Source organism: Phoca vitulina, unplaced genomic scaffold (assembly GCF_004348235.1).
Source record: "Phoca vitulina isolate PV1807 unplaced genomic scaffold, GSC_HSeal_1.0 scaffold51, whole genome shotgun sequence".
Taxonomy (NCBI): domain Eukaryota; kingdom Metazoa; phylum Chordata; class Mammalia; order Carnivora; family Phocidae; genus Phoca; species Phoca vitulina.
Genome location: NW_022589754.1, coordinates 11,848,196 through 11,992,374, shown reverse-complemented (window position 1 = coordinate 11,992,374; position 144,179 = coordinate 11,848,196). Strand labels below are relative to the sequence as shown.

The window sequence follows — 144,179 nt, the reverse complement described above, 5'->3', positions numbered from 1 at the left end:
ATATCATGCCACTCTCTACTGGCCTGCCAAGTTTCTGTGGATAGATCTGCTGCTAACCTTATTTTTCTTCCCTTGTAAGTTAGGGATTTCTTTTGTCTTGGTGCTTTTAGTATTTTTTTCTTTATCTCTATATTTAAAAATTTTAATACCATATGTCTTCGTGTTGGACTGCTTTTGTTGATTTTGATGGGAGTTCTCTATGCCTCCTGGATTTAGATGTCTGTTTCCTTCCCCAGATTAAGCAAGTTTTCAGCTATAATTTGCTCAAATAAACCTTCTGCCCCCTTTTCCCTCTCTTCTTCCTCTGGGACTCCTATGATACGAATGTTATTATACTTTATGTAGTCGCTGAGTTCCCTAAGTCTGCACTGATGAGCCAATATTTTTTTTGTTCCTTCTTCTTTGCAGCTTCATTATTTTCCATAATTGTATTTGCTATATCACTTATTCATTCCTCTCTTTCTTCCATCCTTGTGGTCACTACATCTAGTTGGTTTCACATCTTGTTTATAGTATTTTTTATTTTGGCCTGACTAATTTTTAGGTCTTTTATCTCTGCAGTAAGGGACTCACTGTTGTCTTCTATGCTTTTCTTAAGCCCAGCTAGTATCCTTATGATTGTTAGTTTAAATTCTTGGCCAAGCATATTACTTATATCTGTTTTGATTAGATCTCTGGTTGTGACCTTCTCTTACTCTTTCTTTTGGGATGAATTCCTCCATCTTGGAATTTTGTCTATGTCTCTGTCTTCCTCTCTGTGTTAGGAACACCTGTTATGTTTCCTGTTCCTGAGAGTAATGGCTTTATAGAGAAGAGGTCATATACTATCCAGGGCCTGGTGCTTCAGGAAGTGTCTCTGGTGATGCTGTGTCCACTCTGCTCCTGTGTTTTGGCTTCTCTTTCCCTCAGGTCAGTCCTCTGCAGTTTCTCCTTGCCTGCAGTGGGGAGCATTTTGACCTTGTCCAGAGTGTGGCAAGTTTTAGCTAGGTGTGCTCTGGTCTGCTTGTTGAAAGAGACCTGATGCTATTTCCACTAGAGCTGAAGCTTTGCAGAACTCTATGGTCAGTAGAAGTGGTCATTGCAGGAGTGGAGGGGTGTTGTGCTGATCATCTGGGGAAGTGGCCCACTGTGCTTTTTCTCAGGCACACTTGCCCAAGAAAAGGCATCACCTGCAGAGCATAGGGAGGTAGGGTTTGGTATAAGTGGTTTACAACACCACTGTTGGTGCTGTGCTGCTTACCGGAGTTAGTTTATGCTGAGAGGTGGGGAGAGAAATGGTGCCCACTGGAGGCAATGCCACCTCTCTCAGATTTGTTCCAAGAAGGGAGAAGCATATCTTAGTGTGTCCCAGGGGATCCTCATATCATGCCGTCTGCCCCTGGGCTATCTGTTCTCCTTCTCCACAGAACAAACTGCAGTACCCACCAGGCTCCTCACCTGCCATGTCGTGGACCTTTAAAACTCCAGTCTTTGAGCCCCAGGGTTGTAAAAACTCACAAAAATCAGCCCCCCTCATTTTCCCAGTCAATGGCTTTAGGCAAGTGTTTTCCTTTGGCAATCCCCCATTTGCTCCTCTCTCTCTCTCTCTCTTTCTCTCTCTCTGACCAGGGATTCCTCCCCTCCACACCACCCACAATTCTTTTCTCCCCTAAATCACGTCTCTGCACCTCCTGCCTTCCACTATGTGGCCTCTTCTCTCCCTCTAGTTGTGCAGTTTGTTCCATCAGTCCTCAGGTCAATTTCTTGGGTATTCAGAATTATCTGATATTTACCTCACTGAGTTTGAGAGACCAGGCAAGTCTAGGATCCTCCTACTACTCCACCATCTTTGCTCCTCCAAAGAGCATTATTGACAAAACAATCCTGAACCCCAAATTATTTTAGGTGTGGTCCTAGTAAAAATGGTTTAAACATCACTAGAAAATTTATCAGTTACAATTACCCAGATCTACCCCCAGAACTTCCAAGTTAGAAATGTTGGAGTTAAGCCCAATCTGTTTTAATAAACCTTTCAGGGAATTCTGATGCATGCTGAAGTTTAAGAGCCACTGGTATAGGAGAAATGCATAGTGGAGCAGTCAAGTTAGTAGGCAATAATATATGAATTCTAAAAAAACTTCACTAACTTTCACTATATACCTTGATAATAAGTTAAAGCACTATTCCAATAAAACACTGAAAAATTCTTATGCTAGCTCCTTGATATTGTCAGACTAATAAGATTCCAGAGAAATCTAGACTTTCAAGGAAGAATTCATTATCAAGGAAGAATTTACATTGATTTTGCTGACTTGGGGGACACTATTGTTCCTCTCTGGTTATCTAAAAGAAATATGCCATGCAAACAAATCTATATTCAGCCTGAGTGTTTCCATGGCTACCTTTCTGAAATTCCCTTAGCCTGTTTTTAAAGCCAATTACCCACTAAATTCTCCACTTCTCAATGGGCTCCAAACATGTACACTGCTTGCTTTTACAACACTGCATTAATACATGAAAGAAAAGAAAATATTTTACATCAGAGTCCAATTCAAGCCACAAAGCCAGTGTCATCTTGCTACCAAGTGAAAAATGGAGAATTCCAGTTCCAGTGGACTAAGAAATCATTGTGGTGATAATTGAGAGTAGACCAGAAACAAGGCACGTGAAGCATAAAAAGAAAGAAATGTTTCTTTCTGGACTTAAAACTAGAGGAAGAAATTAGTTTCCTCTCCATCATGGCTATATATAGCTACTCAGTACAGCCAACCTCTGCTTCAAAGTCCTGCAAAGTATTTTCTGCAGGGGAACTCAGCAGATTACAGATTCGGGTCCTTCTCTTCCTGAAAGTGGGAAAAAATATTTGAAAAAAAATGTAATTAGGGATGCCTGGGTGGCTCAGTCGGTTAAGCAGCTACCTCCAGTTCAGGTCATGATCCCAGGGTCCTGGGATCAAGTCCCGCATCAGCCATCTTGCTCAGCGGGGAGGCTGCTTCTCCCTCTGCCTGCTGATTCCCCCCCCCCAGTTGTGCTCTCTCTCTCTAAAATGTAAATAAATAAAATCTTTTAAAAAGAAAGAAAAATGTAATTGTATTTAATGTGTACAATGTGATGATATGATTTGATATATGTATACATTGTGAAAGGATTCCAACAAACAAGTTTATTAACACATACATCATGCAGTTTTTCTGGAAAATTCTGAAAGGTACCCTTTCCTCTTTTGTGTGCAAGCAGAGACATGACACCAGATGGCGCTGCCTCACCAAGAGCCAGAGTCTGGGCTCCTTTCCTTTGATTCCCTTACCAGAAACGCATCTAATCTCATTTCTGAGTATATATCCAAAGGAAATGAAATCACTATCTCCAAGAGATACATGTATTCCCAGGTTCATTGCAGCACTGTTTATGATAGCCAAGATATGGAAATAAACTGTCCATCGAGGAATGAATGAATTTGTCTATTTCTGCAGTTTAGCTAATGAATGAATTTGTGACAAAATGAATGAAACTGAAGGGCATTTTACTAAATGAAATAAACTAGACAAAGACAAATCCCGAGCCATATCATTTGTATGTGGAATTTTTTTTTTTGAGTCAAACTAATCGAATCAGAAAGTAGAATGGTGGTTGCCACGTGCTGGGGGAAGGTTGGGAAACAGGAGAGGTTTGGAAAAAGGTATAACCCTTTAGTTATAAGATGAATAAGTTCTGATGATTTAATATATAGCATAGTGACTATAGTTAATAACACTGTATTGTGTAACTGAAATTTGTTGAGAGTAAAACTTAAGCATTCTCTGAGTATAATTATGTAAGGTGATGCATCTGTTAATAAAATTATTTGTTGGGATCCTTTCACAGTGTACACATATATCAAATCATATTACATTGTACACTTTAAATACAATTACATTTTTTCAATTATATTTTAATAAAGTTGGGGAAAAAAATTAAAGACATAACAGTCAAACATATACACACTCACTATTGGACCACCTAAATATATTAAGCAAATATCAACAGATCTAAAGGGAGAAATAGCCAATATGCTAATAGTAGAGGACTTCAATGACCCACTTTCAGAAATGGATAGATCATCCAAAAAGAAAATCAGTAAGAAAACACTAGATGTTAACAATACTTTAAACCATTGGACCTAACAGATATATACAGATCATTCCATCTAACAGCAGCAGAATACACATTCTTCACAAATGTACATGGAGCATTCTCCAGGACAGATTATGTGATAACTCACAAAACAAATCTAACCAAAATTTAAGAAGTTTAAAATAATACCAAGTATCTTTTCTGACAACAGTGACAATAACAAAAGAAAAGCTAAAAAAAATCACAACTATGTGGAAATTAAACAATACACTCCTGAACAACCAATATATCAAAGAAAAAAATCAAAAGAAAACTCAAAAATGATCTTCAAACACATGAAAATGGAAACAAAAGGTATTAAAACCTGTGGCAGGTTGTAAAAGCAGTTCAAAGAGGGGAGTTTATAGGAATAAAAGCTTACAATTAAGAAAAGAAGAATATCAAGTAATCTAATTTTACATTTCAAGAAACTAGAAAAAGAAGAACAAACTAAGCCCAAAGTTAGCAGAATAAAGTAAATAACAAAGATCAGAGCAGAAATAAAGGAAATAATGACCAGAAAAACAATAATGTCAGTGATACTGAGAACTTTTTAAAAAGATAAACATAATTGAAAACCTATAGCTAGACTAAGCAAAAAAGGGAAGACTCAGATAAAGCAAGAAATGAAAGAAGAGACATAACAACTCAGAAATATAAAGGATTATAACATACTACTATGAATAATTACATGCCAAAACTTGGCTAACCTAGAAGAACTGGATACATTTCTAGAAACATACAACTTAACTAAAACTAAATTATGAAGAAATAGAAAATCTGAACAGACCAATAGCAAGCAAGGAGATAGCGTCAGGAATCAAAATATCCCAGCAAAGAAAAGCCCAGGAACAGATGGTTTACTGATGAATTCTACTAAACATAAATAAGAATGAATGTGAATACTTCTCAAACCCTTCTAAAAATTGAAGCAGAGGTACTTCCAAACTCATGTTACTGAGCTAGCATTACCTTCATACCAAAGCCAGATAAGGGCACCGAAAGAAAACTATGGAACAATATCCCTGATGAATATGATGTAAAAATTCTAAACAAAATACCAACAAATAGAATTCAACAGCACGTTAAGAAGATCATACACCATGATCAAGCAGGATTTATTTCTGAGATGCAAGGGTAGTGCAACATATGCAAGTCAATAAATGTGATACACCACATTAATAGAATAAAAAATTAAAATCATATGATCATCTGAATAGATGCAAAAAAGCATTTGACAGAATATAACATATTTTTATAATAAAAGAACTCAACAAATTGGGTGTAGTAAAAACATACCTCAACATAATAAAGAAGATATATAACAGGCTCACAACTAAAATCATACTCAATAGTGAAAGGTTGAAAACTTTCCCTCTAAGTTCAGGAAGAAGATATTTGTCTATTTCTGCAGTTTTAGCTAAAGATTTCAATGCCTCTCTCACAATGATGGATGGAAAATGTAGACAGAAAATCAAAAAGGATATAGAATAATTGAATACTTCAACCACCAAACTGACAATTGAAGAACACTTCAAACAGCAAAAGAATACAAATTATTTTTACATATACATAAAATATTCACAAAGACATTTTCTAGGGAATAAAACAAGGGACAAAAATTTAAAAGAATAAAATCATATAGTTTTTTTTTGACTAACCACAAAAAAATTAAATTAGAAATCAATCATATAGGGGAAGAGTTAAGATGGCAGAGGAATCAGGGACCCTAACTTTGTCTGCTCCCTGGAATTCAGCTAGATAGTTACCAAATCATTCTGAACACCTGCGAAATCAGAGATCTGAGAAGAGAATTGCTGCAATTCTATAAATAGAGAAGTGACCACTTTTTGCATGGTAGGAGGTGCGGAGATGTGAATCTGGGGCAATGTATTGGAAGATAAACCACAAAGGGAAGGGAGCTTGCTTAAGGAGGCTGCCAAAAAGTATAAGCAGCAGAGTGAAAAATTGGAACTTTTAGAAGTCTGCTACGGCGGGGGGGTAACTTCCCTGGCTCAGAGGTACGCAGGTGGTGAAGCAGGGCAGAATCCCAGGCAGGACAGCATGGTCACAGGATCCCCAGGGTGACAAAAAGAGCGGGGGTACCTGAGTGCAGCAGAGTTCCCAAGTATCAGAGAAGCTGGGTGAAAACAGGGAGGCTAGGTGCCAGCTTTCTCCTCGGTGTTGCCTTGAACTATGAACTGCTGCATGGTCATGTGACCGTTCTCCAGGCAGGGGTCCAGGAAGGAGCAGAAGTGGGGCAAGACCCCCCTCCCTCCTCCAGGAGGAACAGCATGGGCCCACATTGCAGGAGTCCATAAAGTTTGGAGATTTGAAACAGGGTTGCATGCTTGAGATAAAAACATTTGGTCACAGGCTGGGTAAACACAGGACAGAAATCATGGAGACAAGAGTGGCTGACTGCTTTTTTTGTGAGGGCTCACTGAAGAGTGGGAGGTGTGAACATCCAGCTCTGGGGCTAGAGATCAGGGTGCCACCATTTTCATCCCCACCTCCCCCCCCCCCCACCGGTGCTGGAAGACTTTGGAGCAAAACAGTGCCACATAGTGCTATCTGGAGCAGCTTACACTGAGCCTGGGCCCCTGGCACAGAGGGGCGCAATTCCACCCAGGCAAGAACAGCTGAGAATCAGTGCAACAGGTCCCTCTCCCAGAAGACCAGCAGGAACAACCAGCTAACACCAAGTTTACTGATCATAGAGAATTGCAAACCTTCAGCTCATAAGGAAAACAGTATATAGCATTTGTGGGGGGTTTTTTATTCTTTAGTTTTTCAGTTTTATTTTTTCAGCTATTTTATTATTTTATCAATTCTGTTTTTTCAATTCTTCTTTAATTTTTATTTTTATATATATGTTAGGTATATATAATTTTGGTTTCCATTCGTTTTTTTAAATTTTATTTTTGTATATATATAAGTTTTTCTTTCTTTGTTATTTTGGGATCTAGTTTCTTTAACAAACAGACCAATATACACCCAGGATCGTTTATTGTTTTGTTCTGTTTAACTTCCTCTTTGATTTTTTTCTAATTTTGTTTTGTTTCTGTTTTCTTCTGGTTTGTTTTGTTTGTATTTTTCTGGAGTTGTTGTTATTTTTGTCTTTTCTCTCTCTTTCCTCTATTCTTTTCTGGACATAATGATGAGACAGAGAAACTCAACCCCCCCTCCCAATAAAAGCCAGAAGGCAGTACTCACTGCCATGGATTTAATCAATATGGATATAAGTAAAATGTCAGAATTAGAATTCAAAACAACAATTATAAAGATACCAGTTGGGTTTGAAAAAAGCATAGAAGACAACAGAGAATCTGTTACTGTAGAAATAAATGAACCAACATCTAATCAGGCCAAAATTAAAAATGCTGTTACTGAAATTGGTCAAAAGTGGAGGCTCTAACTGCTAGGATAAAAAAAGGCAGAAGAGAGAGTCAGTGATATAGAAGACAAAATGATGGAGAATAAGGAAGCTGAGAAAAAGAGAGAAAACTGGATCATGAAGGGAGAATTCGAGAAATCAGCGATACCATAAAGCAAAATAATATTTGAATAATAGGGGTTCCAGAAGAGGAAGAGAGGGGCAGAAGGTTTATTTGAACAAATTATAGCTGAGAACTTCCCTAATCTGGGGAAGGAAATAGGCATGTAAGTCCAGGAGGCACAGATAACTCCCCTTCAAAATCAATAAAAATGGGTCAACACCTTGACATACAATAGTAAAACGTACAAATTTCAGAGATAAAAAGAAAATCCTGAAAGCAGCTCAGGACAAGAGGTCCTTTATATACAAGGTAGAAACATAAAACTGGCAGTAGACCCATCCACAAAGACCTGGCAGGCCAAAAAGGAATGGCATGATATATTCAATGTGCTAAATGGGAAAAATATGCAGCCAAGAAAACTTTATGCAGCATGGCTGTCATACAGAATAGAAAGAGGGATAAAGAATTTCCAGGACAAACAAAAACTAAAGGAATTGGTGAACACTAAACGAGCACTGCAAGAAATATTAAAGGGGATCCTTTGAGCCAAGACAGATCCCAAAACTAAGAAAGACCAGAAAGAAACAGAGACAATCTACAGAAACAGTGACTTTACAGGTAATACAATGGCACTCAATTCTTATCTTTCTTTTTTTTTAATTTTATTTTATCATGTTATGTTAGTCACCATACAATACATCATTAATTTTTGATGTAGTCATCCACGATTCATTGTTTTCATATAACCTGTGCTCCATGCAGTCCATGCCCTCCTTAATACCCATCACCAGGCTAACCCATCCCCCCCACCCCCTCCCCTCTAAAACCCTTAGTTTGTTTCTCAGAGTCCATAGTCTCTCATGGTTCATCTCTCCCTCCAATTCCCCCTCTTCATTTTTCCCTTCCTTCTCCTAATGTCCTCCATGCTATTCCTTATGTTCCACAAATAAGTGAAACCATATGATAATTGACTTTCTCTGCTTGACTTAGTTCACTTAGCATAATCTCCTCCAGTCCCATCCATGTTGATGTAAAAGTTGGGTATTCATCCTTTCTGATGGCTGAGTAATATTCCATTGTATATATGGACCACATCTTCTTTATCCATTCATCTGCTGAAGGGCATCTCAGCTCTTTCCACAGTTTGGCTATTGTGGACATTGCTGCTATGAACATTGGGGTACATATGGCCCTTCTTTTCACTACATCTGTGTCTTTGGAGTAAATACCCAGGAGTGCAACTGCTGGGTCATAGGGTAGCTCTATATTTAATTTTTTGAGGCACTTCCACACTGTTTTCCAAAGTGGCTGTACCAACTTGCATTCCCACCAACAGTGTAAGAGGGTTCCCCTTTCTCCACAACCTCTCCAACATTTGTTGTTTCTTGCCTTGTCAATTTTTGCCATTCTAACTGGTGTAAGGTGGTATCTCAATGTAGTTTTGATTTGAATTTCCCTGATGGCTAATGATGATGAACCTTTTTTCATGTGTCTGTTAGCCATTTGTATGTTTTCTTTGGAGAAGTGTCTGTTCATGTCTTCTGCCCATTTTTTGACTTGATTATTTGTTTTTTGGGTGTTGAGTTTGAGAAGTTCTTTATAGATCTTGGATATCAGCTCTTCATATCTTTCAATAATTACTCTGAATGTAAATGGACAAAATGTTCCAATCAAAAGACACAGGGTATCAGACCTATTGATATGCTGATTACAAGAGACTCATTTTAGACCCAAATACACATCCAGATTGAAAGTGAGGGGAAGGAGAACCATTTATTATGCTAATGGACATATAAGAAAGCTGAAGTAGCCATCCTTATATCAGACAAACTAGATTTTAAACTAAAGACAGTAATAAGAGATGAAGAAGTCCACTATATCATAATAAAGGGGTTTATCCAACAAGAAGATCTAACAGTTGTAAATATTTATGAGCCTAACATGAGAGCAGCCAATTATATAAGCCAATTAATAAGAAAGTTAGAGAAACACATTGGTACTAATACAATAATAGTAGGGGACTTTACACCCCATTCACAGCAATGGGCAGATCATCTAAGAAGAGATCAACAAGGAAACAAGGGCTTTGAATGACACGCTGAATCAGATGGACTGCCAAGATATATTCAGAGCATTTCATCCTAAAGTAACAGAATACACATTCTTCTCGAGTGCATGTAGAACATTCTCTAGAAAAGATCACATAATAAGTCAAAAAACAGGTCTCAACCAGTACAAAAATATTGATATTATACCATATATATTTTTAGACTTTAAAACCTGAACTCAATCACAAGAGAAAATTCTGAAGGAACACAATTACATAGAGGTTAAAGAGCATCCTACTAAAGAATTAATGAGTCAAACAGGATATTAGATAAGAACTTTAAAAATACATGGAAACAAATGAAAATGAAACATGATAGTTCAGAACCTTTGGGATGCAGCAAAGGCAGTCCTAAATAGGAAGTATATAGCAATACAGGCCTTTCTCAAGAAACAAGAAAAGTCTCAAATACACAACCTAACCCTACAACTAAAGGAGATGGAAAAAGAACAACAAATAAAGCCTAAATCAGCAGGAGAAGACAAATAATAAAGATCAGAGCAGAAATCAATTAAAATAAAACCAAAAGAACTGTAGAACAGATCAATGAAACTAGAAGCTGGTTCTTTGAAAGAAGTAATAAGATCGATGAACCCCTAGCCAGACTTATCAAAAAAAAAAAAAAAAAAAAAAAAAAGGAGAAAGAACCCAAGTAAATAAAAACATAAATGAAAGAGGAGAGATCATAACCAACATGAAAGAAATACAATTATAAGAGAATTATAAACAATTATATGCAAACAAATTAGGCAATCTGGAAGAAAACAGTGAACTCCTAGAAACATTTAAACTACCGAAACTGAAATAGGAAGAAATAGAAAACCTGAACAGACCCATAAGCAGCAAAAAAATTGAAGCAGTAATCAAAAATCTCCCAATAAACAAGAGTCCAGGGCCAGATGGCTTCCCAGGGAATTCTACCAAACATTTAATGAACAGGTAATACCTATTCTTCTGAAGCTGTTTCAAAAATAAAGATGGAAGGAAAACTTCCAAATTCATTCTATGAGGCCAGCATTATTATCTTGATCGACAAACCAGACAAAGACCCCATCAAAAAGAATTACAGACCAATATCCCTGATGAACATGGATGCAAAAAATCTCACCAAGATACTAGCCAATAAGATCCAACAATACATTAAAAGGATTATTCACCACGGCCAAATGGAATTTATTCCTGGGCTGCAAGGGTGGTTCACATCCGTAAATCAATCAATGTGATAAACCACATTAATAAAAGAAAGGACAAGAACCATATAATCCTCTCAATAGATGCAGAAAAAGCATTTGACAAAATACAGCGTCCTTTCTTGATAAAAACTCTTCACAGTGTAGGGATAGAGAGAACATACCACAACATCATAAAAGCCATATATGAAAAACCCACAGCAAATATCATCCTCAATGGGGAAAAACTGAGAGCTTTTCCCCTAAGGTCAGGAACACAACAGGGATGCCCACTCTCACCACTGTTGCTCAACATAGTACTAGAAGTCCTAGCCTCAGCAATCAGACAACACAAACAAATAAAATGCATCTGAATTGGCAAAGAAGAAGTCAAATTTTCACTCTTTGCAGATGACATAATACTCTATGTGGAAAACCCAAAACACACCACCCAAAAATTGCTAGATTCATACAGAAATTCAGCAAAGTGGCAAGATATAAAATCAATGCAGAAAAGTCAGTTGCATTTCTATATACTAACAATGAAGCAGAAGAAAGAGAAATGAAGGAATCAATCCCATTTACAATTGGACCAAAACCCATAAGATACCTAGGAATAAACCTAATGAAAAAGTTAAAGGATCTGTACTCTGAAAACTATAGAATCGTTATGAAAGAAATTGAGGAAGACACAAAGAAATGAAAAAAAAGTTCCATGCTCATGGATTGGAACAACAAATGTTGTGAAAATATCTATGCTACACAGAGCAATCTACACAGTCAATGCACTCCCTATCAAAATACCATCAACATTTTTCACAGAGCTGGAACAAATAATCCTAAAATTTGTATGGAACCAGAAAAGATCCTGAATAGCCAAAGGAATGTTGAAAAAGAAAACCAAAGTTGGTGGCATCACAATTCTGGACTTCAAGCTATATTACAAAGCTGTAATCATCAAGACAGAATGGTACTGGCACAAAAACAGACATATAGATCAATGGAACAGAATAGAGAACCCAGAAATGGACCCTCAACTCTATGGTCAATTAATCTTCCACAAAGCAGGAAAGAATATTCAGTGGAAAAAAGACAGTCTCTTCAACAATTGGTGTTGGGAAAATTATACAGCCACATGTAGAAGAATTAAACTGGACCTTTTTCTTATACCATACAAATAGACTCAAAATGGATGAAAGACCTAAATGTGAGACAGGAATCCATTAAAGTCCTAGAGGAGAATGCAGGCAGCAACCTCTTTGACCTCAGCTGCCAGAACTTCTTGCTAGACATGTCTACAAAGACAAGAGAAACAAAAGCAAAAATGATCTATTGAGACTTCATCAAAATAAAAAGCTTTTGCACAGCAAAGGAAATAGTCGAAAAAACTAAAAGACAACCTACCAAATGGGAGAAGATATTTGCAAATGTCTTATCAGATAAAGGGCTAGTATCCAAAATCTATAAAGAACTTAACAAACTCAACCACCAAAAACCAAATAATCCGGTCAAGAAATGGGCAGAAGACATGAACAGACATTTCCCAAAGAAGATATACAAATGGCCAATAAGAACATGAAAAAATGCTCAACATCACTTGGCATCAGGGAAATACAAATCAAAACTACAATGAGATACCACCTCACACCTGTCAGAATGGCTAAAATTAACAAGTCAGAAAACGACAGATATTGGCGAGGATGTGGAGAAAGGAGAACACTCTTACACTGTTGGTGGGAATGCAGAAATCATATAAAGATTAGAAAATCCCTAAAATTTTAAAATAAATAAAAAACTTCTATATAACCCATGGACCAAAGAAGAAATCAAAATTGAAATTATAAGATATACTGAACTCATTTAAAATGAAAATACAATATATTTTTAAAGATTTATTTATTTGAGAGAGAGAGAGAATGCATGAGAGAGTGGGGGAAGGGGCAGAGGGAGAGAATCCCCAAGCGGACTCCCCACTCTGCTCAGAGCCCAAAGCAGGTCTCGACCCCATGACCCATGAGATAATGATCTGAGCTGCGAACTAAGAGTCGACACTCAACTGACTGAGTCACCCAGGCACCCCAGAATGAAAATTTAATATTTTTTAAAAATTGACACACAGCAGTGAATAAGAGGGAAATTTATACATATTTTTTCTGTTTTTATTTAAATTCCAGTCACTTAACATACAGTGTAATGTTAGTTTCAGGTTTACCATACAATGATTCAACACTTCCATACAACACCCAGTGCTCATCGCTAGTGCACTCCTTAATCACCATCACCTATTTAACTCAGCACGCCCCCCCACACACACCTCTGGAAACCATCAGTTTATATGATATAGTTAAGAGTCTGTTTCTGGGTTTGCCTCTCTCTCTTTGTTCTCCATGCTCCTTTGTTTTGCTTCTTCAATTCCACACATGAGTGAAATCATATGATGTTTATCTCTTAATGAATTATTTCACTTACCATTATACTCACTAGTTCCATCCGCATCATTGCAAAAGGCAAGATTTCATTTCTTTTTTGACTAATATTCCATTGTGTGTGTGTGTGTGTATATACCACACCTTTATCCATTCATCAATCAATGGACACTTGAGCTGTTTCCATAGTTTAGCTATTGTAGATATAATATCATGGTGCATGTATCCCTTTGAATTAGTATTTTTGTATGCTTTGTGTAAATACTTACAGTGCAATTGCTGGATCATAGGGTAGTTCTATTTTTAACTTTTTGAGGAACCTCCATACTGTTTTACAGAGTAGCTGCACCAATTTGCATTCCCACTAACAGAACAAGAGGGTTCCCCTTTCTCCATATCCTTGCAAAAACCTGTTGTTTCTTATGTAGTTAATTTAAGCCATTCTGACAGGCATGGGGTGATATCTCATTGCAGTTTTTATTTGCATTTCCCTGACAATCAGTGATGTTGAGTATCAGTTCATGTATCTGTTGTCTTCTTTGGAATAATGTCTATTCATATTTTCTGCCCATTTTTTAAAGTGGATTATTCATTTTTGAGTGTTGAGTTTTATAAGTTCTTTATATATTTTGGATACTAATGTTTTATCAGAATTGTCATTTGCAAATGTATTCTCCCATTCCATAGGCTGCCTTTTAGTTTTGTTGATTGTTTTCTTCGCTGTGCAGAAGTTTTTATTTTGATGAAGTCCCAAAACTTTATTTTTGTTTTTGTTTCCCTTGCTTCAGGAGACATATCTAGAAAGAAGTTGCTATTGCCCATGTCAAAGAAGTTACTGCCCATGTTCTCCTCTAGGATTTTTATGTATTCAGGTCTCACATCCAGTTCTTTAATCCATTTTGAATTTATTTTTGTGTACAGTATAAGAAAGTGGCCCAGTTTCATTCATTTGCATGTTCCTGTCCAGTTTTCCCAACACGATTTGTTAAAAAGACTATGGATATTCTTTCCTGCTTTTTCAAAGATTAATCGACCACATAATTGTGTGTTCATTTCTGGGTTTTCTATTCTATTGATCTTTGTGTCTATTTTTGCACCAGTACCACACTGTCTTGGATCAATATAGCTTTGTAATAGAGGTTAAAGTCTGGAACTGTGAGGCCTCCAGCTTTGCTTTCTTTTCAAGTTTGCTTTGGTTATTCAGGGTTTTTTATGGTTCCATACAAATTTTAGGATTGTTTGTTCTAGTTCTGTTAAAAAAAAAATGCTGTTGTTATTTTGATAGGAATTGCATTAAATGTGTAGATTGCTTTAGGAAATACAGATATTTTGACAATATTTGTTCTTCCAATCCATGAGTATAGAATGTCTTTCCATGTCTTTGTGTCATCTTCAATTTATTTCATCAGTGTTTTATAATTTTCAGAGTACAGATCTTTAACCTCTTTGGTTAGGTTTATTCCTAGGTATGCTATTTTTTGGTGCAATTGTAAATGGGATTGATTCCTTAATTTCTTCTGCTGCTCCTTCATTATTCGTGAATAGAAATGAAACAATTTCTATACATTGATTTTGTATCCTGCAACTTTACTTAACTTGTTTATCAGTTCTAGCAGTTTTTTGGTGGAGTCCTTCCGGTTTTCTATGTATAGTATCATGTCATCTGCAAATAATGAGAGTTTGGCTTCTTCCTTACCAATTTGGATGCCTTTTATTTTTTTCTGTTGTCTGATTGCTGTGGCTAGTTCTTTCAGTACTATGTTAAATAACAGGGAGAGTGCACATCCCTGTCTTGTTCCTGACCTTAGAGAACAAGCTCTCAGTTTTTCCGCATTTAGGATGATATTAGCTGTGGGGTTTTCATAGGTGGCTTTTATTATGTTGAGGTATGTTCCCTCTAAATCTACTTTGTTGATACATGTTGTGTCATGAATGGATGTGACACTTTGTCAAATGCTTTTTTATTCACATACTGAAATGATCATATGGTTCTTATCCCTTTTTATTAATGTGATGTATCACGTTGATTGATTTGTAAATATTGAACCACACTTGCAGCACACGATTAAATCCCACTTAATCATGGTGAATGATTTTTTTCAAATATATTGTTGGATTTGGTTTGGTAGTATTTGTTTGAGAATTTTTGCATCCATGTTCATCAGAGATATTGGCCTCTACTTCTCTTTTTTAGTAGAGTCTTTATGTGGTTTTGTATCAGGATATTGCTGGGCTCATAGAATGAGTTTGTGTGTTTTCCTTCCTTTTCTATTTTTTGGAATAGTTTGAGAATAGGAATTAACTTTTCCTCAAGTGTTTGGTAGAATTCACCTGTGATGCCATCTGGCCCTAGACTTTTGTTTTTTGGGAATTTCTTGATTACTGATTAAATGTCTTTGCAGGTTATTGGTCTGTTCAACTTTCTTCTTTCTTCCTCTTTCGGTTTTGGTAATTTATATGTTTCTGGGAATTTATCCATTTTTCCTGGTTGTCCAATTTGTTAGCCTATAGTTTTTCATAATATTCTCTTATTTCTGTGGTGTTGATTGTTATTTCTGCTCTCTCGTTTATAATCTTATTTACCTGGGTACTTTTTCTTTCCGTATTGATAAGTCTGGCTAGCAGTTTATCAATTTTATTAATTTCTTCAAAGAACCAGCTCCTGGTTTCATTCATCTGTTCTATTGTTTTCTTACTTTCTATATCATTTATTTCTACTCTAATCTTTATTATTTCCTTCCTTCTGTTGATTTAGGCTTTACTTGTTTTGTTTTTTGCTCCTTTTAGGTGTAAGGTTAGATTGTTTATTTGAGATTTTTCTTGCTTCTTCAGGTAAGCCTCTGTAGCTATATACTTCCCTCTTAGACCACTTTTGCTGCATCCCAAAGGTTTTGGACCATTGTATTTTCATTTGCATTTGTTTCCATGTAATTTTTAATTTCCTCTTTGATTTCCTGGTTGACCCATTAATTTAACCTCCATGTATTTATGGTCTTTCCAGATTTCTTCTTGTGGCTGAATTCTAGTTTCATAGCATTGTGGTCAGAAAAGGTGCATGGTATGAATTCAATCTTTATGTATTTGTTGAGGCCTGATTTATGATCTGATGTATGATCTTTTCTGGAGGATGTCCCATGTGCACTTGAAAGAATGTTTATTCTGCTGTTTTAGGATGAAATGTTCTGAATATATTGTTAAATCCATCTGGTCCAGTGTGTCATTCAAAGCCATTGTTTCCTTGTTGATATTCTGTTTAGATGACCTGTTCATTGATGTAAGCGGGGTGCTCAAGTCCCTTAGTATTATTGTATTATTATCAATTAGTTCCTTTATGTTTGTTTTATATACTTGGGTCCTCCCTTATTGGGTACCTAAATATTTACAATTGTTATATCTTCTTGAGGATTGTTCCCTTTATGATTATCTAGTGTCCTTCTTTGTCTCTTGTTACAGACTTTGTTTTAAAGTCTAGTTTGTATATTATAAGTATTGCTACTCTGGTTTTCTTTTGACATTCATTTGTATGATTGATGTTTCCCCATTCCCTCACTTTCAATCTGCAGGTATCTTTAGGTCTAAAATTTGTCTCTTCTGAAATCAAGAAATCAAGCCCATTTACAACTGCACCATAAACCATAAGATATCTAGGAATAAATCTAAGCAAAGAGATAAAAGATCTGTACTCTGAAAACTATAAAACACTGATGAAATAAATTGAAGATGACACAAAGAAATCAAAAGACAAGTGGAAAGATATTCTATGCTCATGGATTGGAAGAACAAACATTGCTAAGATGTCTATACTACCCAAAGCAATCTACACATTTATTGCAATCCCTATCAAAATACCACTAGCATTTTTCACACACCTAGAACAAAAAATCTTAAAATTTGTATGGAAACACAAAAGACTCTGAATAGCCAAAGCAATCTTGAAAAAGAAAAGCAAACCTGGAGGCATCACAATTCTGGACTTCAATTTATATTACAAAGCTGTAGTGTTCAAGAAGTATGGTACTGGCACAAAAACAGACACATAAATCAATAGAACAAAACAGAAAACCCAGAAATGACCCCACAATTATGTGGTCAGTCAATCTGACACAATCTTTCCCCCTCGACAAAGCAGGAAAGAATATCCTACAAGAAAAAGACAGTCTCTTCAACAAATGGTGTTGGGAAAACTGGGCAGCCACATGCAGAAGAATGAAACTGGTCCACTTTCTTATACCATACACAAAAATAAATTCAAAAGGGATTAAAGACCTAAATGTGAGACAGGAAACAATTAAAATCTTAGTGGAGAACACAGGCAGTAACCTCTTTGACGTTGGCTGTAGGAAATTCTCATGAGATACATCTGAGGCAAAGGAATCAAAAGCAAAAGTAAACTATTGAGACTTCCTCAAAATAAGAAGTTTCTGCACAGTGAAGGAAACAATCAACTAAGCTAAAAGGCAACCTATGGAATGGGAGAAGATATTTGCAAATGACATATCTGATAAAGAGTTTGTATCCAAAATATATAAAGAACTTATCAAATTCAACACCCCCAAAACAAAAAATCAACTTTAAAAATGGGCAGAAGACATGAAGAGATACTATTCCAAAGAAGACATACAGATGGCCAATAGACACATGAAAAAAATGCTCAACATCACTCATCATCAGGGAAATAGAAATCAAAACTACAATGAGATGTCACTCCACACCAGTTGGAATGGCTAAAATTAACAACACAGGAAACAACAGGTATTGGGGAGGATGTGGAGAAAAAGGAAGCCTCATGCACTATTGGTGGGATTGCAATATGCTTCAATCACTCTGGAAAACAGTATGGCGGTCCCTCAAAAAGTTAAAAACAGAACTGCCCTGGGTCCCTGGGTGGCTCAATTGGTCAGGCAACTGCCTTCGGCTTGGGTCGTGATCCTGGAGTCCTGGGATTGAGTCCGGCAATGGGCTCCCTCCTCAGCGGGGAGTCTGCTTCTCCCTCTGACCCTCCCCCTCTCGTGCTCTCTCTTTCTCTCTCTCTCAAATGAATAAATAAAATCTTTAGAAAAATAAAAAATAAAAAAATAGAACTGCCCTATTATAATCCAGGAATTGTGTAGAAGGTATTTACCCAAAGTATACAAGAATACTAATTTGAAGGGATACATACACCTCAATGTTTATAGTAGCATTATGTACAATGCCAAATTATAGAAAAAGCCCATATGTCCATTGAGTGAGGAATGGATAAAGAAGATGTGGCATATATACAATAGATTATTCCTGAGCCATAAAAAAATGAAATCTTGCCATTTTCAATGACAGGGATGGAGCTAGAGAGTATTATGTTAAGCCAAATAAGTCAGAGAAAGACAAATACCATATGCTTTCACTCATATGTGGAATTTAAGAAACAAAACAAATGAACATGGGGGTAAAAAAAAGGGAGCAAAGACCCAACAAACTCTTAATAGAGAACAAACTAATGTTTACCAGAGGGGAGATCGGTGGTGGGATGGGTTAAATACATGATGGGAATTAAGGAGGATACTTGTGATAAGCACCAGGTGTTGTATGCAAGTGTTAAATCACTAAATTCTACACCTGAAACTAATATTACACTGTATGTTAACTAACATGAATTTAAATAAAAACTTGAAAAACAAACAAACAAATAAATTTGTCTTCTCCATGAATGCCACCTCTCTGAGACACTCCAACATGAGTAAATCGTCTTCCCTCTGTGTGTCCCAGGTGTTCTTAACATCACTGTTTCCATGCTGTATGTTCGTTTGCCTGCCTTCTCTCAAAGAGCAGCACAGTGTCCTTCCTGCTCTATGTAAGCCAAGCCCACTGACCTTTAGAACTCCAGGTTTTAAGTTGTGCTGATTGCCAGAACTCAAGAAATTCGGCCCCTCTCACAAGCCAATTGCTATGGGGATTTGTTTTCCCTCTGCACTCCCCTATGTGCTAGTCTGTCTCTTTCCCTTCTCCATGAATACAGCTCCCTCCCTACTGCAGTGACCACAATCCATTTCTCTCCCATATCTCTGCACTTCCCACCTTCTTCAATGTGGCCTCTTCTCTACCTTTAGTTATGGAGTCTGTTCTGCCAGTCTTCAGGTCAACTTCTGAGGTATTTGGGATGATTTGATAGTTATCTAGTTGTATTCATGGGACAAGATCTGGCTAGGGTATTTCTACTCCACCATCTTCTCAACCCTTGCAGAAGTATTTTAAATAAACTCAATAAGCTAGAAGAAAATACAGAAAGACAATTCCAGGAAATCAGGAAAAGAATAAACAAAATGAAATATTGTCAGAAATAGAAATCATTAAAAAAGAACCCAAAAGAAAAATCTAGAGCTGCAGAATTGAATAAATGAAATAAAAAATGCCATAGAGTATTAACAGCATAATGGACCAAAAGAAGAAAGAATGAATGAGATGGAGGATAGAGATGGCAATAACCTAGACAGAGAAGACTAACAACAACAACAAAAAGCATGAAAGAGTGCAAAAAAGGTCTACATCACCTATAGGATACCATGAAAATAAAAGCCTTGTCTGAATCATTGGAGTTCCAGAAAAATAAAAGAAAGAGAAGGTGGTAAAATTTTTATTTAAAGAAAAAAATGACTGAGAACATCCCAAACCTGGGGAGAGATTTGAACATTTAAGTGTACGAATTAAAAGATCATCCCATTATGTCACTCCAAATGATGTTCTCCAAGACACAAAGGTTGAGGCATCACAATTCCACAATTACAATTGTAATATGATGTGATCAAAACAGTATGGTACTGGCATAAAAATAGACACATAGATCAATGGAACAGGATAGAAAACTCAGAAATGATCCCACAACTATATGGTCAATTAATCTTTGACAAAGCAGGAAAGAATATCCAATGGGGAAAAGACAGTCTCTTCAACAAATGGTGTTGGGAAAACTGGACAGCAACATGCAGAAGAATGAAACTGGACCATTTTCTTACACCATACACAAAAACAAATTTAAAATGGATGAAAGACCTAAATGTGAGACAGGAAACTATCAAAATCCTAAAGGAGAACACAGGCAGTAACTTCTTTGACATTGACTGTAGCAACTTCTTTCTAGATATGTCTCCTGAGGCAAGGGAAACAAAACAAAAATAAACTATTGGGACTTCAACAAATATAAAGTTTCTCCACAGTGAAGGAAACAATCAACAGAACTAAAAGGCAACTTATGGAATGGGAGAAGATATTTGCAAATGACATATCTAATAAAGGGTTAGTATCCAAAATATACAAAAACTTATAAAACTCAACACCCAGAAAAACGAATAACGCACTTTAAAAATGGGCAGAAGACATGAATAGACATTATTCTACGGCACACATCCAGATGGCCAACAGTCACATGAAAAGATGGTCAACATCACTCATCATCAGGGAAATACAATTCCAAACTACAATGAGATATCACCTCACACCTGTCAGAATGGCTAAAATCAACAGCACAAGAAAGAACAGGTGCTGGTGAGGGTGTGGAGAAAGGGGAACACTTTTGCACTGTTGCTGGGAATGCTAGTGCAGCCACTCTGGAAAACAGTATAGAGGTTCCTCAAAAAGTTAAAAATAGAACTACCATATGATCCAGCAATTGCTGATTACATCTTTTGATACACATTTAAAAAAATCTTTATGAAGTCCAGTTTGCCTATTTTTCTCTTTTATTACCTATGTCTTTTTATTTTAATTCCAGTATAGTTAACATACAGTTTTATATTAGGTTCAGGTGTAAAATATAGTGATTCAACAATTCCATACATTACTCAGTGCTCATCATGATGTGTACTCTTTTATCTCCATCACCTATTTCACCCATCTCCTCACCTACCTCCCCTCTGTTACTATCTGTGTCTTTGATGTTATATACAAGAAATTATTACCAAATCCATTGTCATGAAGCTTTTGTCCTATGTTTTCTTCTAGGTCTTACATTTAGACTCTTGATCCATCTTGAATTAATTTTTACATATGGTATTAGGTAAGGGTACATTTGAATTCCTTTGTGGATATCCAGTTCTCCCAGCACCATTTGTTGAAAAGACTGTTCTTTCTCCATTGAATAGTCTTGGCACACTTACAAAAAAAAGATCACTAAACTATATATGCAAGAGTTTATTTGGGGGGTTTTTTGTTCTAGTTTATTGGTTTATATGCTTGTCTTCGTGCCAATACTATGCCATTTTGATTACCATAGCTTTATAGTAAGTTTTGAAATCAGAAAGTGTGAGTAGTTCAGTTTTGTTCTTCCTTTTCATGGTTATTTTGACTATTCTGGGTCCTTTGAAGTTCCATATGAATTTTAGAATGTTCTTCTATTTTTGAAAAAAAAAAGTCATGAGGATTTTGTTAGGGTTGACTTTGAATCTATACATCACTTTGGGTAATACTGACATTTTAACAATAGTAAATCTTTCAATCCATAAAGATGGGATATTTCTCCATTTATTTATATCTTATTTAATTTCTTTCAGCAATGTTTTATTGTTTTAATTGTATAATAATTTCATTTTCTTGGTTAATTCCTAAATATTTTATTCTTCTAGATGCTATTGTGAATGGAATTGTGTTTATAATTTCCTTTTCAGATTTCTTTTGTTCATATTTAGAAATGCAATTAACTTTTTGTGCATTGACTTTGTATCCTGAATTTTCATGAGTTGATTTATAGTTGTAACAGATTTTTGTAGAATTTTTAGGGTTTTCTACATAAAAGATCATGTCATCCACAAAGAGATAATTTTACTTCTTCCTTTCCAGTTTGGATGCCTTTTATTTTTTTGGCTTGCCTAATTGCTCAGGCTAGAAATTCTAGCACTATATTGAATACAAGTGGTAAAAGTGAGCATACATGCCTTGTTCCTGATCTTAGAGGAAATGTCTCCAGTCTTCCACCATCGAGTATGATGTTCACTTTGGGTTTTTCATATATCACTCTTATGTTGATATAGCTTCCTTCTATTTCTATTTATTGATTTTTTTATTATGAAAAGGTGTCAGATTTTATCAAATACTCTTTCTGCATCTATTGAAATGATAAATATACAGATCATTCTATCCACTGCAGCAGAATACACATCCTTCTCAAACACACACAGAACGTTCTCTAGGATGTGTTAGATGACAAAACAAGTCTCAAAAAATTCAAAAAGATAAAATTATGACCATATCTTTTCCCATCACAATGGTATAAAACTAAAAATCTATAACAGAAGGAAAATTGGAATATTCACAAATATGTAGAAACTAAACTGCACACTACTGATCAACCAATGGTTTACCGAACAAATCAAAAGGGAAATAAAAAATATCTTGAAACAAACAAAAATGGGATCACAACATACCAAAACTTATGGGATGCATCAAAAGCTGTCCTAATAGGGAAGTTTCTAATGATAAATTCCTACATTAAGAAAGAAGAAAAATCACACACACAGAAACAACCTATCTTTATATATCAAGGAATTTTTTTAAAAAAAGAATAAATTAAGCTGAAGTTGGTAGAAGGAACAAAATAATAAAAATTGGAGCAGAAATAATTAAAATAAATAATAAACAATAAAAATATTAATAAAACTAAAAGTCAGGTCTTTAAAAACAAAATTGGAAATCCATTAGCTGGACTAATCAAGAAAAAAAGGGAGAGGACTCAAAGAAACAAAATTATAAATTAAAGGGAAGACATTACAACTGAAATCACAGAATACTCTATATAATTATACCCCAAAAGATTGGACAACCTAAAAGAAATGGATAAATTCCTAGAAACATACAGCAACCAAGACTAAATCAAGAAGAAATAGAATACCCAAACAGACCAATAATGAACGAGGAGATAATATCAGTACACAAAGTCCTCAAAACAAAGAAAAGCCCAGAATCAGATGGTTTCACTGCTGAATTCTACCAAATATTTAAAGAATTAACACCAATCCTTCTTAAACTTCTCCAAAAAATTGAAGAGGAGGGAATATTTTCTAACTCCTTTTATAAGGCCAGCATCACTTTGATACCAAAGCCAGTTAAGAACACTAAAAGAAAATACCATCCTGATATCATCCCTGATGAATATAGATGCAAAATTCTCAAGAGAATACTAGCAAATCAAATTCAACAGTATGTTAAAAGATCATACACGTGTGGAATTTATGCAAGGATGGTACAGCATATGAAAATCAATGTGTGATAACACCACATAAAAAGAGTGAAGGATTAACAACTATATAATCATCTCAATAGATACAGAAAAAGCATTTGATAAAATACATCCTTCATGATAAAAGCTGTCAACAAATTGGATACAGAAGGAACCTACCTCAACATAATAAAGGCCATATTTGGCAAGCCCAAAGTTAAAATCATCCTCAAAGGTGAAAGTTTGAAAGTATTTCCTCTAAGATTAAGATCCAGACAAGGGTGCCCATTCTCACTACTCCTATTCAGGAGAGTACTAGAAGTCAGAGTCAGAATAATAAAGCAATAAAAAGAATTAAAATGCATCCAAATCAATTTAAGAAACAAAACAGACAAGCAAAGGGGAAAAAAGAGACAAACCAAGAAACAGACTCTTGGGCGCCTGGGTAGCTCAGTCGTTGAGCGTCTGCCTTCTGCTGGGGTCATGATCCCAGGGTCCTGGGATGGAGCCCCACATTGGGCTCCCTACTCCGCGGGAAGCCTGCTTCTCCCTCCCCCACACCCCCTGCTTATGTTCCCTCTCTTGCTGTGTCTCTCTCTGTCAAATAAATAAATAAATAAATCTTAAAAAAAAAAAAAGAAACAGACTCTTAACTATAGAGAACAAACTGATGGTTGCCAGAGGGGATGGGGGGATGGGTGAAATAGGTGATGGAGACTAAAGAGTACACTTATCATGATGAGCACTGAGCAATGTATAGAATTGTTTAATCATTATATTTTACACCTGAAACTAATATAACACTGTATGTAAACTATACTGGAATTAAAATAAAAAACAATAAATTTTTTAAAAGCCATCCAAATCACATAGAAGGAAGTAAAATTTTCTGTTTCCATATGATGTGTGTGTATAATTAATAGAAAAATCATAAAGAAACCACAAAAAAGACTGTTAGAACTAATAACTGAATTCAGTAAAGTTGCAGAGTACAAAATTGACATACAAAACACAGGTGTGCTTCTATATGCTGAAAGCAAATTATCTGGAAAAGAAATAAAGAAAAAAAATCCCATTTATAATAGCATCAAAAACAGTAGAATATTTAGGAATAAATTTATCCAAGACAATGAAAAATCTGTACAATGAAACCTATAACATATTGATGAAAGAAACTGAAGACACAAATAAGTGGAAAAATAATCTGTGTTCATAGAACAAAAATTAATATTGTTATAATGTCTGTACTATCCAACACCATCTATACATACCTAACAATCCCTATCCAAATTCCAATGGAATCTTTCACAGAAGTAAAAAAAAAAAAAAAAAAAAAAAGTAAAATTTGTATGGAACCACAAAAGACCTCAAATGGCCAAAGCACAAAGCTGGAGGCATCACACTTCCTGAATTCAAATTATATTATAAGGAGACAGTAATCAAAATTATATACTATGAGCGTAAAAATAGCTACAGAGACCAATGGAACAGAATTGAGACACCAGAAACAAACTTATGCATATACAATCAACGTATTTGATGAAAGAGTCACTAACACTCATGGAGAAAGGATAGTCTCTCCAATAAATGGTTCTGGGAAAACTGGATATTCACAAGCAAAAGAATGAAATTGGCCCCAACTTACACCACTCACAAAAATTAACTCAAAATGGATTAAAGATTTTAATGTAAGGCCTGAAACCATAAAACTCCTAGGAAAAAAGTCAAGGAAAAAAATTTTTTTCATTTTTTTTCATCATGATAAGTGCACTCTTTCATCCCCCCATCCCTTATTTCACCCATGCCCCCATCCAGCTCCCCTCTGGTAACCACCTGTTTGTTCTCAATAGTTTAGTCTGTTTCTTGGTTTGTCTCTCTCTTTTTTTTCCTTCACTCATTTGTTTTGTGTTTTTTAAATTTCACATATGAGTGAGATCATATGGTATTTGTCTTTCTCTGATTGACTTATTTCATTTAGCATTATACTCTCTAGCTCCATCCCTGTCATTGCAAATGGCAAGATTTCATTCTTTTTTATAGCTGAATTATATATAATCACATCTTCTTTATCCATTCATCTATCAGTGGACACTTGGCTGCTTCCATAGTTTGGCTATTGTAAATAATGCTGCAATAAACACAGGGATGCATGTATCCCTTTGAATTAGTGTTTTTGTATTTGGGGGTAAATACTCAGTAGTATGGTAAGAAAAAAATCTCTTGACATTAAGTTAGGCAATGATTTACTGGATATGACAACAAAACACAGGTGACCAAAGCAAAAATCAAGTGGGACTACATCAAACTAAAAAGCTCTGCACAGCAAAAGAAACAATCAACAAGATAAAAATGCAACCTACAGAATGGAAGAAAATACTGTAAACCATATGTAGGGTAGTGGGGCTTATAAAAAATATATAAAAACTCATACAACTCAATAAGAAAAAAAATGTGATTTAACAATGGGCAGAGGAACTAAAGAGACATTTTTCCAAAGAAGATATACAAATGGCTAACAGGTACATGAAAACGTGCTCAACATCATTAATCATCAGGGAAATGCAAATCAAACCCACAATGAGATAATACTTCACACCTGTCAGGATGGCTATTATCAAAAAGACAAGAGATAAGTGTTGGCAAGGATGTGGAGAAGAGGGAAACCTTGTGCACTGCTGGTGGGAATGCAAACTGGTACAGTCATTATGTAAAACAGCATGGTGGGTCCTCAAAAAATTAAAAATAAAACTACCATATGATCCAGCAATTCCACATTTGGGTTTATATACAAAGGAAATGAAATCACAATATTGAAAAGATATCTGCACCTCCATGCTCGTGACAGCATTATTTACAATATCCAAGACATGGATACAACTCAATTGTCCATTGATGGATAAATGGATAAAGAAATAAGTGGAGGGGCACCTGGTGGTTCAGTCGGTTAAGCTCCTGACTTGATTTCTGCTCAGGTCATGATCTCAGGGTTGTGAGATTGAGCCCCTTGATGGGCTCCCTGCTCAGCAGGGAGTCTGTTTCTCCCTTTGCCGTCCCCCCCCAACTTGTGCTCTCTCTCACTCTCTCTCTCAAATAACTAAATAAATAAATAAATTTTTGAAAGAAAGAAAGAAGAAAGAAAGAAAGAAAGAAAGAAAGAAAGAAAGAAAGAAAGAAAGAAAGAAAGAAAGAAAAAGAAAAAAGAAAGAAAAGCCTCCAGCTAGGCTAACTAAAGAATAAAGAGAGAGAACACAAATTCCTAATATCAAGAACAAAAGAAAGGACATAACTATAGATCCCATGGACATTAAAGGATAAAAAAGAAATATTAAGAACAACTCAATGCCCACAAATTTGAAAAGAATAAATGGACCAATTCCTTGAAAGATACAATCTGCCAAAACTTACACAGGAAGAAATATACAATCTAAATAGGCCTATTTCTATTAAACAAATTAAATCAATAATTAATAATCTTCTAACAGAAGAAGCTGAGATGTTTACTGATGAATTCTACCAAACACTTAAGGAAGAAATTGTATCAACTCTCTTCCATCTCTTTCAGAAGATAAAAACAGAAGGAATACTTCCTAATTCATCTGTGAAGCCAACATTACCCTAAAACCAACACCAGAGACATTACAAACAACTACAGACCAATATCTCTCATGAACATAGATGCAAAGATCTTCAATTAAATATTAGAAAATGGAATGTAACTATGTATAGAAAGAATTATAAACCATGACTGAGTGGGATTTATTCCAGGTATGCAAGTCTGGTTCAATATTAGAAAATCAATTATTGTAATTCATTACATCAATAGGCTAAAGGAAGAAAATCATATGATTATGGCTAAAGGAGGAAAATCATATGATTATATCAAAAGATGCAGAAAAGTAATTTGACAAAATCTAGCACCAATTCATGATTAAAAACTCTCAGCAAACTAGGAATAGAGTGGAACACCTTCAAATCGATCAAAAAAAAAAAAAAAAACTAAAAAACCTACAACTGACATCATACTGAATGGTGAGAAACTAGAAGCTTCCCCGCTAAAATCAAGAACAAAGTATGGATATTCTTGTTCACCACTGGTTTTCAACATAGTACTATAAGCCTTAGATAATGCAGTAAGACATGAAAAGGAAATAAAAGGTATAAAAGTTTGGAACAATGAAATAAAAGAATTTTTTGCAGATGAAATAATTTCTATGTAGAAAATCTGAAAGAATTATAATTTTATAATTTTACAATTTCAAAAACTGGAACTAATAAACAATTGTAGCAAGATTGCAGGGTACAAGATTAATATACAAAAGTAAATCACTGTTGTATATGTCAGCAGTAAAAAAAAAAAATTATAATTTTAAAAACTCCTGGAACTAATAAGCAATTGTAGCAAGGTTGCAGGGTACAAGATTAATATACAAAAGTAAATTACTGTTGTATATGTCAGCAGTAAACAAGTGAAATTTGAAATTTAAAAATGCATTACCATTTACATTATCATCCAAAAAATTTAGATACTGAGGTATAAATCTAACATAATACAATATCTCTATGAGAACAACTACGGAACTCTGATGAAAGATATCAAAGAACCAAATAAATGGAGATGTAGTCCATCTTCATATATAGGAAGACTCAATATTGTCAAGAAGTCACTTAGCTTGATCTACAGATTGAATGCAATCCCAGTCAAAATTCCGGCAAGTTATTTTGTGGATATTGACTAACTGATTCTAAAGTTAAAATGGAGTTTACACCCTGAATAGCCAACACAATATTGAAGAGATGAACAAAATTAGAGGACTGGCACTACTGGACTTCAAAACTTATTATAAAGCTACAAAAATCAGGACAGTGTGATCTTAGTGAAAGAATAGAAAAAGAGCTCAATGGAACAGAATAGAGAGCCCAGAAGTAGACCCACATAAATCTAATCGCCTGATGTTTGATAAAGGAGAAAAGGGAATACAGGCATACCTTAGAGATAAAGCAGGTTCAGTTCCATACCACTGCAATAAGGCAAATATCACAATAAAGTGAGTCAAATGCTTTTTGGTGTCCCAGTACATAAAATTATGTTTATACTATATTGCAGTTTATTAAGTATGCAATAGCATTACGCCTGTCCTGCAGCGGACCAGTGCTGTTCCTCTCTGGGGAAGAGGGAGTCTTGCCATGCTTCTGCCAGGAAAGCAGTTGCTTGACCCTGTAGTGGTTCACAATTTATGGCAACATAGAGCAGAAAGCCAGCACCTAGACTGGCTGTTCTCAGCCAGCTTTCCCACTCCTTTACCTGGGAACTCTGCTGCATTCAGGCACCACCCCTTCTTCTTGTAACCATGGGGATCCTGAGACCACGCTGCCACCCCTGGGATTCTACTCCCGCTTCACCACCTGACCACCTTTAAGCCAGGGACGTCCCCCACTGTAGCAGACTTCTAAAAGTTCCAATTTTGCACTCCGCTGCTTATAATACTTTGCAGTAGCCTCCTTAAGCAGGCTCCCTCACCTCCACTGTATCCTCAGTTATATCACCCTGGATTCAAGTCTCTGAGCCTTCTGCATTCCAAATGGTGGTCGCTTTTCTACTTGTAGACTTGCAGCATTTCTTTTCTCAGATCTCTGATTGATTTCTCAGGTGTTCAGAATGATTGATTTGAAAACTATCTAGGTATATTCGAGGGACCAGACAAACTTAAGGGTCACCCTATTCCTCTGCCATCTAAACCCCTCCCACAACAGGAATTCTCATTTGCTGCTGGTGGGAATACAAAATTGTACAGCCACTGGAAAGACAGTTTGACAGTTTCTTTTGAAATTAAGTATACTGTTATCATAGGATCCAGCAGTCACATTCCTAGGTATTTACCCAAATGAATCGAAAGCTTCTATCCACACAAAACCTTCATGCAGGTGTTTATAGCAGCTTTATTCATAATTGTCAAAAATTGGAAGCAACCAAGATGTCCTCCAGTAGGTGAATGGATAAATAAGCCATGGTACATCTAGACAATGAAATATTATTCAGTGCTAAAACAAAATGAGCTACCAAGCCGTGAAAAGACATTGAGGAACATTAAATGCATATTAAACTGAAAGCAAAGCAAATCCATAAAGGCTACATACTGTATGATTCCAACTATATGACATTCTGGAAAATGCAAAACTATGGAAACAATAAACATAGCAGTAGTTGTCAGGGATTAGGGGCAGAGAGGGATAAATGGGCAGAACACAGAAAATATTTAGGGCAGTGAAAGTATTCTGTGATACTACAATGGTGGATACATGTCATTATACATTTGTAAAAACCCATCAAATGTACACCACTAAGAGTGAACCCTAATGTAAACTATGGACTTCAGTGATAATGATGGATCAAAATAGGTTTATTGATTATAACAAATGTACCACTGAAGTAGTGGTTATCAATAGTGGTGAAGGTTGTGGGTATGTGGGGAGACAGAGATATTTAAGAACTGTCTGTACTTTCAATTTTGCTGTGGACCTAAAACTGCTCTAAAACATAAATTTTATCAATGATATATATGCATAATTGGATATATATATATATATATATATATATATATTTGGTTATAATTGGTAAATAATGGGTAATGAAGTTTGGGTGTTTAGGAGAGAATGAGAGTGCAGTGAAGAAACTGTTTCCAATGAGGAAACAAGCAAAAACAGTAAGATGAAATGATGTAAGAGGAATTTTGAGTGCGAGAGAACAAAGAAACTGGGCTAAAAGCAAGATCAAAGTAAAAGCAAATCTTTTAGAGTGAAAATGCTCATTATAAAATCAAATGTCAGTCACTAATGTGACTTTGTTTTGACTTCAAAGCCAAACTGTTCTGAAACAATCCCTCATAGAGTTCCACTTAGACTTTTTAAAAAGGCCATTCTATATTTCATCAACTTGTTCACCCACCTCAGTGCTTCCTGGCCCTCATAGTGGGCAAGTTATTTTTTCAGAGCTAATCTAAATTTCTCCCATTATGTTATACCAATTTTCCCTTTTATCCTGTGTTCAGTAAATATGGGCATAACAACTGGGCCATTATTCTCCAAGTCCAGATCTCCAAGCCCACCATGAACATTGTGGTCAGACTAGATAATGATTTACTGACTGGTTCTTACTGGATATTTAACCTTGGGCCAGTTTCTAAACCTAACTGAGCCTCCATTCTTACCTCCATCCCCTCACCATCATAAAACAGGACTGATACTATCTACCCCTTTTGATTGTAGTGAGCCTAATGAGAATTCACCTCAGAAAGGAACAAGCACTGGTTCTGGCTTGGAGTATATGATCTGTGAACTGGGTTTCTGGTTCTCTTTCCCAAAGCAGATAGCCAGGACTTTTATTTCTCTTTTTTCTTTCAGAGAATTAGCCTCCCCTATCTTCTCAGACTCAGTCTGAATTCTCTTAAATTCTAGAGTACTGGGTTTGCAGTCTCCTTATTCTTGGTTGGCCTCTCTGCCTTCCTTCGCCCTCTCTTCTATAAAAGCCCTCCCTGACCCACACTTCCTAAGTTTGGAATCTTGGTATTAGGCACTGGCCCCTACTTGCCTCCTTACATACACCTTCTCTCTCCCAGAGTCAAGGATGCCCTTGGATGCCCAAGAAGTCTCCCTGTCGCAGTCTTCTGGCTTCCATCTCAGAGCCCTGGAGCTTCCTAATTCCTCTTGTTCTCCTAATCCAGAACTAGGCAGCTGGCCCCGAGGGCCTGGTAGGTACAGAGCCCTGGCCTAACCCTAACCCTAAACTCATGTTCCCATGAAAGAACCTTAATCTTTCACCAAGACACACCTTGGTCCTGCCCCCACTGCGATGCTTTGGGACAGGCCTGGAGCCTAGTGGTGCTCATTCTCCAGAGTAAGCCCATCATAATGATAAATATGGATGGAAAGAACACAAGGCCCCTTCCCTGCCCAAGACTTGAGCACTGGTGTCACTAAGGCTCCAAAGAACTAAGGGAGGGAGATGGGGTTGGGTGAGTGGAGGGGAGCTATCTTTAAAGCCCAGAGAGCAAAGTTTGATTGGAGAGGCAATAGGCATAGGTGTTTAAACTGTTCTGGGTCTTCTCCCCAATCTCAGCACCTTCCATGCATGGATGTGGGCTAGAGTAGGCACAGTAGGTCCATGCCCTGTGGAAGTCCTAGTCACTCTAATAATAATGGCTTTTCTTTGAGCACATGACTGGAGCACTGAATTCTCCCAACATCTGTATAAAGTGATTTCTATTTTCAGTGCTATTTTTCCTATGAGAACCTCCCAAGCATTAAGCCTACTAAAGAAAAGGCTTACCCAGATCCCCATAGTCCATCACAGGTGTACTGCACTGTTCACAAAGCAATTTCACATTCATTCTCTCCCGCAAGCCTTATAATTAACCTAGTCTGTGGGTGTCAGCCCAGAACTAGGCAGTGGAAGGGGAATGTCTAACAGAGGCCCTATTTGACCAATGCCTCTCTAAGTCTCAGGAAAACTAAGAGATCACTCCCTAGAAGTACTAAGTAACCCTGCATGGCCTGAGTCCTGATCTTCAGGCTATGGGGTTTGACTCCCGCTGCTGGCCACTCTGGTTTCTTCAGTGAGACAGCCTCTCTGGTTAATCTTCAGGTGAAGAAAAAAATCAGTGGCACCTGGGTGGCTCAGTCGGTTAAGAGTCTGCCTTCCGCTCAGGTCATGATCCGGGGTTCCTGGGATCTAGCCCTGCCTAGGGCTCCTTGCTCAGCAGGGAGCCTGCTTCTCCCTCTCCCCACACCCCACTCATGCTCTCTCTCGCTATCTCTCTCTCTCTCTCTCTCAAATAAATAAATAAAATCTTAAAAAAAAATCAAAATCTCCAGTCAAATAAACTAGGCTGAACCTCCCCACCTGTCTGCCTCCCCTTTGACTCCCTACTTCCCCAACCCACTCCCACCCTCCTGGAAACAAACAAATCATAAAATGAAGTATTCTGAAGCCAAGTTCTGCCAAGCACTTTACTGGCTTCTCTTCTAGACATCCTTGGAGCTGGGTCAAAATGATGATTTCCAGTCTATAGTTCCAAGGTCATTTATTGATTCAGCACACAAATATTTCCCGAGATCCTACCATCTGCATGACACTGCACTCTGCTGGGCTCAAACATGCTTCCTCATACCCCTTCAAGGTGCTCAAATTCCAAAAGATTCAGATAGAACCCCAAACAATTCTAAGGTGGACAAGAATAGTATTAGTTAATGAAGGAGGGAAGTTGATAATGGAATTCAGGAAGAGTGCTTTCTTTACTATATGTTGGCTAATTGAACATAATAATTAAAAAAATTTTTTTAAATAAGTTTTTATTATTTAAATTCCAGTTAGTTAATATATGGTATAATATTAGTTTCAGGTGTACAATATAGTGATTCAATACTTCCATACATCACCTGGTGCTCCTCACAGCAAGTGCACTCCCTAATCCCCATCACCTATTTAACCCATTCCCCCACCCACCTTCCCTCTGGTAACCATCAGTTTGTTCTCTATGGTTAAGAGTTTGTTTGTTGGTTTGCCTCTCTCTTCTTCCTCCTTTGCTCATTTGTTTCATTTTTAATCCACATATGAGTGAAATCATATGGCATTTGTCTTTCTCTGACTGACTTACTTCACTTAGCATAATACTCTCTAGTTCTGTCCATGTCATTGCAAATGGCAAGATTTCATTTTCATTGGAAGAGTGCCTTTTGAGAGGAACACCATCACATAAAGCTTTAGGGAGGAGGGGGCATTTGAGCTGAGCCTTGAAGAATAGGGAGAATTTGAACATTTTTTAATAAAGAAAAACAGTCTGTACAGAAGGAATTGCATAAGCAAAGGCACTTTTTAGTAGAAAGAGTATTGATCTAGGAGGCAACAGACCTGAGTTTGAACCTCAGTTCTGTCATTCACTTCCTTAAAGAATACCTTCCCCTCTCAAGCCCTCAGTTTTCTCATAGGTAAAATGATAATAAAATGGTAAATGTAAAATGAAATGGTTAGTTAACTTTTAAAGGTCCTCCATGTGCTTCCATCCTGATACAGTTTTTCAAACGTCAGGTAAACCAGTTTGCCTCAGTATAGAATAGGTGAAAGAGAATAATACAAGGATAATTGGGTCCATGATATGAATAGTATTAAATGCCAGGCCTGGGAGCCTGAGCAGAGAAAGAAAATAGAAGCCAAGCCCCAGTCCTAAGCCCTGAGGTTGTACATTTAGACTGGTTCCAATTTAAATACATAAACTTTGAAGTTAGGATGGCTTAGGATGGGAACCTAACTATACTCCTCATTAGTGGTTCATTTAAATAGCCATGGCACCTCTCTGAGCCTCAGTTTCTTCATCTCTAAAGTGGGAATAATACTAATAAATAGCTCATGGAGCTGTTGTGAAAATTAAATAAGATCATTTGTAAAAAGTGTCTTTACAGGTATGTTACTTTCCCTGCCTCTAAGTCCCTTTTCCCAGTGCCAGGCTTTAATTAGTCTTTGCTGACCCATTACTTCTGTTCCTTCTCCTCCTTCTCCAGAGCAAGCTTCAAAATATATCCAGAATCTAACCACTTTCCTCCATCCCCAATGCCATTCACCTGGATTATTGTAATAACCTTTTAATTAATCAATCCACTTAGAGTCTATTCTTAATCCAACTGCTAGAGTGACCCCTTCAAAACTTAAATAATGTCACTCCTCTGCTCAAAACCCTACAATGTCTCCCTACCTCACTTAGAACAAAAACTAGAATCTTTACAATGACATTCTCCCCTTTAGCTTTTGGACCGCATCTATTCTTTAGCCACGCAGTTTTGCTTTGTTTACTGTTTCTCTAATAGAAGACAGACATTCTCTCATTCTCTTTTCATGTGTTCCCTCTGTCTGGATCTTCTCCTTATAGCTCATACCAGTACCTCTTCTATATTTTATTTAATGTCATTTCAAGGTGAGGTCTTCCCAAACCACCACATTTAATATTGCAAACCTCCCCCCAGCATTCTGTATCCTCCTTCCTGCTTTCTTTTTTTCACAGCATTGATCATTACCATCTGACAAACCATAAAATGTCATTTCTTATTAGTGTCTCTCCCCACTAGGATATAAGCTTAATAAGGTCAGGGATTTTGTCTGTTCACTATTGATATCTCAATGCATAGAACAGCACCTAGAAGTCAATAAATATTTGTTGAGTGAATTAATGAATACAGTGGTTGCATACTGTGTACTATGCACTAAGTTAAGCAATTTGCATATATTATCTCAGTAAAGTCTGCCTTGTAATGTAGACACTGTTATGATCTCTATTTTACTCAGGAAAAATCCCTGAAACTCCCAGAGGCGAAGTGATATTCCCAAAGCCAAAGAGAGATCAGTTAATAGGGGTGCCAGTTTGGATTGGACTTTATAGAGGAGCACATTCCCTGAGTAGGAGCACAGCCTAGATTAAAGATTGTGGTAGGTTTGGGGAGGGGGGCTGGGACAGAACACTGGGATACAGATTGGTTTTGTGGTCAGAAGTTTATCTGGTATCTTGAACCAAAATCTTGCGTTCATTTGGTATCTGCTAGCAAGCCTATCCTTTTTCAATAATTGGAGCTTTACAAAGGAAATTTCCTCAAGTGTGAAAGAAAGTTGGAAGTTGTGGCTGCCCTGGATTTGAGACTGCAGGAATTTGACCCCTTGGGGCACTGGCTTTGAGGCAGAAGTCATACCTGGTAGAAAGACACCTGAGACTAGTGAACTGACATGAAAAGAAGAAAGCCCATTACCCACATGGTTCTTCTCCCTTTCCTTCTTTTTTTTGTAACCTACTCTCTTCATCTTTCTTTAATTTGTGCATGTTTGTGAAACATCCAATTAATCCAGCCTGCCGTCCCCTGGAATGTAACCTTAGGAAGGCAGAGCAAATATGTTTGTCTCTTTTTCACTGCTGTATGTATTCCCAGTGCCTACAGCAGTGCCTAGCACTCAGTGGACACACAATATATACTTGTGAAATGAATCTGTTCTTAGAAACAAAGCCCTCCTCCTGGGGGAGGGAGCGGGTCAGAGAAGGGAAAGCTCTTTTTAGTGGTATCCTGGGCCAGTTCCAGTGGAGTACCCCTGCAGGGGAATGTGGGAAGAGGGAACACCACAGATGCAGGCTGGGCTGAGCAAGGGAAGTTCAGCAGAAAGAGGAGGCCCCAGGGTAAGGACTGAATCCCAAAGAGCAGGACTTCACCCTGCTTCTGCCTGTCTTCATCTCATTTTGGAGGGAACCGGTCAGAAACCCCTGGAGGAACTTCTGCCTCCAAAAGCACAAACTAGTGCTATGGGGACCAGATGGACAAAAGTGAGAAAGATGAGACAGAAAGGCCTGGGAGCTGTGGGAGAGGGAGCTCAGGGTGAACAAGTCCCTGTGAAAGTGAAATGGCCCTTCATTTGAATGCAAATGCTATGTAAAAGCCTGAAGCCCCTTGACGTCAGCCTAGCCATTGGTGGCCCATCTATACCGGGCTACCAGTCACCTGGAAACCTGACGGGTAGAAAACGCGGATGGAGTAGTCTGAGAGGCACAGGAGGGCGTGCAGCACAGCTGCCGACTGACCTATTGATTCCCTGCTGCTTCTCAAAGTCGGGCTGGGGCCTTACAAGAACTTGAGAATGGCTTAGGGAGCTCCTTCCTCATACCCAAGCCACTATGTACAGAAGCTGCCTTTTGGAAAAAGAAGCAGGCATGTACGTGGGCACTCTCAGGAGCCCCGCGGGAGGCAGCACCGCCGGGACTAGCGGCACTGGGAGTGGTGGGAGTCCCCTGCCAGCCTCCAACTTCACTGCAGCCCCTGCCTATGCGCACTACATGGGGTATCCCCATATGCCCAGCATGGATCCTCACGGGCCGTCGCTGGGGGTATGGGGTTCACCGTATAGTCCCCCTCGAGAAGACTGGACTGTGTACCCCGGGCCATCCAGTACAATGGGCACAGTACCCATGAACGACATGACCTCGAACCCTTCCACTTTTGGCTCTCAGGAATACAACAACTTGGGCCCTGCGGGCGGGGGAAGCAGCAATGGCAGCCTGCCAGCCCCAGCCAGCGGGTCACTGTTCCCCATAGACCCCGACGCCGCGGATGCCACTTCTCCCAACAGAAGCCGCCACAGCCCTTATGCGTGGATGCGCAAGACAGTGCAGGTGACCGGTGAGTAATTGATCCCAATGCCCTCACACTTCTTCCTTTGCTTGGCTTCTATTTCTGTTGGCCTGTCTGCCCTCCTACTTCTCAGGACTCTCCAGGGACAGTTTAGCTGAGGACTACTGTGTGGCTGAGTGCCCAGGATCCCCTCCCATTAGTGACCTCCCTTGCATGTGCCTCTGCTCAAAGCCAGAAGAGTGCAGTGCTTGGAACCAAACCAACCCTGGGAGTGTTTTTCATCATTTCCTGATGTGTCAAGGGAGCAAGCTGGTGGACAATGGACACATTGAGCCACAAGGATCAGGATCCAACAGTGTAGTTGCCCAGATGGGAAAACAGACGCACAGGAAAGGTCAATGGGTGAATGAAGCAAGAGGATAGCCACCAACCCAATGCTATCACTTCTACTTGCCATTTCCATTTAAAACCCTTCCCCTTCTGGGCAGGTCTGCTCCCCTGAAACGCTAGTGATACTCAACTTTGGTTTCATGGTGCTTGGTTGGCAATGGACCCTCCAGTTAAGCCACGAAAGCCCCAATGGCAAAATAGCCTCGTCATCCTGGCCTCTCAAGGAAGCTGCAGCTTCCTTCACCCAAGGTGGCAGAGGCAAGCTGGACTCAAACCCATTGCCTACTTCCAAACTCCTTTCTGCCAATGGAAGCGTTGAGTCAGGTGAGAAGACAACAGCACACTGCCAGGACATCATAAGCTACTCAACTCTAACATCCCTATGGCATGCGGGAATAACAGCCCCAGCACTAATAGGTGGTTAAAGACTTCATAACTGTCCAGGAAGGCTTCTGGAGACACAGGGGTTGGATGTAGGTCTGTAATGGAGTGCAGGAAGGCCCAGAGATTCCAGCCTAATGCTGACCCATGCTGGTACCAGCAAGACAGTGGGTGGCTGCTGGGAGCCCAAGGCAGGGGAAATGGGCACTCTGCTTTAATCTTGGGTGGGGGGGAGGCAGGGAGATGTTTGTTTTCAGTTGTAGTTGTTCTTTTATCACATTTTTATTATTCCAACCTATCGCTCTATGTCATTAGAGAAAATTGGTAAAATTTGACTCTATCATTTTTATCCTTCTGAGGAGGAAATGAATTTCAATAGCATTTGTCCATAATGATTATGCTTTAGTTCACAGTTCTGCACTTTTTCTCCCCTTTAAAAAGCAAAGGCAGGAGAGTGGGAAGGGAACAACTTTTACCATTAGGAGGACTCTTAGCTAGAAAGAGGCAGTTCCGGTTGATTGGGACATTACTAGGATAGCAATCCCAAATTAAGTGTAGAGCTTAAACACTTGGCTTTAAAGTGTTTGGAAGTAAATCTTCATTTTTAAAAATATGGGTGAGTCAGCTGGTTAAGTAGAATAAAAAATTAGGTTAAGGTGGGGCACTCCTGGGGCTGTTATTACATCTAGTCTTAGGGATGTAATTAACATCCATTTACTAAGCCCTAAGATCAGCAAAAGACACAAAAGTCAAAAAGTAGCTGCTCCCAGTCCAAGATTATGTTTTGAAACACATTAGAAGAGGAAAGTCATTAGTATGTTTGGAAGAGAGAACAATGGGGGGGAAGGACAAAAGAAATGATCTTGAGTCTTGAATTTTTTGTTTATGAGAGACAATATGACAGGTTTCTCTGCTTAAAAGTCTCCCATTTGCATTTGCTTTTATGAGCTCGGGTCTCCCTCTTGGGTAATGCTGGTGCCAGGAGAAGTTTAGAAAGGGACTCCTTAGTTTGTGATATCTTCATCACAAACCTTTAAACCTGGCTGTACAATGCCACCTTCACAAGGTTTTCTTCTCCAAATTCTATTAAGAAATTTAAAATTGAATTATTTTGGAACCCCTCTGACTCTTGGAGCTTATCTTGTAGATGAGGCTTTATTAGAGTCTATATTTCATTTTAATGTCTTATAAATCAAAATTATCTTTTTGCTATATGCTTGTAGCCCAAGGTACAGATTTAGCAGCAGTTCAAGAATATAATGAAAAGTATGGACACTCTCTCCAGAAAAATGCGCAAAAGGATACATACTTGCACCCACATGCATGTGCGTATACACACACATGCCCACACATACACACACACATCATTTTTAAAATAATTTTGGGAGATGCATGGATCCACTGAAGCCCTTCTATGGATCTCAAGTTATGAATTACACACAAAACAATTAAGCTGATCACCTCAGTGGACCACTCTGAACCAAAATGCACCTATTTGTATGTTTAGTACATAGTGTTAAACAAATATTTGTTAAATGAATGAATGAGTCAGATCCTCCTAAATTTTCTACTTCACTCTGTAGTATGGTGGGACAACATTTGGCTTATGGCTGAGAAGATAATTAGATGAACTGCAAAATGGAAGTAACCCTTCTCTGATTAAGGTAATCAAATAAAAGTCTTCCCATTACTGAAGACTATTTTAAATAACCTTAAGCTAAAGAAAGAAGAATACACATATTAGGGAACAATCAGAAACATTTCATAATGACTATTATCACATTTGATTTTCTAAGGAAAGGGGACTGACAGAGTAAATGTCTGTCCCCTAGGTGATTTGATTAAAAAGAAAGATATTTTTATTTACACTTTGTTCTCTAAGTGGTCTGTTCCAATACACATCTCATTTTAAAGATTACATGAAGAGGAACCTACAGAAAGGTTCTGTGAAAAGTTTAGTATTTTCATATTTTAAACATTGTCAGTGCATTACAGCTAGGAATTATTTTTTCATTTTTTTCTATTACCCAGAGTTGTAGTCTCAGATGAGTTTTGGCAAGGTGATAATCTAAGTAGAGCTGGAGAAAGGCTTTTTTGTTAGAAGTGGGAAAGAGGGGGAGAGAAGGAAGTAACTGAGTAATTCTGATTAAGCCACTGGACAAAACACTGGGGAAGTTATACTTAAAATGTTTTACTCAATTAATACACTTCAGAAAATAAGCTGCTTACTAATTCTTGAAGCTTATCATTGTGCTCCTTGGTTTCAACCATTTCGTTGGACAATTTTTTAAATGAATTTGGATGCAATTTTTAACTAAAAGCAGCAAAGGGTTATCTTAAGATAGAAAGTCATTGTACAGGGTCAATTGCACTGTTTTCCCTATAGAAGGAAACTGGTTTTCATCCTCTTTGCTTTGGTTTGGTATGAGAATATGGATGTTATGCTCTACCAGAAGATGTCCAAATCCCATTCAGTCCAATTTCATCATTTAAGGGGCAGAGGCAATGAGACAGGAGAAGAGAGTTCAGGAGGAGGGACACAGGAGGAATTCATTTCTCTTTGCAAAATGTGCAGTCAGTATATCCCCCGAGCTACATCTTCTTGAGGTTTGAGGCCTTATCTGTCAGATTGAGGCAACAGACTCTTTTTAACACTTCACATGGCTTTGATATGCAGCCTGGCTCTTCCTCATCCCTCCTTTCTTCAGGGGTTATATTGCCGGAAAGGGTGAGGATTTTCATGGCAAATAAAGAGGCCTGGTCTTAACTTTATTGTCCTTAGAAGAAACTGCAAGAGGGGAATTTATGACCAATGGGGGTGGGGAAGGACTGCAACCTTCCAGAGTTCTTGAAGTCTGGTTATATTTACTGATTATCAAAGAGCAGAAAACACAGAAATGCACAAGTTGAATTTTAACTTCTGCCTCAAGTTAGAATTTAAATACTCAGCTACTTTGGGATTAGAAAGGGTTTTAGGAAACATCTCTTCAAAAATATATTTTGATCGTAAGATATGAGGTTCTGGAAATAAATTAAACCTCAAAGTTTTCATTGTGATCTCAAATATACATTCTGCCTTTGTAACTAACCAAATGCCAGACCCCTGGTTTCCTGGGTTTCTGTTTGGATTTTAAAAACCAGCTCAAAGTCTGGGCCTTCCAGGTAGGTTAATTGACTAGGACTCATCATTTTCAATTTTCAAGGAGAAAAGTTTTGTTTAGTTTATTAGTCCATGAGTTATTCAGCCATTAAGTTTAATGCTAAAACATATCTCTCATCCAGAATTTGTTTCTATGTTCATGTCCCTTTTTTTCTTTCCTGGAGATGAAAGAGTGTCTGACATTTGTTTAGGGCTTGTAAATTCCAAACCAACTGGCTGGTGTTCCTGAATGTAAAGAGGGTTCAGGATGGGATCTGATGCTATGTAGCTCCTTTGTTAGGCCTGTGCTGCATCTTAACACCTCAATGGGGTTTAGAGAACCACTTTAAAGAAACCTTTGTCCTACAGATCGCTCCCCAAAACCTCACATCAAAAACAACCAGGGAAGATCAGAAGCAGTTTGCCAAATGCCATAGAGAAAAAGAGGAAGATCCTGGAGGGAGTTAGAAAAATTGAAAAGAAAGGGAAGCTTCCTAATCACCTTTGGAAAATTTGAAAGGAGGAATAAAACTCTATCTGAGGAAGGACATGAGAAATTAGTTAAATGCTGTAACACAAAGCAAATGTTTGTATATCTTTTCAAAGAATACTAGAATATGCATTTTATTCTGCTTAAGTCAACACCTCCTCCTTCCCCCATTGATTAGCCACTTGGGAATAATAGTTGATTTAAGACCCTCACACACACAAAAAATTTTTCTAGTAGATAATAGGGGCTATCCTAGAACAGAATCTAAGTGACAATAAATGTTTTCTTTTTAAATTATTATCCAAACAAAACTCTCTCTAGAATATATATATATAACTAGGAATGTATGTAACGAATAATGTCAAGATCACAGAATAGTTTGCCACACTTGGGCCATTCTTATACTTCCCAGCATATTTAAACTGGGAATAACATTTAGCATACTGGACTGGGAGTCAGAGGTATGTGTTTGGGTCCTGGCACTTCAGCTCACTAGCACAAAACCACTTAACTACACTGAGCTTCAGGTTTCTTATTGGCAAAATGGGGATAAGACACATTCTGCATAATTCAAAAGTGTAGGTGAGGGGTTCAATAGGAAATGGTATGAATGAACTGCATAAAATGTAAAGGAAAGTGTACGTATGCCATATGTTGCTACTACTGCCAATGCTGTTTCTATATGTGAGTGGGAAGGGAAGGGAATGAAAATCATGGATTAAGTGTTTGCTTTAAAAAATAAAATATTCTCCCTCTCCCACTCCCCCGCTTATGTTCCTGCTCTCGCTATCTCTCTCTCTGTCAAATAAATAAATAAAATCTTTAAAAAAAAAATAAAAGAAAGGGGGGTGCCTGGGTGGCTCAGTCGTTAAGCATCTGCCTTCGGCTCAGGTCATGATCCCAGGGTCCTGGGATTGAGCCCCCCATCAGGGTCCCTGCTTGGCAGGAAGCTTGCTTCTCCCTCTCCCACTCCCCCTGCTTGTGTTCCTGCTCTCGCTATCTCTCTGTCAAATAAATAAATAAAATCTTTAAAAAAATACTTTGGTGTAAGTAGGTCAATGATGGTGTGATAGGTTTTATATATATATACATATATATGTGTATAAAACAGCCACAGATGACAAAGAATTTAATGGAAAAGTGGATATATGACATATTTGATTCAAAAAATGTACCTGTTTCATATTTGAAAGTAATAGATAAGGATGGGAACAGTAGTTGTGATTCCTTCAACCAAAACAATCTCCAAAGAAGTAAAATATGATTAAATATATTGCTTTCTCCCCTAACAGGGAAAACCAGGACAAAAGAAAAGTATCGTGTGGTTTACACAGATCATCAAAGACTGGGGCTAGAGAAGGAATTCCACTGCAATAGATACATCACCATTCGGAGAAAATCAGAACTGGCAGTCAACCTGGGTCTTTCTGAAAGACAGGTACACTGGAAGTACAACCAACATGTCTTAAATAGTTATTTCAATAGGCTGAGGTTTTAGGGAAGTCTGTAAGCAAGAGTGGAAGCAAAACAGAAGACCAAGACATTTTCCAAGCTCTCTTAAAGCCCACATTCATCCTACAGGACCTCCTGGTTTGGTCTCATTGGTCAGTGGGTTTATTAATAATTGAATGTGGTAGGCAGTGTGCAGACGGAGAAGCAAAGGGTTGGGATATAGGAGGTGAAGAATTAAAACTCCCATAGAACTAATCAGTCAAGTCAAAACCTTGATTGACTCCCCAAGTAGTCACAACCAATGTATGAAGTGGCAATTTGGCAATCATGGCTATTATCTGGTTCACATCAGTCAAACTATAATAGTAACTGAACACCAATGCTGCTACCTGAACTAAGTTTTTCTATTATTCAGGGTTGGAAATGTAATTTTCTATGGTCTGTATAATTCTACGATGCCTGCCTCAAATTTAACATACTGTAGGTACTCAATAAAGCATGACAAGGATCAATGGTTTCCATTTACCTAAACTTTGACATTACACAACTACCTGATGTTTTTTCACTTAAGTCTAGAAGTAATCCTGGAATTATAGAATGCTAGAATTGGAAAGTCCATTAGTGTGTTACCTATCCCAAGCAGCTTGCACTTTATCCAGGTATGAAGGCACATTGGTATCACAGCAAGAGATATAGTATTTCATCACCCTTGTTCACCCAGTTCTGTGTTTCATTAAACTTATTATTGGAAGTTACTTTTAATGACAGATAGTAACCACCTTTGTTATTTAAATCCCTCCCTTTTTATCACCACACCTCAGCATCTGCCATTCTATCATTTATTTCTACCTGTGCAACAGAGGTGTTGGATAAGGTGTCATATAAAGAGCACTGCATTTAGAATCAGTAGCCCTGGATTTTATCTCCAAGTTTCATCTCAAGCAAGATACTTTCCTTCTCTCAGTCTCAGATTTTTTTTTAACCTGTTAAATAGGTATACTTCACAAGGTCATTGGGAGGCTCAAATGAAGTGATACACATGATAGGGCTTTGTAAATGCTAAAATCCTTGTACAGTATCAGCAATGACTATGAAAACTGCATTCAGTATGATGCCCCATTAAATCTAAAGCATTTTTTGTTTCAGGTGAAAATCTGGTTTCAGAATCGCAGAGCCAAGGAAAGAAAGATGATCAAAAAGAAAATCTCCCAGTTTGAGAACAGTGGAGGCTCAGTACAAAGTGATTCTGGCTCCATCAGCCCTGGGGAACTACCTAATGCTTTTTCCACCACCTCATCTGCTGTTCATAGATTTCAGCCTATTGAGATACAGCAGGTCATAGTCTCTGAATGAAAGAAAAGGCAAAGAGAAATGGAAAGTCCCCCATCCTTTAGCATTGTCTTCTTGGTCTCTAAGATATCAGCAGGCGAGTTAGGACAGGATGTAATTTCTCATAAGGCAGTATTCAGAACAAGTGGATGTGCAATTGTTGAAGATTTCTTGACTCTCAGGCCAGCACACATTCTATTCCACCTCATTGCTTCCAATAACTGAGAGGTCACTTACTGTTAGAAACCATCCTCAGAAACCTCCTGTCATGTGCTATGCTACATGGCAGTCACTTAGGAACTTGGTGGTAAGCTATATGATTAAAAGCTACGGGCGCCTGGGTGGCTCAGTCGTTAAGCGTCTGCCTTCGGCTCAGGTCATGATCCCAGGGTCCTGGGATCGAGCCCCACATCGGGCTCCCTGCTCCGCGGGAAGCCTGCTTCTCCCTCTCCCATTCCCCCTGCTTGTGTTCCCTCTCTCGCTGTGTCTCTCTCTGTCAAATAAATAAATAAAATCTTTAAAAAAAAAAAAAAGCTACAATCACAGGCCTTTGCAACTCTATTCACAATTTCAGAAACTTACTTGTGAACGAATTGTAAAAAACAGTTCAGGAAGGAGGCACATTTGTGTATGTGTACTTGTGTTTGTTATTTGATGTTGGGTGTGTTCTTTTATGCTGTCTTGGTGGGGGGAGGTAAGCAGAAATTTATCCATCTGTAGCTACTTTTGCAAGTGATTAATTCAAAAGCTAACGGCATTTTCATAACAAGACAAATGTTTAAAAATCAGCAGGAGATGATTCTGAATCCATTATCACTGATTAATAAAAATAATAAATAGACAGACTATTTTTGCTCATCAATCAATCATTTTCTGGCATCAATTACCTCATCTCAGAACTTCCAACCTATAGTGTTGATTTCAAATCTTGCCAAAATAATGAAGTCAGACTAGAACAATACAGCCCAGCTTGGTTGAGTCAGTAAAAAGGCAGCTCTCCAACACGCAGAACAAGCTCTAATCCCCTTTCTGTCTTTTCACTCTAGTGCTACAGTTCAGTGGCAGTCAGAGTTAACATAAGCACTCTCCTTGCTATTACCATAAACCTGTTCAATTTTACTTACATTATGTCATGTCAATGCAGTGTGGCCCAAGGAGATGCAGTTTACAAGTTCCAAACACACAACTTGGGTTGCAGTGAGTAGAGTTGCCTGGAGTTTTTGGTGTTGGTCCAGTATACTGTTTGCATGTCAAAGTGGCCAAAGGCTGGACTTTGATTCATTTTAAATTAAGATGGTTTAAAAGAAAGTTTTATTAATGTAGGAAAGTAATCAAAGCACAACTTTATTTTCCCTTTCAAGATACACTTTCAAAATTCTTAAGAAATTAGATTCTTGAGCATAACTACCTGTGTTTGGGTTAAGAATAAGAAATTTATCTCAGAAAGTGGGCTTCTTTTCTATGGTTGCTCCTGGGGGTATGTCATTTAGTCTTGAAGAGATTTAAGGAAAAAACCCTTCTATCTTGATCCAGGCTCTTGGAGTTATATTCTGCCTTTCCTGCATGCATCTTTACAAAACTTTTATGAGGGAGGTATCGATTGCCCCATTATGCTGATAGGGAAATGGAGATATAAGCAATCATTCATTTTCCAAACATACGCAGCAAGGCAATCATGGATGCTGATGAGAATTCTGAGTTACATAAAAATGATCTTTTGTAGTCTCTAGTGATGGATTCAAACTCAAAGCCCCTTCCTATTCATTTGGTATCAGATTATGTCACTGAAGTTGCATACAGCTCTCTCAGTGCCCACCAGCAGATAATTATGACCTAGAAATGCAGGCTTAACCCTTTGTTTTTCAGCTTACCTACCCCCCCATCAGTGAATTTGGGGCTTCTACCAATAATCTTAATAATGCCTTACATGTGTGTAATATTTTATATTTTTCAATGTACTTTCACACTTGTATATTACCTGGCTTAATATCCTTATCCCTTACAAGATAGGCAAGAGTTGTTATTTCCCACTTTGTAGTTTAAGAAACTAGAGACTAGAGGGGCTTAAGTATCTTTGGTTAACTATTTTTTTCCTTAGCCCAGGTCTAGATATTGGGGGAAGGTAACAAAGATAGATCAATTTAAGCTCTCTTTCTCTTCAAAAAGTTACCAACTTTTCAGTAAGTTAATGACAAAACCTAGGATTACAACACAGGTCTACTAAATTGAATGATTATTTATTTAGTGCCTACTCTGTGCCAGGCACTGTGCTAGGATTTCTTGACTCTCAGGCCAGCACACATTCTATTCCACCTCATTGCTTCCAATAACTGTGGGGCGAAATATATAGCATGCTAATTGGCCAGTAGGCCATCTGAGTGCTGAACAAAGAAAATCAGCATTAAAATGAGTCCTTCCAATCTACTGTGGAGAGAGATGCGGATTTTAAGGATGAGGAAGTTAAGTTCTGAGTGTACATAGGTACTTAGCTTCCTCATCCCTAACACTGCCTCACCAAAAAAAAAAAGAATATCTTTGGCTATAGCAGCTGGATTTCTCTGGGGGTTGTTCTTTCCTGCTATAAACTTATGTTCAACAGAGAAGAAACATTTTTTTATTTTTATAGATTCTAATTTTCTAGAACCTGCTAACAGAACCACAATACAGAGCTTTTGTTCTTTTTTAAAAATTTTTTTATTGTTATGTTAATCACCATACATTACATCATTAGTTTTTGATGTAGTGTTCCATGATTCATTGTTTGTGCATAACACCCAGTGCTCCATACAGAACGTGCCCTCCTTAATACCCATCACCAGGCCAACCCATCCTCCCACCCCCCTCCCCTCTAGAACCCTCAGTTGGTTTTTCAGAGTCCATCGTCTCTCATGGTTCGTCTCCCCCTCTGATTTCCCCCCCTTCATTCTTCCCCTCCTGCTATCTTCTTTTTTTTTTTCTTAACATATATTGCATTATTTGTTTCAGAGGTACAGATCTGTGATTCAACAGTCCTGCACCATTCACAGTGCTCACTATAGCACATACCCTCCCCAGTGTCCATCACCCAGCCCCCCCACCCCTCCCACCCTACCCCCCACTCCAGCAACCCTCAGTTTGTTTCCTGAGATTAAGAATTCCTCATATCAGTGAGGTCATATGATACATGTCTTTCTCTGATTGACGTATTTCGCTCAGCATAACACCCTCCAGTTCCATCCACGTCGTTTCAAATGGCAAAATTTCATTCCTTTTGATGGCTGCATAATATTCCATTGTATATATATACCACATCTTCTTTATCCATTCATCTGTCGATGGACATCTTGGCTCTTTCCACAGTTTGGCTATTGTGGACATTGCTGCTATAAACATCGGGGTGCACGTACCCCTTCGGATCCCTACATTTGTATCTTTGGGGTAAATACCCAGTAGTACAGAGCTTTTGTTCTTAATAGCATTTTGCAGCCACTTCCTCTAAGAAGACATGTCAATTCTTTCTCTGAAACCCAAGAAAAACATACACCCCATGCTTTTATGGCTATATTATGGTGGTGTGCACTTGGAAGTATGTACAAAGGAGGTTAAACACCAAAACTCAAAAGTTGCATTTAAAGCAGGTTTCAATAGGGGTGCCTGGGTGGCTCAGTCAGTTAAGCATCTGCCTTCAGCTCACGTCATGATATCGGGGTCCTGGGATGGAGCCCCACATGGGGCTCCCTGCTCAGCAGGGAGTCTGTTCCTCCTTCTCCCTTTGCCCCTCCCTCCCACTTGTTCTCTCTTTCTCTCTCTCAAATTAATAAATAAATAAAATTTTAAAGTAGGTTTCAGTAAAGAAATTATTTTTCTGATGAGGGAAGAAGCATGAATAAAAACGTGCCAAATGACTAAAAGTGTTCAGCTAGGGTGGTGGGATTATGCAGATTTTCATATTTTCATTACTTTTCAAATTCATGCCATTTTATGAGGGAAAAAAAGTTTCCTTAAGAGACATGTTTTCACACCAAATCTTCAAGTAATTTTTTAAATTTTATTTATTCATTTGAGAGAGAGAGAATAAGGGAGAGAGAGAAAGCATGAGAGGGGAGAGGATCAGAGGGAGAAGCAGACCCCCCGCTGAGCAGGGAGCCTGATGTGGGACTCGGTCCTGGGACTCCAAGATCATGACCTGAGCTAAAGGCAGTCACCCAATCTACTGAGCCACCCAGGTGTCCCTTCAAGTAATTTTTTATCCTCAAGTAATTTGAGACTTTAGAATTCTCCTTGCCCTTTATAGAAATGTTCCAATCTCCCAGTTCCTTTCTTAAGGTCCTTGATTAGTCTGGGAGCTGTTTGTGTACAGCTGCAAAGAAAGATCATTAGGAGGGTTTGGCTTTTTTTCAAAGGAGGATTTGGCTCAGATCCATAGAGTATGGCTGTTTTTCTGGGTTGAAATGTTTTAACACTACCAAACCGGGTCAAGAAGGGCAGGAGCAGCCAGCAAGGGGGGAGGGTGGTGGAAAGGAGGGATATATTACAACAGGGTATAAGGAACATTTTGGGGTGTTGGATATGTTTCTTATCTAAATTCTGGTGATGGTTTCATGAGTGTCATTTGTCAAAAATCAACTTTCATACTTTAAATTCACACAGTCTCCTGTATGTTGATTATGGCTTAAGAAACTTGCAAACAGGGGCGCCTGGGTGGCTCAGATGGTTAAGCGTCTGCCTTCGGCTCAGGTCATGATCCCGGGGTTCTGGGATCGAGTCCCGCATCGGGTTCCCTGCTAGGTGGGAAGCCTGCTTCTCCCTCTGCCTCTCTCTCTCTCTCTCTCTCTGACTCTCATGAATAAATAAATAAAACATTTTAAAAAAAAAGAAACCTGCAAACAAATACAGCAGAGTGGCTGCAACTCTGATAACAATACAGAAGGGAGGAACTCGCTAGAGGATTTAGTCTTTGGAGATAGTCACTTTAGATAACTTAGGTTTACCCTTCCAGGTGGGGATCACTTTCTTTTATATTAATGTTGGAATATGCTACTGAGGGACACCAATAATTGATAATCAGTGGGTCTCTCATACCATGCAGATGGGTTTGGAGGGTAGAGGGAGAGCAGAGTATATGGGCATTGAATCTTCAAGTATGAGCATCAATGCAAAGCAAAGAAGTGCCCTACTATGGGTTTTCAGAATCCATATTGTAAGTTAATAGTAAAAGTAGCTATTTTCATGGTATGGAAAAAGAAGCACTAAATTGGAAAGTGAGACCTGAAATTCTAGTTTTACCTACTTCTGCAACTAAATGGCTGTGTAATTTTTGGTTAGGTCACTTCATTAATAAGGGTCTCTGCTATTTCATTTGTACAGTCTAGATACTTGACTTGGCTTTAAGCAGCTATTCTAGCTTTAATCTCTACATGACATCCTGGAAAAAACCTCAAATACTTTTTCTCTTCTCCACTACTCACACAAAATAATACACACACACACACACACACACACACACACACACACACACACACACACCTTCCTCTCTTGGTTTCTCAGAGATTAAAGTACCACTAATGTGATATTCAGTCCTTTGGTCTCAAAAGACTTTTTCTGTCTTCCAGAGTTTACCATGGAGACTTACCTTTTCAGAGTCCCCATTTCTCCATCTATACAGTGTGGATCTTGAGCTTACTGTAATCACCAATCTCTGAGATTCTAGGTCTGTGAATCTTTTAATTAAAATTCAAATTTCACTGAAACAGGAAGGCACTTAAGCTGCTATGATTTATCTAAACCCATTCCAACCAGAAAAGCCTTAGAAAGGCCAGCTCAAAATGGATCACTTGGAAATGCTCCCCTAAAACAGGAATAAATCCCCTTGAACTTTATACTTTTGTCTTTAGTTGTACTTGTGCACACACTTCTGATTTGCCCCTAAGGATAAAGGAAGCAACACGTCAAATGCCTTCTAGGGAAAAGGGGAAAAATTCTCCCCTCTTCTTCCAGCATAACCTCTCCTGGTTCTCTAGCCTGATGAAACAAAAATGGAAGTCCCAAGCCTGGAACAGGTTGAATGGTGGCCCCCAAAAGATATGCCCACTTCTTAATCCTTAAAACTTCTAAATAATAAAACCTTATACGGCAAAAGAGTGAATATTCTCTTATATGACAAAAGATCCAATTAGATTAAAGAACTTCAGAGGAGGATCTTACCCTGGATTATCTACGTAGACCCTAAATACAATTATATTTCCTTGTAAGATAGAGACAGAGGGAGATTTCAAACACGTCTTAGTCCATTTGGACTGTTATGAAAAACACCACAAACAAACTTAGGTTATATCTTTTTAACAACAAAAACTTAGGTTATATCTTTTCAAGCAAGGGAAACAAAAGCAAAAATAAACAATTGGGACTACATCAAACTAAAAAGATTTTGCACAGTGAAGGAAACCATTAATGAAACAAAAAGACAACCTACTAAATGGGAGAAAATATTTGCAAATGATATATCTGATAAGGGGTTAATATCCAAAATATATTAAAAAAAACTTATAAAACTCAACACCAAAAAACAATCCATTTAAGGAATGGGCAGAATACTTGAGTAGACATTTTTCCAAAGAAGACATACAGATGGCCAACAGACACATGAGAAGATGCTCACATCACTAATCATCAGAGAAATGGAAATCAAAACCACAATGGGATATCACCTCACACCAGTCAGAATTACTAGTATGAAAAAGACAAGAAATAACAAGTGTTGGTGAGGAAATAACAAGGGAACCTTCTCCCACTATTGGTGGGATTGTAAATTGGTACAGCCACTGTGGAAAACAGTATGGAGGTTCCTCAAGAAAAGTAAAATGGACTATTACTCAGTCATCAGAAAGAATGAATATCCAACTTTTGCATCAACATGGATGGAACTGGAGGAGATCATTCCAGATTATTCCAGAAAGTGGTCGCTTTTCTGTTCAGAGAGTTGCTGCTATTCTTTTCTTGATCTCCTGTTGAGTTCGTAGGTGTTCAGAATGGTTTGATCCCTATCTAGCTGAATTCCTGGGACCAGATGAAATTTAGGTCTCCTACTCCTCCGCCATCTTGCTCCTCACCATTTTTAACTTTTTGAGGAACCTCCATACTGTTTTCCAGAGTGGCTACACCAGTTTGCATTCCCACCAACAGTGTAAGAGGGTTCCCCTTTCTCTGCATCCTTGTCAACATCTGTTGTTTCCTGTGTTGTTAATTTTAGCCATTCTGACAGGTGTGAGGTGATATCTCATTTTAGTTTTGATTTGTATTTCCCTGATGATGAGTGATGTTGAGCTTCTTTTCATGTGTCTGTTAGCCATCTGAATGTCTTGTTTGGAAAAATGTCTATTCATGTCTTCTGTCCATTTCTTAACTGGATTATTTGTTTTTTGGGGGGGTTGAGTTTGGTAAGTTCTTTTTAGATTTTAGATACCAACCCTTTATCAGATATGTCATTTGCAAATATCTTCTCCCATTCTGTTGGTTGCCTTTTAGTTTTGTTGACTGTTTCCTTCTGTGCAGAAGCTTTTTATTTTGATGAAGTCCCAAAACTTTATTTTTGCTTTTGTTTCCCTTGCTTCCAGAGACATGTCTAGTAAGAAGTTGCTATGACTGATATCAAAGAGGTTGCTGCCTGTGTTCTTCTCTAGGATTTTGATGGAGTCCTCACATTTAGGTCTTTTATCCATTTTGAATTTATTTTTGTGTATGGTGTATGAAAATGGTCTAGTTTCATTCTTCTTCATGTCACTGTCCAGTTTTCCCAACACCATTTGTTGAAGAGAATGTCTTTTTTCCATTGGATATTCTTTCCTGCTTTGTCGAAGATTAGTTGACCATATAGTTGTGGATTCATTTCTGGGTTTCCTATTCTGTTTCATTGATCTATGTGTCTGTTTTTGTGCCAGTGCCATACTATCTTGATCACTACAGCTTTGTAATATAACCTGAAGTAGAGAATTGTGATACCTCCAGCTTTGCTTTTCTTTTTCAAGATTGCTTTGGCTATTTGGGATCTTTTGTGGTTCCATACACATTTTAGAATTGTTTGTTCTGGCTTTGTGAAAATGCTGGTTGTATTTTAATATGAATTGCATTAAATATGTAGATTGCTTTGGGTAGTATAGACATTTTAGAAGATTTGTTCTTCCAATCCTTGAGCATGGGATATTTTCCATTTCTTTGTGTCATCTTCAATTTCTTTCATAAGTGTTCTATAGTTTTCAGAACACAGATCTTTTACCTTTTTGGTTAGGTTTATTGCTAGGTATCTTATAGTATTTAGTGCAATTGTAAATGGGATCTACTCCTTGATTTCTCTTTCTGCTGCTTCATTATTGGTGTATAGAAAGGCAACAAATTTCTTTACATTGATTTTGTATTCTGCAACTTTACTGTGTATCAGTTCTAGCAATTTTTTGGTGGAGACTTTCGGGTTTTCTACATAGAGTATCATGTCATCTGTGAATAGTGAAAGTTTGACTTCTTCCTCATATATTTTGAGGATCTACTGTTTTGTATGTATACGTTTATAATTATTATATCTTCTTGATGAATTGACCCTTTTCTCAATATATAATGCCCTTTATTTCATAATAGTTTCTAACTTGTAGTCTATTCTGCCTGATATTAGAAAAACCACCAAGCAGTTTGTTTACTAGTTGCATGGAATATATTTTTCCATTTTTTCACTTTTAAATTATATGTGGTTTTAGATCTAAAGAGAGACACTTGTAAACAGAGAATAGTTTGATCATGTTATTTGATCTATTCAAATTTCCACCTTTGATTGGAAAGTTTAATGCATTTATGTTTAAAACAATCACTATAAGGAAAAACGCACTTCTGACATTTTGATGTTTGTTTTCTGTATGAGTTGTGTATGATATATATTATATATATATTAAATGTTATATAATATATATTATATAATATATAACAATATTATATAACATACCTATATTTTATACCTATAGATAGGCATTTTATACCTATAAAATACCTATTTATAATGATGTTTTGTCATTTTAACCTTTCTGGATGGGGAGAGACTGTCAATCGCGGGCTAGCCAATTCTTAGCAATTGCAAAAGTTCCAGCAGGTAACATGCCTTTGATATACAATCCAGAGCCATACCTCCTCTATTTGACCCATGCACTTCAGGAGGTATTTTACTTCTGCCTTAATCATCCCAGGACAAGGTACCAGACAACTAGAAATTACTCCTATAGCCCAAAGCTCACCAAAATTCAAACTAGCCAATCCTAAACTGTTTACACTGCCCTACCTTAATTTTCCCATAGAAACTCCAGTAAAGACCATAGCCTAGGTATTCCCCTGCTCCTATCTTCTGTCCCCAACCACCCTGATGTTTCCCCATGTAGATGTGCATGGTGTGTGGTGCCTTCTGTCTCTATTACCTGTGAGTATAATGAACTTTTTTCCCTGAGGCTTTTCTGTGTCTCCTCTTGTAGCAGAACCTGACTGACCATCTCCTAAAAAATATAAAACATATAACTTTGGTTCTTCATTTCCCCTGTAAGTGCCTTCTTTTGTGTTTAATTGGATATTTGTAGTGTACCATTTTGATTCTCTTCTCATTGTTTTGGCAAATGTTTTAAATATATTTTCTTCGTGGTTACCATGAGCATTACAATTAATATCCTAAATTTCTGGGGCACCTGGGTGGCTCAGTCATTAAGCATCTGCCTTCGGCTCAGGTCATGATCCCAGGGTCCTGGGATCAAGCCCCACATCGGGCTCCCTGCTCCGCGGGAAGCCTGCTTCTCCCTCTCCCACTCCCCCTGCTTGTGTTCCCTCTCTCGCTGTTTCTGTGAAATAAATAAATAAAATCTTTTTAAAAAAATCCTAAATTCCTAACAATAAGAATTTAATTATTACCAACCTAGTTTCAGTAGCATACAAAAACTGCTCCTGTACAACTCTGCCCTCCCCTTATATTGTTGTTGTCACAAGTTACATCTTTATTTTATTTTTTAAAGATATTTTATTTATTTATTTATTTGAGAGAGTGAGCAAGTGAGAGAGAGAGAATGAGTGCAGGAGCAGGGGGAGAGGGAGAAACAGATTCCCCACTGAGCAGGGAGCCTGACGCTGGGCTCGATCCCAGGACCCTGGGATCGTGACCTCAGCCGAAGGCAGATGCTTAACCAACTGAGCCACCCAGGTGCCCCACAAGTTACATCTTTATACATGTGTGCCCATTAACACAGATTTATAATTGCTTTTATGCACTTTTATATCATGCAGGAAATTAAAAAGAGTTACAAATGAAAAATACAATGTTGCCTTTTATATTTGCCTATAATATTACCTATATTGAAATTCTTTTTTTACTTTACCTAGCTTCAAGTTACTGTTCATTGTCCTTCCATTTCAGCCTCAAAGACTCATTTTAGTATTATTTTGTAGGTCAGGTCTACTAGCAATGCACTCTCTCAGCTTTTGTTTATCTGTAAATGTCTTAATTTCTCATTCATTTTTAAATGATAGTTTTGCTAGATATACATAGATTTCAGTTTAAGTGTTATCCCACTCCTTTTTGGCCTCAACAGCTTCTAATGAGAAATCTACTATTAATTATTAATCTTATTGAAAATACCATGTATGTGAAAAGTCACTTTTCTCTTCTGCTTTCAAGAATCTCTTTGCCACCACCAGCTTTCAGTAGTTTCATAATAACATGTCAATGTGTACCACTTTGATTTTATCCTCCTTAAAGTTCATTTAAATAAAAACTTGAAGAAAAAACTAAAAAGCTCATTGAACCTCATGGATGTGTATATTCACGTATTTAATAAAAATTGGAAAGTTTTCTGGTTATTTCTTCAAGTATTTTTTAAATTTCTCTTTCTCTTACTCCTCTATTTTGGGGAGTCTCATAATGTGTATGTCAGTAAATTTAATGATATTTTACAGGATTCCTGGGCTCTGTTAACTTTTTTCATTCTTTTATTTTTCTGCTCTTCAGATTGGATAATTTTGATTGACCAGTATTCAAGTTTGCTGATTGTTACTTTTGCCTGCTCAAATATCCTATCAAAACTCTCAAGTGAGTTTTCATTTTAGTTATTGTATTTCTCAGTTCCAGAATGTCTGGTTGGTTCCTTTTAAAATCTCTATTCTCTATTGATACTCTCTATTCATTTATATATCATTATCCTTTCTCTCCTTTAGATATTTGTCCTGGTTTCATTATCTCTGACCACATTTAAGACAGCTGATTTTAAGTTTTTGTTTAGTATATCCAATGTCTTTGCTTTATCAAGGACAGTACCTGTTAATCTTCTCTATGAATGAGACATAAGTTTTATTTCTCTGCATGATTTATATATATATTTTGGAATCTGAACATTCTGAATATTATACTTGGTAAATATGAAAATCAGATTCTTTTTAAAAAAGATTTATTTATTTATTTATTTCAGAGAGAGAGTGCACGTGAGCAGGGTAGGGGCAGAGGGAGAGGGGGAGGAAGAAGGAGAGAAACAGACACCCTGCTGAGCGTGGAGCCTGACCCTGAGATTATGACTTGAGCCAAAATCAAGAGTTGGACACTTAACTGACTGAGCCACCCAGGCACCCCTGGAAATCAGATTCTTACCCCTTTTCAGGATTTGTTTGTGTTGTTTGCAGTAGCTATAGGTGTTTGTTTGTTTGTTTAGTACTTTTGTAGCTACACTGTTTTTGTAAAATCTGTATTATTTGTCATATGTGGTCTTTTTTAAAAATATTTTATTTATTTGTTAGAGAGAGAGTGTGTGTGAGAGACAGCAGGAGCAGGGGCAGAGGGAGAGAGAGAAGCAGACTCCCTGCTGAGCAGAGAGCCCAATGCGGGCCTCGATCCCAGCACCCTGGGATCATGACCTGAGCCGAAGGCAGAAGGACGCTTAACCGACTGAGCCACCCAGGCGCCCCTGTCATATGTGGTCTTAGAAGTCTCTTCCTGGAGCTTGTATTCAGCTAGTGCTTTGACAGATTGCCTTGAAGAAGAGGAGAAAAAGAGGAGAAGGAGGAGGAGAAAAAGTACAAAATCAAAGAAAAAAGATGATGAAGAAGAAGAAACCTTTCGTAGTTTTTAGAGATTGGCTCGCTCTGTGTTAGAGTACTCCTTTAATGCTAGGGACTAAAATTACAAAATGTAGCTCAGTGCTTGAAAACACGAGCTGGGTGAGTCTGCTTATTTGTGAAGAGAGACTGTGACAACTCTGCCTTAGCCTTCACTTTATGCTTGTATTGAGCCTAGAGATCTGTCAGAAGTGAAGGCTTAGGTTCTTCATAGGTCCTTTCTAAATATGAATCTTCCCCTGGCATTTGCATCACTTTCTAAATTTCCCAGTATACATAAGCAACTTTGAATGCCCTAATTTCCCAAATAAACTCTCATCCCAGCTTTTTTTTCTAGGCTTTGGCAATCTATTTTGTGCCTCAACCATAATCTTTTCACCAGGTTGTTTGTTTACCTTACAGTGTTTTTGAGGAATGAACCTCACTTTTCTGCCCTGAGTGAGTTCTGAGTTTGCAAAATAAACACAATTATCATGCATCAATCCTTCAGGAAGACTCCAGACAACTTAGGACAAACACAATTTTCTGGAAATTATGTCTATTATGCTCCCTCCAGAACCAGGGACCAGGGCACCACACTGGTAAAATGGGCTTCCATTTTCAAGACTGCCATAGAGCAATACAGTAGTAGTAGGAGACCTCAATATCCTACTTTCAATGATGGCTACAACATAAAGACAGAAAAACAATAATGAAATAGCAGATTTGAGTAACATTATAGACCAAATGGACCTAATAGACATATAGAGAATATTCAACCAAACAGGGGCAAAATATACATTCTTCTCAAGCACACACATTAACATTCTCCAGGAAAGATCACATATTAGGTCACAAAACAAGTGCAACAAATTTAAGAAGACTGAAATCATACCAAAATCTTTTCTGACAACAATGAAATAAAAGTAGAAATAAATAAGAGAAGGAAAATTAGAAAATTCACAAATCTGTGAAAAATAAACAACACAGTCCTGAACAATAAGTGGGTCACAGAAAAAAAGTAAAAAGAAAAGTTATAAAATATCTTCATACAAAGTAAAATGAGAACACAACATCACAAAAGTTATGGGATTTGAAGAACAAATGAAGCCCCAAGTTAGCAAAAGGAAATAATGAAAACTAGAAGAGTAATAAATGAGGTAGAGAATAGAAAAACAAAACAACAAAAAAATCAAAGCAACTAAGAGTTGAAAATGTAGACAATGAGATGCCTGGCTGGCTCAGTCCATAGAGCATGTGACTTTTGATCTTGGGGTTGTGAATTCGAGTCCCATGTTGGGCATAGAGCTCACACACACACACACACACACACACGAAAAGAAAAGAAATGAAAGGAAAGGAAAAGAAAATACAGACAAAATTTATAAAAATTTAGCTACTCTACTTAAGGAAAAAAGGAGAATATTTAAATACATAAAATCAGAAGTAAAATATGATATGTTACAAGGGTTGCCACAGAAGTAAAAAGGATCATAAGAGACTGTTATGAATAATTATAGGCTCACAAATTGGATAACCTAGAAGAATTGGATAAAGACCTAGAAAAGTATAATGTACCAAGACTGAATCATAAAAAAATAGAAAATCTGAACAAATACCTAATAAGTAGACTGAATCAGTAATCAAAAACTTCCAACATAGAAAAACCTCAAATTGGATGCCTTCACTGATAAATTCTACCAAATGCTCAAAAAAATAATGCCAATCTTTCTCAAACTCTTCCAGAAAATGGAAGAGGAAGGAACACTTTCAAATTCATGTTACAAGGCTAATGTTACCCTGATAACACAGCCAGACAAGGACACTGAAAGAAATCTACAGACTAATATCCCTGATGAACACATATACAAAAGTCCTCAACAAAATACTAAAGGACCAAATTCAACAGCACATTAAATGGTCATACACTATGACCAAGTGAGATTTATCCCAGTGATGCAAGGATTGTTCAACACAGCCAAATCAATCAATGTGATACACCACATTAGCAAAATTAAGGATAAAATCACATGATTATCTCAATAGGTGCAGAAAAAGCATTTGACAAAATTTAAAACCCTTTCATAATAAAAATGCTCAGCAAACTAAGTATAGAAGGAATGTACCTCAACATAATAAAGTCAGTCCATATATGACAAGCCTACAGCTAACATCACAATCAAATGGTGATAAATTGTAAGCCTTTCCCCTAAGATCAGGAAAAAGACAAGGATGCCCACCCTCACCACTTATTTTCAACATAGTACTGAAACGCTTAGCCAGATCAATTAGACAAGGAAAATAAATAGAAGTATCCAAATCACAGAAAAAGATGTAAAATTATTTCTGTTTGCAGGTGACATGTTCTTATATATAGAAAACCCCAAAGACCCCACAAAAAACTTAGAACTAATAAATGAATTCAGTAAAGTTGCAGGATATAAAATAAAAAATCAGTTGCATTTCTATACACTAACAATGAACTGCATGGAATGGAAATTAAGGGGGAAAATCCTGTTTACAATAGCAACGAAAAGAATAAAGTACCTTGGAATAAACTTAACCAAGGAGATTAAAGACTTTTACACTGAAAACTACAATATACTGATGAAAGAAATCAAAGAAGACACAAGTAAATGGAAAGATATCACGTGTTTATGGACTGGAATACTTAATATTCATCAAAATGTTCATACTACCCAAAGTGATGTACATATCTAATGCTATCCCTATCAAAACCCCAGCGACGGGCGCCTGGGTGGCTCAGTCGTTAAGCGTCTGCCTTCGGCTCAGGTCATGATCCCAGGGTCCTGGGATCGAGTCCCATATCGGGCTCCCTGCTACGCGGGAAGCCTGCTTCTCCCTCTCCTACTCCGCCTGCTTGTGTTCCTGCTCTCACTATGTCTCTCTGTGTCAAATAAATAAATAAAATCTTAAAAAAAAAAAAAAAAACCCCAGCGACATTGAATCATGGAACACTATATCTAAAACTAATGATGTAATGTATGGGGATTAACATAACAATAAAAAAAATTAAAAGAAAGAAAACCCTAGTGACATTTTTTACAGAAATGAAAAAAACAATTCTAAAAATTTCATGCAATCACACAAAAAAACAGAATAGCCAAAGAAATTTTGAGGAAGAACAAATCTGGAGGCATCACATTTCCTGATTTCAAAATGTATTACAAAACTACAGTAATTTGGGGCGCCTGGGTGGCTCAGTTGGTTAAGTGGCTGTCTTCGGCTCAGGTCACGATCCCAGGGTCCTGGGATCGAGCCCCACGTCAGGCTCCCTGCTCAGTGGGGGGCCTGCTTCTCCCTCTCCCTCTGCCTGCTGCTCTGCCTACTTGTGCTCTCTCTATTTCTCTGTCAAATAAAAAAATAAAACTACAGTAATTTAAAACAGTATGGTACTGGTATAAAAACAAACATGTAGATGAATGAAACAAAATAAAGATCTCAGAAATTAAACTACACATATATGGTCAAATTATCTTTGACAAATGTTCTAAGAACATAATAAGGAAAGAATAGTCTCTTCAACAAAGGGCATTGGGAAAACTGGATATCCACATACAAAGGTATAAAATTAGAGCCCTATTTTTACACCACACACAAAATCAATGTAAAATGGATTAGTAACTTAAATGTAAGATCTGAAACCGTAAAATAATTTTTTTAAAAAAGCATAGGCGAAAATTTCATGACATTAGAGTTGACAGTTATTTCTTGGATTTGACACTAAAACAAAAAATAAAGTAAGGCTACGTCAAACAAAATCTTCTACATAGTAAAGGAAACAATCAATAGACTGAAAAGGCAGCCTTTGGAATGGGAGAAAATATTTGTAAACCATATATCTGATAATAGGTTAGCATCCAAAATATATAAGAAACTCCTACAACTGAATAGCAAAAATGTTAATAATCTGATTAAAAACAGACAAGGTACTTGAACAGATATTTCTAAGAAGAAACATACAAATAGCTAATACATTCATGAAAAGGTGCTCAACATCATTAATTATCAGGAAATTGCAAACCAAGGCCACATTGAATTGTCATCTCATACTAGTTAGGATGGCTATTATCAAAAAACCAAAAGATAACAAGTGTTGGTGAGGATGTGCATAAATTAGAACACTTGTACACTGTTGGTGGGAATGTAAAATCATGCAGTTACTATGGAAAACATCATGAATTTTATTCAAAAAAATGAAAATGAGAACCACTATATGATCCAGCAATCCTAGTTCTGGGTATATTTCCAAACATATTGGAATTGAGGAGGGCACATACTGCATGGAGCACTGGGTGTTATACGAAAACAATGAATCATGGAACACTACATCAAAAACTAATGATGTATTGTATGGTGACTAACATAATAAAATTAAATTTTAAAAAACGTATTGGAAACAGGATCTTGAAAGCAAATCTGCACTCCCATGTTCATTGCAGCAGTATTCCCAGTAGTCAAAATGTGGAAACCATCTAAATGTCCATCAGTGAATGAATGGATAAGGAAAATATGGCATATGAGACAATGGAATTTATTCAGCTTTAAAAAAGAAAAAAAATCCTGCCATTTGTGGCAACATAAATGAAACTCAAAGACATTATGCTATGTTAAATAAACCAGTCACAGGAGGACAAATACTGCATGATTCCATTTATATGATGTATCTAAATAGTCAAGTTCATAGAGGCAGAGAACAGAATGGTGGTTGGCAGAGGCTGTGGGTGGAGAAAATAGGTAGCTCTTGTTCAACTAATAGGAAATTTTAATTATGTAAGATGAGTAAGTTCTTAAGATCTGCCATATAGCAGATGGTACTTATCATTCACAATGCCATACTGTGCCCTTAAAAATTTAAGAGGGTAGATCTCATGAAAAATGTTCTTACAAGGGGAAAAAACAAAGGGAGTGATTTCCAGTTCCACAGGTAAGGATCTTAGAAATGGTCATTTGTTCTAATCACAAATAAAAAGCTAAACAGATTGAAAAATCAACACTTCTTGGATTTGTAAGAAAGGGGAGGACACAGGGAAACTGCTGTCCCCAACTTTGGGGAGACAGACAGATACATAAGTCATAACTTACAGGAGCAGACTCATGAGTGGAAACCACCATGGGAACCAATGTGGAGTAGAAAAACCTGAGCCAAAATTGATGAATTGCTGAATGCTCAGTATGGACAAGTCTTAGAGTTAAGAACTCCAAGGGGACCCAGTCATGGTTGGGGGACACAATACTGTGAGATTTACTTCTAGAGACTTCCCCAGTTTCCCACAGCAAATTTTGGAGAAAAGTCTCCTCCTGCTTCTGGTAGATCAGGAAAGGAACCAGGTTGAAATGCACAAGAACACTGTTCTTAACAACTCTTGTCGTCAGGGGAAAGTAAACCAGAGCCTAACCTGCTGGGGTATTATCAGAGCCTACTGAGCTTGGAGAAGAGAAATACCCAACTACAGTTTCTTGCTGCTATAAACATTGGGGTGCACGTACCCCTTCGGATCCCTACATTTGTATCTTTACGGTAAATACCCAGTAGTGCAATTGCTGGATCATATGGTAGCTCTATTTTCAACTTTTTGAGGAACCTCCATACTGTTTTCCAGAGTGGTTGCACCAGCTTGCGTTCCCACCAACAGTGTAGGAGGGTACCCCTTTCTCCGCATCCCTGCCAACATCTGTTGTTTCCTGACTTGGACATGTATCATATGACCTCACTGATATGAGGAATTCTTAATCTCAGGAAACAAACTGAGGGTTGCTGGAGTGGGGGGTGGGGTGGGAGGGATGGGGTGGCTGGGTGATAGACATTGGGGAGGGTATGTGCTATGGTGAGTGCTGTGAATTGTGCAAGACTGTTGAATCACATATCTGTACCTCTGAAACAAATATGTTTCAGAAAAAAAAAGAAGAAGAAGAAGATAGCAGGAGGGGAAGAATGAAGGGGGGGAAATCAGAGGGGGAGACGAACCATGAGAGACGATGGACTCTGAAAAACAAACTGAGGGTTCTAGAGGGGAGGGGGGTGGGAGGATGGGTTAGCCTGGTGATGGGTATTAAAGAGGGCACGTTCTGCATGGAGCACTGGGTGTTATGCACAAACAATGAATCATGGAACACTACATCAAAAACTAATGATGTAATGTATGGTGATTAACATAACAATAAAAAATTTAAAAAAAATACAAAAAAAACCCCAAAAACCTCTCAAGAAAGAAAAGCCCTGCATCAGATGGCTTCCTTGAGTAAACTACATCAAACATTTAAAGAAGAATTAACATTAAACCTTCTCAAACTCTTATAAAACATTGAGAAAGAGCAAAGACTTCCTACCTCATTCTATAAGGGTAGCATTATCATGAGAACAAAGGTAGACAAAAACATTAAAAGAAAGGAACTAGAGATCAATAATCCCTATGAATATTGATATAAAAATCTTCTACAAAATACTAGCAAACCTCATTTAACAACATGTTAACATGATCATATATTATGATCAAATACAAGCATGGTTCAGCATACAGAAGTCAATCAATGTTTTATCCTACATTAACAGAATGAAAATATACACATGATCATCTCAACTGATGCAGAAACATCATGTGACAAAATCTATCATTATTTCATGATACAAAATTATCAACAAACTAAGAATGAAAGGAAATTATCTCAAGATAATAAGGCCATGTATGAAAAACCCACAGATAACATCATACTTGGTGAAATTGTAAGCTTTGCCTTTGTCAAAAATTAGTTGACCATATATGCATATATTCTTGGATTTATTTCTTGACTCTCCTTTCTGTTTCATTAGTTTGTGTGTCTGTTTTTATGCCAGTACTCTATTATTTTGATTACCATAGATTTGTGATTATATATAATATCTATATATATTATATATTTATATAATAATAATATATAAATACATATATTTTATATATATTTATATATAATATATAATTATATTTTATTATTTTATATTAAATATTTTATATATACTCACAAATCTATGGTGATCAAACTAAGAATGAAAAGAATATATATATACACATAAATTCTGTATATATAAATTATATATACATACATACCTTTTATACATACATATATATATATGGTATAACAATCATGAACAATACTATGGAAATTCCTCAAAAAAAATCTAAAAATAAAACTACCATATGACCCAGCAATCTCTCTTCTGGATATATACCCCCCCAAAATGAAAGCAGTACTTTCACAATAGCATCAAAAACAATAAAATACTTAGGAATAAATTTAAACAAGAAAATTAAAAATCTGTACAATGAAAACTACAAGACTTTGCTGAAAGAAATCAAAGAAAACACACAGAAATGGAAGGACATCCTGTGTTCATGGATTGGAAGCATTAATATTATTAAAACATCCATGTTACCCACAGCCATCTATAAATCCAAAACAATCTCTATCAAAATTCCAATGGCATTTTTCACAGAGATAGAACAAACAATCCTAAAATTTGTGGAACTATAGAAGACCCAAAATAGCCAAAGCAATAATGAGAAAGAACAAAACTGGAGTCATCACACTTCCTGATTTCAAACTATATTACAAAGCTACAGTAATTAAAACATATGGTACTGGCATAAAAATAGACACATAGATCAATAGAATAGAATAAAGAGACCAGAATTAAACCCCCACATGCATGGTAAACTAATATTTAATAAGGGAGCCAAGAATATCCAATGTGGAAAAGACAGTGTCTTCAAAAAATGGTGCTGGGAAAATTGGATAACCACATACAGAAATGTGAAATTGGACCCCTATCTTACACCACTCAGAAAAATTGGCTTGGAATGGATTAAAGACTTAAACATAAATTTAAAACCATAAAACTTCTAGATAACATAGGGAAGAATCTCATGATATTGGTCTTGGCAATTTTTTTTTTTTTGATATGACACCAAAAGCACAGGCAATAAAAGAAAAATAAACAAGTAAGACTAGATCAAACTTAAAAGTTTCTGCATTGCAAAAAAATAATCAAGATGAAAAGGCAACCTACGGATGGAAGAAAGTATTTGCCAATTATGTATCAAAAAGTAAGCTATCAAAAAGTAAATTATGTATCAAATTATGCAAACATCCAAAATTTTTCAAGAACTCATACAACTTAATAAAAAACAAAATTCTAACTGAAGAATGGGCAGAGAAACTACACAGATATTTTTTTTCCAAATAAGACATCCAAAACGTCAACAGGTACATGAAAAAGTACTCAACATCACTAATCATCAGGAAAATACAAATCAAAACCACAGTGAGGTATTACCTTACACCTGTCAGAATAGTGGTCATCAAGAAGGCTAGAATCAACAAGTATTGGTGAGGAAGTGGAGAAAAGGGAACCCTTGTACAGTTGGTGGGATTATAGAATTTGTTCAGCCACTATAGAGAATAGTATGGTAATTCCTCAAAAAAATTAAAAATAGAAATAACATATGATCCAGTAATCCCACTTCTGGGTATATATCAAAAGGAAATGAAAACAGGTTATTGAATAAATATATGTAGTTTATTGTAGTATTATTCAAAATAGCAATATGAAAACATGTGTCCATCAATGGACAAGTGGATTAAGAAGATGTGGTGTATACACAATGGAATACTATTCAACCAGGAGAAAAAAGGAAATTCTGCCATTTGCTACAACGGAGATGGACCTTGAAGACATTATGCTGTGTGAGATAAGTCAGACAGAGAAAAACAAATACTGTATGGTATCTCTTATACATGAAATCTTTAAAAAAAAAAACTGAACTTGAAGACACAGAGAGTGGATTGATGGTTATGAGGGGCTGGGAGTGGGAAAATGGGAGAAATATTGCTTAAGGGTACATATTTGCAACTGATAAATAAGTAAGACCTGGAGATCTAATACACAGACTGTGACTGTGTATTAGATCTAACACACAGTACAGTGACAAAACTGTATTATAAACATTGAAATTTCTAAGAGACTAGATTTTAATTGTTCCCACCACTAGAAGAAATAACAGTTATGTGGCATGATAGAGGTATTACCTAATGCTACAGTGGCAATCTTATTGAGATATAAATTTATCAAGTCAATATGTTGTACACCTTAAACTTACACCATGTTATATGTCAATTATATCTTAATAAAATATTTTTTAATAAAATAAAGTAAAGGAACAGAAAAAAGCATGATGCCCACAATAACAATAAGAGAGCTGGAGTGTCCATATTAATATAAGAATATAAACTAACATTATTACTTGAGCTAAAGAGGGATATTTCATAATGACTAAGGATTAATTCATCAGGAAAATATAATTACTGCAAACATATCTGTACCTAACAAAGGAGCCCCATACTACATGAAGCAAAAATTAACAAAAATGAATAAAAAATGGAAAATTCAACAATAATAGTTGGAGATTTCAGTGATCCATTCTAAGTAATGGACAGCAAAATGAGACAGAATATCAAAAAGGATATAGAAGACATAAACAGAACTATAAGGTAGACGTAACTGATATTTTTAGAATCTAACCAATAACAACAGAATATAAATTCTTCTCAAATGTACATAAAACTTTCTCAAAATAAATGATATGGTAAAGCAACAAAACAAGTCTCTGGAAATTTAAAAGGATTTATATCATACAATTTATGTCCTCAAACCACACTGGAATTAAATTAGAAATCTACAACAGAAGAAAATTTAATTCAAATTGAAATTGAAATTTTTTAATTGAAAATTAATTTAAATTTTGGAAATCCTTTAAAAAGGAACAGACAGAGATGGGGGGAGGGAGAAAGAGAAGCAAAAAGAAGAGAAGGAGAAGTAGAAGAAGAAGATAAAAGGGAGGGAGGGAGAAGATCCAGATTAGAAAGAAACAGATAAAACTGTGTTGATTCACAGATTACATAAATTTATATGTAGAAAACCCTAAGAATTTTACAGACACAGGCACAGACACACACAGACCCAGAGTCCTAGGTCTCTGCTCAGCGGGGAGTCTGCTTCTCCCTCCCCATGCTCTTGTGCTCTCGCTTGCTTGCTCTCTTTCTCTCCCTCTCAAATAAATAAATAAAATCTTTATAAAAAGAAGATAATAGGATGAATCCTTGTGGTGAAGTAACTGTTCTTTATCTTGCCTATGGTGGTAGTCATATGAACCTATGCCTGTGGTAAAATTGCATAGAACTAAATTCACACACACACACACACACACACACACACACACAAATGAATCCATGTATGACTGTGGAACTCTGAGTAAGATGGGTAGATTGTATCATGTCAATTTTGTGGTTGTGATCGTGAACTATAGTTACGCAAGATGTTATCATTGGGAAATACTGAGTAAAGTGTAAACAGGACCTGTCTGTATTAGCTCCTACAATTATATGTGAATCTCTAATTATCTTGAAAAAAAGTTTAATAAATGGGGCAAAAGATTTGAATAGACATTTCATCAAAGAAGGTATATAAATGAAAAACAAGCACATGAAAAGATGTTCAACATCATTAGTCATTAGAGAAATATAAAATAAACCTACAATGTGATAACACTTCATTCCCACAAGAATAGCTCTAATCAAAAAGAAAATAACAGATGTTGGAGAGAATGTGGAGAAAATGGAACTCTCATACCTTGCTAGTGGGAATGCAAATTGATTGATCCACCTTGAAAAATAGTTTGGCAGTTATCTTAAAATCAACATTCTTACCATATGACCCAGTAATTCCACTCATAAGGTATCCACCCTTGAGAAATTAAAACCTATGTTCACACAAGGACATGTATGTGAATTTTCATAGCATTATTTTCATAATATCCAAAATGTGGAAGCAACCCAAATATCATCAATTGGTGAATGGATAAACAAAATGTGATATATCTTTACAATGGCATACTATTTATCAATTAAAAGGAATGAAGTACTTATACAAGATACACCATGGATAAACCTCAAAAATATTATCCTAAGCAAAAGAAACTAGATACAAAAGACCACGTATTGTATAATCCAATTTATTTGAAATGTCCAGAAAAGAAATCTATAGAGACAGAAAGTAGATTAATTATTGCCTGGGGCTAAGGGTCAGAATGGGGAATGACTGAAAATGAGATAGTGATTTCTTTTGGGTGTGACAGAAATGTTCTAAAATTAGTTTGTAGTGATAGGTGCACAATTCTGTAAATTTACTAAAATCACTGAATTGTACACTTAGAGAGAGAGGAAAGGAAGGAAAGAAGGGAGGGAGGGAGGATTCTTTTAAAAGTTACATTTCTTTTCAGCTGTTCTAAGATTGAACAGATGGTTAAACCTGCAACCCCTTGCCTCAGGTCCCCATCCATCAGACAGGGTAATTACCCCCATGCCCTGCTTAGCTCATTAGACAGAAAGTTATATGGCCTGCTTTCTTCTGCACCCACTCCTAGCCTTAGTATTCTTGATGGTTGCTAAACTATCATTTAAAAATCACGGCTCAGTCGTTAAGCGTCTGCCTTCTTCGGCTCAGGTCATGATCCCAGGGTCCTGGGATCAAGCCCCACATCGGGCTCCCTGCTCAGAGGGAAGCCTGCTTCTCCCTCTCCCATTCCCCCTGCTTGTGTTCCCTCTCTCGCTCTGTCTCTCTCTGTCAAATAAATAAATAAAATCTTTAAAAAAAAATAAAAATCATGTCACTCCTTGTGTTTACTGACAAGAGGTGTTTTTCTTGGTTTGCCCAATTCCAAAGTCTCCTATGGATCAGCAAAAAAAATTACTTTTGGAATTATACATGCATTTTCAGCACAGTGTATATGCAAGAAAGCAGACCATACTTGTGAGTTTCTCCAAGCAATAGCATTGCTTTGTTCTTTTTTTGACATCTGACTAAATGTCAGAGACCACTCTCCATTTTGGCAGTATAATTTGCCCCTCCCTCTCCTCCTCACCCATCCTCCACAGCCATCATTTCTCCACTTTTACCATAGTTCCAGTATCTCACTTGCACTTATCACAAAGTTCACCCTTTATACTCCTTTCCCTTTATCTCCTTCAAATATCCCTTCTTAGCCTAATCCTGACTGGTGAAAAGGCGAAACTACCATTTAAGTAGTAATCAGCAAAATACTTCCCTCTAGTCAGTGACTTAGTGGACTTTTATGGATAATATAACATGTGGAAGATTTTTAGTATTGCCTATGACTTTTTTGCTTTTTGAAAGGGAAGAACTGGTGTGAAATATTGATTTGATCTTAAGTCTAAGGTATTTCATTCCGATAAATGACATATGACATGTTTTTATTAATATCCAAGAAAAGCAGATATATTGTATCCGTCTTATCAGAAGGCTCTTGTAAAATATTTTTAGACTAGTAAATTTCTCTATACTATAAAAACTAAATTTTGTTGCTTATTGATAGTGTTGCAACATATTTTTTATTAACATATAATGTATTATTTGTTTCACGGGTACAGATCTGTGATTCATCAGTCTTAACACAATTCACAGCGCTCACCATAGCACTATTTTTAAAGTTTCTAAATAAATAAGGTATTGAGTACAAAACATTTTTTCACCTTAATAACACAAACTTATTGATAATAATAATGGTTTGAACAGTGCCACTTACAAAACTAATTTCTTCTTCCCTCATGCATCCTCAATGCTTTGTTTATATTGCTGTACTGCTAGCATAATACTCATATTAAATTAAAGTTCAGTTATGGGGTGCCTGGGTGACTCAGTCGGTTAAGGGACTGACTCTTGGTTTCGGCTCAGGTCATGATCTCATGGGTCATGGGATCGAGCCCCATGCCAGCTCCATACTTAACTTGGAGTCTGCTTGAAGATTCTTTCCCTCTGCCCCTCCCCCTGCTCTCTCTCTCTCTCTCTCTAATAAATGAATAAATATTTAGAAAAATAAAGCGCAGTTATATCTGTTTCCTCAGTCTCACCATCGAATTGGGGTGGAGCTGTAGTGTAGCATAAAGAGCAGTGAAGCTGATATTAAAATACCTGGATTACAGGATTTGTTTTATTAATTAGCAGCTACATGACTTTACTGTCTTAATGATCCCTGAATTATGACAAGGATTTCTGTGCTGCTAAGTATTAGTTTGACACATGGATTGGAAACTCAAAATATGTGATCTCTACAACATTTTAGTTGGTGTGAAGAAGATAGGAAAAAATATTTGAAATGGAAAATTTTGGACAAAATCTTACCACAGACCTTAATAAATTACTTAAACTTCCTGAGATTCAGTTTTGCCAGCTATAAAATAGATATGATGATGCTTACCTCACAGGATTGTTTAAGGGTTAACTGAGATACTGTACATGAAAGAGACTAGATCAGTGTCTGGAAGATGGATGATATTAATTAATCATTCCTTAGGTTGGAATACTCCCTCCACCCCCTCCATGCCCTTCTCCCCTGTAAAAAAAAAAAAAAAACCTCCAAACTTCAAACATCTTTCAAGAAACAGCCCAAAGGCACCACTCTACAAAACCTTTCCAAACAACTTCAGGCAGTGTAGCCCTTTGGTTAAGAGTACCGGGCTTTTGAAATCAGAAGAGATTCCCAAGTTTAAAACCAGGTCTGCCATTTAGTAACTCCATGACCTTGGGCACGTTACTTATCTTCCGTGCATCTAGGTCTCCCATCTGTAAAGCGAGATCATTCTGGTACACATCCCATGCAGTTGTGAAGTATTAAATGGGATATACACAAAGAGTGCTTAGCACAGTCCCAGACATTGTCTTTTATTAAGTATTACAGTAGGAGAAGTAGTAATAGAAAGTTTCCTCTTCAGTAAAATGTTAATAAAAATGCCTCCCAGGGTGGCAAAATTCTGATGCAAAAGTCTTTTAAACTGTAATGCTGAACAAACAAACGCAAGGGATTGGTATATACCTTGTGATATCTGGGGCAAAGTTCTAACCTCATGTTATAGAATATGCATTCCCCGCACTGCGTGGGGGTGTGTGGTCAATAATACCCACGACTAATTAATAGGAAATAAAGCCAGAAGATATGTCCCCCGGCCCCAAGCAGCTCAAACCCAAAGAGCAGTATTAAACACAGAACCCGCAGACCGGGTCTCGATAATTCCCTGGAGTTCACCTCTAACGCCCCCCTGCCTTTAGAGCCGCGCAAGCGTAGACTGATTTTGCTCCTCTCTCCCTCGTGCCCCCGCCTCCAACCCCCCTCCCCCGTCTGCCCCAACACGCAGGCGCATCTCTTCAAATCCTGTCCCTACCCGGGTCCTCTTTCTCTTCACTTCGTTCCCCCTCCTCTTCCAGCACCTCGGCAGGTTCAAACTCTTCTCCGTGAGGGTGGCGGCGATCGAGAGGTCACGTGATGAGCATCCTGCTGCCCAACATGGCGGAGTTCGACACCATCTCGGAACTGGAGGAGGAGGAAGAAGAAGCGGCAACGTCGTCGTCGTCGCCGTCGTCGTCGTCGTCGGTATCGGGGCCCGACGACGACGAGGAAGATGAGGAGGACGAGGAAGAAGAGGAGGATGAGGAAGAAGAAGAAGAGGAGGAGGAAGAGACGCCGCCCCCGCCTCGGGTAGTGAGTGAGGAGCATCTGCGGAGATATGCCCCCGATCCTGTATTGGTGCGGGGCGCCGGCCACATCACTGTGTAAGCAAGAGGGGGCCATGGGGTTTGAAAACGCTGAGATTTGTCGACAGAGGAATGAGAAGGTGGTCGAGGGGCCTGTGGGGTGGGGGAGGGCTGACTGAGGCATGCAGTTAGACAAGGACACCTGGTCTAAATGGAGAAACCGAGGGAGATAGGTGTAAAGGAAGTGAGGAGAATGCAAATGTGATGCACCAACATCAAGTAAAGAGTGCGTATAGGACAGGGAGGTTAGAGGTTTGAGAGCCAGAGGGATTGGAGTAGAGGTGAGTCTCCTTGCTTCTGTGTATGCTTTAAACTGCAGGATGTACCAGAGGATTCTTTGCTGCTAAGACTGGTGTGTAGTGGAACACGGTGACTGCTGTGACATGTGACAAGACCTAGGCTTGGATTCTCCAAAACAGAAACATGATATGTTTTGTGAATAATATTATAGAATACCCACCCACCCACATATTCATTCATCCATTCTTCTTATCTAATGCTTATATGAATGAATATAATAATCCTTTCCATGTTTTGATAACTCATTCTGACATTCATTAAATATCACACAATTAGAAGTTCAGATTAAGAGGCAGTTGTGAGAAGTAAGGGAGCAATAGATTGAGAGTGAGGGCTCTTGGAAGTTGGTCCCAGCTTTGCTTCTTACTGGCCCTGTGACCTTGCTCAGGTTACTTCCTATTTCTGGGCCTTAATTTCTCCATCTGTAAAAATGAGGGGTGTGGGGTAGATGGTTTCCAAAGCCTTTCAGCTCTGAGATAAGTTAAGATACCTATAGGAGATTTTGTATGCCCAAACAGTAAATATGCAGACATGAAATACTTATGGAAATTATTCCCCCAGGAGCTGAGGTTGATTTTTTTTGAAAACCTATGCAGAGTGACTTTTTTAAAAAATTGAAATATCGGATCATATTTGAGAAAATAAAAGGAGGAGAGACCTCATAGCATAGTAGTTGCAAAGCAAAAGAAAATTTTAATGGCTCTCTGGGCTTTGAAAAGTGCCTTTTCTTTTTTATGTGCTTGGGCTGTAAATGCTTGGAAGTTTGAGTGTGTGTCGTGTTCATCCTCTTAACTATGCTGTCTTTTCCTGCATTTTCATATCACTGCCTCTAATTTTGATAATAGCTCACCTAGTCCCTTTGACTTTCAATTGAGTTCAAATTATCAGAAATCATGTATTTATAATACGCAACACCTCCCCCCATCATGTTAGCTTTTAATTTTAACATGTTAAATATTTTGATTGTAATATACTTTTGTGATCTTTGCGTAAAATATATTAAGGAAGATTTTGAAATTGTGGAAGAGTTTGGGAAGATTTTTAGACCTGCTTTTTGGTTAGGGAATTATTTTAATACAATTTTTCTTGGCCCAAGAATTTTGCAGCTAGCCTACAATGATCAGATGCCAGCTTACTGCGCTGTTTTACTTTTATTCCTTTCATCACTAGGGCGACAATTTATTACTCAAACTAATTATGATTCTGGCACCAAAGGTTACTTTCATGCAGATTATTTCACAGAAAAAGGTTTTTTGTTCCAGTCTATAACTTTATATTCCCAACATTCCTCCCCCTCCTTATTTTCTAACATTCAGAAAACAGAGGAGGAGCAAGGAAACAGAATTTAAGTTACCAGAAACTTATTTGTGGTTCCATTCTACTCTTCACACAATCATGGTGAAGTACTTATCAACCTATTTTCAATTAAAAGCAAAGCACTGACACTTGCCATATCCAGGGCCTTGTGATAGGTATAATGTCCCTCCCAGCTTAAAAATTCTGGAATTAGGAGTACAAAGTAGTGGTGCTGGAAGTAACTGTCAGTATTAATTGAAGCCAAAACCTGAAAAGCAGCAAACCAGTACTTGAACCGCTAATCAACGTATATTGTTTGGAAAAATTATTTAGTTGTATTGTACACATTCTCTCAACTGAAAAGCACATTTGATCTTAAATGTCTGAGATCTGAAAAATAAATTAAATGTTTAGGAGAAAGTTTTACTGAATCTGAGAAACTGGCCTTTCTATGGTAGTGAAACTTTCCCCTCTATCAGGTAAAGTATGATCCTTATGAAACAGTTAATCTAATTCTGAAACATTAAAATAATCAGCTTCTGTTAAATTTTTTTCTGGCATGTGAGTGTTAGAGTTGTCCTATCTGAATGAAATATTTCTTACTCTCTCCTACCTATTATTTTTTCCATTCTCTGTGCAGTTGTCTATTCTATAGAGGACTTTGTTTCTTTTCAAAGTTTAAAATTTGAGAACCATTGCTTCAAACTCAGTATTTCTTAAGCCATCATTTTCCCTCCCCACATTGGCTGTGCATTCCAGTTGCCTCATTTCTGATCATGATCCCACCACTCTAATCTTCTGGGGTAGTATTTCAAATCCTTGAGTCATTTTAACTCTTCCTTTTCCTTGACTTGTCTAGTGCCACTCTGTCCCAGAATTATGTCCTCATATATTTGAAATGTCTGTTGGATTTTTCATTTCCTCCATTTCTACTGGCACCACTCTAGTTTAGGTTGCCATCAACTCCTGCTTGGATTATTGCAACAGTCTGCCACCTCTCTCCACCCCAATACATTCCGCATGCTTGTGCCAAACTAATTTTCTTAAAACACAGTTTAATCATGTTGCTTTCCTGCTGAAAAACCTGCACTAGATCTTAATTAGATCTGAATTCTTATGCTCTCTTCTTCCAGCCTCAGAGGTCAAGGAGTTCCTTCACTTGTCCAAAGCTTACCACTTCACTTGTGCCTTCTATACCCTTCTCTTCCAGCCTCCTCCCAAATCTTGCTCCATCAGGCAGCCCCATCCCTCTAATATTACCTCTCTCTGCATCAGCCTATAAACATATTCAGAGTTTTTCTCTTTCTTTAAAAACAAAATAAAACAAAGCTTTCCTAGGCCTATGTTCCCCTTTAGCTACTGTCTTGTCTTTCTTCCTTCCCTCTCCAGATTTCTTAAGAATAGCTACATTCACCATATCTATTTCCTTTTCACCCCTCTGTAACCTGGATTCTGCCATCATGACCACAGCCTAAGGGGCGGGGAAGAACTAGCCTTGTTAAGATCACCATGACCCTCTTGTTGCTACATTAGTGGGCATTTTTCATTCCCTGTCTTTCTGGTCCTCTCTGCTGTATATGACACTTATAATGACTCCCTCTTTTTTGGAGGCTTCTATTCTAGGGGTCACAAACACACAAGCCTTCAGAGGTAATAGAGGTCACAGAAAATGGTGCACCATGAGTAATGATGGGGTCTTAGTTGAACTGGAAGGTGGTATATGTTTTGCCTAAAGGCATTCAAATTCTGATTTTGTAAAATCATTTTGCCAGTCAAACAAACCTAGGAATTCCTTGGCCACTTCACTCTCCTGGGTCTCCTTGTATTTTTCTGGCGATTCTTCAACTCTCTCATTCGTGGGCTTCTCTTACTCTCTTGACCCTTGAATACCAGTGGTCTCTGAGGTTTTGTTCTCAACCTGCTACTCTTCTCATTCCCTATTCTGCCTAGATGATCTCATCTAGATTCTCATGGTTTCAATTATCTGACATCTCCCAAATATTTATCTCTGTACCACATTTTGCTTAGACTTTCACCTGGGCTTCCTCACCTGACAGCCCACCGTCATCCTAAGTTCAGCATATTCAAAACAGAATTTATCTACCCCTCACCCCCTTACACCTCCATCCCAACCCCTCAGAAAAATCCCTCCTATTTCTGTGTTTTCCATCTCAGTTAAATATATCTCCACCTATCTCATTGTTGATCTTTGGTTCCTCTTTCTCACTTACACTTAGCAGCAAGTGTTAATAATATATGACCTAAAAATTTATTCTTTTCCTCCCTACCAGCACTTCCCTGATTCAGGCCCGTTTCACCACCCTAACCAATCATCTTGCCTTCATCCTTGTCACCTTCACATCCATTCCCCAGCTTGCTGCTAGATTGAGATGCCACTTTACTGCCTAAGACTATTCTGTGATTTTCCCTTAACCCACAGGATAGAATCTAAGCTCCATAACGTGGTATATAGAACTGGACCCTGCCTGTCTATCAGCGTAATCTGCTGACATTTCCCTTTATGGCTTATATTTTCCTGTTCATAGCATGCTCTTTCTTATCTCTTTGCCTCTGCTCAAGGTGGGACCTCCATCTAGAATTCCAGTATCCACTGCCCTTGCCCTGGCTCTCCATATGTCACCACCTCCTGCAAGTCTTCTCTGCCCCCACTAAATTGTAAGCTGCAATTGCAGGAACAATTTTTAGTTCCCTCTGAATCGTCATGGCCTAGCACACTACTTGCCATGAAGTAGACAATCAATAAAAGTGAGTTGAAGGAATATTGGTTCACTTTAGTAACACTCAATATTCCTACCATAATGTATGCTATATTTTAGGCCCTCAACAAATACTAGTTTCTTGAGTCATGCTGTGGAGAGTACTTCTGATTCTGAGCAAAGATCTATATGGGTATAGTAATATCACCAGTCCCAGTGATGGGGGTTATGGCATGGCCTTACCTCTGAAATCTTTGTTAAGGCATCAGAATACCCCTGTGTATTTGTATCATCTTAACATATTGGCTTTCTAGTTACTTTTAAAAGATACTAATCTTTTAACATGGAATTAATTATAATTTTTTAAGAAGTAGAATGAGATAACCCCACTAATTGTAATTCTAATTCTAAGATGATGAAGATGAATGGATATTTGGGGATTTTTTTCCAAATTAAAAAAATATATGACAAAATTAACTCCACAGATTTGAGTTTATAGAAACAGACATAATGAAATGCCTCTTGGAAATATTAAGTGTTTTAGAAATACTATACATCTGAGTGATATAACTTAGTATCTACCACTTTTCTTCTTGATATTTCTAGGGTAAGTATTTGGATCCAATGTATTGATAAACAAGGATAATTGTATCTCCTGAGATCTTTTATTTATAGGCATTATCACACTCTTTATAGTACTTAAAACATACAAGGGCACCTGGGTGGCTCAGTCAGTTAAGCATCGGCCTTTGGCTAAGGTCATGATCCTGGGGTCCTGGGATCAAGCCCCACATCTGGCTCCTTGCTCAGCAGGGAGTCTGCTTCTCCCTCTCCTTCTGCCCCTTCACCCCGCCCTGCCCCTGCTCGTGCACACATTCTCTCTCTCTCAAATAAATAAATAAAATCTTTTTAAAAACCTACATATAGATATGTACCCTTGATAGTAGATCTGTATAGAAGTTAGTAGAGATGATAGGTTACCAATTCTTATAAAATTGTCTCACTAAAATTAATCTATAAGAGCTAAAGTTATTCCATATAGAACTGAAAAAGATGGCCAAATTTGCCAAGCAGTGCATTTCTCCAAAAACTTGGACAGCGATTATTATACTTAGACTACAATTATTGATACTTCTCAAGTCAGTTAATGGAATGCCTTTTCTATAAACAGTTGTCTTTGAGGAATTATAGTGATGCATTGTTAATATGTGTTTGTATAAGGTAAATATTTTATAAGATTTTAGAATACTGAAGCTATGGTAACTTGCCATTTTACAGTGTGGCAAGACATGATTATTTTCATATAAAATATTAAAGAGATTTAACTATAATGTTTTTGAAAAAATGTTTGAATTTTATGGCATAGACTTTTCTTTTTCATGATATAGTAAATAAAGTTCAATGTATACACTTCAGAATTGTTACTATAAATACATAGTTTTCTAGTGAAATCATGTTTCTTGTTGGCAGAATTTTATTTGTTTGATCTGTTTTCTTAAACAACCTGAACACATAAAGTTTAATTTGTATAGGTTTTCAAAGGCTGGTGTGTAGCCATTTCCAAAAGGATTAAAAACAGTGAGGGGTGTGGGAGAGAGAGAGGAGGGAAGAGCAACTAAGAGGACCCATTCTTCTTTGCCTCAGTTTCCTTTACTCCAAAGAATCATCCAAGAGATTAAAAATTTTAAGTACTGAAGACACTTGACAGATAAAATACAGTCATTAGGAACCACCAGCTAGCACAGCTTCAAACACATAATAGGCTCTATATTTAATGAAGCTAATAAAATGGACAGTATGAGAAGTTCCCAAGTGCCCATTTGTCTAATGCTGAAAAACCCCACATCTTGGCTAATGCCTATCACTAATCAGTAATGGGTAGATGATCTTGTCTAACCTCTGTGGACTCAGTTCTTAATAGTTTGTTTATGAAACAGAGCTGAGGTGTTTATTCAGCAGCAGCCATTTCAACATTTTCCTAGTAGCTATCAAGAGAAATGTTATGCCTAAGGTTATTTGAGTTAAGTATTCTTTTTAAGTGCTGAGTCTCTAATGAAGAAAGATAGAAGAAATCCCTGGTAGGCAAGAATAGGATTGCTACTGCCTTTTAGCCAAAATTTTGAGACTGTATCAAGCCTAATTTGCCTATATTTATACCTTTAGAAATATATATATATTTATGCTCCTTTAGAGCATAAATATATATATGTTCTGTAGGAGTATTTAAAATATATATATGCTCTAAAGGAGTATTTTAAAAAGTAAAATAAAATAAAAATATTTTATTAACTATCGAATTGTATAGTACAGATTAGAAGCAGCTGTGAGCATTCAGAGAAAGGGGAAATCCATAAAAGCTTGAACATTCAAGGTATTACAGCAGGGATTGGTACTTGACTTGAGCCTTGAAGGTTGCATAGGATTTAACCTAGGGAGGGGAAGCAAGAGGAACCACCTGAGCAAAGACAACAGCCAATACGGCAGTTGCAGTGGAAGGGAAGGAATCATTATGAGAATGATTTCAAAGGAACAAATAACAGGATTTGGAGCCACCTCAGAGCAAGCAAGGTGCAAAAAAATAGGAGCAGGAAGGTGCAAAACCAATACCAAGGTCTAGGTTAAAGAGAGTCAATGTGTCATTGATAGAGATGAAAAATTTGAAAGGGGGGCTAGTTTCCCATAAAAAGATAACATTTAATTTTAGACATGTTTTACTTGAGGTGGTATATTGTTTTCAGCATTTATCTAAATCAAAATTTTTAGTATGCAATTAGAGACCAAAGAATGTTGGAAAATGTAGAACTAGAGATATAGATTTGATGGTCATCAGCATAGAAGTGATATCAAAGCTACTAAACATAGATGGACAGTTAAAGTTCACTTAGAAAGACAAGCAGATGACTAAAAGCTAAACTTTTGGAAAAGGCAAGAATGTTAGAGGAGAGTGAAAGGATAGGAGAGTGTTAGGGAGTGATCAACAGTGTGACAAAGCTGCAAAGTAAAGGGAAAAAGTTCTAGGAAGAGAACATAAAATTGGCAATAAATAAAACATGATGAACTTGTCTTTCTGAATAAATTTACTCAGTGAGAGATTATTTTCACTAAAGTGACAGCATCATAAGGGAAATTCTAAACCGTTAAGAAAGGAGGGAATATTAAGGAAATGGAAACAGGAAAGTTCACTTGCTCAGTGGTAAATGCAAAGAGAATAGCAAAGCTCAGAATTTTTAAAATAATAAAAATATTCCATATATCTTGAAAGATACACCTGTCTATATCCTCTACATATTTGATACCTAGTAAAAGAAGGGCAGCTTGGAAAATCTATAATGGCAGCAATCTCTAATGGAGGTAAGAACATGGTTTTTTTATTGACATATAATTATCATACAATGTTATATTAGTTTCAGGTGTATAATACAGTGCTCAACAATTCTATACATTCTCATAACTCATCAAGATAAGTGTACTCTTAATCCCCTTTATTCATTTTACCTACCCCCCACCCACCTCCCCTCTGGCAACCACCAGTTTATTCTCTGTATTTAGCAGTCTATTTTTGGTTTGTCTCCTTTTTCCTTTGTTTGTTCATTTGTGATGTTTCTTAAATTCCACATATGAGTGAAATCATGTTATTTGTCTTTCTCTGGCTGACTTATTTCACTTAGCATTATACCCTCTAGGTCCAATCCATGTTGTTACAAATGACAAGATTTCATTCTTTCTTACGGCTGAGTAATATTCCGGTGTGTGTGTGTGTGTGTGTGTGTGTGTGAGAGAGAGAGAGAGAGAGAGAGAGAGAGAGAGAGAGATCTTTCTTAGCCATTCACTTATTGCTGGATACTTGGGTTGTTTCCATCTCTTGGTTCTTATAAATAATTCTACAATAAACATGGAGTGTATATATCTTTTCAAATTAGTGGTTTTGTTTTCTTTGGTTAAATACACAGTAGTGGAATTACTGGATCATATGGTAATTCTATTTTTAATTTTGTGAGGAACCTCCACACTGTTTTCCACAATGGCTGCCACCAGTCTGCATTCCCACCAACAGTGCATGAGGGTTCCTTTTTCTCCACATCCTCGCCAACACTTGTTATTTCTTGTCACTTTGATTTTAGCCATTCTGACAAGGGTAAAGTAATATTTCATTGTAGTTTAATTTGCATTTCCCTGGAGATTAGTGATGTTGACCATCTTTTCATGTGTCTGTTGGCCATCTGTATGTCTTCTTGGGAAAAATGTCTGTTCAGGTCTTCTGCCCATTTTTAATCAGATTTGTTTTCCTGGTGTTGAATTGTATTTCTTTACATATTTTGGATATTAACCCTTCATTGGATGTATCATTTGAAAATATCTTCTCCCATTCATTAGGTTGCCTTTTAATTTTGTTGATGATTTCCTTCACTGTGCAAAAGCTTTTTATTTGTGTAGTCCCAGTAGTTCAATTTTGCTTTTGCTTTTGTTTCCATTACCAGAAGAGACATATCTAGAAAAATGTTTCTATGACCAGTGTCAAAGAAAATTACTGCCAGTGTTTTCTCCCAGGAAGTTTATGGTTTTGCGTCTCACATTTAGGTCTTTAATCCATTTTGAGTTTGTTTTTGATCTGGTGTAAGAAAATGGTCCAATTTCATTCTTTTGCATGTAGCTCTCCAGTTTTCCCAGCACCATTTGTTGAAGAGTCTTTTTCCCATTGTATATTCCTGCCTCTTTTGTTGGAGATTAATTGACCATAAAATCATGGGTTTATTTCTGGGCTCTTATTCTTTACCATTGATCTATGTGTCTATTTTTATGTCAGTAACATACCATTTTGATTACTACAACTTTGTAGTATATCTTGAAATCTGGGATTGTGATGACTCCAGTTTTGTTCTTCTTTTTCTTTTTTCTTCTTTTTTTTCAGGGTCTTTTGTGGTTCCATACAAATCTTAAAATTATTTGTTCTAGTTCTGTGAAAAAATGTTACTGGTATTTTAATAGGGATTGCATTAAATCTGTAGATTGTTTTGGGTAGCATGGATATTCTAACCATATTGGTTCTTCCAAGCTGTGAGTATGAAATATATTTCCATTTGTTTATGACCTCTTCAAATTTCTTTCAGCAGTGTATCAGTTCTCTGAGTATGGGTCATTCACCTCCTGGGTTCAGTTTATTCGTAGCTATTTTATTCTTTTTGGTGTATAGTAATTGGGATTATTTTCTTAATCTCTCTTTCTGTTACTTTCATTATTAGTGTATACATGCAACAGATTTCTGTATATTAATTTTGTATTCTGCGATTTTATTGAATTCATTAAGCAGTTATAGTAGGTTTTTGGTGACGTCTTTAGGGTTTTCTATATATAGTATCATATCATCTGCAAATAGGGAAAGTTTTAAGTCTCGCTTACCAATATGGATGCCTTTTGTTTCTTGTCTGATTGCTGTGGCTAGAACTTCTAGTACTATATTGAATAAAGGAGATGAGAGTGGACATCTCTTTCTTGTTCCTGATCTGAGAGGAAAAGCTGTCAGTGTTTCACCATTGAGTATGATGTTTGCTGTGAGTTTTTCATACATGGCCTTTATGATGTTAAGGTGTGTTCCTCTAACTACTTTGTTGAGAATTTTTATCATGAGGAAATGTACTTAATCAAATGCTTTTTTTGCATTTATTGGGATAATCGTATAGTTTTTATCCTTTCTCTTGCTGATGTGATATAGCACATTGATTGATTTGCAAACATTGAACCACATTTAAACATCCCTGGAATAAATCCCAATTGATTGTGGTGAATGATTTTTTTAAGGTATTGTTGGATTCAGTTTGCTATTATTTTATCAAGGATTTTTGCATCTGTGTTTATCAAAGATATTGGCCTGTAGTTTTCTCTCTTTTTTTGTAGTGTCTTTATCTGTTTTTGGTATCAGAGTAATGCTTGCCTTGTAGAATAAATTTGGAAACTTTCCTTCCTCTTCTATCTTTTGTAATACTTTGTAAAGAATAGGTATTAACTTTTCTTTAAATTTTTGGCAGAATTCACTTGTGAATACATCTGGTTCCAGACTTTTGTGTGTTGGGGTTTTTTTTTTTATTATTACTGAATCAATTTCATTGTTAGTAATTGGTTTGTCAAATTTTCTGTTTCTTTCTGCTTCAGTTTTGGAAGGTTACATGTTTCTAGGAATTTATCCATTTCTTCTAGCTTGTCCAATTTGTTGGCAAATAATTTTTCATAATATTCTCTTATAATCCTTTGTATTTCTGTGGTGTCAGTTGTTATTTCTCCCCTTCATTTCTGATTTTATTTAATTATGCGCTCTCTCTTCCTTTTTCTATGAATATGGCTAAAGATTTATCAATTTTCTTGATCTTTTCAAAGAATCAACCCCTGGTTCCAATGATTGCTTCCATTATTTTTTTAAGACTCTATTTTTTTTTTTTTTAAAGATTTTATTTATTTATCTAACAGAGAGAGAGAGAGACAGGAGAGAGGGAACACAAGTAGGGGGAGTGGGAGAGGGAGAAGCAGGCTTCCCGCCGAGCAGGGAGCCCAATGCGGGGCTCGATCCCAGGACCCTGGGATCATGACCTGAGCTGAAGGCAGCCGCTTAACCGACTGAGCCACCCAGGCGCCCCAAGACTCTATTTTTTTAAGGTTTTATTTATTTATTTGAGAGCGAGAACAGAGCGAGAGAGAGAGCACATGAATGGGGGGAGGGGCAGAGGGAGAGGAAGAAGCAGGCTCCCCACTGAGCAGGGAGCCTGACATGGGGCTCAATCCCTGGACTCTGGGATCATGACCTCAGCCAAAGGCAGATGCTTAACCAACTGAGCCACCCAGGTGCCCTAAACTCTATTCTTTTTTTTTTCACTTCTGCTCTACACTGTATCGTTTCCTTCCTTCTACTGACCTTGAGCTTTGTTCTTATTTTTCCAGATCCTTTAGGTGTACGGTTACATTGTTTATTTGAGATTTTCCTTGCTTCTTGAAGTAGGCCTGTATTGTTATAAACTTCCCTCTTAGACCAGCTTTTGCTGCATCCCACCCTTACATTTTCATTTTCATTTTCATTTTCTCAGTGTATTTTTTTATTTCCTCTGATTTCTTGGTTGACCCATTCAGTGTTTAGTAGCATGTTATTTGGCCTCCATATATTTGTATTCTCTCCAGATTTTTTCTTGTGATTGATTTCTAGTTTCATATCCTGTGGTCAGAAAAGATGCATGATATTTTAATCTTTTTTAATTTATTGAGACTGTTTTGTGGCCTAACATGTAATCTATTCTGGAGAATGTTCCATATGCACTTGAAAAGAATGTGTATTCTACTGTTTTTGGGTGGAATGTTCTGAATATATCTGTTAGGTCCATCTGGTCCAATGTGTCATTCAAAGTCACTGTTTCCCTATTGATTTTCTGTCTGGATGATCTATCTATTAATGTAAGGGGGTATTATAGTCCTCCAGTATTGTATCACTGTCAATTTCTTCCTTTGTGTCTGTTGATAGTTGTTGCCTCATGTATTTAGGTGCTCCCACATTGGGTGCAAAAATATTTACAGTTGTTATATTATCTTGTTGCTTTGTTCCCTTTATCATTATGTAGTTTCCTTTTTTGTCACTTGTTACAGCCTGTTTTAATACCTATTTTGTTCAATATAAGTATTGCTACCCCAGCTTTCTTTTCACTTCCATTTGCATGGTGAATGTGTTTCCATTCCTCCATGTTCAATCTGCATGTGTCTCTAGGTCTGAAGTGAGTCTCTGGTAGGCAGCATATGGATGGGTCTTGCTTTTTTATCCATTCAGTCACCCTATGTCTTTTGATTGGAGCAGTTAGTCTGTTTACATTCAAAGTAGTTATTGATAAATATGTACTTATTGCCATTTTATTACTTGTGATATTGTTTTTATAGTTCTTCTCTGTTCCTTTCTTTATATATATATTTGAGATAGAGAGTGAGAGAGAACACGAGCACAAGTGGGGGGGGGGGCAGAGGAAGAGGGAGTAACAGGCTCTCTACTGAGCAGAAAGTCTGATGCAGGGCTCCATCCCAGGACCCTGAGATCATGACCTGAGCCAAAGGCAGATGCTTAACAAACTGAGCCACTCAGGCACCCCTTCTCTGTTCCTTTCTTGTCTTGCTCTCTTCTCTTGTGGTTTGGTGGCTTTCTTTAGTGATGTGCTTAGATTCTTTTCTCTTTATTTTTTGCATATCTTTTACAGATGTTTGATTTGTGGTTACTATTAGGTTCATACATAACATGTACATGGCAATCTATATTAAGTTGATGTTTGCTTAAGTTTGAAGCCATTTTAAAAGCACTAAATTTTTACTCCTCCCCTCATGTTTTAGCTATATGATATCATACTTTACATCCTTTGATTTTATAAAACCTTTCCCTGATTTTTTATTGATAATATTGATTTTACTACTTTTGTGCTTTAATCTCCATACTGGTTTTACAACTGATTAATCAACTACTTTTATTATGTTGGTATTTACCTGTGAAATTTTTCCTTTCACAATTTTCTTTCCTGGTAATGGCCTTTTCTTTCCATTCAGAGAATTCCCTTTAATGTTTCTTGTAAGGCTAGTTTAGTTATGGTGAACACCTTTAAGTTTTGTTTGGAAAACTACCTCTCCTTCTATTCTGAATGATATCCTTGCTGGGTAAAGTATTCTTGGTTGCACATTTTTTCTTTTCAGCACTTTGAATATATCATGCCACTGTCTTCTGACCTATAAAGTTTCTGCTGAACAATCAGATTATAGCCTTATGGGGTTCCCCTTGTGTGTAACTCTTTTCTTTTCTGTTTCATTTAAAGTTCTCTCTTTATCACTACTTTTTGACATTTTAATTATTATGTGTCTTGATGTGCACCTCCTATGGTTGATTTTGTTGGGGACTTTCTGTGCCTCCTGGATCTGGATATCTGGATATCTGTTTCCTTCCCCAGATGAAGGAAGTTTTCAGCTTATTTCTTCAAATAAATTTTCTGCTCCCTTTTCTCTCTCTTCTCCTTTTGGGATCCCTATAATATGAATGTTATTATACTAGATGATGTCACTGAGTTCTCTTAATCTACTGTCAGTTTTAATTTTTTTTTTCTTTTTGCTGTCCAGCTTGGTTGCTTTCCATTATTCTGTCTTCTAGGTAGATGATAAATTCTCCTGCCTCTAATCTGCTGTTGATTTCCTCTAGTGTATTTTTATTTCAGTTATTGAGTTTTTCATTTCTGATTGGTTCTTTTTTATATTTTCTATCTCTTTGTTGAAGATCTCACTGAGACCCTCCACTCTTTTCTCAAGTCCAGTAAATATTTTTATAGCCATTACATTGAATTGTTTATCAGGCTTATTGCTTATCTCCTTTCATTTAGCTATTTTGCTGTGGTTTTGTCCTGTTCTTTCACTTGGGACATATTCCTCTGGTTCTTCATTTTGTCTCTCTGTGTTCGTTTCTATGCATTAGGAAAGTTAGTTACATCTCCTGATCTTGAAGGTAGTGGCCTTATGAAGAAGAGGTCCTGTTGTGCCTTGTAGCACAATGTCCCCTGTTCACCAGAACCAGATATTTCAGGGGTGTCTCCTGTGTGGGTTGTGTGTGCCCTACTGTTGTGGCTGGGTGGGCAGCATTTGCCTTCAGTCCATTTGGCCACAATGGCCCATTTTGCCTGTTGTGGGTGCACTGGGCAGGGTTTGGTCTCTGTGCTGTTAAGGGGCTAGTCTGGAGCTACTCTGGGCTGATAGTTGGGGGGTATCAACAGTCAGACTAGATGTCTGCCCTCTGCTTGTTTGCTGGTATTGTGGTCACACCAAACTCCAGGGCACTCTCCCTGTGTTATCCCTGGAGAGGCTTTTGTTGGTAGGTGGGGCCTGCATTCAAACCAAATGCCTATTCTAGTCCATGTGTTGGGGCTGCAGTGACCCCAAACTACAGGGCTCTCTAAACCTGAGAGGTTTTTGTCCGTGGGCGGGGCCAGCAGATCAGATGCTTACCCCCAGTTCATCTGCTGGGGCTGCAGAGGTACTGATCAACAGGGTACTCTCTCTTTCCTGCCAGTTATAAGGTTTGGCTGCTGGGGCTGCAGTTGAACTGGTGTGTGGTTTATCTTCCCCTCTCCTCAGGCAGGAGTCATTTTGGAGTGGTGCTGGTCCTTGCCAGGGCTGCTTGCAGGATAAAATGTGCCAGGAGCTGCTTTGGACAGATGTGTGCCTAGTGGGGTAGGTTGGTTGGGGTAGATCCACAGGAGAACACAGAGGCAGGGTGTGTGGTGTTAGCAAGGTAGGGCGAGAGTGTTCTCACTGGTTCCTGCAGGTGTCCTGGTATCTGGGCTGGGGATAGGGTGGAGGTGGGGATGGCACCCACCAGCTCTTTTGTTCTTGAAGAAGTCTCCTAAAGATCCCTGCCCCTCCAGCACACATTCTGAGATTAGTAAATAAATCTCCTTTCTGTATACCCAGGTGCTTTTCAAACTTCTTTATCTCAGCAGGGTTGTTTGTTATACTGTCTCTTTAAGGGCTCAGTTTCGTATTGCCCTCTGGCTCTCCCAGAGCTAAGCCTGCTGATTTTTTTAAATTTTTTTTTTTGAGAGAGAGAGCAGGGGAGGGGCAGAGGCAGAGGGAGAGGGTGAACTTAAGCAGGTTCCATGCTGAGCATGGAGCCCAATGTGGGACTCAGTCTTTCAACCCTGAGATCATGACCTGAGCTGAAATCAAGAGGTGGACTCTTAACAGATGAGCCTGCTCATCTCAAAAGCCAGGTGCCTCAAAAGCCTGCTGATTTTTAAAGTACCCAGAATTAAGCCCCACTGCATTTCAAAGCCAAATACTTTGGGGACTTGTCTTCCAAGTGCAGGTTCCTGTGTGGGGGGTGTTTGGTGGGAGTCTGCTCCTCTCCCTTCTCAGTGCTTGTGATGTCCCTTCCATTTATGGTTAGTTTCACCAGGAGCTTGATACCTGACCATGTTTCCACCATTCCTACCCTTTTCAGTGTGGCCTCTTCTCTTCAATTAACTGGAAAGTCTGTTGTGCCAGTCTTTGGGTGGTTTTCTTAGTTTGTTGCGCTGATATGGCTGTTGTCTTGGGTGTATCTGTGGAATGAAGTGGGCTTAGGATCCTCCTACTCTGCCATCTTCCCAGACTCTAAATCAGGAACATGTTATTGACATTGCATCTAAAAGGTGTTTAGACAAGATATGGAAATATAACTCTACTTTGAAGTGTATAATGTTTCCTTTTAAAAATGAAACCTGTATTTATTTGTGTTACACAGTAAGAATTTACTCTTTGTGGAATAATGAATTAAATTGCATCTTTTTGACTAGTGATGAGGTCACTAGCTACATATAACTTAAATGAAGGATGTTTCTTGCTCTGTTATATATTGGTCATGTTGTTGATTGCTGAGTTAGTACATAGTTGCAAATATATATTTAATACTGGAGTGTCAGTTTCTCAAACAGCACATGAAATTTGCCATAAAAATTCATGTACAGGGGTATACTATCTTATTTTCCAGTTTGGCTATATCCTGTGTCTATGGGGAACATGATTATGAGAATATTATGTTCTCATTACATATACTAATACCTGGAGAAGTAATTAAGTATTTTTTAATGAAGTTAAGGTCTTTTTATGGTTGCTAATTAATTGTCTCAACTATTTTAAAACATAGAATTTGTTGTTTTAAAATACATTTTAAATACACAAAGTATAGTATACTTAGCTGCTAAGTATAGAGAATTTTTATGTTTAAGATGGGCTTGTGTCCCAGAAAAGGAGCTATTATAGCATAAATGATACAAGGAGAATATGGTATTCCCACATAGTTTTAATAGGACATTAGATTCTTAACATATCTTTAATGTGACCATAAGACCAAAGGGCCATAAGTCAGTCAAATCAAACAGTATTCTAGCTTATTATTCAACAAACTTTTATTAAATACCTACTAGATTACATTATGCTACTAAACAAAAAGATAACAAAATAAATAAGGCATAGTTTCTGTTTTCAAAAAGCTCAATATAGGACAGAAAGAACTTAGGGATCAGCATTTGCAATTTTGGTCCTCCCCACCTTAGATATATGACTTGGGGCAAGTCACTTAATTACCTTTCGAAAAAAAAATTTTCTGAGGGTCAGCTTCCTTATCTTTAAGAGGGGGATGACAATACCACTCCTGTAGGGTTGTAAACTTTAGAAGTAACATTTTATCTAGCACAGTGTCTAACTCATGGTAAGTGAATATTTACTGGTAGCTGTTACTATTATTGCCTACCTCACCAGGAGTTCTCAATAAACATTCCTGTTTTTTTTTTTTTTCATTTTTGCTTACAACCCATCATCTACTATACTATACTACGCTATACTATAAAATTATAGTCACTATGATATATCATCTAAGATGCAGGAAGTGACCTTTGTTATCCCTACTGAAACCAACAAGTAGGTGAATGAAGGCTCATAAAATTCATCTTGACTTCTGAAAACAGATTTCAATGAGCTTACTTGAGTCAGAGCTTTCAAGGCTGAGACCTGTTTTCTGAAAACAAATTGAGCATATACGTGAAAGCCATTCATAAAGATCAAACTTTGAGTATCTGAATACTAACTGATCATAAGTTTTTGAACTACAGCTCCAAAGGTTATGTTAGTTTTTTATTAGAAAAATTTTCATATATACGTAAAAGTAGAAAGAATAATATTATCCACTCCTACATACTACCAATTAGCCAGTTCTAATAGTTATCAACTAAAATGGGTTTTAACAGAAACATTTCAGTCAAAAATCTTATTTCCAACTCTAATTTGTTATTATTTAATCCCATATCATGCATGGATGTAATTAGAATACTACTTTAACATTTGCACCATAAGTTTCTTTTACTATTAATTCAGATTAATAGTCAAAGATTTGTTTTCTGTAAATATCATAAAATTATTTTTAGGACACATTTTTAAATCACAACATCAAAAGAAAAATGCATGGCTTTGTTACTTAAAAAGGGAGGGGGTAAAGAGTTAAATATGCTGGGTAGAATATATTTTGTTCTTTGTTTTTAAGGTTTGGCTTGAGCAACAAGTTTGATACTGAATTTCCCTCAGTTCTAACAGGGAAGGTAAGTGAGAGTTTGCTTTGAACTTTTCAATTCTAAAAGCATTGTTTTATAGCTTATTCAGTATTATGACAAATGCTTTGGCTCCCCGGTAATGATGGTAACAAGAAGCCAGGGTACTTGGAAGCTGTGTCATTAATGACTGAAAGCTGTCACCATGACTACCAGCCTATGACCAGTTATCTTGCTCATTGTACATTAATGCCAGCCATTATTTGCTTATCTGTTCAGTTTTTCCAGTTTTGCCCTTTATTCTCAGCACTAGTAGCTATAATTGTTTTCATTTAGGTCCCTAATCCCAATGTCTTTAGAGTTAACAAAGTTATCATTGTTTAACTTTGTATCACTCTATTACTTTTAAAGTGTCCTGCAGTATGATTTGTTATACATCAAAAGAATCAAATGTTTGGTCAGACATTTTTCTACCTTTTAGATAGTTTGAGTTTCTAAAATTGGACTCGCTGCAATAAATTAGTACCTTTCTATTCCCTGGGTCCTCTACATTCAGTAGTATCTTCATGCTTGAGGTTCAGTATTCAAAGACTTCTTAGGATTTGAAACTATGTTTGGAAAATCCTCTTACAATAGGAATGCTAACTTCTAGGCCCAAAGAAAAAGGCTTTGACTAAGGCAAAAAGTTACTTAAACATGTTTGTCACTTGAGGAAATATAGAAGAAAGAGAAAAGCCATTATATTAAAACATACTCAAAAATTTCCAAATCGTTAATAGCTGAATGCTAGATAGGTGAAATGATGATTTGGGGTTAAAAGAAATGAACTTTTTTTATTTTGAAGCCTGTAATTTAGTATTATTCCGTTCAATTTTAGTACTAGAACAATGCTACTTGTCAGTATTTATTTGGTCATATTTGAAAATCATTCCATTCCGTAAAGGGCTTTTATGTAATTTACTGTTAAATTTCCTCATAATGTTACTGAGAAAAGCAAAGTACAAATCCGTGTCTACAATATGTGTAATAAAGGGGGAAAAATAAGCACATTAATAATTGTATAAAGAAATTCTAGAAGGCGGGGCGCCTGGGTGGCTCAGTCGGTTAAACGGCTGCCTTCGGCTCAGGTCATGATCCCAGGGTCCTGGGATCGAGCCCCACATCAGGCTCCCTGTTCAGCGGAGAGCCTGCTTCTCCCTCTCCCTCTGCCTGCCTCTCTGCCTACTTGTGCTCTCTATCTCTCTGTCAAATAAATAAATAAAATTAAAAAAAAAAAAAAAGAAATTCTAGAAGGCTACACATGGAACTAAATAAAAGTGGTTACCTTGATGGGAGAAGAGGAGAGAGATGGATGGAGGCAAGGGTAAGGATGAGATCATTTTTGGTATTTTGGTATTTAGTATTATTTTGATTTTTGAACCATGTCACTATGTTACCTATTCAAACCTTAATTTACTTTAATTTGTGCTCTTGTTCTAAACTCTCTGAGAATGGGATAAAATGCATCTAATATTGGCTCCTTTTTGTCATGATACATTTTCTAGCTGCTTGCTTTTCACTTTTGGCCTAATCGCAATCTTTTCCCCAGCTTTATTCAGAGGGAGGGAGAGAAAGACAGCAGAGTTATTTCTTTTCACAAGGGTTATCACTTAAAATTATAAGAAATTCTATTTGATTTAACCCTGAAAGGTATTTTATACTTTATTTGCTTCCTTTACCCCCTGAAAACTGGAAGCTAGCTAGAGACAGTATAGAGTAGTTAAACTTCGAAATCCGATCTGGGTTGGAATACAAGGTCTATCATTTGGCTTTGTGGCCTTGAGCAAGCCACTTCTTTGAGCCTCAGTTCTTATGTGAATAGTACCTCACTTCTTGTTATAAGGATTAAATGAAAGAGCATGTATAAAATTTCGAGTATATTGTCAGGTACTTATTAGCTTCCCAGTGTAAGTTTTTTTTTTTTTTTTTTTCCTGCCGGTGTATCCTAGTTTCATCCTGATTATTTAATTCTCCAGTTTTTTTCTGACTAGCTTTCAATTTTTAACTGCTTTTGCTACTTTTACATTCTTTACTGAGAAACAGTTTATTCACTGGTCCCATCAATAATCTATCCTTTTAACTGTTGACCTTTTCTGTCTCTCCTGATGTATAATGTCAAGTCATTCCATATAATAAGCAAGTGGAAATAGTCCCTGGCTAAGTTAACAGAAAATATGTGTCCATTTACCTTTTTAGGATACAAAGAGCCCTTTGGTTTGATGTTTTGGCCTCACTCTCTAGAATGTTCTACCTTCTTATCCTGATCATTTAGAATAATTTGCCAATTGAAGCAGCAGTTCAAACTTAGATTGGTTTTATATGAATTAATCATAAATGTTTTCTCCAAAAGAAAAAAATAGCTGTGGAAAAATCCCTTGAATAATAATGTGTTTGTGGAAAGATGACAAATTCAATATTAAATTAAAGGGAATGTGAATTAAAACATCTCCAATGGAAAACTTGTTCTTTGTGTTTCCCTGGTGTTGCTGCATGTGTTGTCTGGGCAGTTACATTCAGTTTTATTACTGGTTTGTTTTTTAAAAGTTTGAATTACAAGTCCAAGGAATTCTAGAAAATGAATAATCAAAAAAAAAAAATGTCAGAGAACAGTTTCCAGGCACAAATGTATCCATCTTTGAAATTGGCCAGTTTTATATGCTCAAGGAATATTTAGAATATTTCTTCATACTTCTTCATTTCTTTCCAAGCCTTCTAAAACTAAAAACTCCACCATTGAAAAAGATAGTACAGTTTTTTTTTAAACTAGAGTAAGAATGTTAAGCTGCTTTTGGTATGCATTTACAAAACATATATGATCTGAATATGAGCTGTTCTTAAAGATATCCTTTCTTTTCAGGTGACCATTTCTATAGCACATATCAATGACTGGGTGTTTATTCTAGTGTGCATTATTTAAAGAAATGAGGCATAAATGATACTGTGATTTTTTTTCTTAGTTTAGTTTTTAGTGATGAGAACAACACTAACAGGAATTCCGAAAGTCTGATTTTTAAAAGTCACATGGTGATAACATGAGTTTTATTCATTTTTCTCTTTAATGAGACAATTTTTGTCCAGTAGGCACTATTGTATTTGTATAGGTTATTATGAATTATCAAAATGCTTCTCTGATAACTGGGGGAATAGGCAAGAAGAATTACATTAGCCAGGAAGAAAAAAAAAACTAAAAGGAAGGTCTGAATTCCAAACTTAGCAGCCTTTGTGTAAAATATTTTAAAATGAATAAATGTAATCTCTAAAATAGAAAAATAAATCTACCTTTTACAAAATCGGTCTTCTGGCATGAATGGGATTCTAAATAGCTTTTATGCCTAAACTAAACAAAATTGCATAGAGTTAATTCTGAAAACATAAAAAGCCATTTTGACAAGCTTCATGGTTCAGTACTAATTTTGTGCCTATGTGTTAATGCTTCTAATACAAATAAAAAGCTAACCTTTTATATTAAGTGCAGAAGAGATTGTTTCCCCCATTTCACTAAAGATAAGTCTTCCTCTCATGATAGGATATATCAAGCAGGTGCATACACACAGATTCTAGTGACCAGAAAATGAAAGAACCACTGAACTTTAGAAAAGAAATGAAAGCTTCTGGCCCTCAGCTTGAAACAATTAAATGGTGTTATGGGGAGATTAGTGTGCAGTGTTGGGGGAAACCTAAGCCATAAAATCGACCATTACTATTGTGATCCAATATGACAAGTGATTGATAGGGTTGTGTTCCCCATGATTGAAGGAGGAAAAACAGTCTTGCTGGATTTTGCTTATATTTTCTTCTGTTTGCAGAGTCTCTTGCATCCTGTTATAAAATATTATGACCCTTTCCCCCACCTTTATGATGTGGCTTTCTTTTTTCTTTACAAGAAAGTCAAAAGGAATTAAATGTTTCTTTACAACCTGCCCTTCAGCTAGAAAGTAAAAGGCTTCCATCTAACTTTCATTACTAAAGATACTCAGTTATATGGAAGTAAATGAGTAAAACTCTGACTCCACACAGTTAACTAAACATTTTTTCACAATGTTTAAATCGGGAGTTAACGAATTCTCATTTCCTATGTCTTTATCATCTGTTTTATGACTTTTACTGTCATTCAAATACAGATTTTTTTTTTCCAAAGACAATCCTGGCCCCCTTTTAAAGGCAAAACACAGATTTTATTTTATTGTTTGAAATTCTAGTAGTTTTCCTTCCAATATATTTATCTTATGACTTCAAAAAATCTGAATTCTCATTTTTAGTAACATTAGTATTGTAGTTTTTAGTTTGCCCATGGTAAGAGAGTACTAATTGACAGGATTATGTGTTAAAGATGGAAAGTATTGGCAGGAAAGAAGGAAAATTGTTACATTTTTTTTAAAGTTTTGGTTAATTTATTTCCAGAAGGATGTAATAAAAGAAAAATTTTTAACAAATTTTATATATCTTGGCATATATTTTATTCACAATATTTTAAACAGCAAGTTTTACATTTTTGGACTGATTAGTTTCTGGCTTCCAACTAAATATTCTAAGTAAAAATTTTACTTTTTAAATAAAAATTTAAATTCTAATTATAAGCACTTAAATTTGTAAGTGCACAGATTTAATAATTTTATGATTTACATTTACCAGATTTTAAAAATGTGTTAGTGTTTCTAGATACACAATTTAAAGAGAATTGGTAGTAATGTTATATTACAAATTAGAGCTAAATATATTTTCCTTATTTTAATTTCTATTTCCTTGCTCAGTGATTGACTAGGGAAAAGAAGTTGAGTATCACTGTCTGAGAGGTAAATCTTAAGATAGCAACTTGGCATCTGGTTTTTTTTTTTAAAGATTTTATTTATTTATTTGACAGAGAGAGACACAGTGAAAGAGGGAACACAAGCAGAGGGAGTGGGAGAGGGAGAAGCAGGCTTCCCGTGGAGCAGGGAGCCCAATGCGGGGCTCGATCCCAGGACCCTGGGATCATGACCTGAGCCAAAGGCAGACGCTTAACGACTGAGCCACTCAGGCGCCCCTGGCATCTGGGTTTTTAAAAGGACATCTCTTTTTTTCCTCTAAAGAATTGAAGAACTGAAGAGCATTGAATTTGCTTTAAAAATGTAGCTGATTGACCATCACAGGCCACGCCCACCTGTGCACCTCTCTGGACACCTTCCACTGTCTCCAGGTGCCATCACGCGCCTGCCCAGCCAGATGCCCACAGGTGCCTTTGCACACTGCACTCAATTGCGCACCCCTAGCAGCCCTCCTGGGCCATGCCCAAACATACACCCTCAGCCACCATCACACACCATGCCCAGCCTTGTGCCCTTGGTCAACCCAGCCTGAAGCCCCCAGTTGCCATAGTGCTTCGGGGGATCCAACATAGGACTAGTGACCTAGCACAAATTTTGCTAACACTACCCCTCTGCTCCCAAGTCCCCCAGTGGGGAACCCACCCCCCCAGAGTTTGCCTGCTGGGTCCCACAGAGAGCAGGCATGGCCACAACAGGCAGAGAGTCAGTGCAGATGACTGCACTAAAAGGAAAATTGAATCAGATGAAATAGCAGGGCATAAAAACACACATAGGATACTCTACTGAAGGGCTAGGTTCTGGTGAACAGGGGACACTGCACTCCAGGGCTCTCCAGGACCTCTTCTTCATAAAAATCACTACTTTTAAGAACAGAAGAAACAACTGACTTTCTTTACATACGGAAAGAGACACAGAGAGGCAGACAAAATGAGGAGACAGAGAAATTTATCCCAAATGAAAGAAGAGGACAAGGCCATAACCAGAGACCTAAGTCAAACAGATGTAAGTAACATGCCTGATAGAGAGTATAAGCAGTGGTCATAAGGATACTCACTGGACTTAAGAAAAAAGTGGAAGACATGAGCGAGACCCTTAACACAGAGAAAGGAATAACATAGCAGAGATAAAGGGCGCAATATAAATGAAATGAGAAACATGCAGGGTTCCTGGGTGGCTCAGTTGGTTGAGCATCTGCCTTTGGCTCAGGTCATGATCTCAGGGTCCTGGGATCGAGCCCGCATTGGGTTCTCTGCTCAGCAGGGAGCCTACTCCCTCTCCCTCTGCCTGTAGCTATGCCTACTTGTGATCTCTCCCTCTCTCTGTGTCTGTCAAATAAATAAAATCTTTAAATAATAATAATAAAAAAGAAATGAGAAACATGCTTGATGGAATGAACAGAGGTTGGAAGAAGCAGAGAAATGAATTAGTGACCTAGAAGACAAAGTAATGGAAAGTAATCAAGCTGAACAAGGGGGAGAAAAGAATTATGCAAAATGAGAATATACTGAGGGAGCTCAGTGACTTCATCAAATGTAATAGCATTCATATTATAGGAATCCCAGAAAAAAAAGAGAGAGAGAAAGGGGGGGCAGAAAATTTATTTGAAGAAATAAGAGCTGAAAATTCCCCCAATCTTGGGAAAGAAAGAGATATCTAGATCCAGGAGGCACAGAGAACCCCCAACAGAATTAACAAAAGCAGACCAACACACAGACATATTGTAATTAAATTTGCAAAATATAGTGATAAAAAATTTTAAAAGCAGCAAGACAAAAGAAGTCATTAAATTACAAGGGAAATCCCATAAGGCTAGCAGGAGATTTTTCAACAGAAACTTTGCAAGCCAGAAAGGAGTAGCATGATATATTCAAAGTGCTGAATGGGAAGAATTTGCAGCCAAGAATACTCTACCCAGCTAGGCTATCATTCAGAATACAAGGAGAGATAGAGTTTTCCAGACAAGCAAAAACTAAAGGAGTTCATGACCATTAAACCAGCTCTGCAAGAAATATTAAAAGGGACTCTTTGAGTAGAAAAACCAAAAGTGACAGTATAGGAGTAGGAAACACAAAAGCAGTAAAAATGAATTTTTCTGCAAAAAAGTCAAGGAACTCACAAAAAAAGTATATAGAATACAATAACGTATACCTAAAAGGTGTGGGGGACAGGAGAAAAGAATGCGTTCAAACTTAAATGACCATCAAAAATATAGACTGCTATATGCAGAAGGGGTTATATGCAAACCTAATGGTAACCACATATCAAAAGCCACTAATAGATATGCAAAGAATAAAGAGAAAGAAATCCAAATATATCATTAAAGAAAATAAGCAAAACATGAAAAAAGACAAGAAAGGATCAGAGAAGAGCTTCAGAAACAACCACAAAACAAGTAATAAAATGGCAATAAATATGTATCTATCAGTAATTACTTTGAATGTAAATGAGCTAAATGCTGCAATCAAAAGACACAGGGTGACAGAATGGATAAAAAAAAAAAAAGAGCCATCTATTTGCTGCCTGCAAGAGGCCCATTTTAGACCTAAGGACACCTACAGATTGAAAGTGAGAGGATTGAGAAACATTTAACATGCAAATGGATGTCAAAAGAAAGCCAGAATAGCAACATTTATATCAGACAAAATAGACTTTAAAACAAAGACTGTAACAAGAAGCAAAGAAGGACAATATATAATAGTAAAGGGGATAATCCAACATGAAGATATAACAATTGTAAATATGTATGCACCCAACATAGGAGCACCCAAATACATAAAACAGTTAATAACAAACATAAAGGAACTACTCCATAATAATATAATAATAGTAAGGGACTTTAACACCACACTTACATCAAGTGGACAGATCATCTAAACAGAACATCAACAAGGAAACAATGGCTTTGAATGACACACTGGAACAGAAGGATTTAACAGATATATTCAGAACATTCCCTCCTAGAACAGGAGAATACACATTCTTTTCAAATGCACATTCATGATTAAAAACCCTTAACAAAATAAGTTTAGAGGGAACATACCTCAACATAATAAAGGCCACCTATGAAAAGCCCACAGCTAACATCATCCTTAATGGGGAAAAACTGAGAACAAGACAAGGATGTCTACTCTCACCACTTGTATTCAACATAGTACTGTAAGTCCTAGCCACAGCAATCAGACAACAAAAAGAAATAAAAGGCATCCAAATCAGCAAGGAAGAAGTAGAAGTTTCACTATTTGCAGATGACATGATACTATATATAGAAAATCCTAAAGGCTCCACCAAAAAATTGCTAGAACTGATAAATCTAGTAAAGTCACAGGATACAAAATCAACATACAGAAATCTGCTGCATTTCTATACACTAATGAAGTGACAAGAAATTAAGAAAACAGTCCCATTTACAATTACATCCAAAATAAGACACCTAAGAATAAATCTAACCAAAGAGGTGAAAGACCTGTACTCTGAAAACTATAAATCACTGATGAAAGAAATTCAAGACAACACAAAGAAATGGAAAGACATTCCATGCTCACGGATTGGAAAAACCAATATTGTTAAAATGTCTATGTTACCCAAAGCAGTCTACAGATTTATTGCAATCTACAGAAGCATTTTTCACATAACTAGAACCAACAATCCTAAAATTTGTCTGGAACCACAAAAGACCCCAAATAACCAAAGCAATCTTGAAAAAAAAAAAAAAAAAAAAAAAAGCAAAGCTGAAGGCATCACAATTCCAGACTTCAAGTTATATTTCAAAGCCATAGTTACCAAAACAGTATGGTACTAGTATAAAAACGATGTGGAGACAAAAGAACACTCATGTACTGTGGGGAATGCAAACTGGTGCAACCACTATGGAAAACAGTATGGAAGTTCCTCAAAAAAGTTAAAAATAGAACTGCTCTATCATCCAGCAATTGCACTGCTGGGTATTTACCAAAGAATACAAAAACACTATTTCAAGGGGATTTATGCCCCTCAATGTTTATAGCAGCATTATTTACAATAGCCAAGGTATGGAAGCCATGTAAGTGTCCATGGATTGATGAATGGATAAAGAAAATGTGATATGTGATACAGATATAGATATATCCACACAATGGAATATTATTCAGCCATAAAAAGGATGGAATATTGCCATTTGCAACAACATGGAGGGAGCTAGAGAGTATATATATTGCTAAGTGAAATAAGTCAGTCAGAGAAAGACACCATATGATTTCACTCATATGTGGAATTTTAGATACAAAACAAGCAAAGGGGAAAAAATAAGACAAAGCAAGAAACAGACTGTTAATTATAGAGAACAATCTGATGGTTAAGGGGAGGATGGGTGAAATAGTGATGGGGATTAAGGAGTGCACTTGTCTCTATGAGCACAGGGTGAAGTATGGAACTGTTGAAATACTCTGTTGTACACCTGAAACTAATATATCACTGTATGTTAACATACTGGAATTAAAATTAAAAATTAAAAAACAAAATGTAGCTATTTAGCCTTTTGTTTATAACAGAATGTATAGCAAGGCCATGGATTATTAATGGTTACCTGATCAAATGCCTTGCCTTCAGGTGAGATCAGGCAAAAGAGAGCTTTGCTTTTCTTTCTCCAAAGCTCATCAAGAGATAGGATTCACTGGCTTCCTTTTTCAAAGCATTCTTGTTATTAATGAGGTTCTTTTTAAGATATGATTTCCATTTTCTGTGAGATATATAAGGCAAAGATTATTATTCTCATTTTATACATGGGAAACTGAAACTCAGAAAAATTAAATGAATTTGCCTATGATTTTTCATAGCTAGTAAGTAACTAGAATCAAAATCTTCATTTATTGTCTAATATGCTTAGCCTGTTAGCATTTTCTGTTTTTCAGTTATAAGGCGTGGTTCTCTGAATTTATTTTCATATTTACCCCAGGAAGTTAGTCATTTAATTGGAATTCTTTTTACTCAGTGATTGTCTTTAGGTCATATTGCCAACAATTTAGTTGGAGAATAGATTAGTTTACATACCCATGTAAAAACAGTTTTGAGCTTGCAATTTTACAACTATTTGTTGGTTAACATATTGGGAAGAAAATCAAATTTATGGGTTAAGCAATTAACTTTATTAGGTGGCATGAACAATTCTAATAAAGCTAGTATAAGTAATGTTTTATTCATGATGGGGCTGAATTCTTTGGTCATGTATCTTTATAACATCTGCTAATAGATATACGTTTTGTAGTGTTGATTCTAAGATATGTAATAAATTGAAATCCTCTAGTACAGTTTTTACTTGGAAGAGTTGTAAAGCTCCATATTTTATGTGCCAAACATGTTAATGGGGTTTTTATTTTATAGCAGCTTATTTTTTCTAATATTTTCATAATTTTTGTTTTCACAGCCAGATGCTGGAATTTTTTTCCCATAGATTTTGCAGTCTGACAGCTTTCTAAATGAAAAGGAATAATTTTAGTGATCCAGAAATGTGATTTCACCGAAAGCAAATGATTTTTAGTATGCCTTTGAATTGTATAACCTTCAAGCAGAGTTTTCGGTATAAATCTAATTGTGCCTGTCATGCTCTTGCCTTTGAACTGACTTTGTCGTTGTTTACAGAGAGGCACAAGCAGCCACTTCCAGGAATGGAAGTAGTAATTAAAATATTAAATTTGTATATTTAAGGACCTTTCAAATTTCAAAATTTACAGCAGTTTTTTGAGTCCATTTTATGCTGAATATTAAGACCCTTTTTTAAAAATGTAATTACTCCTCACTGTCTTATTAGTGTAGCTTTTCCCTACAAACAATGGCAAGTGTTAAAATTGTTACACCGCAAATTTGCCAGGGAGAAAAGTGTCAAGAGTTGCCTATTTAAAAGTAATCCAGGAATATTGCCAAAGTCTAATTTTAATTCCATTTCCTCTGATAGTATTTAGGTTTTTATTGTTACACTATGCTTCTAGTCTTACTAGTCAGAATGATTGGAGACTATAATATTGCCTGAATAATGAGAATATTTGGTAGAGAAACTGCTTGACGGGTATTCTTTACCACCAATTTTGTTGTCCTTTTAATGCTGGTAATTTCAGAAGATTATTTTTGAACATCAGAATAAGTTCTGTAAACATGAAATTATATTGTTTTGCTTTCTAATGTCATCCAAGAGTATGTAATACATAAAAGGAGGAAATCTATTTAGACGTGTAAGTCCTTGAAGTATTTGTAAAAGACAAACATTTTCTTTAGGTTTAGAGATAAATAGTGGAAAGCTGCCCACAAACTGTTAAATAAAGATTGCGCCCTTGTTATAGGTGGCCCCAGAAGAATTTAAGACCAGCATTGGCCGTGTGAATGCATGTTTGAAAAAGGCTCTCCCAGTCAATGTGAAATGGCTGCTATGTGGTTGTCTCTGCTGCTGTTGCACCCTGGGTTGCAGCCTGTGGCCTGTTATTTGTCTCAACAAAAGAGTGAGTAACCATTTTATTGTATAACCATAGAGCTAACTAACATTTATTGAATACTTCTATGTACCAAGTATGTTACATGATATTTAAAAATTCTCTTCAGTGTTAGCCTCATTCTGGAGACAAGCTTGGGGACAGAGAGATAAAGTGATTTGTCCAGCCTTTATTAACACTTTGTCACTTAATATGAGTTCCCATAATTTTATTTTATTTTTTTACTATTATTTTTTTATTAGTTTCAGGGAAAGAATTTAGTGATCCATCAGTTGCATATAACACCCAGTGTTCATTTCATCAAGTGCCCTCCTTCATGCCCATCACCCGTTTATCCCTTCCCCCTACCCACCCTCCCTCCAGCAACCCTCAGTTTGTTTCCTAGAGTTCAGCGTCTCTTATGGTTTGCCTCACTTTCAATTTTCATCTTATTTAATTTTTCCTTCTCTTCATCTATGTTCATTTGTTTTGTTTCTTAAGTTCGACATATGAGTGAAATCATACAGTATTTGTCTTTCTGTGACTGACTTATTTCGCTTAGCATGATATCCTCTAGTTCCATCCACATCATTGCAAATGGCAAGATTTCATTCTTTTTGATGACTGAGTAATATTCCATTGTATATATATACCACATCTTCTTTATCCATACATCTGTTGATAGACATCTGGGCTCTTTCAATATTTTGGCTATTGTGGACATTGCTGCTATAAACATCCGGTGCAGGTGCCCCTTCGAATCACTATGTTTGTATCCTTTGGAAAGATATCTAGTAGTGCACATGCTGGGTTATAGGGTAGCTCTATTTTTAACTTCTTGAGGAACCTCCATACTGTTTTCCATAGTGGCTATACCAGCTTGCATTCCCACTAACAGTGTAAGAGGGTTCCCCTTTCTCCACATCCTTGTCAACATCTGTTGTTTCCTGAGTTGTTAATTTTAGCCATTCTGACCGGTGTGAGGTGGTATCTCATTGTCGTTTTGATTTGTATTTCCCTGATACTGAGTGATGTTGAACATCTTTTCATGTGCCTGTTGGCCATTTGTATGTTCATGTCTTCTGCGCATTTCTTGACTGGGTTATTTGGTTTTTGGTGGTTGAGTTTGATAAGTTCTTTATAGATTTTGGGTACTAGCCCTTTATCTGATAAGACATTTGCAAATATCTTCTCCCATTCTGTAGGTTGTCTTTTAGTTTTGTTGACTGTTTCCTTTGCTGTGCGAAGCTTTTTATTTTGATGAGGTCCTAAAAGTTCATTTTTGCTTTTGTTTCCCTTCCTTTGGAGGCGTGTCTAGCAAGAAGTTGCTGCGGCCAAGGTCAAAGAGATTTCTGCCTGTGTTTTTCTCTAGGATTTTGATGGATTCCACTCTCACATTTAGGTCTTTCATCCATTTTGAGTTTATTTTTATGTAAGGTGTAAGAAAGCGGTCTAGTTTCATTCTTCTGCATGTGGCTGTCCAATTTTTCCCAACACCATTTGTTGAAGAGACTGTCTTTTTTCCATTGGATATTCTTTTTTTTTTTTTTTTTAACATTTTGTATCTATATGTTTTTCAAAAATCTGTCCATGAAGAAGGAGCCGGGTGTTAGTTTCCTTATAGGGGGAATTTTCTCATGGAGATACTATAAGGCCAAGTCGGTCCACTTCATTTATTGTTCTTTAACAAATTCTGTGGTGCCACCGTTGTCCTGTTCAGGTTCAGGAAGCTCATTCAGTGGTATTGCAACATCCTCATATGGCAGCTTGTCTTCTTGCCAAGCATCATCAGTCAAGTCCAAGATCCTTCCATCTCTCTGTACCTCACTGTCCATTCTCCTGCAGCTTTGATTTTGTCAGACCCGTGCCGGACCCAGCGCTCCATCTGCTTTCCTCCATTGGGTATTCTTTCTTGCTTTGTCAAAGATTAGTTGACGATGGTGTTGAGGGTCCATTTCTGGGTTCTCTATCCTGTTCCATTGATCTGTGTGTCTGTTTTTGTGCTAGTACCATACTGTCTTGATGATTACCGCTTTGTAATAGAGCTTGAGGTCCGAAATTGTGATGTCGCCAGCTTTACTTTTCTTTTTCAACATTCCTCTGGCTATTCAGGGTCTTTTCTGGTTCCATACAAAGTTTAGGATTATTTGTTCCAGCTCCATGAAAAAGGCTGATGGTGTTTTGATAGGGGGTTGCTTTGAATGTGCAGATTGCTCTGGTTAGCATAGACATTTTAACAATATTTGTTCTTCCAATCCATGAGCATGGAAAGTTTTTCCATTTCTTGTGTCTCCCTCAGTTTCTTTCATAAGTGTTCTATAATTTTCAGAGTACAGATCTTTTACCTCTTTGGTTAGGAATACCTATTCCTAGGTATCTTATGGTTTTTGGTGCAATTGTAAATGGGATCAATTCCTTGATTTCTCTTTCTTCTGCCTCATTGTTAGTATATAGAAATGCAATTGACTTCTGTGCATTGATTTTATATTCTGCAACTTTTCTGAATTCCTGTATGAGTTCTAGCAATTTTTGAGTGGAGTCTTTGGGTTTTCTACATAGAGGATCATGTTGTCTGCTAAGAGTGAGAGTTTGACTTCTTTGCTGATTTGGATGCCTTTTATTCTTTTATTTCTTTTTGTTGTCTGATTGCTGAGGCTAGGACTTCTAGTACTATGTTGAACAACAGTGGTGAGAGTGGACATCCCTGTCATGTTCCTGGCCTTAGGGAAAAAGCTCTCAGTTTTTCCCCATTGAGGATGATATTCGCTGTGGGTCCTTCTATATAGCTTTGATGATCTTGAGGTATGTTCCTTCTACCCCTACACTGCTAAGAGTTTTTATCAAGAAAGGATGCTGTATTTTGTCAAATGCTTTTTCTGCATCTGTTGAGAGGATCATATGGTTCTTGTCCTTTCTTTTATTAATGTGGTGTATCACATTGGTTGATTTGCAGGTGTTGAACCACCCTGGCAGCCCAGGAATAAATCCCACTTAGTTGTGGTGAATAATCCTTTTAATGTGCTATTGGATCCTATTAGCTAGTATCTTGGTGAGAATTTTTGCATCCATATTCATCAGGGATATTGGTCTGTAATTCTCCTTTTAGGTGGGGTCTTTGGTTTTCAGTTCCCATCATTTTAAATAAGTGAAATATAAATGGAGTACTGGAGTAAATATAAATGTAACTAGGCTACTTAATTCTTTTCTCAAAACCCAAACCTGTAATTTAAAGTATTTCTAAGCAGGGCGCCTGGATGGTTCAGTTGGTTAGGCATATGCCTTTGGCTCAGGTGATGGTCCCAGGGTCCTGGAATTGAGCCCCATGTTGGGCTCCCTGCTTATTGGGGAGTCTGCTTTTGCCTCTGCCCCTCCCTTCTGCTCATGCCCTCTCTCTGGCTCTCTGTCTCAAATAAATGAATATAATCTTTAAAAAAATAAAGTATTTCTAAGCTACAACTATATGGAAGAGTTTCTTCTGCTCTGGAGAAAAGCAAAAGTGAGAGTAACCTACATAGTTGGGAGGAAATCCTTAGTTTTGAACATGTTGAAATAACATTATTATAACAAGACATTACTAGTTACATCATGGATTTAAGACTACTATCTTAATCTCATCTTTAAAACTTTTAGTCTTTGGAATGTTTTTATTTCCCAGTGGAAAGATTGAAGCCACCCTGTACCACACTGATGGTTTCATTTAAACTTTTAAATAATAATTAGCCTACTAAACTGTCTTTCAGAATCATAGCACCTTGTGCAGCTATAATAAATGGTACAGTTGTTTGATAAAGGCCAAAAATATTCCCAAGAAATAGTCATTCATTTTCCGTCTCCATCTTTCTCCTGCCTTTCTTAATGTGTACTTCAAAAGGAAAATAATGAAACACTGCCATCTGTATGACTTTTTGAATGAAAAAGTTAAACATTTTTTTGATTCCCTTGGTAACTACCAGTAGGTCAAAGCTTAATTTTAAGTAAAGCTTAGTTTATTATTTATCAAAGCATGTACAATATTTTCAGGTGGTTTTCTGTAAGTTAAAAAAATTGACAGCATAAATTTCTCTAGTTGTCATTTTTAACAATTACAAATCAATAACTCCTATCCATTCCCATTGTTTTTAAAGACTCAGTGTGAATTAATTATGATTTAGATTTTCAATCACACAAATACAGCCAATTTTAATTACTTAAGAACAGAATTTTAGGTTTTAATATTATCTGGGATCTATCGTTTTTACTGATGACCTGTTTACTCTTTGTCTATTTGTCAATACTTTCACCACATGGCCAGAAATAGAAGCAGTTTTTTCAATCATGTGACTTTACTATGCAAACTTCTAATAGAATATGATATTAATACTGATGCTGTGATTTCACCCTCGCCCCCATTACTTTGGTTAATTAATTATTCACATTGAAGTTGAGGTATCAGGGCACCTGGGTGGCTCAGTCAGTTAAGCATCTGCCTTTGGCTCAGGTCATGATCTCAGGGTCCTGGGATTAAGCCCCACATCGGGCTTTCAGCTCAGCAGTGAGTCTGCTTCTCCCTCTCCCTCTGCGATCTCTCTTGCTTTCGCTTTCTCTCAAATAAATGAATAAAATCTTTAAATAAATAAATAATTTTTTTAAAAAAATGAAGTTGAGGTATTAGTCAGTATACAGATCTTCCTGCACTTATGATGGGATTACATCCAGATAAATCCATTGTAAATTGAAAATATCATGAGCTGGGGGGCGCCTGGGTGGCTCAGTCAGTTAAGCGTCTGCCTTTGGCTCAGGTCATGATCCCAGGACCCTGGGATCAAGCCCTACGTGGGGCTCTCTGCTCAGCAGGGAGCCTGTTTCTCCCCCTCTCTCTGTCCCTCTCGTGCACGCACGCATGCATGTGCTCTCTCTCTCAAATAAAATCTTTAAAAAATAAAAGAGGGTGCCTGGGTGGCTCAGTTGGTTGAGCGACTGCCTTCGGCTCAGGTCATCATCCTGGAGTCCCAGGATCGAGTCCCGCATCAGGCTCCCTGCTCAGCGGGGAGTCTGCTTCTCCCTCTGACCCTCCCCGCTCTTGTGCTCTCTTTCATTCTCTCTCTCAAATAAATAAAATCTTTAAAAAAAATAAAAGAAAAGAAAAAGAAGTATCACAAATTGAAAATGCATTTAATACATGTAACCTACCAAACATGATAGATTAACCTAGACTACCTTAAATGTGTTCACAGCACTTACATTAGCCTATAGTTGGACAAAATCATCTAACACAAAGTATATTTTATAATAAAGGTTGAACAGCTCATGTAATTTATTGGATACTATACTGAAAGTGAAAAACAGAATGGTTGCATGGGTACAGAATGGTTGTAAGTGTATCAGTTGTTTACCCTCATGATGGCATAGATGACTGGGAGCTGTGGTTTGTTGCCACTGTCCAGCATCACAAGAGAGTGTTATAGTGCATATTACTAGCCCAGGAAAAGATCATAATCCAAAATTGGAAGTACGGTTTCTACTGACTGCATATAGCTTTCATACCTTCAAGAAGTTGAAAAAATCGTAAGTAGAACCATTAATGGTCAGGGACCATCTGTAGTCTTAGATCACTAATCTCTCAAATTAAAAATGTTTATTTAGGGGCGCCTGGGGGGCTCAGTCGGTTAGGCGTCTGTCTTTGGCTTGGGTCGTGATCTCAGGGTCCTGGGATCAAGCCCCACATCGGGCTCCCTGCTCAATGGGGAGCCTGCTTCTCCCTCTCCCTCTGCCTGCCACTCCCCCTGCTTGTGCTCTCTTTCTCTTTGTCAAATAAATAAATAAAATCTTTAAAAAAATAATAAAATAAAAAGGTTTTTTTAATACAAATTTTCAAATTGTCATCCTCTGGGCCAAATCTAGACCATTCTGTTTTTTAAACATTTGAATGAATTACCAACATTTAAAAATGGGAATATTTAAAATAAAATTTGAGATAGCCAGCCTCTCTTAAAATCTAAACATCTGGCAATATTGGACCCACATGCCTGTATTTCAGCAATTGGCCCTAGCTGAGTGGTGGCTTCTGCCTTTAAATAGGACGTGAGGTCTCTGGTTCACCCCAGAACCACCCAGCATTTACATTATCTGCCTTGCTCTGTACACTTTTTATGGCCCTTGATTTTGTACATGCTATGCTATTAACACACTAGACAAAACACTAAGCACATGTTGGTAACCTTGTGTAAGATACTGCCCTTTCTGGAGCTTCAGTTTTCCTCACTGATAGAATTGGGACAATACTACTTACTTTTTTAAAGATTTTATTTATTTATTTGACAGAGAAAGCCAGAGAGCACAAGTAGGGGGAATGGCAGAGGGAGAGGGAGAGGCAGGCTCCCAGCTGAGCAGGGAGCCCAATGAGGGGCTCGATCCCAGGCCCCTGGGATCATGGCACCTAACCAACTGAGCCACCCAGGTGCCCCAGTACTACTTACTTTTAAGGTGGTGTGATGATAAGGAAATTTAAGGTGCCTCACTGCTTTTTTGTCCACATGGAGAAATTTTTAAAAATAAAATACAATAATTTAAGAACTTTTATGCCTTCACTACTGCTTCCTAATCTGTAAACTAAGTTGTATACACTCTAATAGTTTAATTGGAAAGATGATTAGCATTCATGTAGTCCAAATCCCTTATTTTACAGGTGTGGAAACAAATCCAGAGAGATAAAGTGAGTTTCCCAGTGTCACATAGTAAATGACACATCCAGAAAAATATTTTTTTTTCTGTTTTGTTTGATTTCTGTCTCTTGTAACACTGTATTCTCTTGACTATATCATGTTTCCTAGGTTGTATTTCCTATTGCTGGGACAAGAAACATTAAGATAACTGGTATGATAAACAGCCCAATGAGTTTTAATTCTCTAGCAGACAGATATCTCTTAAAGGATGAAGTAGTAAATACTTCAGGCTTTGTGGGCCAGAAGTCTCTGTTGCAACTACCCAGCTCTCTGGTTTTAGTATGAAAGGAGCCACAAGCAATATGCAAACGAGTGAGCATTGCTGTGTTCCAGTAAAATTTTATTTACAAAAACAGGCAGCAGGCCAGATTTTGCCTGTGAGCTATTGTTTGCCATCCTGCTCTAGCCAACTCTAATGGGGTATCTAGCTTTATGAAAGTCATATATGTGTTACCCACAAAATAAAATGGAAATAATGTGGTTCCACTGCCCTATGTCACAAGGTTGCTATGTAAACTGATTGTAAAATGTTTCCAAGAAAAGAACTTCTTTGTAAACTGTCTGCCTTATGAACATTTTTTTTAGCCAGTATACTTCATGAATATATTTTATAGCAAATTAGGTAAAAGAAAAGAAATACAAATTAGGGTGCCCTGAGCTCCTCCTAGTCACTCTCGGCTCTAATAGGATTCTATGGCTACATGATATATGAAATGAAGGTTTTCATTTACCCATTCTTACATTTACCACTGAAACAACTGTGATATTATAAGTCAACCTTCAGGCCTATTCATGCCACCATTTTTAAGTAAGTTTTACCCTTTTTTGCTGTAATATTTGCTAAATTGAGAGGGATGTTCAGAGGAAAGGGACTGTTCTCTCAGTCTTGCAACATGAATATGATGTTGTTTTCCTTCCCTTATGATTTCTAGTTTCATACTTTGTAGGACTTAACTCTTTTTAAATTTATTGAGACTTGCTTAGTGGCATAACATGTGGCCTATCCTGGAGACTTCTCCATGTACACTTCAGAAGAATTTGTATTATATTGTTGTGGGACAGAGTGTTCCATATATATGTTAGGTATAGTTGGTTGACAGTGTTGTCCAAGCCCTATATTTCTTTACTGATCTTCTTTGTAGTTGTTCTACTCATTATTGAATGTGGGGTATTGAAGTCTATTATTGTAGAACTATCTATTTCTCTCTTCAGTTTGGTCCGTTTTGCTTCACACATTTTATAGGTGTGTGTTTAGTTATGTTTGTGCTTATAATTGTAATTTCTTATTGATTGGTTTATGTTTTTATCAAATATGCTGGTATGGAATTAATGTTTGTTTGCCCCCAAAATTTATATGTTGAAACTCTCCCCACTAATTGAATGATATTTGGCAGTGGATGATATTTTGATCTTTGAGAGGTAATTAGGTGTAGATGGAGTCGTGAGGGTGGGGTCCTCATGGTGGAATTAGTGCCTTTATAGGAAAAGACCAGAGCTTGCTCTTTCACTACCATGTGAGGTCACAGCAGTAAGGCAGCTATCTGCAAGCCAGGGGCCAAGGAAGCCAAGGAAGAAGGCTCTCACCTGAACTCCACAAACCATCTCATCTAAGACTTCCCATCTGTTAGAACTGTGAGAAATAGATTTCTGCTATTTAAGCAACTGAGTCTATTGTATTTTGTTATAGCATCCTGAGCATATTAAGATATACACTGTCCATCTCTTTCTCTTGTAACATTTTTTTACTTAAAATCTATTTGTCTCATATCATTATAGCCACCTCAGCTCTTTTTGTTGTTGTTGTTACTATTTACATGGAATAGCTTTTTCCATCCTCTCACTTTCAAACTATTTCTGTCTTTGAATCTGAATGAATTCTTATGTAGACAGGATATAGATAGATTATGTTTTGTTGTTTTTTAAGTAGGCTCCACGCCCAGCATGGAGCCCAATGCAGGGCTTGAACTCATGACCCTGAGACCAAGACCTGAGCTAAAATCAAGAGTTGGACACTTAACCAACTGAGCCACCCAGGCGCCCCAGATGGATTGTTTTTAAATTAATTTTGCAAATCTCTGCCTTTGAATTGAGAGTTCAGTCTACTTACATTTAAAGTGATTAATGGTAACATACTAGTTTCCTAGCACTACCTTAATAAAGTACCCCAGACTAGGTGGCTTAGACAACAAATTTATTTTCTCACACTTCTGGAGACTATAAGTCTGAGATCAAGATGTTGGGAGAGTTCATTTTTTCTCTGAAGTTTCTCTCCTTGACTTGTAGATGGCCATTTTCTCTCTGAGTCTTTACCTGGTCTTCCCTCTAAACAGGTCTGTATCCTTACCAGAAGTGATCAGTCATATTGGATTACAGCTCACCCTAATTATCTCACTTTAACTTAATTACCTCTTTAAAAACCCGATATCCAAATATGGTCACATTCTGAGGTACTGGCAGTTGTGATTTCAATATAATGAATTGGGGGAAAGTAATTCAGTCTGTAACAGATAAGGAAGGATTTCTGCCATTTTGCTGTTTGTTTTCTATATGTCATATATTTTTTAACTCAATTACTCCATTGCTTCCTTATTTTACATTTAACTGATTTTTGTAATGTACCATATACCTTCTCATGTCCTTTTTTTGAGTATATTTCTTAGTTATTTTCTTAGTTGTTTCTTGGGGATTGTAATTAACATCGTAAACTTATAACACACTAGTTTGAATTAATATCACCTTAGCTTTGATAATACACAAACTCTGCTCCTGTACATATCCATACTTCCCCTTATATGTTATCACAAATTATATCTTATATATTTATGTCATTGGCATAGATTTATAATTATTTTATGCATTTTTTTAAATCACATAGGAAGAAAAGAGGAGTTCCAAAACAAAAACAGAACAATATTGTCTTTTACATTTATTTATTGAGTTACTTTTACTGGCATTATGTCCTCATATGGCTTGAGTTATTGTCTAATGTTCTTTTATTTCAGCCTGAAGGACTCTCTTTAGCATTTCTTACAGATAATTCTCATAGGAAGGAACTCCCTTAGTGCTTATTTATCTGAGAATGTCTTAATTTCTCCTTTTTTTAAAGATTTTATTTTTTTATTTGACAGAGAGAGAGACAGCGAGAGAGGGAACACAAGCAGGGGGAGTGGGGGAGGGAGAAGCAGGCTTCCCGCAGAGCAGGGAGCACTACGCGGGGCTTGATCCCAGGACCCTGGGATCATGACCTGAGCCGAAGGCAGACGCTTAATGACTGAGCCACCCAGGCGCCCCTCCCTTTTTTTTTGAAGGATAGTTTTGTGAAATCTAGAATTCTCGGATGACAGTTTTTCTTTTAGCATTTGAAATACACCATTCCACTGCTTCTGAACCTCATGGTTTCTGATGTGAAAACAGCAGTTAATCTTAGTGAGGATCCCTTGAATATAACAAGTCACTCCTCTTTTGCTGCTTTCAAGATTTCTCTCCTTGTTTTTGGCTTTCAGGTTTGATTATAGTTTCTCTCAGAATGTATCTCTTTGAGTTTATCCTAGTTGGAATTCTTTTGAGCTTCTTAGAATTTTCCTTTTTCTTTCTTTTAAAAATATATTTATTTATTTATTTATTTATTTATTTATTTATTTGAGAGAGAGGCAGAGAGAGCGTGAGCAGGAGGAGGGGCAGAGGAAGAGAGACAAGCAGATTCTGAGCTGAGCCCAGGGCCCAACACGGGCCTCAATCCCAGGATCCTGAGATCATGACCTGAGCCGGAAGTCAGATGCTTAACCTACTGAGCCACCCAGGTGCCCCAGAATTTTCCTTTTTCTGTATGTGGACTCAAATTAATATCTGGTGTCCCTTGATTTCAGCCTGAAGAATTTCCCATAGTATTTCTTGTACAGTAGGTCTGCAGGCAACAGATGCTGTCAGTTTTTATCTATGAATGTCCTCATTTCATCTCCACTTTTTAATGTATAAAATTAATTAACATACTATTCTTGAGCAATTTTAGGTTTATGGGGAAAAAATGAGAAAAAGGTCCAGAGTTCCCATATACCCTCCTCACCCAACTCTCAATTTCCCCTATTATTAACATCTTGTACTATTGAAGTATAGTTGTTAAAACTGATGAGGCCAATACTGACACATTATTATTAACTAAAGTCCTTGATTTACATTAGAGTTCACTCTGTGTTGTACATTCTATGGATTTTGACAAATGTATAATGACATGTATCCATCATTACAGTATCATGGAATAATAATTTCACTGCTTGAAAAATCCACCATGCTACACCTATTCATTCTCCCTCCCACCCCAAAATCCCAAGCAATCACTGAACTTTTTTTTAATTTTATTTTATTATGTTATGTTAGTCACCATACAGTACATCATTAGTTTTTGATGTAGAGTTCCATGATTCATTGTTTTCGTATAGCACCCAGTGCTCCATGCAATATGTGCCCTCCTTAATACCCATCACCGGGCTAACCCATCCCCCCAACACCCTCCCCTCTAAAACCCTCAGTTTGTTTCTCAGAGTCCATAGTCTCTCATGGTTCATCTCTCCCTCCAATTCCCCCCCCCTTCATTTTTCCCTTCCTTTTCCTAATGTCCTCCATGCTATTCCTTATGTTCCACAAATAAGTCAAACCATATGATAATTGACTTTCTCTGCCTGACTTATTTCACTTAGCATAATCTCTTCCAGTCCCATCCATGTTGATGTAAAAGTTGGGTATTCATCTTTTCTGATGGCTGAGTAATATTCCACTGTATATATGGACCACATCTTCTTTATCCATTCGTCTGTTGAAGAGCATCTCGGCTCTTTCCACAGTTTGGCTATTGTGGAGATTGCTGCTATGAACATTGGGGTGCATATGGCCCTTCTTTTCACTACATCTGTGTCTTTGGGGTAAATACCCAGTAGTGCAATTGCTGGGTCATAGGGTAGCTCTATTTTTAATTTTTTGAGGCACCTCCACACTGTTTTCCAAAGTGGCTGTACCAACTTGCATTCCCACCAACAGTGTAAGAGGGTTCCCCTTTCTCCACAACCTCTCCAACATTTGTTGTTTCTTGCCTTGTCAATTTTTGCCATTCTAACTGGTGTAAGGTGGTATCTCAATGTGGTTTTGATTTGAATTTCCCTGATGGCTAATGATGATGAACATTTTTTCATGTGTCTGTTAGCCATTTGTATGTCTTCTTTGGAGAAGTGTCTGTTCATGTCTTCTGCCCATTTTTTGACTTGATTATTTGTTTTTTGAGAATCACTGAACTTTTAACTGTCTCCATAGTTTTGCCTTTTCCAGAATGTCATATAGTTTAAATCATATAAGATGTAGTCTTTTCAAATTGGCTTCTTTCACTTGCCATATGCATTTTAAAGTTTCTCCATGTCTTTTTGTGGCTTGGTAGGTCCTTTTTTTGCTGAATAATATTCTTTTTTAAAGACTTATTTGTTTGAGAGAGAGAAGCAGGCATGAGTGGGGGGAGGGGCAGAGGGGGAGAGAGAATCCTCAAGCAGACTCCCCACTGAGCGTGGGGCCCAACACAGGGCTCGATCCCAGGACCCTGAGATCATAACCTGAGCCAAAATCAAGAGTTGGCCACTTAACCAACTGAGCCACCCAGGTGCCCCTACTGAATAATATTCTGTTGTTTGGATGTACTACAGTTTGCTTACCCATCCACCTAGTGAAGGATGTCTTCATTGCATTCAAGGTGTGGCAATTATAAATTAGGCTGCTACAAACATTCTATGTACAGGTTTTTATGTCAGCAAACTTCAAGTAATTTGGGTAAAAACAAGGAGTATAATTTCTGGATCATATGGTAAGATTATGCTTAGTTTTGTAAGAAACTGCCAAGTCCTCTTCTAAAGTGTCTATACTATTTTACATTCCCACTAGCAATGCATAAGACTTTCTGTTGCAGGGCACCTGGGGGCTCAGTCAGTTAAGCATCTGCCCTTGGCTCAGGTCATGATCCTGGAATCTCCAGATGGAGCCCCACATTGGGCTCCCCGCTCAGCAGGGAGTCTGATTCTCCCTCTGCCCTTTACCCTGCTTGTGCACTCTCTCTCTCTCTCTCTCTCACGCTCGCTCTCTGTCTCTCAAATAAATAAATAAAAACCTAAAAAAAAAAAAAAGACTTTCTGTTGCTCCTTGTCCTTGTCAACGTTTGGTGTTAACAGTATTTTGGATTTTGACCATTCTAAAAAGTGTGTAGTGGTATCTCACTTTTTTTTTTTAATTTGCAATTCCCTAAAGTTATATGATATTGAGCATCTTTCTGTGTACTGATTTGTCATCTATATATCTTCTTTGAGATTTTTCTTTTCAGACATATGCCCATATCTTAATTGGGATTCTGTTTCATTATTGTGAAGTTTTAAACACTATTTATATATTTTGGATACCAGTCCTTTATCAGGTATTTGTTTTCAAAATATTTTCTTCCAGCCCATGTCTTGTCTTTTCATTCTCTTAACAACATCTTTTGCAGAGTAGATGTTTTTAATTTTGATGAAGTCCTGCTTACCAGTTTTTTCTTTTATTCCTTGTGCTTTGGGTTGTAGCTAAGAATTCACTGCCAAACCGAAGGTCACTTACTGTGGTATATACATTGTTGTATTTGTTTGCTAATGTCGTATTCAGGATTTTTGCATCAATGTTCATGAGAAATATTGATCTGCAGTTTTCCTTTCATATAATATCTTTGTCTAGTTTTGGCACTAGGGTAATATTGGCCTTATAGAATGAGTTAAGAAGTATTCCCTCTGCTTCTGTTTCATGGAAAAGATTGTAAAGAATTGGTATAATTTCTTCTTTAAATGTTTGGTAGAATTCACCCATGAACCCACCTGGCCATGGGAGTTTCTATTTGGAAAGGTTTTTATTTATTGATTCAGTTTCTTTAATAAATATAGGCCTATTCAAATTGTCTATTTCTCCTTGTGTGAGTTTTAGTAAATTGTATCTTTCAAGTAATTGGTCCATTTTATCTTGCTTATCAAATTCATGGGCATGGAGTTGTTAATAATATTCTTTTATTAGCCTTTTTTTTTTTTAAAGATTTTATTTATTTATTTGACACAGAGAGAGAGAGAGCAAGAGCAGGAACACAAGCAGGGGGAGTGGGAGAGGGAGAAGCAGGCTTCCCGCGGAGCAGGGAGCCCGACGTGGGGCTCGATCCCAGGACCCTGGGATCATGACCTGAGCCGAAGGCAGATGCTTAATGACTGAGCCACCCAGGCACCCCTTTTATTAGCCTTTTAATACTCATGGCATCATTAATGATAACCCATTTCATTTCTGATATTAGTAACTTTTGTCTTCTTTTTTCTTAGTTAACCTGGCTAGAAATTTACTATTTTTACTGATCTTTCAAAGAACCAGTTTTTAATTTTGTTGATTTCCCCTGTTGAAGTCCTATTATCAATTTCACTGATTTCTGCTCTAATTTGTATTACCTCTTTCTTTTTACTTTGGATTTAACTTGTTCTTTTTCTAAAGTACAAGCTTACATGATTGATTTTAGGTCTTCTTTTCTACTGTATGCATTCGATGCTGCGAATTTCCCTCTAAGCACTGCTTTCACTGCATCCCACAGATTTTGATTAGTTGTGTTTTCATTTATATTTAGTTTTAAATATTTTTAAGTTTCTCCTGAGATTCTTTCTTGACCTATGCATTATTTATAAATGTGCTGTTTAGCCATTCTGGAAAACAGTATGGAGGTTCCTCAAGAAGTTAAAAATAGAACTACCCTACAACCCAGCAATTGCACTACTAGGTATTTACCCCAAAGATACAAATGTAATGATCCAAAGGGGCACATGCACCCCAATATTTATTATAGCAGCAATGTCCACAATAGCCAAACTGTGGAGGGAACCCAGATGTCCATCGACAGATGGATAAAGAAGATGTGGTATATATACAATGGAATATTACTCAGCCATCAAAAAGGTTGAAATCTTACCATTTACATCTATGTGGATAGAACTGGAGGGTATTATGCTGAGCGAAATAAGTCAATCAGAGAAAGACAATTATCATATGGTTTCACTCATATGTGGAATATAAGAAATAGCGCACAGGATCATAGGGGAAGGGAGGGAAAACTGGGAAGTAATCAGAGAGGGAGACAAACCATGAGAGATTCTTAACTATAGGAAACAAACTGAGGGTTGCTGGAGGGAAGGTGGGTAGGGGGATGGGGTAACTGGGTGATGGGCATTAAGGATGGCATGTGATGTGATAAGCACTGGGTGTTACATGCAACTGATGTATTACTGAACTCTATATTGGAAACTAATGATGTTGGCTAATTGAATTTAAATTAAAAAAAAAAAAGAAGTGTGCTGTTTAGGGACACCTGGGTGGCTCAGTCACTTAAGCATCTGACTCTTGATTTCAGCTCAGGTCATGATCTTGGGGTTGTGAGATCAGGCCCTGCATCGGGCTCCGTGCTTGGGTATGGAACCTGCGTGGGATTCTCTCTCCCCCTTTGCCCCTCCCCCCCCCAAAAAAGAAATGTGCCATTTAATCTCTTAAGTGTTTGTGAATTTTCCAGCTACCTTTCTGTTGTTGATTTCTAGTTTAATTCCACTATCTGAGAGTATGCATTGTATGATTTCTGTTTTTTGAAATATGTTAAGTTGTGTTTTAGGACCCAGAATGGATCCTAAAATTGTTTGCTATTGTTTGATAAAGTAATCTGTAGATGTCAATTATATCCAGCTCATCAATGGTGCTATTGAGTTTAGTTATGTCTTTACTGACTTTCTGCCTGCTTGATCTATTCATTACTGATAAAGGGCTGTTGTAGTCTCCAACTTGTACAAGGGTGGATTCCTTGGTGTGCCTGGGTGGCTCAATTGTTAAGCGTCTGCGTTCGGCTCAGGTCATGATCCTAGGGTTCTGGGATCGAGCCCCGAGTCGGACTCCCTGCTCAGCGGGAAGCCTGCTTCTCCCTCTCACACTCCCCCTGCTTGTGTTCACTCTCTCTCTGTGTCTCTCTCTGTCAAATAAATAAAATCTTAAAAAAAAAAAAAAGTGGATTCCTCTATTTCTCCTTGTAGTTCCATCAGTTTTTGCCTCACATAGTTTGATGCTCTTTTGATATGCCCATAACATATTAAGAATTGATCTTTTTATCATTGTATTTGATAATTTTCCCCACTCTTAAGTCTGCTTTGTCTGAAATTACTAAAGTACCTCCGGCTTTCCTTTGATTAGTGTTACTGTGGTATATCTTTCTCCATCCCTTCACTTTTAATTTCTATATGACTTTACATTTAAATTTAAAGTGGGTTTCTCGTAGACAATACATAGTTGAATCTTTTTTTTTTTTGATCCACTAACAATCTTTAATTAATGTATTTAGACCATTGATGTTTAAAGTGATTATTGATATAGTTGGATTAATATTTACCATGTTCGTTAATGTTTTCTATTCATTGCTCTTGTTCTTTGTTCCTGTTTTTGTTTTTGTCTCCTAGTCTTTTTCTGTCTTGTCTGGTTTTAAGTGAGTATTTTGTATGATATCATTTTTTTTTATCTTCCCTTAGAATATCAATAACCCTACTTTTTAATCTTTTTGGGGGGGGTTGCCAACTAAAGTGAGTTTGTAATATATATATATATATATATATATATATATATATATATTCAAGACCACTTTCAAATAACACCATACCATTTCCCAGGTAGTAGAAGTACCTTATTTACAGAGTTTTTCCAATTCCTCCTTCCCATCCCTTATAACATTGCTTCCATTTGTTTTACTTATCCATAAGCTATAATCATTGAATACATTGTTATTATTGAACAAATTATTACCTGCTAGATCAATTAAGAATAAGAGAAATACCCCAATTTAACCCTTAAATTGGGAAGCATAAAAACTTTTACTAAAAAAACAAGAATAAAAGAAATAAACTATTTTATTTTACCTTCATTTTTTTCCTTTTCTAACCCTTCTTGAAGATCTAAGTGTCTTAAATATAGCATTTTCCTTCTCTCTGAAGAACTTTTAACATTTCTTGCAAGACATTTCTGTTGGTGACAAGTTCCCTCAAATTTTTGTCTGAAAAAGTCTATTTCTTTGCTGGGTGTGGAAATCCAGGTTGGGGATACTTTTAACACTTTATTTCATTCAACTCTATTCTTATCTCCCATGATTTCTAAAGAGATGTCTGTATAACTCTTATTTTGCTCCTTTATATGTAAGGCATTTTTCCCTCTGGCTTTTGTTCAAGACTTTTCCTTGATTTTCTGCAGTTTAAATATGAGATTACTAGGTATAGATTTCTGAGTTTCTAGCTTTGTACTCTCTGAGCTTCCTCAACCTATGGTTTGATGCCTTTCGTTAATTTTGGGAACTTATCTTGTCACTATTACTTTAAATACTTCCTCTGTTCCTTTCCCTCTTTACCTTCTGGTATTTCTATTATATGTCTATTGCTCCTTTTATAATTGGCCCCTAGTTCTGGGATATTCAATTTATTTTTCTTTTTTTTTTTTCCTTTTATTTTAGTTTTGAAAGTTTCTGTTGGTATATCTTCAATCTTTACTGATACCTCAAGCATGTCCAGTCTATTGATGAGCCCATCAAAGGCATTCTTTATTTCTGTTATGGTATTTTGGCTTCCTACCATTTCCTTCTGAATTTGTCTTACAGTTGCCATTTCTCTACTAACATTATCTATATCTGTCCATTTCTCTGCTAACATTATCCATATCTGTTCTTTCATGTTGTCCACTTTTTGCATTACATGTGACTTATTAGTCTTGGTTGATTGATATTCCCAGTCTGATAATTTCAACATTTCTGCCACTTCTATGTCTGGTTCTGATGCTTGTGGTATCTTTTAGTATGACTTCTACTTTTTCTTTGAAAGACACACATATTTCCTAGGTAAAAGAAACTGAGGTAAATAGGCCTTTAAATAAGATTTTATGTTATCAGGCTAGGCATTTGGCTATATTTACTGTTTGCTGTAGTTGTCAATGTTGGCAGCTAAACTTTCCCCGCTGCCCTTGTTTTTGTCTGGCCTCCTTTCCTTAGATTTCCCTAGAGATTTCTTTTTTTGTTTTTTAATCTAACATAATTTATTTAACAAATTCCCTAGTGTAGGGGACTGTAAGTAAATTATCTTCACTTTCTGCCTGTTTTTATTTTTTGTTTTTTGAAGTATAGTTGGCATACAATGTTATATTAGTTTCAAGTGTACAACATAGTGATTCAACACTTCTCTACATTGCACAATGCTTATTACCACAATAAGTATATTTACCATCTGTCATCATACAAAGTTACTACAATATTATTGACTATATTTCTTATGCTATACTTTTCATCCAATAGGACTTACTTATTTTGGATATTGTCTGAGATGGACAGTTCTTTCAGTTGTATTCCCATATTATAAGAAAACTTACTGATGTAGTGGTAAGGTGTTGGAAGACTTGGAATTATTCTGTGGTACTATGATTTGGCCTGTTTTTTAGTGACTCTGTGCCCCTGAGCTGTGCCCTTCACAAGGGCTTCCCAGTTTTTGTTTTGTTCTGTTTTCCCCTTTAGGTGAGACAGGAAGGCTAGAGGGTGCTGGAGTTGGGTCTTTCCCTTCCCCAAGATTGGTCAGGCTCTGGTACAATAGCTTCTCTTAAGACCAGTCTTTAAGAACAGAATGTTCTGGGCGTATTTTTTAAAGATTTATTTATTTATTTGTCAGAGAGAGTGAGAGAGCACAAGCAGGGGGAGCGGCAGGCAGAGGAAGAAGCAGGTTCCCCACTGAGCAAAGAGCCCGATGCGGGACTCGATCCCAGGACCCTGGGATCATGACCTGAGCTGAAGGCAGATGCTTAACTCACTGAGCCACCCAGGTGTCCCTTCTGGGCATATTTAAAAGTGGCTGTTCTTTCCCTTTCCCTACTGGAAGGCTGAAGAGATTTTTCTCCAATCACTGTGAGAACCTGATAAGGTTCCTGGTAATAAAACTCAAAGTGTGGGGGTCTTCCCCAAGACTGGGCCTCTTTGGAATTTTTAACTCTCAAACTTGTCCCCACTGAGCTTCCAGCAATTCATCAAGTTCAGGTCCTGCTACCCTAGTCCTGATTCCCACAGAGTTTTCCTCTCCTGTGTTTCTACCCTGGTAAATTGTGCTTATTTGTATCCATCTGTGTATCTCTCCAGTCTTAACGACCTCTCTTCTCTGATGAATCTAAGAGGAGTTGGTTTCAGGTTGTTCTCGGGTTTTTTTTTCTTCTTGATATGTGGGCAGGAGAGTTAACTTCCAAGCCTTTACATGCCTAAATGGATTACCTTGATTTTCTAAAGTTAATTTTGATTGCATATGGGATTCTTGGTTGACAGTCTTTTTTCTTTCATCATTTTCAATCTGTTATCCAACTGCCTTCTGCCCTACATTGTTTCAAATCAGAAGTCAGCTATTTATCTTACTATAGTTTCCTTGTAAGTAATGAGTCATTTCATCTTGTTGCTTTCATGATTTTCAATTTTTCTATTTTTCAACATTATACTAGTATGTATCTGCTATGGATCTCCTTGTGGTTTATTCCTACATGGAGCTCTTGAGCTTCCTAGATATGTAGATAAATATTTTTCATTAAATTTAGAAGTTTTCACCATTATTGCATTAAATATTTCTTTTGTTTTGCTCTTGTCTTATGGTACTCCCAGTATATGTATATTGGTGCCCTTAATGATGTATAACATTTCTCTGAGGCTGTATTCATTTTCCTTCATTCTCTTTTTCTGTGCTTTGAGATTACATATTATCTTTTTTTTTTTTAAGATTTTATTTATTTATTTGACAGAGAGACAGCAAGAGAGGGAACACAAGCAGGGGGAGTGGGAGAGGGAGAAGCAAGCTTCCTGCTGAGCAGGCAGCCTGATGCGGGGCTCGATCCCAGGACCCTGGGATCATGACCTGAGCCGAAGGCAGATGCTTAATGACTGAGCCACCCAGGTGCCCCGAGATTACATATTATCTTTTGATCTGTCTTCAAGTTCACTGATCATTCTTCTAGTTCAAATCTACTTTGTGTTCTTTTATTTCAGTTTTGTATTCCTCAACTCCAGAATTCCATTTGGTTCTTCTTAATAATTTCTGTCTCCTTGTAGATATTTTCTACTTAATGAGCCATTGTCATCATAATTTCATTTTTTTAATTTCTGGTCATAACATGGCATATTATATTCCTTTATTGTAAGAATCTTAATTCCGTTTTTGGTGCATATGTCCACCTTGCTGTGCATATTTAAAGTTACTTCAAATTCATCTTTGTCTCTTTTTCAGGCTCCTATACTTTCATACCAAGCTGTCTGCAGTCAGGCAATAATTTTTTAAAGTTCAGTTTTTCTTTTTGAGGGCGGGGTCATCTATATCATACAGAAATTCCTTGTATTTTGGTCAGTTAATGATATCCTTTCTTGGTCTCTACTGTGTTTACTGGATTTTTCTGAAAATGTGTTATAGTGGTAAAATACACATAACATAAAGTTTACCATTTTAAGCATTCAGTGGCATTAACTACATTCACAATGTTGTATAACAATTACCATTACCTATTGCCAAATTTTTCATTACCTTAACAGAAACTCTGTAGCCATTAAATAATAATTCCCCATTCCCCTTCCCCTCAGACCCTGGTAACCTCTAATCTACTTTCTGTGTCTACAAATTTGCCTATCCTAGGGTATCTCATATAAATAGGGTAATTCCATATTTGTCCTGGCACTATTTCTCTTAGCTTACTGTCTTCAAGGTTCATCCATGTCATAGCATGTTTTAGAACTTCATTCCTTTATATGGCTGAATAACAGTCCATTCTATGCATAGTTCACATTGTTTATTCACTCATCAGTTGATGGACACCTGAATTCTTTCCACCTTTTGTCTATTGTGAATAACACTGCATTTAACATTGCCATATAAATATCTGTTCAAGTCCAAGCTTTCAGTTCTTTTGGGAAGTATACCTAGGAATAGAGTATGTAAACATATGGTAATTGTTTAGCTTTTTGAAAAACTGCCAAACTTTTCCACTGGAGCTGCACCATTTTACATTCCCATCAGTAATGCATAAAGATTCCAATTTCTGCAGACCCTCACCAACATTAGCTATATTCCATCTTATTGATAATAGCCATTCTAGTAGATGTGAAGTGGTATCTATGATTTTGCTTTGCATTTCTCTAATGACTTGTGTTAAGCATTTTTACATGTACTGTTGGCCATTTCTAGTATTAGGTACTTTGTTCATTTTGCAACTGAGTTGTTTATTTGTTGTTGAGTTGGGGGAGTTTTTATATATTCTGATTATTTGCAAATATTTTCTTCCATTCTGTAGATAATCTTTTCACTCTCTTGATAGTGTCATTTGATGCATAAAAGATGTTAATTTTTATGAAGTCCAATTAAACTATTTTCCCCTTTTTTGCCTGTGCTTTCAGTGTCAAGGGCCAAGAAATTATTGCAAAATCCAATGTCATGAAGATTGTCTCCAATGTTTTCTTCACAAACTTTTACAGTTTTCACTCTTCTGTTTGGTTCTTTGATCCATTTTGAGTTAATTTTCGTATATGGTGTAGGTTTAGGGTACAACTTAATACTTTTGCATGTGGATATCCAGTTTTTCTTGCAGCATTTATTGAAGACTATTCCTTTTCCCCATTGAATGGTTGGCACTCTTGTTGAAAAACAGTTGACCATATACATTCAGAGGTTTATTTCTGGGCTCTATTCTATTCCTTTGGTCTACATATCTGTCTTTATTCCAGCACCATTTTTTTTGTTACCATTGCTTTGTATTAAGTTATGAAATCAGGAGATGTGAGTCCTTCATATTCTTCATTTTCAAGATTGCTGCCTAAATCGTGGTTTCTTGATTCCATACGAATTTTAGGATGTTTTTCTATTTCTACAAAAAAGTCACTGGGATTATGATAAGGATTGCATTGAATCTATAGATCATTTTGGATAATATTGTCATCTTAGCAATATTAAGTCTTCTAATCCATGAATGCAGGATGTCTTTACATTTATTTACATTTTTAAATTCTTTTTTTTTAAGGTTTTATTTATTTATTTGACAGAGAGAGACACAGCGAGAGAGGGAACACAAGCGGGGGGGTGGGGGAGGGAGAAGTAGGCTTCCCGCAGAGCAGGGAGCCCGATGCGGGGCTCGATCCCAGGACCCTGGGATCATGACCTGAGCCGAAGGCAGGTGCTTAATGACTGAGCCACCCAGGCGCCCCTAGGCTTTTAAATTCTTTTAGCAATGCTTTGTAGTTTTCTGTGCACACGTCTTTCACCTCTTTGCTTAAGTTTATTATTAAGTATTTTATTCTTTTTGGTGCTACTGTAAATGTAATTATTTTCTTAATTTCTTTTTTGAATTGTTTACCATTATCATATAGAAATGCAACTGAATTTGGGGGGCAACTGGGTGACTCAGTCAGTTAAGCATCTGTCTTCAGCTTGGGTCATGATCACAGGGTTCCTGGATCGAGCCCCATATTAGGCTGTCTGCTCAGCAAGGAGTCTCGTTCTCCCTCTCCCTCTGCCTTTCCCCCTGGCTCATTCTCTCTCTCTCTCTCAAATAAATAAATAAAATATTTTAAAAAGTAGAAATGCAACTGAATTTTGAATGTTGATTTTGTATCCTGAAACACTGCTGAATTTGTTTAACTCTAACAGATTTTTTTGTACATTCTTTTGGGTTTTCTACACATGAGATAATATCACCTGCAAACAGAGATAATTTTACTTCTTCCTTTTTAATTTAGATATCTTTTATTGCTTTTCTTGCCTAACTGACCTGTCTAGAATTTCCAGTAGTGTGTTGAATAGAAGTGGCAAATGTGGGCATCATCGTCTTTTTCCCGTCTTAGAGGAAAAGCTTTCAGTTTTTGGTATAATTTTATGATTTATGATTTTTTTCTTATTTAGTATGATATTAGCTGTGGATTTTTTTTTTAGCCCAGAGCCATGGAGGGTAGGATCTGCTAATATTCACCATCTGTCAAATCAATCCAGAATATGTCTGCCCTGGAAGCTGAGAAGATGGGAACTGCCACTCAGTTGTCAAGCCAAGTATATCAGCTTTCCCACAATACAGATATGTGCCAGAAAGGGGGACTGCACTCTTCACCAACTGTTTTGCCTATTTTGCAGAAGTTGGCAGTAGGAGAGTGGATGCTGCCTTTACCCAGGAAAGCAGTTTTACTCCAGGGAGCTGGGAGCTATCGGGAACCACCTGCCACACAGCTCCCAAGCTTGTTAAAATAGTTCTTCCGCAAGGCAGAGCAATGGAGATGTGGGAGTATTGCCTAACTTCATTACCAAGGCCTCCTAATGTTCTTAGCTATTGTCCATAACTTTGTTGAATAAATACTTCTCAATCTGTTATAATCCTTTTGATCAATCTCAGGAACATTTGATTGAGTATCCTTTGCTAATACTTGATCAATTTAATAGTTGTTTCTACAAGGAAGAGATTTCCCTAAGGTCCTCACATGGCCATTCTGGAAGGGGCTCTCATTTTCTCGATGGTATCTTTGACACACAAAAATTTTTAATTTTGATTAGGTTGTATTTATCACTTTTAAGTTTTTCTTGCTTGTACTTTTTGCATCATATCTAAGAGGGCTTTGCCTAACTCAAGATCACAAAGATTTACTCCTATGTTTTCTTATAATTGTTTTAAAATTTCACCTCTTATGGTTAGGTCTTTGATCCATTTTGAGTTAATTTTTGTGCATGGTGTGAGATAGGTGTCTGAGTTCATAATTTTTCTTTTGGATATCCAATTGTCCTAGCACCATTGTTGTGAATGCTATTTCATGAGTCTTCTGATTAATGAACATAGGATATCTCTCCATTTATTTACCTCTTCTTTAATGTATTTTAGCAGTGTTTTTTTTTTAGTTTTCAATTTACAAGTCTATACTTTTGTTAAATTTATTTCTAAATATTTTAATTCTATTGTAAATGGTCTGTTACTCTCATTTTCAGATTGTTCATTACTAGTGTATACAAATACAATTGATTTTTTATGGGTTGAGCCTCATATTATTTTTCTATCTAGTGTAACAAACTTAATGGTTTAAAACAATAACTTTTATTATTTCAGTCAGAAGTCTGGGCATGGCTCAATTGGGTTCTCATATTAGGATCTCACAAGGCCAAAATCAAGGTGCTGGCAGGGCTGTCTGTATTCCTTTCTAGAGATTCTGGGAAAGAATTTGCTTCCAAACTCCCTCAGATTTTTGCAGAAATCATTTCTTTCTTATACTTTCTATGTGGCCCTTTCTGTCTTAAAGCTAGCAATGGTGGTTTGAGTTCTTCTTTTGCTTCAGATCCCTCTGACTGTCCTTCCATCTGCCAGAAAAAGTTCTCTACTTTTAAGGGCCTTTGAGATTACATTGGGTCCACCAAAGCAATCCAGGATAATCTCCCCCTATTTTAAAGCCAAATAATTAGTAACTTTAATTACATCTGCAACATCCCTTTTGCAACATAATGTAACATATTCATAGGTGTAACTCCAGGAGGTGAGGATCGTGGGAGCCAGAATTCTACCTATCAAAATCTTGTTTCCTGCAAACTTGCTGAACTATTCTAGTAATGTTTTAGTGGATTTGTAACCTAATAACTAAAGTGAGTTCACTCCTTGGTAAATTACACATAGAGACTACATCAGGTGGAGTTGTCACACAAAACTTTACTTCAACAAATAAGGAAATCATGGGGAATAACTTCCAAAGCTATGACACCTGAGTAGGGGTAAATAGATTTCTTTTATTTAGGGATAGGATGAATATTTGGAAAAGGGGGGAGGGATTTGTCATTGTATGTAGAGGTGTAAGGTCATATACACATATTTAGGAAATATGCCTGTACATGCATTGTATGTTATGCTAATGAGGTTTGTATTCCTCCTTGGGCAGATATTATACTGAGGTAGAAGTTACTGTCAGACACTCCATGGTCCATCTGCACAGGTGTGAGTCCGTAGTCAAGCTCAAACTGGTCTAAGCCTACCTGAGCTCTTCCTGTTGTTTGCCTCTAAAAGATAAGGCTAACATTCTTGTGAAGAAGGGATAGTCAGTGAGGGTCTTGCTGGTGACAGTTTTAGCTTCATTAACCCTATGGAGCATGGTTTCAGATTCCTTAGGGTTTTCTCTATGCAAGGTCATGTCTGCAAATGAAGACAGTTTCACTTTTTCATTTCCAATCTGGATGCCTTTTAGTTCTTATTTTTGTCTAATTGCCCACACTATTCTTTCTAGTACAATGTTGAATAAAAGTAGTGGAAGGAGACATTCTTGTCTTTTTCCTGATCTTAAGAGGAAAACAGTCTTTCTTCATTAAGTATATTAGCTGTAGTTTTTTCATAGATGCCCTTTATCAGGTTGAGGAAGTTCACATATATTCCTAGTTTTTTAAGGATTTTTATCATGAATGGATATTGGGTTTTGTCCAAGGCTTTTTTCTAAATCTATTAAGATGATCACATCATTTTTGTCCTTTATTCTATTAATATGATGTATTGCAGCAATTTATTTTTGTGTTCCTCAGATAAATTACACTTGGTCATGATGTATAATCTTTTTCATATGTTGTTAGATTCAGTTTGCTAGTATTTTGTTGAGTTTGTGTTTATATTAATAGTATTATTTCTTCTTTAACTGTTTGGTAGATCTCATCATTGAAACCATCGGGGCCTGAGTTTTTTTTTGGGAAAAGATTTATAATTACTAATTCAGTCTCTTTGTTACCCATCTGATTTTGTTTAGAGATTCTATCAAGTACAGTAACCCCACGGGATACTCTAGCTGGCATTGTTGCTGTTTTCTGGCCCACTGTGAATGAACTGAATACAATTGCCATTGATTGTTAACTAACATAGTTAAACAAATAGAATAGTTTCTTATGTTGGTGCTTTGGAAATCATTTCAGATACGGGTTGGTAAATCATTCAATTTTGAGGAGTAATTTTAAAATTTAACAGTGCCTTCTTTATCAGAAGCCTAATAAAACTCTTCCAAATAAGAGTTGAAAATGCATAGTAATCTTTTACTTTAATTTTTTGAAAGTTTTGCAGCCTTTTCTTCCTCCCTACAAAATAGAGAAATTCAGTCTCTGTCCCCTTGTTTAGGACAGTGCTGCTTCTCATTTATATTTTCTTCCTCTAAATAAAGTTTTCTGACTAGCTGTTTTTAACATGTTCTTCTCAGTGGAAATTCTGATATATGTTGGCTTGCTTTATTCAACTTGTAGACCTTGAGTACTATATGCCAGGCATTTGTGCTAGGAGCTCTTATAGGAAGACTTCCTGTGAGGACTCAGATTAACTTGGCATATTACATGTATATTGAAAAAGTAACCCTATGAAAAGACATGTGAAAGTCAAGATTAGGTCCATAAGTGGACTACTAGCTGTATCGGTAATGATTTCACAGTAGTCCAGTGCACAGACTCACAACACAAAACAATTTGTACATACTTCATTTTGAAAAGCATATATTAAAATCCCATATACATGGATGTGGGTGTGTGAAGAGGGAGAAAGAGAGATCTTATAATAACAGTATAATAATTGCTCAAAATATTATTCTTCTTTTCGCAGTTTCTGTCAGTTACATTGCTTTTTATCTGATTTCTAATGGAAAAACAAGAAGAGAAAATAATTGGATTTTACAAACAAGCAGAAAAATATACACATAGTTTACAAAGTTCTTCATCTTGTAACAAAGTCTTGATTCTTCCTCTTAGACCAGAAGATCAATTCAGAAGTTATTAGAATGGGAAAATAACAGATTATATCACAAGGTAAGAAAGTTTAAGCAAATAAGTGCCCCACTTATATATTTGCATTATTAAATTTAAAAAATGGGAATTTTTCAGGCCATGAAAGAATGGATTAGAGAATATTCAATTTTAATGTATATTCTTTACAAGTTACTTTTAAACGCTATTTTATGTGTCTTATGCTTATTCCTGGATGGTTCTCGGTGATTTATTCAAATGTTATAGGTAATAATTAATATAAATTGATATCGAAATTCCTAACTGTACTTTCTTAGCTTGCTTTGCACTGGAAGTTGACTAAAAGGAAATGCGAAACTAGCAATATGATGGAGTATGTAAGTATGCAGTTGTTTTTAGTTACTTTCTTTGGATTCCATTCTAAATGTTATATTTTACTATGCTTATCGTTTGTCAGTTCTTTCTCAATTTTTTTTCTCCTCAGCCTAAACTTCTGTCAGTTTTGGAACATAGAGGTTTCCTTCCATCTTCCTTAGATTTGTAGCCAACATAAAATATCTTGAAAGCTAGTAATTACTTAGATCTGAGAAAAATCTCAGCTAGTATGCTGCAATGAAAACATTGCACAACCTTAATCTTCTTTTCACATAGGTGCAGACCAGCACATATGGTAATGAGCATAGCTGCTGTTGAACAAAATATTTCTAAATGTGATCTTGACGAAACTTGCATAAAATAGGAATTGAATTCTGAATTCATGTTCCTGGCTTTTTGTCTTAGCTAACACTTAATTTTCAATAAAGAAATGATAGGCTCTATTTTTTTTTTTACTGAAAGCTATGCAGTCTTAATCACAAAACACAAATTTACATATAACCAATGTGATAACTTCAGCATCATAAACATTCAAAAGAATATGAAATTTATCTAAGCTTGAAATTGCTGACATATATAGATTTACTATATAAACATTCCATTTCTATATCATAAATAAGGATTATGATGTTATTTTTCTCCACTTTGAATAGCTAGGGGAAAGAATGTGCAAATGACCACAAATCTAAAATCCACTATAGATAAAACCTTATATAAAGTATTATAAATTTATTATAAATATATTATAAATTTACATATTAAATTTATAAATAAAATATTAAATATAAATTTAGTATATAAATTTGTATAAGTTTGTAAATATCTTAGGTTTTTATTATTATATTTCCAGTCTTTAATTAAAATGTTTTAATCAATCCATTTGGGTGTTTCATTATTTTTTACAAATAACTTGTAAAAGATAGTAATAACCAATAGCAGCTGCTTTACCTGAAAAATATATAGATAAAGGTATTTTTTCTAATCTGTATAACACAGTTTTAATCCCTTCTACTTTGTCAAAAAAAAAGGGGCAGGGGAGAAGGGGTGTAGAGGGAGATAATAATGTAAGAGGGTTTGCTTTTCTGCACCTAAACAAATAATTATTATAAATTAGGTCATAGAAACTGTTAGCTACAATAAGTAGTTATGTTTGCCAATTTGATTTAATTGCCAATCTAATGATAACTTGTAGTAAATTCTCTTTGTAACTGTTTTATATATTTCACTTACTTTATACTAGAGGACCAAAGTAGAGTCCTATGAAAAATGATCATAGACTTTCTGGGTTATATATGTTCTAGTAAATGAAAATTATTTTGTCAATATATTCTTGTTTGTTTTTATTTTACAGGTAATACTAATAGAATTCTTACCAAAATATCCCATATTCCGACCTGACTGAGGAATTTTATTCAGTCACTTCTGTGTTACTTGTCATTTCCTACCCTTAGTGCCTTGTAGATGATTTTGGAATGAAGATGGTCTCCTTTGCTGTGTTCAACTTATTCTTTATTTCTTATTATTATTCTTTAGAATATTCTCCTTACTCTCTTATTTGTGTTGGTTTAAGAAGAAAATTTGCACATCTTTTTTTTGTTAAATGAGGCTTGTGTTTTGCACTCTCAATTTTTAAATAAATACACACACAGAGACGTATATGTATATATATAGTTGCCACTAAAGATAAAACATCAGTGCCGGTGTTTAAAAAACAAAAACAAAATTTTGTTCTGAGCATGCTGCCTTATTATTTTCATACTCACTGTTTCTAAATATGCATCATTTTTCTAGGCTACTTAATGCTCTGTAATCCCTTCCTGGATATAAGTAAATAAGCTTTTGGTAGCTTTTAGAAATGGTTTTACTCTTACTTGCTTTTAAAGGACATGCAATTAATAGCACTGGTTTTGTCCTGCACTTTGCTAAATTATCATTTATGTTAGTGGATAAAATATTTAAACTCTTAAAAGACTTGTAAATATTGTCTCTTTGCATAACATAAAATGTGATATGCCATGGTTTACAGAATGTAATATTACTCTTACTGTATTGCCAACAAATCTGCATAGATTTTAATATGAATGAAGTTTGCAAGCATCCTTTTGAATGTATAGACTGTTAACATGCTATTTTATGGCAGAGCCATAATGAGTTTGTTAAAAATTTCAGGTGGAGGGCAGGATTGCCCTTTGTAATGAGTGGATTAAAATTGAAATCATTGTCTGAGATATTCTGCATTGCACCTGAAACCAAGAACCTTAGTTTTTCCATTTAATTCAGTAATTCCCATGTTGTCCTCCACTCCCACCCTCCAAAAAATTCATTTGACATCCGACACATTTCACAGCTTCACTGTCCTTATTTATTTCCCTTTATGTATCCTTTCCCTCATTTGAAAATACACACAATTATGATCTTTAAGGAGTGTTTGAAGATTTCACATGTCTTGGGAGGTGTCTAGATCCTCATGAAAGCCACTGCTAATCCCTTTTTGGAGTTCTGATATTCTGCTCTGGGAAAGAGAGAGAGCTAATTGAGAAGCTGTACCTAAAGAATATATAGTGGCTGGTTCATAATTGATAAAAATATTCTTTATTTTTTGAGAATCTTTTTTAAATATTTGGATATTATTAATGAAGAAAGACAAGTACTTAGACTAAAGTATTTTAGTTTAGAAATTCCCCACACATGTAGCCGTTTCATTTATATGTACCTATTTTTTCTTTTTCTCTTCACAAGATGAGTGAGAATACCACACTTAGTTTGAATTTTTAACATAATTATAAAGCTTTATGTTGTGTTAATTCAACTGCAAATGTATGCCTGTATATAGGCATTATTTGTAATTCCTATTGCTAAAAATAAATTAAAAGAATCTGAGACTCAATAATATCCTATTTGTCATCTTACTCTTACTACTTTTAGTAAAAATTTTTTAGATAAACATTTATCCCAGTGAAGAGAATAGTCATTTCTTCATACAAAGTCCAGTATTTTAAAAGTCACTTTTAAAATTTATGCCGAATTTGAAATCCATAGTCCTGGACAAGTAAAAGAAGAGGGAAAAAAGAGACACGATTTGATATATGACTATAATTGTTTGCACACTTTTCCACCTCCCTCTGTAGAGTCCCATTACCCCCATGCCACCAAGCCACCCGGAATCTCTAACTTTTAATATGTGTGCCTGCAAATACCATTTGTCTGTCTGCTGCAAAATTAAATATGTATTTTTATAGACAAGGTGGAAACCTCTGAAAATGCATACCAAATGTCTTGTTTTATAGCTAAGGTCAGGGAAAAATTGTATCTGTGGTTTATGCTCCAGCTAATATCATCAGGTTTATGCTTCAAACTGTGACTGTTTAATACCAAAATTGATTTCCAGAATAATACAAAATTTCTAATTAGCAGTGATAGAACAATTTTAAGTGTCAGTCCTTAAAATCTCATCTTTTTCTGTATATTTAGAATTTGGCCATGTGTATTTAGAATTTGGTCATCGTAACTTTTTCTGCCATGTATAAATCACACTTGGTTTTGCTCAAAGAACAGCAAGAAGTGGTGAATTGTTTCCATGAAACAAATATTGAGACAAAAATAGTGTGTATCTGAAGGTGACAGAATATAACTTGTTACAGTAGTATTTGTCATAAAAATAATTTGCCAGCATTTGTAAACTTAATTTAAAAGCCTACTCTAATTGCTTTTAAATTTATTATTTTATTGTTCATTATGCTGGTTGACTCATCTTATTTTCTTGAACCACTCAGATAATACCCAATTTTCTTTTTTCTTTCTTATATGACTGCTTTTTCAAACTATTTTCCTATGTAAGGGGCTATTTAGCAGTTGGGTATTCTGGAGTGCTTTGGAGGGGGTGTTTTCAGTGTAATTGGCAGCAGTGAATGATGAAATGACAAAGCACACTGTGTGGTCATTAATTCCTCCCCCATTGACCTTTTTTTCTTTTATCCTTAGGATAGAACATACTTGGATATTTCTATCAAGTTAATAGAATATTTTTATGAAAGCTGTTTTTAGGTTGAAGAAACTAATTGTGAATTTCTTTGTTACATGATATTCTTTTATGAAACCTGCTGTGGTAGGTTCCAGAGAAAATAACATGTATTTGCCAAAGTGTATAAATCTCACAAAGCTTTGAAGTTACAAGTTAAAACTGTTCCTTCTCTAACTTTCCATTACACATGTCCATCCCCAGTGCCCCTTTAAACACCTAAATTATGTATAAAATGAAATTAAGGCCTAACCTTTTTCGACTACTTTTTGTTCCCTCCTACCCACGATATTAATTTAAGAAAGAGATCATTGTAGTCAAACATTCGAAGTAGATGGAGAAGTGCCTTGTCTTTTTTGAACAAAGATAACATTTTATGTTGAAGGAAACAGAATGGATGAACTGACAGATCATTAGATTTAAAACTATCCTTTTCAAGTATAAGAATATTTCATTTATTTCATTAGCATATTATATTTCTTCTATTTATTATTTAAAGCCCGTTTCCTTGTTTTCCCCCAATCATATATGTTAGTGATAAAATATTTACAGAACAGGACTATCACTTACAAAACTGGTATAATTCTAATGCTAGTGAATATGTAATTTAACATGGTTCTGGAAGAACAATGGTCTTTGATTGAAGCCCTACCAAAACCCACTTAAGTATTTAATGTACATACTATTTATATTATTATGATCTATAAACACTAATATGTGATCAATTAATCTGTGTTAACATTTAGCACTCTACCATTTTTAATGAAATTTATTCTTATTTTTTCATAATTTGAATTAAGTTCCGTGTTCATAACATTTTTAAGGCTGAGAACAAATAGGGTCTTTCCAAATGTATTAGAGCTTTCAAAAATTATTAGCATTTTAATTTTGTTTGCAAATAAACCACCACTTAAAATCAAACCTCACTACTTGAACATAAAGCCCCAAGCATTTCATCAGAATTAACTATGTTGACCCAAGAGGATATAGAAATTATATACACTCGTTTAATTGGAGCAGTTTCACATATGGAAATGTATTTTGCTAATTTGATTATAACATGCCTAAATTCATTGAAGTTAAGTCCTCTTTATGCCTATAAAATTCTGCTTTAAAAAATTCATTTTGCAACAGTTGTCCAATTGTTTGGGTTCCTTTAAATGGTGAACTATTGGGAAATTTTCCATAGAAAAGGAATAGATTTTATTAATAATACTTGTTCATGTAACATGGAGACTAAAAAAAGAAAGGATATGTATACCTTATCTTGCCCCAAATTTCTCTTTTTTGATTCTGAGCCGGCTTTTCATTTTGATGATGGCAACCTGAGAATATATTCCATTTCCTGTGGACTTTGTCAAATTCTTACTATATGAGGAAATGATCTAATATTATGGGTTTTGGGCAAGCCACTTAAATTACATGTCAGTCTCTTCATCTGTAAAATCATGGGGTTGAACCTAGGGCTGGACAGAAAATTAGAGATAAACTAACATTCTGTGATTCTAGGAATCCTTAGGAAATTTTTACTCTACAGAATCCCAGAGTGATTTTTCTCAGATCTACTACCCTTGGTGGAAATTCTCACAGTGCCTTGCACACAGTAAATGTTTGATTTGCCAACTGGCTCCTAGCTGATGTGTGTTCATGTCACACAGACTCAAAGAACCTGATACCTGCTAGACCTCAGCCCCTCTATGGTAATAAAAATAAATTTAGTTTCCCTAGGAACTAAAGGCTAAGATCTGTGGGCTTTGCATATGTGGAATCTGACTATGCATTTGGTATCAAGGCAAGAATTATAACTGTGACAACAATGGAGATATGGGAGGACCCACTTTGACATTGATGTGAAAAGTTTTCATATCCTATCCAATATCTGCTTCAGTGTCTTACTAGGTTCCATATCCTCAAAAAGATCTGTTGGAAAAAATTGATATTAGATGGAAAGAAAAGAGGTATGGAATTCAAACCCAAATCACTTCTGGTTTAATTCTTAGCTCTGCTGCTTAATTCCTCTGTACCTCATGTCCTCATTGTGGAAGTGGGGACAATAATCTGGACCTACCTCACAGGGGAATTGAGGATTTTTTTCATATATTAATGTGCTTTTGAAGTTGACTGAAAGATATACTGGATATCATAATTTTGTAATTTCTAAATAGATTCCTTTAAGTCTATGTTGTTATGTTTTCTTTCTCAAACCCTACAGAATGAGTGTTGTGTTTAATCTATTTTATCAGTAGTAAATTTTGTTATTAATGCCCTATATGTTAACATGAGTAATTGTATTATGTTAATACTTGACTTAGGGAGGAAAAGCAGGTGGATGTAAACCAGTGGTTCCCAACTTGGGACAGATAAAGATAGCAGTGGGGGCATCCTTGAACCTGTTTTTAATATTTCAAAACATATACTAGAAATCATACATTTACCCACATTCCTGCCACATAAACCAACTAAGACATTGAATTTCCATGCATTTTGTTGATATTTTTTCAATCCTGCCTAACATAACACTGGTTATCACACACTGATCAGAAGTTGTGAATGACAGTTCTGCTTTTGATTAATAAAAGAATGAAAAAGCCTATTATCACATGCAGTTTAGTAAATAAAATTCTTTAAAACATGGAAAAGGAATAATAAAGGGATCCTTATGGTGAAAATGTTGGAAGCCACTTTTATAAAGGAACTAAGATTATTTGACCTTCTCCACAAGTTACTTACCCAGTCCCTAAATAATGAAATGCCAGACTGTGTGTGTGTCTGTGTGTGTGTCTGTGTGTGTGTGTGTGTGTGTGTGTGTCTGTGTGTCTGTGTTTTGGCTAGATTGGGCTATATAACTTCAGGTTAGAATTTGCCTTCTGTTCTCTTCTGTTTCAGGATAACTGAGTTAATTTATTTGAGTGTGTATTTGTAAATTACATATACACACATAGGATTGCAAATGCGGAAAGTGTTATATGTTCTAGCATTGGAGTAAATATCAACTTCTGAGTCTTAAAGTAGTTCTGTGTATAAACTCATTATGAGTCTAGGCAATAATTTCTCAAATGTCCCTTTTATTCCTGCTTATTTTGTTGCTTTTATCTTGGCTTAATTTTCTTAATTTTCCATTTTTCTAGTAAGCAGATACTGTAAAATTATTTTAATTCCTGAACTTTGAACAAATTACAAATGTCTGAAATTATATAATCTACAAGCTAGTTTGCCCTCCATGACTAACCACATACAAATATGAATCTCAGCTGCAAAAACAGGAAATGCTTGTAGCTGGAAAATGGGCATTGATCAAAACACCTGTTTGAAAAGCCTAGGATTTCTACTTTTTGGCAGAGGATTCCTATTGGGACAGCTTTACCAGAAAAGAATAAAAGTGGATATGTCCATTCAAACCAAGAACATTCGTGCATCTTCTATTGTTACATAGCCTGTGGAATGAATTTATTTTTCTCCCAAGTTTGAGAGTGACTCCCCTGAAAGAACTCAACCTATATACAGCTGTGCCAAAATGAAGGACACCTGCCTCTCTGAAACTTTCACTGCTGCTTCTGTTGTTCACTTGTCAGATATAAAATTTTATTATCTCAGGATGCAAAATTACAATAAAGTGCAAATCTATGTTAATGAATTGTGTGTTCTTTGGTGCATCTTCCTTTCTTCCTTCTCTTCTCATCATTCTAAGGTAGTTACTTAAGGCTTCCTTTAAAAAATTGTATTTTGCATATTGCCTCTTTGTTCATTTGCTGGTATTATACCTGATCCTATAATTCATGCTATGTATTAGCTTTGGGGGCCTTTGTGGTGCCCATTGTTTGGTATTTGCCTAAGTAGGAATTTGTTTCTAAACTACTTTGCGTGCCTACCTGTGAACTATAAAATTAAAAGTAAAGTCAAGTGGCATTCCACCTTAATAAGCATAGTTTTTTAGTGAAAGAAATGTTGAAATGTGAAGCTACTTGGCAAAAGTTTTGACTCTCTTGTCAACAGTTTGTTATTAAAAAAATTCAAGTGTTAACATCTTCTACTTGATTTACTACTCAAGCTGATTAGCATGCAATATTAGATTTTTTTAAATTATGCCAAACTTTTGCAAATTCAGCAAAGCAGGAAAATGTAACATAAGAAAAACAATGTTTCCCATCTTCTTTGATAATTATACTGAGTATTTTTTAAAGACTTTAAATTTTGAACTGTTAAAGCAGAGATGACAGACTTAAACCTATGGAGAAGTTTCATGTTTTGTTTTAAAATTATTTTTTGAAACTTTATGGATGAGCAAAATCTATACTTTTTATTGATAATTATTTAGGTGTGGAGTAGGATGTGCTATGTGGAAAATACTTTTACATTACATTTTCTAATTTGGGGGCTGAAGCCACATGCCTTTATATCTGTCATTAAATAATATTTAACACAGTATAGGATATTTACCTACCTAAATGTAGGAAATTCTCTGGGGAATACTAGAATTCTCCAGCTGTAATTACCATAAATCTGAATTGTGATCCCTGTTCTGTTGCCTGAGTGACTTCTAGCAAAAATCAGGACACTCAGCTTGATTTTATACATCATCCCCAGGTAGGTTGAGTTAGAGCAAGGTTGCAAACTAAGATATAGCCACTCCTCCAACAGACATGTCTTCTTGACTTGCAGAACTTTTTTTCACACATTTTGAATTAGTTGCCAGCAATTAAAATTAAGAGATTTCACATAGAAATCCAGATTTCTGGCTTCTTTTGAGAAATTTCTTATTTTTTTGTTTGTTTTTTTATTATGTTAATCACCATACATTACATCATTAGTTTTTGATGTAGTGTTCCATGATTCATTGTTTGCGTATAAATTTCATATGTGAACAATTAGCTAGAGCTGAGTAGCTGCCAGCCCCTTTTGGAGGGAGCATTTACTCTTTGTTTTGCCATGGTCATTACTATTTTCTCGTCTCCCTAAAACTCAGGTTATGTTGTTATGATACAGATAAAAAGAAAGCAAAATATTTCTTGAACCCATGCCTCTTTCAAAATTGAGAAAAAAATACTAACCATGATAGCTCCATATACTTTTTTAAAAAAATTGTTGGGGGGGGTGGGGAGAGCTGTTTGGGCTTTTGATGGTGTTAGTTTTTTTGGTGGAGGGGAACTGTTTTCTTAACAAATGACCTACTGATTTCATAATTCCTGAGCTAGATGATCTCTAAAGCCTCATTTAATTCTGACATTTTAAGTTTCCATGAGATGATTCTATAACATTGTATTTCAAATTGTTATGCCTTTGAAGGTCTGTGTATGATAAATGGATAGTGTTTATGAAACTGGTCAGGCTTCCAAATAGAATAGTGGCATCAAAGACCACCTAGTGAAACAAGCCACAAGCAGGGAGGACAAACATTACTTCAGAACTAATCTTTGCTTTATAGCTTTTCAACAAAGGTTTGGTCAAACATCCAAAGCAGCACCTACCTTGTTATCTCCCAAGGGTAATACTGCCCAAGGTGACACTACCATGGTAAGAATTCTAGGTAGGAATCTGTAAAACCTATCCTATGTTTTGTTATTTACATAGGACTACTAATTGTTTCTCTTTTTTCACAATATGTTGAACCAAGATGATATTGATCAAAAAGAAAATTTAGGGGATGCCTGAGTGGCTCAGTCAGTTAAGCATCTACCCTTGACTCAGGTCATGATCCTGGGATCCTGGGATCGAGTCACTCATCAGGCTCCTTGCTCAGCAGGGAGCCTGCTTTTCCCTCTCCCTCTGCCTGCTACTCCCCGGGCTTGTGCTCTCTTTCTCTCTCTCTGACAAATAAGTAAAATCTTTTAAGTAAATAAAAAATAAAATTTAGACTTATTTCAAAATTAGGCTATTTATTATTTTTCCCTTCTGTAAAAAATACAAAAATTAGGTTAATACTATTTCACTCATATGTAGAATCAAAAAAAAATGAATAAATAAAAAGAATCAGACCTATAAATACAGAGAACAAACTGATGGTTGACAGAGGGAAGGGGTTTGGGGGAGTGGGCAAAATGAGTGAAGAAGAATGGGAGATACAGGCTTCCAGTTATGGAATGAACAAGTCACTAGAATAAAAGGCACAACATAGGGAACATAGTCAATAATATTGTAATAGCATTGTATGGTGATAGATGGTAGATACACTTGTGGTAAGCATAGCATAACATATAAAGAAGTTGAATCAGTATGTTGTACACCTGAAACTAACATTGTGTGTCAACTATACTCAAATAAAACATTTTTTAAAAATAGGTTAGACTCAATATGTTTAGATTCTACAACCAGAACTAAGTTTTTACTTTACTAGGATCTGTATTATGGTTTGATGGATGAAAAGTATGGCCATTAAGATAACTTTTTCCTTATTATAAAAATATTGGCTTCCACTAGAAAATATAAGTATGAAGAAGAAAATAAGTTTCCCATAACCCACCATCTACAACCACACACACAATGTAATATTACACAGCCTTCAAAAAAAAATGAAATGTTGCCATTTGCAACAACATGGATGGAAATGGAGGGTATTATGCTAAGTGAAATAAGTCAATCAGAGAAAGACAATTACCGTATGATCTCACTGATATGTAGAATTTAAGAAACAAGGCAGAGGATCATAGGGGAAGAGAGGAATAAATGAAACAAGACGAAACCAGAGAGGGAAACAAACCATAAGAGACTCTTAATCATAGGAAACAAACTGAGAGTTGCTGGAGGGGAGGAGGGTAGAGGGATGGGGTAACTGGTTAATGGACTTTGGGGAAGGTATATGTTGTAATGTACACTGGGTATTATATAAGACTGACGAATCATAGACCTGTACCCCTGAAACAAATAATACATTATATGTTAATTAATTGAATTTAAATTTAAAAAAATAAAAATTTTTTAAAAGTCAGTGTTAGACACCTCATCCCTTGAAAACCACTGACTTTTAAATTCTATGATTTACAAAGCTCTGATAGCTCAGTAAAAAAACAGCAAATACAATTTGTGTCAGTCTGTAATTACCCTCTCATCTTTTAGCAGTCAGATATACTGCTTCCCTTGATAGCTTTTAAAATTTCACCTTATGAAAAAGGCCCTTCCTAACATACTATATGCCATATTCTATGTCCCTACAGGATTATTTCTCACTCTGCTAAAATGGCTGCCTCTTACCTGCTTTACCAATTCTGGAAAGGCAGCCATGGTTCAGGGAAAGAAGCACTGTATCTATATTACATTTATTGTAAATCTGGCTGTATGCTTCCTGCCTGCTATTCCCCACTAGACAAATCTGAGAAAGCAATTTAACTCTTAGCTTTTGTTTCTTTTGTAAAACAGAAATAGTTACACCTAACAGAATTGTTAGGATTAAGTAAGTAACATGTGAAAGGGCTGGGAAGATATCAAATCACAGTACTTTTGTTTCTGTGGAAGAGTAATTTCACAATCTATGCCTTCTGATAAGTGAATAAATTAATCTAATTCTTCCATCAGGATTGTCTACTGCTGCTTATGTCAAAAAAATGTTGATCATTCGAAACTCTGCCAATGTAGAAGTAGTGGGTCCTTTCTCGGTTCTTTTTACTTGGGGTCACTCCTCAAGTTCTTTTGGCATTCTTTGTACACCCATTATGTGCATGGCCCCTGTCATGTCTCATTTCTCTTTTCTGAAAAAACATCCTGAAATACAGCTGACCCTTGAGCAACATAGGGGTTAGAGGTACCAGCACCAACCCCCCATGCAGCCAAAACTCCACATATAAATTGGACTCCCCAAAAACTTTACTAATAGCCTACTGTTGACCGAAAGCCTTACTGATAACATAAACAGTCAATTAACACATATTTTGTACATTACATGTATTATATACTGTATTCTTACAATAAACTAGAGAAAAGGTTATTAAGAAAATCATAAGGAAAATACATTTATAGTATTGTACTGTAAAAAAATCTATAAGCAGACCTGTGCAGTTCAAAACTATGTTGTTCAAGGACCAACTGTACTTAGAGTTTGATCAGGGTTTTCACAGATGAAAAGTAGGCAGCAATGCAGATAATCAGAGTGGCACAGATGATCAGAATGAAAGGTAGAGGAAGATCAAAGGAGAACTCCAAATGCTTTCAAAAGAGAAATCTCCAAGGATTAGTGAATTTTCAACAAGCTAAGATAGGATGTACATAAAGGGGGCCAAAGAGCAAGAGTGACGAATTATAAACAAGGACTTGAAACTTGGATGTAGAAGAAATTTTCTGGGACCTTTTTTCCTCCAGCTGATTATTTGAAGTGACTAGAGAAGGGGAAAATTTGAATAAACCAACCTTTCAACTGGATGCTCATAACATCCATATTTGAAGGGGAACACCTCTGCATGCAGAGCCCCATTTTCCACGATATCTCTGTTAGTCTGCTACTCTATAAAGAGCTTAATGAGTGATCAATTATTGTGTTTTACAATCCTTAATTTTATTTGTCTTTCAGTTTGGCTTTTATCTCAACCTTGGCTTTTATTCATCTCTGTCTCAAACTTTTGTTTGCTCAAAGTGATAGAAACAGTCAACAAATAAATCTGTGCTCACAAATGAGAATGGGAATTCTACTGGCCACCCCACTGAGTTCATCTGAGTCATGTTAGTGTTGGCTTGGCCTCTAAGAATAATGTGCTTTGGTGTATTTCAGGAACCAAGTCAGAATTAAGTCTCAATTGGGAGGAATGAGTACCTGGTTAAAGATATCAGAATGCCATACCATGAGATTAAGAGAAATGGTTTGATCACTCATAGCAGGCCTAGGCTGACTCTAGAAGTTGTAATGAAATTAGAAATGAGGTCAAGACTTACCATAAAGAACAGGGCAAATGGAGGGATATGTGTTGTTGGATCCAAATAAGTCGGTAACAGTGTCACCTATGTTCCAGTTTCTCCTCAGATCAGTAATATCTGACAGAGACAATTTATGCTCATATTGTCTAGTTGTTTAATAGAAAAGATTGGTAATGGGACATGGCATGTAAAGAGGTTTTAAGATGTTCTCTCTTGTAAAAAAAAAAATGATTTGTAACTTGTGAAAATGAATAGTTCCTCAAGACATGCCAACAACTAAGCCTACAGCACACTCACAGTCTACTTTAAAATCTGTTTTCTAAGTATACAATGGGTCTTTTCCACTTTCTAGTCTGTTGCGCTACAACAGAATGGAAAACAAAACTATAGATAAAGATTAAAAGAGATGATGGACTAGTGAGTAGAAAAAGAAGGAATAGGCGGCCTTTGGAGACTGCTATGAGATCTTGCACCTGAAGTAGAGGAAAAGTGGCCTTGCGGAAAGAACACTGAACTTGGAATCAGATTATTTGGATTCAAATGCTGGCTCTACCCTTTTCTAACTTTGAGATCAATTAAAGTCTTTGATATACTTATGAAATGGGAAGAATATAATAATTCTTGCCCAATACTGGATTCCCTCCAATATGAAACAATTGCTATTCTGACAATCACTGTGTTCATGTTTAGTATGCCCTCTCCCTCTTTTTCATAAGCTTATATATCTTGCTTCTTCAATGAAAACTTTCTTGACCACCCTATATCAAAGAAATCTTCCTTGTAGCACTCTCTCTCTCTCCTTTCACACTTAAGTAGTATATAGCATATGCTATTTCTGCATGTATTATAACCAAACATCCTGATTCTTTTATTACAGTACAGATTTTAAAAAGTTATTCCAATGTCTCCATAGGAACATGTATACTTACACCACAAATCCAAATTTTTTATATGAAAAATAGGAATAGTGTATCTTGTCCCCACAGTTAAAATATGATGTCATCAAGGGAAGGAGGCACATTTGAGATTTTGAAATTCTTCTATTTCAGGTCCCTAGTACAGAATTGGGAACAGAGTAGACATTAGATAAGGGAGATTGATCAATAGTTGGGTCAGTATGGGCCAATCAAATGTACACATTTCCTGGAAATAAGCAGACTCCCAGATGTGGGATATGCTAAATGTCCTTGAATCTAAGAATGCTACTCTACAGATAACTTGTATATAGGTTGTAAACAGTGGATACATAATACACAGCAAAAATGCTCTGTAATCCCATTTGCTTTCACTCCTTTCCCTTTACTAAAGTGATATAACCAGGACTTTATATATTTAACCACCACTTTCATATCTAAAGGACTTTTAACACTTTTACAGATTTTTCTCTTCTCTCAAATTAGTTCTCTTTACTAATTTCTCTCAATTCTCACAAAACGATCTCTAGATAAGTAAATCAGACATTATTATCTCCACCTTAAAGATAAGGAAATCAGGAGAGGGAAGATGGCAGTTGAGTAGGAGGACCCTGGGCTCATCTCATACCACAAACACAACTAGGTAACTATCAAATCATCCTAAATAGCACAGAAATTTACCTGAAGACTGACAGAACAAACTCCACAAGAGAAAGAAGAGGCAACATCTAAGAAGGTAGGAAGGGCGGATATGTGATATAGGGAGAAACAGATCACAGGTGCTATGGAAGGGAAGCCCTGGTTGCAGGGAAGGGTGAAAGAGAGAGGAACACACAGGGGAATGCACAAGGAGGTTTCCCCAAAGCCAATGGCTTGGAAAATGAAAGGGGTTGAATTTCGTGAGTTCTTGCAACCAACAAGACTTAAAGCCTGGAGTTTTAAAGGTCAGCAGGCTTGGCTGGGATAGAGCCTGAAGGACACTGCCCTGCTCCTGTAGAGAAGGCAGGCAAACAACCCAGGGGCAGACAACATGGACACAGCCATCTGAAAAATGCTTGGGACACACAGCGGAGAGATTATTTGCTCTTCTCAGAGCACACCCTGACAGGCATAACTCATGGAGACCCTTCTCGGGGAACAAAGGAGCTGGTTGTGCCATTTTCCTCCCCTGAGCCTCAATTTAAGCACAGAGGAACCTGCAAGAAGCAGGAGATTGCTGACCCTGGCTGTCTACCTTGCTTACACCAGGCCCCACCCCACCTCACCCACCCACCCACCCACCTCCACAACCCCACCCACCCTCTGGCAGGACAGCCCTTCTCGGGTTACTCTGTCCCAGCATGTCAGGCCCCTCCCTCAAAAGACCAACACAAACCCCTGCACACAGTGCCTTCCAACCAGAGAGTTCTGCAGGGAAGTGGTGTCAGGTCTCATTTCACAAGCAGACCAGAGCATACCCAGTTAAAACTTGCCATACTCAGGCCAGGGACCAAACACTGCCCACTGCAGACAAGGAGAGCCTCTACAGAAAACTGGCCTGAAGGATAGGGCAGCCAAAACACAACACCAGAGGACATGCAGCACCCAATGGAGACACTCTCTGAAGTGCCAGGCCTTGGGCATGACATGACCTCTTCTTTCCTATCAAGAGTAGGAGACATAATTGGCTTTTCTGACACCCAGAAAAAAACAGAGACTTGAACAAAATGCCAAGATGGAGGAATTTATCCCAATTTAAAGAACAAGATAAGGCCACAGCCAGAGATCTAAGGGAAAAAGATATAACTAAAATGCTTAATGGAGTACTTAAAGCAACAATCATAGGGATACTCACTGGGCTTGAGAAAAGCATGGAAGACATCAGTGAGATGCTTACTACACAGATAAAAGAGCTAAAAAAGAATGAATCGGAGATGAAGAATGCAATAAACAAGATGGGAAACAGGCTTGAAGCAATGAACAGTAGACTGGAAAAAGCAGAAGAATGAATTTATGACATAGAAGACAAAATAATGGAAAAAAATGAAACTAAACAAAAGAAAGAAAGAATAATTATACAACACAAGAACAGACTTAGGTAACTCAGTGACTCCATCAAATGTAATAACATTCTTATTATAGGAGTCCCAGAAGAAGAAGAGAGAGAAAAGGGGGCAGAGAATTTATTTGAGGAAATCATAGTTGAAAATTTCTCTAATCTGGGGAAGGAAACAGACATCCAGATCCAAGAGATACTGAGAACTCACATCAAAATCAAAAAATTGGGAGTGGGAGGTGCTGGGTGGCTCTGTTAGTTAAGCATCTATCTCTTGATTTTGACTCAGGTCATGATCTCAGGATTGTGAGACTGAGTCCCACATCAGGCTCACACGCTAGCTATGGGGCCTGCTTGGGATTCTCTCTGCCTCTCTCTCTCTCTTTTAAAATAATAATAATATCAATAATCAACAAAATCAGGCCAACACAAATACACATTGTAATTAAATTTGCAAAATATAGTGATAAGACCAAAATATTAAAGTCAGCAAGACCAAAGAAGTCCTTAAGACAAGACCCATCTCAACAAAAATTTGACAAGCCAGAAGAGAGTGGCATGGTATATTCAACGTGCTAAATGGGAAAAATCTACAGCGAAGAATACTCTCTCCAACAAGATATCATACAGAATAGAAAGGAAGATAAAGAGTTTCCCAGGCAAATAAAAACTAAAGGAGCTCATGACCACTAAAACAACCTTGCAAGAAATGCTAAAGGGGACTCTGAGTGCAAAGGAGAGGCCAAAAGTGACAAAGACAAGAAAAAAAGAGTAAAAATCTCCAGAAACAACAACAACAACAACAACAAAAAACAAGTAACAAAATGGCACTACATACATGGCAATAATTACACTGAATGTAAATGGACTAAATGCTCCAGTCAAAAGACATAAGATATCAGAATGGATAAAAATCAAGACCCATCTGTATGCTGCCTACCAGAGACTTATATTAAACCTAAAGACAGCCATAGATTTAAAGTGAGGGGATGGAGTAATATTTCTTATACAAATGGATGTCAAAAGAAAGTCAGAGTATGAATACTTATATTGGACAAACTAGACTTTAAAACAAAGACTAAAAAGAGACAAAGAAAAGCACTATATGACCATAAAGGAGACACTCCAGCAAGAAGATATAACAATTGTAAATATGTATGCACCAAACATGGGAACATACAAATACATAAAACAATAACAAACATAAAGGAACTAATTGATAATAATCCAATAGTAGGAGGGGCCTTTAACACCCCATCAATGGATTAACAATCTATTAACAGACGTCAATGGATAGATTATTAAGAAAAATTTTGGAAAGATGACAAATACATGAAGGTTAAAGAACATCCTATTAAAGAATGAATGGGTTAACCAGGAAATTAAAGAAGAAATTAAAAAAATACATGGAAGCAAATGAAAATGAAAACATGACAGTCCAAAACCTTTGGGATGCAACAAAGATGATCCTGAGAGGGAAGTATATTGCAATCCAGGCTTACCTCAAGAAGCGAGAAAAGTCTCAAATACACACCGTAACATTACACCCAAAGGAGATAGAAAAGGAACATCAAATGAAGCCTAAAGCCAGCCAGGGAATTAATAAAGATTAGAGCAGAAATAAACGATATAGAAACAAACAAACAACAACAACAACAAAAACAGAAGAACAGATCAGCGAAACTAAGAGCTGGTTCTTTGAAGGAATTAATAAAACTGATAAACCCCTAGCCACACTTATCAAAAAGAAAAGAGAAAGGACCCAAATAAATAAAATCATGAATGAGAGAGGAGAGATCACAACCAACACCACAGAAAGGCAAAACATTATAAGAGACTATTATGGAAAATTATATGCCAACAAATTGGGCAATGTGGAAGAAATGGAGAAATTACTAGAAACATATAAACTACTAAAACTGAAACAGAAAGAAATAGAAAAATTTGAACAGACTGATAACCAGCAAAGAAATTTAATCAGTAATCAAAAATATCTCAACAAATGAAAGTACAGGGCCAGATGGCTACCCAGAATTATATCAAACATTTAAAGAGTTAATACCAGACACATGAAAAGATGCTCAACATCACTCATCATCAGGGAAATGCAAATCAAAACCACGATGACATACCACTTCACACCTGTCAGAATGGCTAAAATTAACAACACAGGAAACAACAAGTGTTGACAAGGATGCAGAGAAAGGGGAACCTCTTACACTGTTAGTGGGAATGCAAGCTGGTATAGCCAC

The 144,179-nt window shown here is 36.7% G+C and overlaps 3 protein-coding genes across 4 annotated transcripts; 2 read left to right on the top strand and 1 right to left on the bottom strand.

Annotated features, from left to right (window-relative positions):
- Positions 1-36,211: 36,211 nt before the first annotated feature.
- On the top strand, positions 36,212-43,870 carry CDX4 (caudal type homeobox 4). Its single transcript, XM_032387829.1, has 3 exons — positions 36,212-36,713; positions 42,358-42,503; positions 43,664-43,870. The coding sequence occupies exons 1-3, from the start codon at positions 36,212-36,214 to the stop codon at positions 43,868-43,870; spliced, it is 855 nt and encodes a 284-aa protein (XP_032243720.1).
- Positions 43,871-70,153: 26,283 nt separating this feature from the next.
- CHIC1 (cysteine rich hydrophobic domain 1) lies at positions 70,154-131,392 on the top strand. Of its 2 annotated transcripts, XM_032387841.1 has the most exons (6): positions 70,154-70,598; positions 87,957-88,011; positions 99,113-99,268; positions 125,757-125,813; positions 126,068-126,127; positions 127,477-131,392. In XM_032387841.1, the coding sequence occupies exons 1-6, from the start codon at positions 70,312-70,314 to the stop codon at positions 127,525-127,527; spliced, it is 666 nt and encodes a 221-aa protein (XP_032243732.1). In that variant the 5' UTR covers positions 70,154-70,311; the 3' UTR covers positions 127,528-131,392. The 2 variants fall into 2 exon arrangements, with proteins under 2 accessions (XP_032243732.1, XP_032243731.1); XM_032387840.1 differs by lacking the exon at positions 127,477-131,392 and having other exon boundaries at positions 126,068-126,827.
- Positions 100,750-101,178, bottom strand: LOC116621825 (anaphase-promoting complex subunit 13-like). Its single transcript, XM_032387842.1, is given in 1 exon segment — positions 100,750-101,178. A coding segment is annotated over 1 exon segment (270 nt). The 5' UTR covers positions 101,074-101,178; the 3' UTR covers positions 100,750-100,803.
- Positions 131,393-144,179: the final 12,787 nt, after the last annotated feature.

Coding starts and splice junctions, on each gene's coding strand:
- CDX4 (XM_032387829.1), top strand. CDS start 36,212: ATGTACAGAAGCTGCCTTTTGGAAAAAGAAGCAGGCATGTACGTGGGC. Junction 36,714..42,357: donor CAAGACAGTGCAGGTGACCG/GTGAGTAATTGA, acceptor CTCCCCTAACAG/GGAAAACCAGGACAAAAGAA. Junction 42,504..43,663: donor TGGGTCTTTCTGAAAGACAG/GTACACTGGAAG, acceptor TTTTTGTTTCAG/GTGAAAATCTGGTTTCAGAA.
- CHIC1 (XM_032387840.1), top strand. CDS start 70,312: ATGAGCATCCTGCTGCCCAACATGGCGGAGTTCGACACCATCTCGGAA. Junction 88,012..99,112: donor CCTCAGTTCTAACAGGGAAG/GTAAGTGAGAGT, acceptor CCCTTGTTATAG/GTGGCCCCAGAAGAATTTAA. Junction 125,814..126,067: donor ATAACAGATTATATCACAAG/GTAAGAAAGTTT, acceptor GTACTTTCTTAG/CTTGCTTTGCACTGGAAGTT.